Source organism: Carcharhinus amblyrhynchos, chromosome 1, assembly GCF_965287045.1.
Source record: "Carcharhinus amblyrhynchos chromosome 1, sCarAmb.v2.hapA, whole genome shotgun sequence".
NCBI classification, from domain to species: domain Eukaryota; kingdom Metazoa; phylum Chordata; class Chondrichthyes; order Carcharhiniformes; family Carcharhinidae; genus Carcharhinus; species Carcharhinus amblyrhynchos.
In genome coordinates this window covers 153,096,564-153,236,193 of record NC_137324.1, presented here as the reverse complement: position 1 = coordinate 153,236,193, position 139,630 = coordinate 153,096,564, and the positions used below count along the sequence as shown (strand labels likewise).

General features: G+C 42.9%; 1 protein-coding gene across 1 annotated transcript; it reads right to left on the bottom strand.

The window, feature by feature from the left end:
* Window positions 1–20,615: 20,615 nt before the first annotated feature.
* On the bottom strand, window positions 20,616–102,115 carry LOC145341908 (uncharacterized). Its single transcript, XM_080186991.1, has 10 exons — window positions 101,880–102,115; window positions 101,049–101,455; window positions 67,844–67,914; window positions 59,655–59,717; window positions 54,561–54,703; window positions 47,938–48,034; window positions 41,480–41,632; window positions 34,531–34,703; window positions 24,997–25,162; window positions 20,616–22,437 (listed from the first exon to the last, which is right to left on the bottom strand). The coding sequence occupies exons 1-10, from the start codon at window positions 102,113–102,115 to the stop codon at window positions 22,240–22,242; spliced, it is 1,707 nt and encodes a 568-aa protein (XP_080043117.1). The 3' UTR covers window positions 20,616–22,239.
* Between the last annotated feature and the right edge of the window lie 37,515 nt (window positions 102,116–139,630).

The window sequence follows — 139,630 nt, the reverse complement described above, 5'->3', positions numbered from 1 at the left end:
TACCCACTGCCTACCAGTGGAGATTTGTTTCCTCATTTAGCCAATGGAAATGTGTTCAGTAAGAAAGATTTGTCAAATGCCAAGAGCAAGGAACTACTCAATATTCATACACACAAAGAGTTGTACCAGTATTTGAGGTGTCTACTATTCATACAGTTTTCCAGAGCATTGTGGATCAGATATTAAGTTGAATGAAAGGAGTGTGCTACCTCTTGGATAACATTTTAATTAGCAGTAAGAGCTCATTATAAGGTCGAACAACATTCTAGATCAATGCAAGAGTGTAGAATCAAGCTAAAAAGCAGAAGTGTTATTACAGGTTGTCAAGTGTAACATACCTAGGTTATTAAATAGACAGTGAAGGCATTCATGCAGTGCAGGAGATGGTTGAAGGGTTTTGAAATCAAAGAGACCAAGGAACAAAGAGGAAGGTAGAACATTCATAAAGATTGTGGCATGTCATTCTATGTTCATCCACAATTTTGATAATATGTTCGTCCATGGCATCAATTTCTCAAAGATAGATAGAATAGATTGGGAGTTGTCTGTGGTGTGTTGAAAAACATTTGAAGAAGTGAAGAAAATACTGATCAGTGATGTTGTTTGATCCACTAGATTCGGAGAAAAATTGGCTTTAGAATGTGATGCCTCACCACAGGGTTTAGGTGTAGCGTTTCCTCGCATAATGGAATAAAGGGGGCGACTCTCTCATTGCGACCTGCAACTTTTCTAGCTGGTCAGGCTGGGAGATGCACATGTTGGCCATTTCACATATTCCCTGCGAGCTTTTACGATCCGCTCGCATCTCCTAAATGGAGAAAAATGGCACCACCGGGAACCAATAGAAAACCGGTGTGCCACTGATTTGCATGACCTTACATACCTTAACATGCCATTATTGGGATCCACATGGCAATCTCCGCTCACATTTGCTTCTCCTACCTCTTTGACGTAATGTAACTTGGGCGTGAATCAGATTAGGTATTTAAAAGTCTCAACCTCTTGTGGCAGCCTTGAACTGGTGTGAGGAGATCAGCACTGCTAACGGAGCTTGTGGGATGTTGTAGGCGGGCCCTGGAGATGGCTGTAGGCCTCCTCCTCCTGCCTTCAGGTGTGGGCCCATAGACCAGTGATATCTGGAGTGGGGTTGGGAGGGATTCTATTTCCTCACAACTCTCTGGGTGAGGTTCTGTCGGGGAGTACTGCTCATCCCCCCATCCCCCTCTCCCTCACCCCCGCCCCCCAACCTCCAGGCAGCAATGTAGCTCAGTGTAGGAGGTAGTCTTGAGGGCTTCCACTCCCCAACCCCCACCCATGGGCAATGCTGTAGCACGATATGGGAGGCAACCTCAAGGAGTTCCCACTCACCCCCCACCCCCATGGCACTTTGCAGTGGCGTTGTCTTGCTGTGGGGTGCAGTCTAGGACTCGACTGAGTGCTGGTGTTCCGGAGTGGGGGAGGAGTGCACCATGTGCTGACTGAAGCCTAACCAGCTGAAGCAGCTGCTGCTCCAGGCTGGGGTGCAGAGGTTCATTTATGGACTGCGTGGAATCTGTTGTCACAGGACATACATGTGCTGATTATTTGCAGCCTGATTATTTGCAGCCTGCCCCACAACACGGACCAACAGTACATGCAGTTGCACACATAGCAATGGCTCAAGGGTGTGTATTGCCCACGGCTGCACACCAACCTGCATAATCTGTGCCAGCATTTGTCATGATGGGAATCTCACACTACCCTAATCAGGCCACACATAGCACCATGGATGGTGTGGTGTTGCCAGCTCCTACAAGTGGAGGTTCTGGCCCAAGTGAGGATTGGGGTGATGCTAGGTCTCTGCAGCCAATGGTAATAATCCATCATTCTATACTCTTTCCAAACCCCATTGTGCAGATGGATCTCAGTTGATCAATCTGGAGCTGGCCATGTTGGTGGCAGCAGGGGTGAAGGAGGAGGAGGAGATGGCAGCTCAGGAGATGGCAGGCACCACAGGACCACCACAGAAGCAGGCAGCACCAGATCCTCAGGCAGGTGGCTGCTGCTAAGGGCCAGGAGGTGAGTGGGCAGCCTCCTGAGAGGGTGCACAGGAGGCAGAAGATGCTGAGGGCAAGGAGGTACCGGCTCCACAATTCCTTTGAGGCCCTCTTGGAGGAGATGTGTCGTCGTCGACTGCGCCTGTCCAAGACCTCGGTGTAATACATTTGTGAAGTGCTCTCACACTTGGCACCCCAGGGCAGGGGCGGCCACTCGCTCGCTGTTGATGTGAAGATTACGGCTGCCCTCAATTTCTATGCGTCTGGATCATTCCAGGCACCTAGTGATGACCTAGCTGGGATCTCTCAGGCCTCCGTGCAGAGACATGTGTGATGACACACATACAGGACATACAGATGCCCTGTATGCCCGGGCAGAGCAGTTCATTAATTTCGATGTGGGCCGTGCACAGCAGGAGGCCCTGGCTCTAGACTTCGCATCCATTGCTGTGATTCCAGATGTGCAGGGCGCAGTGGATGGCACACACATCACCTTGCGGGCCCCCCATGCAGGGCTGCAGCAATTTTTGAACAGGAAGGGGTTCCACTCCCTGAACGTCCACATTGTCTGCAACCATCAAATGAAGATCATGCAGATTGATGCAAGCCATGCCAGAAATGTCCATGACAGCTTTGTGATCCGGCAGTCGGACATCCCTGGGCTCTTTGAAGGCCAGCCCAGGCTCCCAGGATGGCTGTTGGTGACATGGGTTACCACTAAGGTCATGGCCAATGACGCCTGTGTGGATGCCTGAGATCAAAGTGGAGACCCACTACAATGAGGCCCATGCAGCCACCCAGTCCATTGTAGAGTGGTGCACTGGCCTGCTGAAGATGTGGTTTTGCTGCTTGGAGTGCTCTGGGGGTGCCCTCTAGTATGACCCTCTGTGTGCTTCACGCCTCATCATTGTTTGCTGCGCTCTTTACAACATCACCCAGCAGTGGGGAGACTAACTGGAGCAGGAGGAGGAGGAGAAGGAGGAGGAGGAGTGGCAAAAGAGTGAAGTAGGAGCCCCACATTATGAAGAGCTGGAGGAAAGAGGGTGTGTGGTGATGGCAGGTGTCCGGCAGGGAAGGGCAGCAAGGGATGCCTTGATTGCCCCCTCACACCGGGGCATCTCAGGACTAGCGAGATGAACAGGTGGGGGGCCCCTCCACTGCAGCATTCTCTGAACGAGCCAGCTCTGGAGCCCCTCAGCAGTAGCCCTCTTAGCCTGAGCTAAATTGTTGAGGCTTACAGCCACAGCTATATCTCCAGAACACCAGTGAGAGTCCCAGCCATGGCCAGCAGCGTCTCCCACAAGCCCCCGACACCCTTTGCCATCGAATGCTGTGTCCCCTGGATGCCAGAAACACACTCATGCATGGCCTGATGTGTCTCCAGGGTGGCCTGGACCCTGTCACCCATGAGGACAGACTCCTGAGCCAGACTTTCCACTGCGGTCACCATCCTTGCAGTGTTGGCCTGGGTCTCTGCTGTGTCGGCACCCCCCTCCTGCAACAGCATTCTGTTTGACTCCCCTAAACAGTCTTGCAGTCGCAGCATGGTTGTTGACAGTCCTTCCACAACTCCCTGTGTTTCCTTATGCACCTCCACCAGCCTTGGGAGGAACAAACCCAGAAGCCCAGCAGCTAGTTTGGGGACAGCTGAATCCTGGCCTCCAGCAGACCTCCATGTACCCTCGGATGTGCCCGCCTCCACCCAATGTGCATCAGCAGCTGTGATGTGCTCAACAGTTTGTGACCCAGAAGCTGCAACACCAAAGGTACCACCGTGGTGATTGTTTCTGTGTCGGTGGGTTGTGTGATACATGCTGGTGCTGCTCTAGTGGTGCTGCCGTTGGAGGATTCCTCTGTGCTTCCCCTGAGGTGTCATCCGGGGGGTAGTGGGCAGTTTGCTCCAGAGCAGCAGGGTGGTGGAAGCACTTGAAGGGCTGGGTTCCTCTGGGTCTAGAACTGTAAAAAAGGAACACATATGAGGGGGAAAGAGGCCAAACTTTCCAAGCAGCATCGCACTTACTTAGAGGAGGACCTAGATTGAGGGTGCGCGTCTGCCCATTTGCATGCTGGATGCCGACCTGACTGTTGGTGACCATTCAGGGTGGCCCAGCTCTGCCAGCTCCATGGCACACTCCTCCATGCTATTCAACTGCTGCAGGTCAGGCACACCAGTCTGTGTTGTTTCCTGTGCATTGTGGGCGTTCTTTTCCGTGGGAACGTAAGTTGAATAGCAAGCATTAACATATTGCAGCGCATGGCACGCAATGCATGCCTGTGTCTCAGGCATTGTGCTGACAGTTTCAGGGAAAGTGATCACCACTGAAGGGTGCTTGTTGAGGGTTGAGGGGAAGGGGTTAGATTCTGTTCCTGGGGGAAGGGTCACTTGTTGCATGCTCTTCAGGTGTCTAAGCAGAATTGGAGATCCGTGCCAAGCATGTGCAGGGTTCTAAGTGGGGTGCTCACTCACCCTTGCTGCTCGAGGAAGGTTGTTTTTTTTTTGCGGCACTGCCTGCCAGAACCCAGTGTCAGGCTCCTGGCATTCACTGCTTCTGACACCACCTCCTACAATGCCATGGCAGATGCACCCTTTGGGTTAGGGCCCTGGCCGGGGAAGATCTGCTCATATCTCTCCTCCACAGCATCTAGCGGATACTCCTGGTCAGCCTCTGTGAATCTGGGAGCAGGTTTCTGCACAGACATCTTTGTGGTGTGACTGGTTGTGTGTCCATTCCTGCAGCTTGTATACAGCTCTGGCTTATTAGGGGATTGCAGGTGCAGTGAGTGTGGCCAGTCAAGGGCCCGTTGGCAACAAATACTTGTGAGAGATTTTGAAGGCTGCATTCAGTTGAGTGCCATTCATCCCTTGGGGTGCTGATTGGCTGCCATTCAATAGGCTGCTGTGTCCAGGAGTTGGGGGGGGGGGTGCAATACTCAGGGCTCCTAATGGATAAGCTGTTGTGTCCAAGGATCAGGGGGTGAGATGGGCCAGTGGTGGGGGGGCAATACTCAAGGCTCCCATTCGAGAGAGGGAATGACCACAAGATGGGGTTGTGTATGTCTGCACAATGCTAGTACTCTGCAGGGCAACAGCAAGGACAGTATGTTCAAGGGATGGAGGGATTGGGTACCTGCATTATCCAGATCAATAGAGGCATGAGGTGAGTGGGCAGCCATGTTTGTGTGTGGGGGGAGGTGGAGGGGGGAGACGGGAGAGGGCAGCAATGTCTGGGAGGGGGATTGTAGGGACCAGTGATGTCTGTGGATGGGTTGTGGGGGCCAACGATGTCTGTGGGGGATGCTGGGAGGTCTTTTCAGTGCTCTCCCTGCGATGTGCACATGCGCGAGTTCCTGCTCATCCCACCGATTTCAGGCTCTTTGGCGCGAATCATCCCCCCCTACCCCCCCCCCCCCCCCACCCCACAGGTGTTTAATGATATTCATGCTTGGTACCTCTGCAGTGCACAGAGTGGAGAGATTCGAGTGTGAAATTGAACTGAGAAAACAGTCATGATCTAGAACACTTTTCCCACCAATTCAGTACTTTTGGGAGAATCGCCCCCACTGGATGGAGAAAGCTGTTGCATATGCTTCATGTACTTTAACTAAATTACTCAAACTTTCAGAAAGAGGCATTAGGGATCATATATTGTGTTACTAAGTTCCATAAATACTTACATGGTAAGAAGTTCACTTTGTTAACTGACCACCAAGCCCTTGTGTCCATATTTGGTTCAAACAAGGGACTACCTTCTCTGCTGGCAGCATAGCTTCAGAGATGGATGTTAATTTTCATGGCCCAAGCAGCTCATGCAAATATGGGCTTTCTTATGAGATTTCCCATGAGGACTGATTCACTTCTAGCCAATGAGTTACCTGTGAATTACTTTACATACACAAATGACATGCCAACGTCTGCCAGAGAAATTAGGGAAGAAACCTGCAAGGATACGGTGCTTAGTAGTGTCCAATTATGTCACGAATCGTTGGCAGTGTGGTGATGAGAAATTGCAGGTACATTTTACATGTAGAAATGAATTGAATGCAGACAAAGGCTGACTCCTATGATGTTTAAGAGTTATCATTCCACCAAAGTTTGGGGATAGACTGTTGGAGGAACTTCATCAATAGCACACAGGGATAGTCTGTTTAAAACAAAACATAGTGAGGTGCTATTTTTGGTATCCAACAGTAGAGATACTGAAGGGTTGGTGAGAAGCTGTATAATGTTTCTCGGAATGGACACAAGCAAACTATGGGACAGAGTGTATATATAGATTTCTTTAAAGTGGAAGGCATAAAGTACTTTGTTTGGTCAATAGCTATAATACGTGTTGAGGCTAAGCCTACATTATTGAGGTTTTGAGATGCTGACTTGCAAATTATCAGTTGCCAGAGATGTTGGTGTCAGATAATCACTCAGAATCTATGTCTGAACACACTCTAATACTACCATAACACCAGCATCAACTGGTGCTGCAGGAAGAAGTGTACAGATTGTAAAGAAGCCTTTGCAGAGACAATTTCCTGTGTACCTTCTGAGTTCGCATTTAAGTACATTCCTAGGACAAGGATTTTGTTTGCTTAAGCCTAACACCAACAGCAAAGTAAGAGAAAAGCAAGAAAAATCAAGATGAGTCTGAAAGTCATGGTGTAAAGAGACATAGTGTATGCACATATCCAGTGAGCACTGGAGAGAGACTCTGTTGGTGGCATGTAAATTATTTGCTTGAAGAAGCAAATTTGACAAAGGATGAATCCTATAGCCCAAACTGAAAGTTAGAAAGAAACTGAAAGTTTACTGTTATTACAGAATCCACTGGTAAAGCCGAATGAGTCAGGGTCTTTGATTAACACAAATCAATGAATGCCACAGCCCCAATCATTAAGTGCAGTTAGTAGTCAAAGTTCAGATTTGACACTCTCATTGACGTAATAGAGCAAGGTCAAACTAATGAAAATGGAGGGAGATAGGCAAATAGAATATTGCTGAAAAAAGAGACATGTTGAAGCTTTATCAAGACACTATGCAAGAATACTGATATGAAAAAAACAGCAAATTCTACTATGAGAAAAGAATGCTAAGAATTACTCTGACAACCAATTTAAGATTGTCAGTTGTGCTCGCAGTGTGGCACATTTGCATATACTAGGAGCTATATATAACAATACACATGGTTCTGTTCTTTGCAGACAGGAAGAACAGATACACACATTGTGCATATTTCAGCTAAAGTAAATAAGTGACAACCATTCGCTGACTCATTCCTCAGGGTAATACCTTGACAAATCAGGGTCAAACTAGTTGGTTTAAATTTCAATCAATGCTTGGTAGTTAATTGTCAGTTATCTGGTGCATTCTATATGACAACACCTCAACCAATCAGCACTTTTTTCTCATACAGTATAAATTGTTGTTTTTCCCTTACATCGGTATTCTTCTGTAGTGTCCTGATGAATACATGATGAAAAGATTTGACATCTCTTCTTTCAGTAATACTCAAGTTCCATACTACCAAACGACTACAAGTGGAATGAATTTATCTGTGATTGTGAATATGAAGTGTAATTAGAAAATGCAACAAAAATGTGACATGTTCCACAGGAAGTACATATATCATTAGTATAATGTTAGTGTATATCGTGTGTTATTCATAGGGTCGGAATTTGCTGATACTGAGAAAAGGGAAATATTTTGGCTTTGCATCTATCCAAGAGGGAAGATGCTGGTACTTTGTAGTAGTGAGAATTGGGGAGATCCCAGTTTTGGCAGCAGTGGAAGGGTCTTTAAGGGACTTGGCAGCATTGAGACGGGAGGACTTATTGAGATTTGGCAGCAAAAGAAAAAGGAACATGTTTGGGTGGGCATTGGCAGGACCAGAAGATCCCACTTATGGCCATTGGCTAGCTGCCTCCATCGCTGAAAAGCATGCCACAGGATGCCGGAATATCTTGCCCATTGACAATCATTCTGATAAAAATGCACTTTGAGAATAACAATTGCTTAAGGTTTAAAAATAGAAACAAAGGGACGGAACAGATGATATAAACATTCCATTTAGTTCCAATTTCTTCTGAAAAGATTTGCATAATTTGAATTGCAATTAATACATCTTGGATCATACTAACATACAATCCAATTGTTGTATAACCAACCAGATGGAATGCATTTAACTGTGATGGGCCAAATCTAAGTATGAACCAAACAGTTGTAAATATGCCACATATATTGGTCTAATCCAGACATGATGCCACAGACACAGGAAGTGTATTAGACAGAACATTTGGATGCTTAATGAAATATTTTTGAAAGATGGAAGTGTTAATCTTCTGCTGGTGGTAGGGAAGCAAAATTATTTACCAAACCTCATAATGGCCTTTTTGAAGTACTTTTACCTTGAAGATGTCAGCGGATGTACAGTCCTTTCCAGCTGGCAACAATACAGATATAAATGGTTTCTGGAATTTTAATGGGATGCAGACCTAGGTCATTGTAAGTACCAAAATCTGCCACTGTATTAAACATCCCTGGTTTTGACCTGCTCAAACCTGGAGCAAATTCTGTATTATTGCATCATTTGTCAAGATGAATTTTAGTTTCCAGATGTGACCAAATAGATAAAAAGAATAAGCCATATGTTGATCCCAAGGTCCACCCTGCAAAATTCTTGATTGTTTTCATTACGTCTCAAAGCTCTTCGGACTAACAAATGCAGTTCATGAGTTATTTTACTAATTTACTTAGTCTATTTTATATTTCCTGCATTGAAACATATTGGCCAAGATCTTATGACCTCTGAATCATTGGAGACTGGATTTACGATCCAAGAACCTGCCTGGAAACTGTGGGAACCCAATGTGCTGACATGCATGGAAGGTTTGACCATCTGATAGGCAACTCCTGTGCTTCCTGGGACCCCCCATTGAAATCTACAATGCTAAGCGAGAGTCAGAGCTTTGGTCAGTTCTGTAGGACTGAATAGTTACTTAGGAAATGTTCATCATAAAAATCCTAGTCTAACTCTTGTGTAACCACAGAACTGACACTCCAATCACTCACACTGATCAGTCCACTATCCTGACTACCCCTTGACTCCCTGGCTCCTCCTCCAACTCAGACTTACCCCAACCTGACCCAAGCACCCATCCTGATCATGCTAACCCCCAACTACCACTGAACCAACCTGACTACCCCATTCAGACCTGACCATCCCCACCTGACTGCACCCCTAACCTGATCTGACATGTCTTCCTGACCCAACTCTACTAAATCAGCAAATATTTCATCCAACTTTTCAATAGGCTATTCTGCTATTGTGGATTTCACGATCACTACTTCTGGCTATTTAGAATGTGCATCTATCAACACTAAGAACATGTCTCTCTATTGGATGAGTGTGAACAATGTGTAGCCTCTGACTTGACTGTTTTGGTCATTCCCATGGATGTAAGGATTGTAGCAGGGGAGTGATTCTTAGTTTTGCACAGGACTGACATTGCTCTTGATGTATGCATCTAATCCAGGCCCAGTTCCATTATTCTTATCACATCTGAATATTCCTCAGATATCTCTTCAAAGATTCTGTCACGTAAGCACAGAGGAATAATCATTCAGTTCCCTATAGCGCTACTATACTGTGTCTTAAAGAAATTTATTTGTGTCATGTTTCTAATGGAGGGACTGTTTTATACTTCAGTTCGGATTATTGTGCTGATTGTCTGCAACCGGCAGCCCATAATCATTTCTCCTAATTATTGGGGTGTTTGTTTTAATTTGAGTTAATGCAGTTTTGTTATTGTGACAGTTGTCCCCTGAGGATTCAGTGAACATTTAGTTAGGTTGATTGACAGGTAGAAAGTTACGTGAATGGGAAGAGCTAGGTTTACAGAGAGACAAGCAGGCAGTTGATGTTTTAATTTTTACAGCACAGTAGCTCTTTCTCTCATTCTCTCTTTTTCTCTCTCTCTCTGGAAATTGATACTAGAAAATAGGTATCTCTCTCCAGAAGTCAGCAAAAGAGAAGAGATGCTTTCTGTCTCTCCACCCCCCCCCCCCACCCCCCCACACTCTCTGTCTGGAGTTATGCTGTGTGAAAACAGGTCTTTCTGTGGAGGTTGCTGTCTGAGAGTCAGAAGATGGGTGTCTCTCTGTATCTCCGTCCAGAGGGGTTAAAGCGCTGGAGGTCTAGCAACTCATGTAAGGAGTTTATGTCTATGAGAGATATTGCTTAGATTGAAACTAATAGAGTTAGTTAGCAATTAAGAATTACGTCTTGTCATATCAAAATACTTATCTTGATAGAAGGTAAACTGTATTGTTAAATAAAGTTTCTTTTAATAAAAGCTTCTTCATGGATCAATAGCATCACATCTGAAATGAAACACCTTATGCTCACATTAATGCGAAAATCAAAAACAGCTGGAGTCTAGTTTAACTTCATAATACACCTTGGAGTTTCTGATCTGGTCTCTAACAATAGTAAAACTCCAGTTTGGATTGTAAACTGAAGCCTTCTGCTGATATAAGGATTTCGAATCTGGATTCTTTTGGTGTCCTTCTGTTATTGTTCTTTTTAAGGCCATATCCATAACATTCCCCATCACATGATTTGTTCCTATGTGCCTCTGAATTTGAGATGAAGTCACAGGCACACTATCCACTTGTGAGGAATATAGAATGTTAACAAAATTTTCTTCAGGATTTTGCTAGGTTTGTAACAGCAATCTTAATGAAGCATCAGCATTTGCATGTTGTGCCAATTGACGATACTTAATATCGTAGCTGTGTTTCTTCAGCTTTCTAATTACCGTGGTGCTTTTCATGACAAGCAGATAGTCAACATTGTACCAGCCTGAGTGGGAATCAACAAGTCTAAATGCTGTTTGCCATTCCAAATGGCACTGAGATTGTAATGTTGTAGTTTGAGCATCATCTGCTGCAGCCATGGTGATACAGTTTTTAAGATAGCAGTGAGCAGCTGGTGATCAGTTTCAATGTTGGCAGGGCGGCCATAGATGAAGCCATGACATTTCTGTCATGCAAAGACTAGAAAAGGAATTCCTTCTTGATCTGAGCATAGTGGTGTCAGTGTCAGTGAGGGCCCATGATCTGAAGGCTGCTTGAGTGCCATTTTGGATGAACCTGATCCAAGTCTGTGCTGAAAGGCATCTGCTGATAAGAGTACAGGTGCTTGAACATTGTATAATAGACTGGAAGGACTGAAAGCAGATATCTGAGTTTGTTGAATGCAGCAATGTGGTGCACCTGCCAGCACCATTCTACATTCTGGTGGAGAAGCTGACAGTCACAAACAAAAATAATTTGTCATATCAAGGAAGCGCTGAAGGGCATACTTGTCTTCAGGGGTGGATATTTGCTGTATGGCTGTTGTCTTGTCTGCATCTGGCTGCATCTGTCTTGTCCGCACCATGAGCTGTGAACAGGTAGACACTGAATCTGTATTTACTGTTGAGCTTTAACTGTATGGTCCTGATTTTGAGAATCAAACACAAACGTGCATCGTGCTCTTGCATTATGCAACCCCAGACCACAATGTCATTGACAATGATTTCACAGGGTTGTCCGACAAACAGCTATTCAATAAATGGTTGGCAGACCTCACTATCAGTGGAGATTCCAGGGGCATGTGGAAAAACTAGCCTCTGCTGACCGGAGACACAAACATAGTGAGCTTTGAAAATTCATTATCCAGCAGGATTTGCCAAAATCCACACTTCACTTGCAGATTCACTTAGCATTTGTCATGTCAGCTATAATGTTTTCAACCATCTTCATGGGGTGGTAGGATCTCAGAAGTGCTTTATTCAGGTGAGTTTTATCAAAGCAGATCTTGATTGTGCCAAATTTACTGCAGCTACTATTGCAGAAGCCCACTCTGTGGACTCATCTATGGGGGTTATGCCACCAGCCTTGTCATTTGATCCATTTTGTCAACTACCTTCTGTTTCATAGCAAGAGGTATGCTTCTTAAAGCACAGACAGCAAGTGATACTGAGTCATCCTGTCTCATGTGATATACATAGGCAGTTTCCCAATGATATAACAGTCAAACAAGTCTTTGTATTCCAGCATCTCTACGGTTAGTGCTGTAGGGTGTGTCTGTCTAGCCCAAGGTGGATTAGTCTCAGTACAATGCTGCCCTGGCAACCCAACAATGGATTTATAATTTGGTCAATATGTGGAATTGGAACTTGCCCTGGTTGCAGTGCAAGGTGGCTACACCTCCTGTGCTTCTGGTTTGTCTGCCATACACAACAAGATTTCCCTTGATGATGGAATGTAGTGCAACACAGGATTGATTTCCTACACAGTGGCTTCAACATATTGCATTTTGCTCTGATGTTGATTTTGACTTGAAATTTTGCATTGCTGTGAGCAATGTTTAACACTGTAAATATTTAAACTTTCCCCATGATAAAGTCAAAACTTCTGCAGTAGAATATTTTGATAGGCTCAGTGCTCTAGTTGTTTTAATTTACCTCCAGCTCATTCACTCTGTGTTCTGAATTTGGAGGAGTAACCAGCTGCAATGTGGCTAGTGGTAATGACTTGGGCTGTGACTCGGGCATGCAACATGTGGCAAAGTGATTCCATTTGCCCAATTGTTGCAATGCTTTATTAAATGCAAAACTCGTGCTTTTTTGTGGATGCTGGCTGCTGTAGTGAGTTCTGTACTGATAAAACTTACTTTTCACTCCTTTGCTCCTTAGTGCTTTTCTCCAACTGCTAATTTAGCATGCAGATACTAATGGCGGACTCTAACATGGGTTTTTCTCTCAGAACAATTGCAACAGCACCTCTGACTATGCCATACACTATAGGCCCTATTTAACTGTTTTGATTCTAAGTGCTAGGTGAACTTGAAATTGGGAGTGTTTCAGATCCAATTTTATACCCATTTAAACCCATACGCACTCTGTCTGAAAAAATATCAACAATTCTGAATTGCGCTGCAGAAGGCTGGACAGGGCTTAATGCGCCTGAAATCCTGCAGCTCTAATCAGTGCCTCTAACTGCACATGTGCAGGAAAAAAGATAGAATGAGGCTCCCCTGTCACTTTGTCCGGGCCAGATAATGCCTCTCCCTGGTTCCCACAGACATTGCCTCACCCCTACAACATTACTGACCCTCTTATTCCCCCAACCCCCCTCTGCCATTCTAACAGATCGTGGGCACTTCCCCCCTTGCCCCCTTCCCCCCCACCAATCTCAGGCAGGGTGGCAGCGGACCCCCCCCTTTTCCCCCTCACTAATCATGGGCAGAGTGGCAGCGGACCCCCCCCCTCTGCCCCACCGATCTCAAGTAGTGAGGTGTCAGACCCATCATTCCACACCCCCCCCATCCCCACACACACACACACACACACACACAACACAACCGATCTCAAGCAGAGAGCTGTCGGACACTTGGCCCTTACCTCTTCACTAACTGGAGGGCCCGAATCAGACTTTTATGGAGCCTGTCTGTTTTGTGCCGATTCTGAATGGTGGTAAAGGGGGAAGTGCCAGTAAAATTGGGCGTGCAGCCCATAAAGTCAATTTAAATACTTACAAATGCATTTAAAATGCCGTCGCACTTGCTTTGGGTGTGGTCCTGATTGCAGCCATTTTCGGGTCTTGGTAAAGGGGGAACTGGCACGGAGGCGGTGTGGATCGTGCTACTCACCTCACGCCTGAATTTACCAAGTTTTTGCACCCAAAAACAGACACAACGTGTTAATAAAGTTGGGCCCTATGAGGTCTCTTATGAGTTCATCAGTTAGAGTACCAAACACCCACTTTTTCGCTAGAATTTTCAATGTTGAGGCATACGATTGTATCAACGCATTGCGTTTCTGTTTAGTGGTGTTACAAACGTGTCTGTCCAAGCTGACATTTGTTACTGGTGTGCATATATGTTTGAGTTTTTTTAACGCTACCTCAGGATCCTGTTTGTTTTCCTCCTCCTGGAAGATGAAGATTCAGATCTATTGTATGCCTCCTGGTCTGCTAGGTTCAACAGTGTGTATGTTTGTACCTTCTTTAATTTATCAAAGAGGCTGGTATAACAGTAATGTGTCATTATTTTTCAAACTTCTTCTAATTGTTGGCAAAGCTTTTGTCAAGGATGAGCAAATTGATGTGGCAAAATCCTAGTGCCCTCTCAGCTAGTTCATAGAGCATAGAACATAGAACAGTACAGCCCCTTTGGCCCTCGATACTGCACCGAGCTTTGTCCAAAACCAAGATCAAGCTATCCCACTCCCTATCATTGTGGTGTGTTCCATGTGCTTATCCAATAACTGCTTAAAAGTTCCTAAAGTGTCCGACTCCACTATCACAGCAGGCAGTCCATTCCACACTCCAACCACACTCTGAGTAAAGAACCTACCTCGGACATCCTTCCAAATCTTCCTCCATGAACCTTATAGTTATGCCCCCTAGTAACAGCTACATCCACCTAAGGAAATGGTCTCTGCACGTCCACTCTAACTAGCCCCCCCATCATCTCATAAACCTCTATTAAGTCACCTCTCATCCTCCTCCGCTCTAAAGAGAAAAACCCCAGCTCCCTCTACCTTTCCTCATAAGACCTACCCTCCAAACCAGGCAGCATCCTAGTAAATCTCCTCTGCACTCTCTCCAATGCTTCCACATCCTTCTTATAGTAATGTGACCAGAACTGCACACAATATTCCAGATGTGGTCTCACCAAGATCCTGTGCAGTTGCAGCATAACCCCAAGGCTCTTAAACTCAAACCCCCTGTTAATAAATGCTAACACACTATAGGCCTTCTTCACGGCCCTGTGGTACATGCTGGTAACTGGTCTCCAGTGTGAAAATTTTCCCTCCACACCACTCTCTGTCTTCTATGAGATAGCCAGTTACTTATCCAATTGCCAAATTTCCCTCTATCACACACCTCCTTCCTTTCTTCATCAGCCTACCATGGGGAACATTGTAAAATGCCTTACTAAAATCCATGTATATGACATCAACTACCCTACCTTCATCTACACATTTAGTTATCTCCTCAAAAACTTCAATTAAATTTGTAAGGCAAGACTTACCCTTCATAAATCCGTGTTGACTATCTCGGATTATGCTGCATCTTTCCAAATGGTCATAAATCCTATCCCTCAGGACCTTTTCCATTAACTTACCAACCACCGAAGTAAGACTAACTGGCCTATAATTACCAGGGTCTTTCCTATTTCCTTTCTTGAACAGAGGAACAACAATCCCCGCTCTCCAATTCTCTGGCACAATCCCCGTGGACAGTGAGGACCCAAAGATCAAAGCCAAAGGCTCTGCAATCTCATCCCTTGTGTTCCAAAGAATCCTAGGATATATCCATCTGGCCCAGGGGACTTATCGACCCCCAGGTTTTTCAAAATTGCTAATACATCTTCCCTCAGAACATCTACCTCCTCTAGCCTATCAGCCTGTATCACACTCTCATCCTCAAAAACATGACCTCTCTCCTTGGTGATCACTGAAGAAAAGGATTCATTCATCACCTCTCCTATCTCTTCTGACTCCATGCACAAGTTCCCACTACTATCCTTGACCAGCCCTAACCTCACCCTGGTCATTCTTTTATTTCTCACATAAGAGTGAAAAGCCTTGGGGTTTTCCTTGATCCAACCCGCCAAGGACTTCTCATGACCCCTCCTAGCTCTCCTAAGCCCTCTTTTTAGCTCATTCCTTTTTAACTTGTAACCCTCAAGCGCCTGACACCATGTAAAGTTGCAGGGTTGTATGGAAATGATGACAAAGGACTAACTACATAAAATGGTTTGTTTAAAGTTCTTCAGCAGCTCTTACATACTGTGTGTGTGGCCAAGTCAGGGAGAACTCCCAAGCTACCGAAGCATCACTTTCTGTATATAGGCCATTCCAATATACACATGAACACAGCCTACACTGGTCTCGATAAGTGGAGATTCAGGGCCCAATTTTACAAAAAATTCAATGGGCGTGAAATTGCGGTAAATTTGGGCGTCGGGCTTTTAACACAATCTGCACCCAAATCCCAGCAGACCGCGACACCCCCGGGCGACACCCTATTTGGGTGCGGGTCCGGTCCATGCCCGAATCGGGCGGCCCGATGATTTGAATGCATTAGCATGCATTTAAATCAACTTAATGGACCGCGCATCTAACTTTACTGCCCAAATCCCACTTTACTTTCTTCTGATCTGTTCCGGATCTGTGCTGTAAGCAACCTGCAGAATAAAAATCCAAAGCTGATGTTTATTCTGCGGGAGAAGTCTCCAAAGCCTATCCTGATTCCCAGTGGGTGTCTGTCATGGTTGGACGGGTCTGCTGTGGGGCGGCCTGCCTCCTGTTGGGGGGTGGGGCGGGGGGGGGGGGGGGGGGTGGGGGGGAGTGGTCCACTTGCGGGGAAGGGTCTCCCTCCTCCGGGGTGGGGGGGGCCTGCTGAAGGGGCCTGCCTCTCAGATGGATCTGATCTGGGGGGAGGTCTGCCTGGGGGGGGGGGGCCTGCCTCCGAGGGGGGTCCGATCACGGCCCATTCCCCAACCCCTCCCCCCGCTCTTTCTGCTGTTTTTCTCTTGCGCACGCGGGCGCACTGTTTCAGATTTTTTTCGAACTGCGCATGTGCAGTTCAGAGTTTCGATCGTTCCGGCAGGGCTAAGCCTCGCCCACAGTGCAGATCAGATCGGAGCCGGCAAAAAGCGCACGGGCATGCTAGAACGAGGATTCCGGGCTTGGATCCATATTACGCCTGGATCCAGCCCTTTGGCTCCGATTAGTAAAATCGGGCCCTCAGAATACAAAAACAAGGAAATTATAATGAATCTTTGTCAAATACAAGTGCAGCTTGAATTGGAGCATCATATCCAATTCTGGTCACATCACTACAAGAATCGTCACTATAAGGGTTCAGGGTAAACACATTCCTCTTAGAGTGAAGGGCAAGGCTGGCAGAAGTAGGGAACCCTGGATTACTGGAGATATTGAGGCTCTGGTCAAGAAGAAGAAGGAGGCACATGATAATGCATAGGCAGCTGGGATTAAGTGAATCCCTTGAAGGGTATTGGGAGTGTAGGAGTAGAGTTAGGAGAGAAATCAGGAGGGCAAAAAGGGGACACAAGATTGTTTTGACAGATAAGGCAAAGGAGAATTCAAAGAGCTTCTACAAATACATAAAGGGCAAAAGAGTAACAAGGAAGAGTGTAGGGCATTTTAAGGATTAGCAAGGTCATCTATGTGCGGATCCACAAGAGATGGGTAAGATCCTAAATGAATATTTCTCATCAGTATTTACTATTGAGAAAAGCATGGATGTTAGGTATTTGGGGAAATAAATAGTGATGTCTTGAGGAGTGTACGTATGACAGAGAAGGAGGTGCTGGAAATCTTAAAGCACATCAAGGTAGATAAACCCCCGGGACCTGATGAAGTGTATCCCAGGAGATTGTGGGAGGCTAGGGAGGAAATTGTGGGTCCCCTAGTCGAGATATTTGAATCATTGATAGTCACGGGGAGGTGCCTGAAGATTGGAGAGTGGCAAATGTTATGCCTTTGTTTAAAAAGGGCTGCAGGGAAAAGCCTGGGAACTATAGGCCAATGAGCCTCACGTCTGTGATGGGTAAGTTGTTGGAAGGTATTTTGAGAGACAGAATCCACAGGCATTTAGAGACACAAGGACTGATTAGGGACAGTCAGCATGGCTTTGTGAGTGGAAAATCATGTCTCACAAATTTGATTGAGTTTTTTGAAGGGATAACCAAGAAAGTAGATGAAGGCAGTGCAGTTGATGTTGTCTACATGAACTTTAGCAAGATCTTTGACAATGTACTGCATAGTAGATTGTTGCACAAGATTAAATCTCATGGGATCCAGGGTGAGGTATCTAAATGGATACAAAATTGGCTTCTTGATAGACACCAGAGAGTCGTTGTGGACGGTTGTTTTTCAAACTGGAGGCTTTGATCAGCAGTGCCCCTCAGGGATCAGTGCTGGTTCCACTGATATTTGTCATTTATATTAATAATTTGGATGAGAATATAGGAGGAATGTTTAGTAAGTTTGCAGATGACACCAAGATTGGTGGCATAGTGGACAGTGAAGGAAGTTAATCTCTGATTGCAACGGGATCTTGATCAATTGGGTCAATCGGCTGACGAATGGCAGATGGAGTTTAATTTAGACAAATGCAAGGTGATGCATTTTGGTAGACTGAACCAGGAGCAGGACTTACTCAGTTAATGGTAGGGCGTTGGGGAGAGTTACAAAGAGCTCTAGGGTACGTGTTCATAGCTCCATGAATGTGGAGTCACAGGTGGACAGAACGGTGAAGAAGGCATTCGGCATGCTTGGTTTCATCAGTCAGAACATTGAATACAGGAGTTGGGATATCTTGTTGAAGTTGTACAAGACATTGGTAAGGCTAACTTGGAATAATGTGTGCACTTCTGGTCACCCTATTATAGAAAGGATATTATTAAACTAGAAAGAGTGCAGAAAAGATTTACGAAGATGCTGCTGGGACTTCATAGTTTGGGTTATAAGAAGAGACTGGATAAACTGGGACTTTTTTCTCTGGAGCCTAGGAAGTTGAGGACTGATCTCATAGAGGTTTATAAAATAATGCGGGGCACAGATCAGCTAGATAGTCAATATCTTTTCTGAAAGGTAGGGGAGTCTAAAACTAAAGGGCAAAGGTTTACGGTGAGTGGGGAGAGATACAAAAGTGTCCAGAGGGGCAATTTTTTCACACAGAGAATGGTGAGTGTCTGGAACAAGCTGCCAGAGGTAGTAGTAGAGGAGGGTACAATTTTGTCTTTTAGAAAGCATTTAGATAGTTACTAGGTAAAATGTGTATAGAGGGATATAGGCCAAATGCGGGCAATTGGGATTAGCTTAAGCATTTAAATAAAAAGGGCGCATGGACATGTTGGGCTGAAGAGCCTGTTTCCATGCTGTAAACCTCTATGACTCTTCTTATAGAGTGTGGAGGCTTTGGAGCTGTACGCAGAAGATTCATGACTGTGGTTACAATGATTTACAGTGATGAAGATCCTCAGTTATGAGGATAGATTGGATAAACTGGGGCAGTTTCTCCTTAGAAAACGAAAGGTTGAGAGGAGATTTGATGGAGGTGTTCAAAAGCATGAAGGGTCTTGGTGGAATAGATGGAGAAAAACTGTTCTCTTTGATGAAGGTCTTGAGGACCAGAGGACACAAATTTAAGATGAATGGCAGAAAAATCAAAAGCTAAATAAGGAAATGCAGAAAGTTGTTTGGATGTGGAATGCATTACATGAGAGGGTGGTGGAGGCAAATTCAATTGAGGCTTTAAAAGTGAAGGGAAGAAATTTGCAAGGGTACAAGTGAAGGTGGGGCTAGCATAGGGCTCTTGCAGAGAGCTATCATTGATTCAATGGCTGAATGGCCTCCTTTCCTGCTGTAACAATTCTATGATTATATAATACACAAATAAAATATCTCATTAAATTTGCCTTTAATTTTACTTCAACAATTGTCATTTTTCAAATGCATTGGCACATTGCATAGGTCACATATTATCAGAGTAAGGATATTTTCCAATCTAATTATTTCTCTCTGCACTGACAATCTCTTTCCACCTACAAAACAAAATCCAATTTTCTGTTAACTGAATTTTACATCAGGGTCATGTTATTACAGAACAATGTTGGAGATAATGACCAAGCACAACCTTAAAATTATACTGGAGCTCTCCCAGCCTTGCACTCTGGCAGAATATCCGGGAAAATGTTGCAAATTAGCTGCTATTATCCTGCCAAACAGCTGAAAACACAGATGTTAAGTTATTCATTATAAGGTGCTAAATATTTTTCAAAATTTTCAAAATGCATAAAACTCCCTTAAATGTTTTTCTACAAATCATCAATGCTGATCAGCAAATACAACAGCAAAACCCCAAGTTTCATTGTCAGTTTCAATATTATGAATAAAATAAAAACACCAGCAATTATTTTGATCAAGAGATGGATCATATTTCTGTATAGGCCTAATGCTGAAGTCATCATTTATTAAGGCATTAGATGAAAAATATATGATTCAGTAAGTTGAACCTTCGCTTTCTAAATCCACAAGATACACAGAGATCAAAATGCATAGACAATATGCCACTTCTGCAATCTGGTGATAAATGTGTGTACGATGCAGCTGGTTCCATAACAAAGTTTGAAATGGGTTTTAGTTAACTTCACAACTGGAGATATTTACTAAGTGATGCTGTTCTGCACAACATGTTCTATTTGCTATATTTAACAGATTTGTACTGAGTGATTGCAACTATTAAAAAGATATATTTTTGACCATCTTTGTGCTTTTATCTAAAACTGAAGAAATTTGTTGGAAATTGTGGTATCACTTTCTTGCTGTTACGATACACCAAAATTATAAAAATTCCTAAGGCACAGCGAATACAAAGTTTTGGTATGACATATATTAATAGGTAATGGCATGTCATATGGCTAGGTTCAAATGCCTCACCATTGCTTTAAAGTTGAGGTGTTACAATATATGTGCTTTTTTATTGAGCTCTGTGGAAAGTCTCATACAAATATTTGACATTAATTTTAACTTTTTCAGGATTAAAGTGTCAACTGGTATCTATTATATTCTCAAAGTTGAATACTATATTCACATATGATTTGCTAACACCTTAAACCTGTGCAAAGTATGGACATGATCATATTTTGTTTTCGATTAGACTGTGTCACATTGGAAGAAATGCAATGTACATAGCTGGCAAGAGCATCAGATGTGAAAGACTTGCTAACGGAGAAGGAGTCTATGAGTCCCATCCCCACTGTGCCAAAGCATATCTTTACATATATGAAATTTATGTACATATACACCTGATACTATCAGAATGAAATTAAAGTTTGAATTTCAGTAGTTTAGAACTTTGAAAATAATTTTAAAATAATTCAACTATCAAAGATTTCCACTGGTATCCAAATCATTGTGATGTGATCAGGATTATTATTTCACCTAAATAGCAAACTATTAGGAGATCAAGGTTTAACAAAATAAATTGCAATACCTTTTGGCTTAGGAACCACACAACCTTTCCTACTAAATTGACTTGTTCTAATGTTCAGTTCCTGAAACCTATCAACAGTGATTCCACGTGCTTGAATTCATCTTTAATGTGTGAAATATCTCCTGTTTGTTTGAAAATGTAGATATGATTACTATCGACAGAGGCATTTGTAATTTCCATTCTGTAGATTGTGAAAGCAAGCATTGAGCAAAATACACATGCTCCGAAAAATAATTCTCTGAACAAATAAAGTATACCAATCAATTCTCGTAGTTTACATTATTTCACAGAAGTTTTGTGTAGATATCGTAGCCCTTCACCCATACATATGGGTGCTATGAAGCACAATTGAAACAAGTAGCTATTTTCAATGCATAGTTAGAGAACAATATTCACTGTACGGCAATTTTTGCATAAATTGTAAGGCAGTCTTTGCCTAAATCCACTCTACATAGAAAGGCTAAAATTAGGTGGTAAAATGTGTAAAAGACAGCACTTGCATCACCAGTTCAACACGTGAGTAACTGCAATTGGAGGAATATGGAAATAACCCAATAACACTTAGTTGGTGGCATCGTATTTACAAAGAAAAACTTGCAAGGTTTACCTATGCTGACTTTTTGGAATTTCATAATGTCTGGTTCTATAGTATTGGTTTTTGTTTTTGCTTGACCTGTAAAAACACCAGACAGCTGTGCAGTGGACCAGGCAGCACTTAATTAAAACTAATAATACGAGGAAGAGAGAGCATGCAGTGCGCTGGATGATTGATGGGGAAGGCTTTCATTGTGCTCTGATTTTTATCAGCATAATGCTTCAGGTCGGAGATGAAAATTAACAAAGCAGTGTGCTTGCAATAGTGACCTACACCACTTTTTTTAATGGCCTATCCTCAGTGGTTTTTGGGTGAAGCACAGATACAAATGCATATTAGCAGCAGATTGACACTATGTGACCATAAGAAACCTCAATCCTCGTTCTCCTTAGCGGATTTGCTGTATGATGGTAACATATCTTTATATTTTCTTCTGAAAAAGTAGCAATTATCAGGATGATTTTCTAAAATAAAGGAATTATTGCTGCTTCCATTTTGATGAACAAAAATCTGATTCATTGGCGTAGTTTCTATGCTGTTACTCAGATGACACACAATTCATTCAGTGTGTTTAATTCATGTTCCCTCCGTGGCTCGATGAAGTGAAAAAATTCCATCAAATTCAGCTTAACGCCCCTGTTGAACGGGTTATGAAAGTGGCCATTTTCCTTGTAAAGATAACTATATCTCTTCTGGTTCATCTGTTCGTTTATTGTTATGTTAATTGTAGCTGTGTAGAACTGTAAACAATAACAATTAAATAACTTGTCAATAAGTAGAAGGCAATATAAATCCTGATGAGTTTATAAAACCTTAACATTCCTGAATTTTATTAATACATCATATATTGGAATTTAAGCCCTATTTTAGCAATGGTTTTGAAATGGCCGGACTAAATGCACAACTCAAATTACTGTGTTCCTTGTATAAGTGGAGGTAGAAAAATGCAGATTTTACTTGCAACCTCATGGTTATAGATGTCCTTCAGAATAATGGTGATAATGGAAAAGTGATCATTTTCCATTTTGCACCCAACAACATAAATATGTGTTTTTTGTTTAGAATTAATATAAATAGATGCAGTTGAGGGCTTCACTCCCAAAGCTCAGTAATGACAACAATATTTTAGTTTTGTCTGTCTTATTTATGATCCTTGAGCTATAGTTAGAGGGGCAAGAAAAGCTGAGAGTAACAATTGGAATGAAGTAAAATTGACGAGAGTCAGAAAACAAAGGAGAAAAGAGTAAATAGAAAAGCATCAAAAGGCACTGAGGAAAGAGAAGGGATTTGGTTTTATTATGACATAATCAGTATACCAAGTGTTTTTTTTTTGCAATTTGTACCAAAACAGCATGAGGATTTTTCAGGTGGTGCGGTATCCCTCTCAGCCACCTGGACAGTCAGCAAAAAATGCATCCCAGCCACTACTTGCTGCCAAGGAGCATTAATTAGCTGGAGTTGGGGCTTCCTCCATTTGCTCAGTACCACCTCAGAGAGCTGCGAGTTAATCAGGGAGGGCGGGAGAGGGAGTGGGGTGTTGATGGAGAAGCCAGGAGGAAGGGAGCACCCACAGTGGGGTAGGTTGGAGACATGTTTAGGCAGGGGGGAGGGATTGCCCAGCAGGGTGAGAGGATGACTTTCCAGGCTTTCTGTTGCTCCTGAATTCCTTGCACTTGCCTCAAAATTGAGGTTGGGTGGGAAACATCTCTTAGAATGTCTTTAACTGCCCACTTACAGGTCCCAATTGAGTTAAGGGTGCATGGTCTGGAATAGAGATGAAGTTAGACACTACCTGAAGCTAGTTTTGTGATCTATACTATTAAATAATGAGAACAGTATTGCAAAGGAGATACAGCGAACAGATATATCATACTTAACATGTGTGTGTATATAAACATAACAAATATATATGCCATTGAGTAGCTCATGAATTTTAATTGTTTTAACCAAGATAAACTCTAGAGGGCAACAAAGCTAAAATTAAGTGAAAGCCTGTACTATATCTGATTAATTTAACTGCAATACATAATCGTAGTGTGTAATATACAATTAATTTCTCTTAGCATACCGCTAAATAATAGCATTTCTAAAACAAAAAATTCTTTGAATTGCATTATGATTCTACAATTGAAATTGTGCAACCATAACTATCATTGAAGTAAAAATGCATCTGAGTTTTATTCATTATGTTAACCAATCATGATTGCTCTCACTTTATCATTAATGTTTCATGTCAGGCCTGGTCCAGTCCACTAGATCAGCAATAAAATATCACCATATTTAATCATTCAAAATTATTTCCTCTCTCATGTCTTCAATAGTTTAATGTTTGAAATAAATTAAGTACTAATCACATAGAACTCACAGCATGGTTACAGACTATTCAGCACAACCATTCTATGTTGGCATTTATGTTCCACATGATAGTCTTCCCACCCTACTTCATCGAACTCTAATAGAATATCCTTTGACTCATTTCTTCCTTGTGGACTTATTTTGTTTTTCCTTAAATATATTAATGCCATTCACCCCAACTACTTAGTGTGGCAGCACATTCCATATTCCAAGCTTGCCTGTATTGTGGCACAATGGTTAGTACCACCACCTTACCGCTCCAGGGACCCAGGTTCAATTCCAGCCTTGGGTGATGAGTGGAATTTGCATGTTCTCCCCATGTTTATATGGGTGTTCTCCAGTTTCCTCCCACAGTCCAAAGATGTGTGGGTTAGGTGGATTGGCCATGCTAAATTGTCCCTTAGTATCAGGGGGATTAGCAGGGTAAATATGTGGGGATAGGGCCTGTGTAGGACTGTTGTCAGTGCAGGCTTGATGGGTTAAAGGTCCTCTTTCTGCATTGCAGGGATTCTATGAAACACCCAGTTACACAGCTTTAAAAAATGTTCACAGCTGCAGTATTATTTTAAAGTTATTCCCATAATTAGCACCCTTTCCTAATCGAGGAATGTTCTTTCAGGCCTCTCTAACTGGTCTCTATAATATGTGTTAGATTGCCAAGTGTCAACTCTCTTCTGTGCTTCATCCTTCTCTGTCTGTGTGCAAAATGTCTCATCCATGTTGAGCTGCTCCAATTATTTCTGAATCATGCAGCAGTTAAGTTTGTGAAGAATAAGGAGCATAAATCCATTTTTGAAATCTACAGATCCCTGCTGGAGAGTTTTTGGGAAAGGTCAATGATGGTCAGATTGGTAGCCATAATGAATCTATCTTAATGGAGGAAGAATGAAAAAGAGAATTGGTAAAAGAAACATTGGGATCTGAAAGACAGAAACAGTACATACATAAATGCAGGTCATTATTCCTGAAATGACTGCAATAACAGACAGGAAGATGAAGCCGATTCCAATAAAAATGCTGCGACCCATCTCATTAAACCAGTCCCAAGCAAGGTAGACTCCCATCACACTATTAAGGCACATTGTAGCTAAGAAGCCCAAAAAATAAACCCTGTAAAAATAGTGACAAATAATTTTTGTGAGTAACATGCAAAATATGAACTTTAAATATATTTAATGCACATGCTTTGACAGGACTGAAACAAAATTAACCCCTCTCTTCTTGCGGTCATTTTCTTCTTTGTTTTCAGTCACTCCAACTGATAGCGAGTTCCAAAATCTCAGCATACACTGAGTGAAAAAGTTTCTCAAATTCACTACCGTATTTACTACTCATATTAATGACTGTTGGCTTAGGGCTATCATAATTTCAAAGATCTCTTCACACTCCCATTAGCGTCCTCTTTGGTAGATAAAAGACCATAAGCCTGCAAAAGTTGCCTAATAGTCATAACTATTCAGCTCTGGTATCACCCTTATAAATCTTCTTTGTCCCTTCACTAGTGCCTCTATATTCTTCCTGTAATAAGGAGATCCGAACTTGTCAAGTGCCCAAGTGTGGTCTACCCAAGATTATATACAAACATATTATAACTTCTCTGCTTTTCAATCATCATTTACAAATGAGTTCCAGTGCTTGGCTTCCATTTATTTGGCTTTGTTAACCTGGTTTGCTACTTTTCATGATTTGTGAATCTCAATTCCTTAGCTCCTGTACCATATTTGGGCTCTTATTTTCCATGTGATATGGGGCCTCATTATTCCTCCTACCATTTAATGACTCAGATTCCACTGTGCCATGGGGCAACAAGCTCCATAAATTCACTATGCTCTGCAAGAGTAGTTCCTCCTTCTCAGTTTTAAATCTACCCCCTCTCAATCTATACCTATGACCTCTTGTTCTAGATTGCTCCACATGAGGAAACATTTGGTCTATGTTTACCAATCCCTTTAAAATTTTATATACCTCAATCAGATCCCCTCTCATCCTTCTAAACTCCAGCAAGTGTAAACTCAAACAGTTAATCCCTCCTCATATGTCAACTGTTTCATCCCTGGAATCAATCTGGTGAACCTTCTCTGAACTGCTTCCAATGCCACCACATCCTTCCTCAAATAAGGAGATCAAAACTGGACATAATACTCCAGATGTGGTCTCACGAACATGCTAAACAATTGCAACAATACTTCCCCATTCTTATAATCCAGTCCTTTTGCAATAAATGCCAACATTCCATTTGCCATTTTTTAATTACATGTTGTACTTGTCTGAGCAGCCACATTTAAAACCGTGGATCAAATTTTTGTTTGGGTTTGGAGGTGCTTGTGTGCTCCTAATTAAGTGCTCCTAATTTTTTAGGAGGTGCTGTGTGGTCCCAATTAGGTGCTCCTAAATTTTTTTTTTAGGAGATCCGATTTTCCTCTATATTCCCAACCTCATGCCTTTCCACTGGTCAGCAAGGCCTAGACTGCAAAATACACACCCCCACTCCATTGATGTGGAGATGCTGGCATTGGACTGGAGTGCACACAGTAAGAAATCTCACACTACCAGGTTAAAGTCCAATAGGTTTATTTGGAATCATGAGCTGTTGGAGTGCTGCTCCTTCCTCAGGTGAGCGAAGGAGCAGTGCTCCGAAAGCTTGTGATTCCAAATAAACCTGTTGGACTTTAACTTGGTATTGTGAGACTTTTTACTGTGCCCACCCCCCTGAGGTTTGGTTCCCCATTTAAAATGGGGGAATAGGGGACATGGGTGGCTGATGAAAGTCAGATTTCCTGCGGGGTCTTGGGAGTCCATTAAAAGCACACCAGGAGAGTTCATAACGAAAATGAGAAGTCTGCTGAGATATCGGGAATATTTTGAATGGTAACTGTAAGATGTTTTAACACCTTCAAGTGTCACTATTAGGTGCTTTGTTGTAATGTAAATATGTTTGAATACAGTGATTAATCATGGGGATCTGCTCTTTAAAAGCAAGTTGCATTGATCAGAGTTGGGGAAATTCCTGGTTAGGTTCGAAAAATTGCAAATAACCAGGGATTTAAATTAATAATGAAATACTAACTGAGTGAAATTACCTTAGATTAGACTTACAATCTAACGGGGGAATAGTCTACATAAAGACACATATAAACAGAATAAGAGATTTAACTAAACATGAGATTTGAACAAATGTTTCTAATTTAGACATGTATATTGGATCTTTAAAAATGTACTGTAACTGTATGTTAAAGAAATCTGTGCACTTTAGCCAAAAACAGGTTGCCACAAAGCCAAATGGGTTAAGGGGCATATTGAGATGAACCAAATTCTTTCAGACAATGGAGCAACGGAATGTATAAATTCTTATTAACAGCAGTTACTGGCAGTAAGATCTTCTCGGCCCCTTCATGAATAGGGCAGTTCATGTTGTGCAGATAAAGCAGGTCTTCTCAGAGTCCCTTATGAATAGGATTGTTCACATTGTCCAGATAAAGCAGGTGGTCATAGAATACCTTATGAATAGAATTGTTCATATTGTCTAGATAAGGTAAGCATTTTCAGTCATGAGAATTTACATGTGTTTGGCCTGTCCATTGACATAAGCAAGAATTGACAGAAACCTTAACTTGCATCTTTGTAGCTAAGCGTTTGAGGTTGCTTAACCACAGAAGGAGGAACAATCAGCTTTTTGTATTTATTCACATGCATTACACTACTTTTTGAATGGAGAAAGCACCATAATGTAGTGAAAAATGTCACAGAATGTCCAGTCATTCTGTACTGTCACCTTTTCTACTGTAATTTAGATGGCTCAGGCTGATAAAAGAAATGTTTTTGATACTTGAAAAAGTCTAGCCACCTCTTCCATTATATTCTGTTTAACAAAAAAGTCACTTGAAAATAATCATAGGATCCTACAGTTCAGAAGGAGGCCATTTGGCCCATCGAGACAGCACCAACTCTCCCACAGAGAAACCCACCCAGGCTCTACCCCATAGTCCCACATATTTGCCCTGCTGATTCCCCTAACATACACATCTGGGACATGAAGGGCCATTTTAGCATGGCCAATCCACATAACCTGCACATCTTTGGACTGTGGGAGGAAACCGGAGGAAAATCATGCAGACATGGGGAGAATGTGCAAATGCCTGAGGCTGGAAGTGAACCTGGGTCCCTGATGCTGTGAGGCAGCAGTGCGAACCACTATGCCATCATGCCGACCCGGGAAATCTAATTGCTTGCACACTTATGTTGATTGACAGGTATTCTGTTTGAAATTGAAATGAATACCTTCTGTTCTTTCCTTCCCAGAGTGCAGTCTATTGTTTGGACATCTCTGGCCATTATCATTTCTTGACTGAGACGCAAGTATTAATGTTTTCAGCACAGCAAGTGCTCCATTCATCTGATAATGAATGAATGACAGTTTCAAGATGCTGTAGTAGCAGATTATTCTTTGATGTGGTTTATGGTTTTTCATACAAGTTAATAGGATTACAAGTATTTTTCTTTCAAATGACAATCACAATCAATGATAAGGAGGCTTATTTAGATGCCGCGAGGTTTTTTTTTCCCCCCAAGGAATGTAAAATATTTTCCATTGATAAGGATTGAATCTGAAAACTGTACATAGTGCATAATGGGTAAGGAATCAAGGAGGATACATGGAGTCATAGAGGTTGCATGGAGTGGCATGAGTGACCTGAGGGGGCATAAAAGTGGCATTGGTGTCTGTTATATATTTAAATGGTTGCAAATTGCTTTAAGAACTGATCATATGATTTGATTGTGATGCTATTAGGGTGTTGCACAGGCTACTGTTGAACATTCAGAAATAATCCCAAGTAGAAGAAAAAAACATTGTGGACTCTCACACTTTGAATATTATAAGACTGAGGAGAAGCAACAACAGGATTAAAGACTGAAGTGCATTGAGGGAAAGAACATAAGAACATAAGAACATAAGAAATAGGAGCAGGAGTAGGCCATCTGGCCCTTCGAGCCTGCCCCGCCATTCAATAAGATCATGGCTGATCTGTCGTGGCTCAGTTCCACTTTCCCGCCCTCTCCCCATAACCCTTAATCCCCTCTCTTATCAAAAACCCATCAACCCGCTTCTTAAAAATATTTAGCGAGGCAGCCTCCACCACTTCAACGGGCAGAGAATTCCAGAGATTCACCACCCTTTGAGTGAAGAAGTTCCTCCTCAACTCCGTTCTGAACTGCCCCCCCTTTATCTTGAGGCTGTGCCCCCTAGTCCTACTGTCTTTTTTGAGCGGGAAGAGTCTTTCCACCTCTATCCTATCCATCCCATTCATCATCTTATATGTCTCAATGAGATCTCCCCTCATTCTTCTAAACTCTAACGAGTACAAGCCTAGCAAGAAAATGGGTGGAAGCTCTCTGTGTGATGATGAAAGAAAGGGGTTTTTTCCAATCAAAAAAGGGTGAGATTCCAGGCAGTATCTGGCATATTTGAAAAGAAGGGATGCTTTACTGTATGGCTGGGGTCATTGGAAAAAAGAGTCAAAGGTCCCCAGGTAAAAAAATGAAGTATTGGGAAGACAGTACAAAAATATGTACTGAGTAGTCCCGGGTTGCTAGTGCCTGATGCATTTTTTGGACATACACGGAAGAAATTATGCCATTTAAAAGGTTACACCATGGTCAATGTAGAGGTGAGTGGACAAATAGTGGACTTGCCTCTCCATGTGATCCATGATAATTTTTCCATTTCTATTTGGGAAGTCACGCTTGGAAAAGATAAAGCTTAACTGGAGCGCTGTCAGCAGACTGGCTGCTGTAAAAAAAAGACCTAGCACCTTCTGTATAAACATAAGAGTATGTTCGACTCAATGAAGGGGGTTCAAGTGAAATTCAAGGTGAAGTCTAATAGTCAACCAAAAAGTCCCAAAGCAAGAACAATGACATATGCAATTTGTCCCAAGGTTGAGGAAAAATTAGTAGGACTTGTTAACACTGGTGTGTTAGAGCCAGTTACAATGAGTGACTGGGTTACCCCCCATCATGCCTGTCATGAAATCAGATGGTTCAGTTCATACATACATGACTTTAAAACAACCAGTGTTGTGTGCTGATCACTATCCACTTGCTTTAATTGAAGATTTATTTGCTGGGTTATCAGGTGTGTAGGAATTCAGAAATATTGATCTTTCATAGTTGCAGATGATTGTAGCCACTGAATCACAACCATTGCTTACCATCGTTACTCATTAAGGTCTTTTTTGTTATAAAAGAATGCCTTTTGGAAAAACATCCACACTAGCCCTATTCCCTATTCCAAAGATCAATGCATCATTATTTACATGGTCTCTCTGGTGTACAATGTTATCTGGATGATACTCTAATTATAGGGTCCAGATGAACAAGAGCGCTTGAATAACTTAGAAGCAACATTGGAATATCTTCAAGCACATGGTCTGCATATTAAGAAAGAAAAGTGTGACTTTTTCCAGACATCAGTCCAGTACTTGGATCATGATATTGATTAGTAAAAGCCTACATAAAGTATCTAAAAAGATGGATGCTATTTTAGAATCACATCTGATGAATGTGATGCAATTGAAGTTTTTTCTTGGATTAGTAAATTGTTATGGCAAATTTGTTCCTAAATCACCTGCATTATTGAAACCATTGCATAATTTGCTACGTGCAAAACAGTCATAGGACAGGATAATAGAATGTGAGAGATTATACAAGGATATCAGAGATACTTTGCAGGAGTCTGAAGTATTGGTCCATTTTAATCTGAAGGTACCATTACTGTTTGCTTGAGTTGCTTCACCTTATGGAATTGGGACAGTAATTTCACAAATTATGGATGGGATCTTCAGCCTGTATCCATCATCCATGGATTGGCGGCAGGGCCTCAAAATGCAGTGAGCCCCTGCAAATCTCTCTGATGAGATTGTGACTTAGGATTTTCGCTGCCCCTTGCTGGTGACTTGGTCGGGTTCATGCCCACAATGGAATCTGGGGATGCTGACAATGGCTGTTTTTAGGGGAATGGGGGAGGAGGGTTGGGGGGTTCCAGCAGTGACTGGCTGGGTAGGGTTGTTGGGAGGAGAGTGGCCTGATGTTCAGGGGGAAGAATGGGGGGGGCGGGGGGGCAGCACTGACTGCTATGGTGGGGAGGAGGAGGGGGCGAGAAGTGCTAACTCTGATCAGTGGAAGGGGTGGGAAGAAAAGTGCTGACTCTGATCTGTGGTTGAGGGTTCGGGGAGAAGGTAGTGTCACCTCAGATTAGGATGGGTGGAGCCCGAGACCTCTGAGGTGGGCTGGGGGTGGAGATCATTCATGTTCTGATCGGACTGCCCTTTAAACGTGGCACCCTGTTCTCAGTGCAGCCAGGATTTGCCAGCCTGTTTAGGCTCCACCTCTCCACATGACACCGTGAAACTTGCCCAGCTGATTTATTTTGATAGAGCTAAGATCTGGAGAGAAACTGACCTGTTTCTTTTGCTGTTCTTCTTGCTGGAACCAACATTGTGCCAAATTCTGGTAAGATCGTCCCCAGTGTCTCTACCGTCTTCTCCCTAGCTAATTTTAGTAACTGTAAATATAAACTATAGCATTTATCCTCTGTAAAGTTTGACTAGTTAACTGATAATCTTCCTCTTTTCAATCTTGAATACTTGTTATCATTTTTATTTGTTCCTTTTAATGCTATGTCCACCCAATTATCCTCTTTGGTAAATACTGAGGCAATGGAATTAATCATTGGGCCTTATTCTCCCCTCCCGACGCACACATTTTTGGCATGTCAGGATGAGAGAATCACATGTTGGCCATTTTGCGGGATTCGCGCATGCATTCCCGATGCATGCGCATCTCTCACAGCCGGAGAACAAGTGCAGTCGGGACCGTGCTGGAAACCGGTGGGAAGAGAGGTAAGTAATTCAAATCTTTTTTCTCATGTATTTTAAATCTCATTCTTGGGCCCAGCACAGAACCTCCAGGCCCGATAGCATCTCCCACCTGCCAGTGGTATTTCATCCCAGCAGGGTTTAGAGTGGCTCCATACTTTACTGGGAACTAGCGGGAGACCCCACCGGAATGAAGGGGGTCAATTGGGCCACCCAGGGGGTCAGGCGGTGGGGCTGATGTCCCTTGAGCATGGGCATGCTGGCACTGCCCAAGGGACAAATTGCCTATGTTCAGGGGGCACCATGGTACTGCCCAGTGCTTAGTGCCAAGGGCTGGGGCCAATGGGTGGGGTCTAGGGGGCAATCGGGAGGGTGGGAGGTTCCTGCTGTCACTCTGGGTTGGAGGGAGGCCAGTGATCATGACGGGCTGGGGGGGCTGAGGGGTCTGCCTCCCGAGGAGGGGTCTGCCTCGCATGGCGGGGTGGTGGTGGGGATCACCATTACTAATGGGGGGAGGGCTGAAGATTTCTTTACTCAGGCACGGGTTGGGAGGGTAGCGTTGGGGCTGACGCGGGAATGCTTGTGTAGGCCATGATCCAGCCTGGGGGGGGGATGGCTGGATGGGCAGCACTGCGGGGTCCTGAGCTGGCCAATGAATGAGCTGGCCAGCATACTGCAATGTGACAGATTGGGGCCACCACATATGCACTGAGTTCCAGAATTGTCAGATGTTGGCATGAATAGACCCCGCTCCCTGAGCTTTTAATAATATTCACGATTGTGACCTCTGCATTGCACAGAGTGCAGAGATTCGGGTCTGAAGATGAACTGAAAAACAACAGTGATTTACACCAGTTTTCTTGCCAATTCAACACTTTTGGGAGAATTGGGCCCAACATGTCTGCTTTTCTTCTGTTGTGTGCTGAGAACTTACCTTATGCATCCTTTAGTAGCCCTAATGATAGCCCTTTTTTTGTTATTTGTATGCCTGAAGAATAGATTAGTTTTTTTATGTCTTGATAATTTCATTTCATAATTCCCTTTTTTCCCCTTGTTTAGGTTTCTTTCCTATCCTCTTTGGCAGTAAAGAGGATGATAAAAGGGAGTACAATGTACTGTATGTATGCATTTTCCTCTAGTTTTAATTTTGTGCTTACCTCCTTAAGCATTCACAATATTTCAATGTGGATAATTTGCTCTTTTAGGCACATTATATTCTCCTGAACAGTTCATCTTTAAAATATTTCCCACTACTGTTCAATCTCCTAGTTTGCCATTTTTTCCCTGTTCTGACATTCCAATCTCAACTCAATTTTCTCCATGGAGGAAATTGTAGGAAAAACACCACAACCCTCCCCTACCCCCACCACCAACACCATAAGAACATTGGTTCTCTATAGAATGATCAATAGAAGCTGTGAGAGTAGGGTCTGAGTTTTTAAAGATCAGCTTTGGGATCAGAGAAAGGTGGGCCTGCAACTTGGTGTGTCAGTGTGGAATCAAAACCATTTTCAGAGGGGTCAGGTTGGTCATATATAGCACCAGCCCATTACTGGTGGGCAGCCAATTTAGACAAAACTGTAGCATTGATGGGATCTATTAAGACCTTGTTCCTGTGCTTTCAGGGATCTCCAGGCATCTGGGCAGTGCCCATTGATTTGGAATATACCCAACTCAATGTAGTGGGGCTGAGGTCAATGGGAAAGGGGTGTGTTTTAACCTGAAAGGGAGCCAACTCCATCAACAATGATGGCTGGACCACAGCTGCAGCTGTTAGTTGTCCTTCCATTATAATGGACAAGTAGCTGTAGCCATTTTAAAAATGGAACAGGCTTACTTGGTCTTCTTTCTCTTGCTCACCATTTTCAGCTCTGGAGGGTGAACTGCCAATCTGAGCACTGGAGGGCCTCCAATTGGTCCTCCATCCTCAGGAGCTCACCTGCCATCTCTATTTGGATGTCCATTCCTGCATCTTGGCCTTTAATTATTGAGGTGAGCATGTCTGGAACTTGCAGTGTGGGGTGGGGACCCAGAACTGGTTTCCATGTTGAGTTCCCACTAACCCCACCACCCCCCACCCCACCCCAGTGAAAACTGAGCCCTAAAAGTTCAGGACTCTGATATTCACTGACCCCTAAGGTTTTGGGATACATTAACTACTGGCAGACTGCATCTGCTGCCTACCTGACAGTGTCGATGGCAGGCCCTATGAGCTCTCAGTCTCAGCAACGTCAGATTGTTGGGGAATGGATGAAGATTTAGAACCTTGATCCCTGGATAGGAGGAGGGGGCAGAGGTTGGGTTGGGGAGGGTTCCTGGAACAGCAGTGGCCAGATCGATTTGGTGCAACCTGGAGGAGCACCAAATTGGAAAAGAAAGGTAGTGGGAAAAAAAAGCAAGAGGATGGAGGGTAGAGAGGAAGAAATATGGATAAGAGAGCAGATGACCAAGGAGAAGGAGGCTAGGCAGGGGAGAATATTTTTTAAATTCAGATTCAACTTTTTAAGTAAACCAAAAATCACAAATAACCAAATTTTGTACATCACATTTTACATAAAATGATATACACATTTAAAAAGTATAAGTGAAATTAAGATTACTTACCGGTTTCTGTAGCCGACATCATTATAGATGTAAGGGCAATAATGGTCGAAATGCCCCACACAGCGATTAGTTACATGACAATGCTTGGACCGAAGAGGCTTCACAAGATGGCATGTGTGGCAAAGCCGACTTAGAGGGTTCTTTCCTTGTTTCCAATCATCGGAATGAACTGCCTGAAAATACAGATATCAGTAATCACGCCACCAAAAACAAATATCGATAGAAGCTTCACAATAAATTGGAGAAGGTTGTAAATACAGAGCATTCCCACCAGCATCTGTAGGGAGAATGGACAGATTAATGTTTTGGATTTAAGGTCTTTCACCAAGACACTGTAACAGGTCTTTTCTCATCACTAATGCTGACGGAATTGCTGTGTACTGCCACTACTTTGTTTTTGTTTCAGACTTTCAACAATTCTTGTTCTTTTATAGAAAATAACAGTTTTCAATTTTTGTGCTGATAGAATCTAATTTTTTCTAAAGTGACATTCAGCATGACACAGAATACAGTGGATATTGAATTAAAAGATGCTGTAAACTTTGTGTTATCCAGCATTCCCCCAACCGGAATTATCCAGCAACTGGAATTGCTGTTGATTTGATATTTCCCTTAAAGCTGGTTACTTTCAGTGTTCATATAACAGTTTGTAAATGTGCAGAAAATTTTAGGCTTTGCATTGAAATTATTAAATGATTGGGTCAGTTTTGGCTATTGTGCCTGAACAAAGATTTCGCACTCAGAGCAACTGACTGCCCAATTCTAAAAAAGACTGAAGGTTGTGGCGTCCTTCATGGTGTCAATTTGGTCTTCAGTTGTGGTATCTTACTATGATGCCTTGCTGTGCCAGGGCCCTTGACTGCCCAGCTGCTTCCCTTCTCCCTTCAAACCTTCAAAGACAGGGAGCCTCGTGTCTGAAGAAAATGTAACTCCCTGTTAACCAGCAATTTTGATTAACCAGCATCACTTATCCTCCCAGCATGTAAGATTAGAAAGACCTTACTGCAGTTTCAAATCACTTCATACATCAAATCATTCAGCGCTATGGAGTAAAGATGATGAGAGCACCGACATGTGATGGTGATGCATAATAATCGCACTGGTGTTGTTTATATGATCGCAAAGTTCTCAATCTCAGCTCTAAGGACATTGTAAGCAAATGGCTTCTTTTATTCTTTTCATGGAATGTGTGTGTCACTGGAATTTGTCACCCATCCTTACTTGCCCTTGAATTGAGTGATCAGCTAGGCAGCTTTTTAGTGGCTAGTGAAGAGGCAACTACATTTTTGTAGACCTGGAGCCTCCAGATCAAGAGAGGGTGGTAGATTTCCCTCTCGAAAGGACATTAGCGAACCAGATGGATTTTTACAACAATGATAGCTTTAAGGCCTTTTCTTTATTAATATGAACACATGTCCTCAGGACTCAGAATGGAATCCTTATAGTACAGGAGGCCAATCAGCCCATCAAGCCCGCATCGACAACAATCCTACCAAGGCCCTATCCCTGTAACTCTATGTATTTACCCTGCTAATCCTGCTAACACGAAGGGGCAATTTAACATGGCCAATTAACCTAATCTGCACATCTTTGGAGTGTGGGAGGAAGCTGGAGCACCCAGAGGAAATACACTCAGACATGAGGAGAACATGCAAATTCCACACAGACAGTGATCCAAAGTTGTTATTAAACCCACATCCCTTGCATTGTGAGGCAGCAGTACTAACCATTGTCACCCTGCTGCCCTAGATTAACAGACCAGTGAAATTACCACTATGCCACAGATTCTCCTTTTCATTGGCAAAGAGAAAACATTATGAAAAGAACTCCCTCCTGGGAACAGGTTATTGGAGAAACATAGGCCCTTAACTTCATCAAAGTGGCAATCTCTGATAGTTTGCCACTCTTGTCAGACCTACTCACACTGGGATTCCAAAGCCACTGTCTTTTCCAACCTTACTCTCTCAGGCTGGGTGAGACAGGAGCAGTGAAGCACACCCCCAGCAGCATGGTGCGCAGAGAGGCAAGACACTCCCTGACTGTTGGAAGAGGGAGGGATGGTGAGACTGGGAAGTGCGGGAGGAAGGGGAAACACCAGGAAAGGGTGGGGCAGCCAGGGAAGGGCTGAGATGGACTACAGAGGTGCCTGGTGGACCCACTGCAAAAGGGTCACAGACTGGAAGTGGGGATGCTAGGTGTTGTCCTGGGCCAGAAGCTGGTGGGGGTTGGGGGGACAGTTGGATTCGCAGTGGGGGTGGGGAAGGAAGGTGGACGGATTTGGAGCTGGAGCTGGAGGTGGAGGCACAGGAGATGCATGCAAATCACAGTAAATTTGAAAGCCACCATTAATTCTCAATGAGATTCATGCAACTTTATTTTAAGTGGGTTATTAACAATCTTAATAAAAGCAAATTACTGCAGATGCTGGAACCTGAAACCAAAAAAGAGAAAATGCTGGAAAATCTCAAAGCTTTGACAAAAAGGTCGCTTGGACTCAAATCGGCAGCTCTTTTCTCTCCTTACAGATGCTTTCATTAACAATCTTAATTGCCTTATTGCCACTAGTAGATGACACTTCCACATTGTGTAGTGGAAAGGAGACATTTAATAGCATGCACTTCTCCCACTATTGAGAGATGGGCAGCTAGGGATGGACAATAAAATGCTGATCTATCCAGGAATGTCTACATCCTGTAAATGAATTCTAAAAAAATCTGATGGGAGTTTCAAAAGCTACAGTAATGTCAGCAAGGTGTTCTGAGTTGTTCGTTTGATTGGCAACTTAAGAAGGCCATTAAAGGATCAGGGATACGAACAGAAATGTGTTTGTTTTTACATGAAATTAACTGCTTCAGATTAAAAGCTTTGATGCTTTCATGGGTGGGTGTTTTCTTACTGTCATGTCTGTAGTGAAAGCTGCAATAGATTCTTATGGGATTTATATTCCTTTCATTGCTACATGGCTCCTGAGATCTTCCCACAGTGGATACTGGATGAGTTGACATTGAGATGGCATGGGGTGTGAGGGGCTATGAGAGAGTGGATTAGGGTCAGGGGGTGTGAGGGCTGAGGGTTAGCTGGCCTAAAATTTCTACAGTAACCGGGATCAAATCCTGAAGAATCTAGATGGGCCTTCTAATCAGCCTGCTCAGCACTTACCACTGTGTCTTCCCAGTTTCTGCTTCCAGAGCCAACAGGCACAATTTTGTATCTTTTGCCAAGGTGGGTCCAGCAAGTGGGGAGATTTCCTGGCTTGAGTTACCCACCTAGATGGTCAAAATCTGGCCCTTAGTGTCATCTGCAAATTTAGATACCCAAGTCTTGATTCTGCCATCCAAATCATTAATGCATATGATGAAGTTAATGTTGCAGCACAGACCACAGGGTAACACTAATTGTCACATCTCATGGAACAAACAACATAGAGTAGAAATGAAACAATCTCTTACTTCACAGTCAATGACCTATCCACGTCATAAGATTGCTGCAATTCCTGGCACTTTAGTTTTGCTAACAATTGCATTATCAAGTGCCTCCTGGAAATTCGAAAAAGTCAATATCTAGAGGTAGAGGAATGCAGTGTTCTTGACCACCTCAAAATATTCAAGTTGCTTAGTCAGACTTGGCCTACTTACAATTATTAAAAAAAATGCTTTATAAAAGATTAATGTGTTTCACTGCTTGGACTGGGGCAGCCGTAATCAGATGTCTGTATACTGTATAAATAACATCAGGTTTGTCAGGAGTCTTAGACCAACTTGGAGTCAGAAGCTCTCAGGAGATATATTTGGCACATCCCCGGTGTTTGGAATCACAGCCAACACACTGCTGCTGACTCGGGAACTGAAGGACAGCAACACCTTCACAGCAATGACAGCAATTACAAAGACAAAATACTTACTGAAAAATTCACAAACTCATTTAAAATCGATATTTATAAACTGATATATGATTGAGGGATTTACAATCATAGATGCAGAATAATTCTTGATCATTTTATCAAAGCTAACAGAAAGTTTGGTGTGATGTGAGAGCTTAAATGTGGGATGTTGGGGTGAGCAGTGAATCAGATACCTGCTGGAGCAAATTATAGTCAATAGAATCCGTACAGTGCAGAAAGAGGTTGTTTGGCCCATTGAGCCTGTACCAACAATGATCCCAACCAGGCCCTATCCTGTAACCCCACGTGTTTACCCTGATAATTGCCCTGACACAAAGGGGCAACTGAGCGTGGCCAATCAACCTAACCAGCACATCTTTGAACAGTGAGAGGAAAGCAGAGCACAAGAGGAAACCCATGCAGACATGGGGAGAATGTGCAAGCTCCACACAGACAATTACCCGAGGCTGGAATTGAATGCTATGGGGCAGCAGTGCTAACCATGGTGCCACCGTGCTGCAGACAACAAATGTTCTGTGTAAGGAACTCAGATTTATGGTTTCTGGAAATGGCATATTCTCCGTGGTCTTTATATTAAAGTCTAGAACGTCTCTGTTCTAATGTGACTCAATAACTTGAAGCAGATTAGACGAAAAAATGGAGCTAAGGTTTGAGTTCTCTCCCATTGTTGGGAGTTTTGGGTGTTCTGGGGGAAAGGGAGGAACTCAAGCCACTATTGGTCAGTGACTAACCACAGTTAATTAATTGTTATTGTTACTGTTTAACACAAATAATAAATTATAATGGTCATGATTTGGTCCTATAAGCTGAAAACACAATAGCTGCAATTTTACCGGCTTGTCCGCCCATGATGTCCCCCACCCCCACTGAAACTGACAACTCATTAATGTGCATATCAGCCCATTCACTGCCCTCTGGGCCATCAAGCCTGCTAATTCTATTATAATTAGCAGTTTTGCATAATAATCTGTTGCTGCCTGATCAGGACTGGTGGAGCGGGGCAGGTTGGACGAGTCCCAATAGCCAAGGCCCATTCAGCAGGGCATCAGGATTCCAACTGGCTGTACGATGAGTTTGGTGAATGCTGCCTGAAATGACTTGAGAGACTGGTGTCCCGTCACCAAAGCCTACTAATTTACAACAGTTTGCAATATTCAGGCAGGGTATTTCCCAACATAGAGTATTTACCCTGAGGGGCAAAGATGAGCTTGATAGTCAATACCTTTTTCCCAAAGATAGGGGAGTCAAAAACTAGTGGGCATAGGTCTAGGTGAGAGGAGAGATACTAAACAGTCCAGAGGTGCAATTTTTTCACACAGAGGGTGATTAGTGTCTGGAACAAGCTGCCAGAGTTAATAGTAGAGGCAGGTCCAATTTTGTCTTTTAAAAAGCATTTAAACAGTTACATGCGTAAGATGGGTATGGAGGAATAGGGATCAAATGCAGGCAATTGGCACTAGCTTAGAGGCTTTAAAAAAAGGGTGGCATGGACATGTTGGGCCAAAAGGCTTGTTTCCATGTTGTAAACCTCTATGACTTCATAACTCTAAGTGCTGGTGACCCAGCTATTCCACATTATGGACGATTCTCCGGAAAAAATTTTAAGTGTTGAATTCATGGGAAAACTGGAGTAATTCACGCTGGTTTTTACAGTGGGAGTTCGCACTAGAATCTCCCACACTCTGCGCATTGCAGAGGTCATCAGCGTGAATATCATTAGATTTCAGGGGCAGGGCCTATCACACCTGGGAGGCTGAAACTAGCGGGCTTCTGTGCATGAATTCAGTCCCAGGCCCACTAATCACATTAAAATGACATTAAAAATAAATGTAAATTACTTAACTGCTATTCCCGCAGCAAATCCTGCAGTTGCTCGGATGCGAGATTCTCCCACCACTGCTGTGCTAGAAAACTAGCCTGACAGAGCGGGCGAATTGCCGCCTCTATGTCACTGTAGGACTTCTCATTGGGCAGCCTTAATAGGCCTCAATTAGGGAGTTCATATTCCAGCAGGTCTAACTCATGGACCTCGTTGAAGTCATTGCACCCTCTTTATCCATGCTTCACCCTATGTAAACAGTTATGTAAGGCCTGTTCAATCTGTATGTTATAAACAGTTTTACACACAGTTACTGTTCACACACTGTTACATCTCCGCGCCACCTTTTGTCTCAACTTAAATGGGGAAGATATAAACTGATTGGTCACATGATGACATGGCTACTTAAAGGGTCAAATGATGGGAGTGCAGGAATTCTTCCCGGACCACAGGCAGAGTAGAAGAATGAAAGAGGTAGCCAAAGTATTGAGTAAATTATTGTTGCAAGTCCCAGCAATTCTAGAGAGTGGATTACTTTGGTACATTTCCCATGCCATTACTGTTGTTTCATTAGGACTGAAGTATTATCCTGTGTAGCACACCATTATTATTCTATTTCTAAGATGGGGGCTATATCTTTTGAGCCTGCACAGGCTGATTGTTGTTCAGTAACTGGCCCAGGCCAAAATTTAATCACATTTGGCCAGTGAATTTCATAGTTTGGAAAGTGCTTGTAAATTGCCAGATGTCCCCAACATTAAGTGACTGACTTTCTTTCCCTTTTTAAAAGGTATCATTCTGCAGGTCAATCACAGAGTCTAATTGCAATAACTAAACATAGCCTAAAGTTATTCAGTATATCTTGTTGTTTACTCAGGGAGCTTTGGAAATTGTTATGCGTTGGGTCAATTTCAGGTTGCAGCAAAGAAATAGAATTTTAAAATTTGTCTTCACCAGATAGAAAATAAGATTCATTTTACATTTTAAATAATACTGTTATGTGTATTTAACTCACCCTCTCCCCGTCACTTTAATATTGCATCAAATGTAATTACTCCAAATGTAAAATATGCTTTCTATTCCTCCGGTCTGCATGAATGCAAATATTTACTGTACTTACAATCACAAACTGTGACTTTCCTTGAATATAAACAGTTGGTGAAGGCAGCCCTGGGAATTTCTTGCAAGATACAATTCAGTTGGCACAGAAGAAAGGTTGGGAGTTATACCTGCCTAAGAGCATGATCGTATTCTTCACTGTCTCTCAGAAGGAAACCAGGATCCATCAGGGAAGCTTTTAGAAATAGATACCACATCAGTGCATTGCCGATCAAGAAGGCAATATGGAAGCTCAATAGCCTGTTGAAGGAGATCGAGACAATCTGTGCAATAGAATAGACAGCAACTGAAGTCATTAGTGGCAGACTAATGAATTTGCCTTGAATACATGTGTAACCTAATAATCTAATCTATATTGTCTTTTCAGCAGACTGAGATTCTTTCCAATCCAGGATAGAAAAAAATATTATTTCTAGTGAGTTAAAATCATAAAGTGGTGTAGATCATACTTTCTATGTGTATTGACAATTAATTCATTAATTGGTCTATTTATTCAAAGAATTACACCTTCATTTATAGCATCTTTGTGAATTGATACTAATTATAAAAGAAACAGGTTTGACAAATCTGTAAAATGTGGATGATGTTTAAATGAGATTAAATTAGCATGGATAGAGAATTGGTTAACTAATAGAAAGCATATAGTGGGGGTAAATCGGTGTTTTTCTGATTGGCGATCAGTAACTAGTGGTGTGCCTCAGCGATTAGTGTTGGGACTGCAATTGTTTACGATTTCTGTGGATGATTTGGAGTTGGGGACCTAGTGTGTCAAAATTCACAGATGACACTAAGATGAGTGGCAGGCAAAGTGTACTGAAGACATTGAAAGCCTGCAAAGGGATATCGATAGTCTAAGTGAGTGGACGAGGGTCTGGCAGATGGAGTACAATGTTGATAAATGTGAGGTCATCCACTTTGGCAGGAATAACAATGAAATGGACTCTTATTTAAATGGTAAAACATTGCAGCATGATGCACCTGGGTGTCCTTGTGCAGGAATCTCAAGGAGTTAATTTGCAGATGCAGCAGATAATTAAGAAGGCAAATGGAATTTTGTCCTTCATTGCTAGAGGAATGGAGTTTAAAAACAGCAAGGTTATGTTGCAGCTGTATAAGGTGCTGGAGAGGCCACACCTGGAGTACTGTGTACAGTTTTGGTCTCCTTACTTGAGAAAGGATATACTGGCACTGGAGGTGGTGAAGAGGAGATTCACTAGGTTGATTCTGGAGTTGAGAGGGTTGGCTTATGAGGAGAGACTGAGTAGACTGGGGCTATACTCATTGGAATTCAGAAGAATGAGGGGAGATTTTATAGAAACATATAAGATTATGAAGGGAATAGATAAGATAGAAGCAGGGAAGTTGTTTCCACTGGCAGGTAAAACTTGGATAAGGGGGCATGGCCTCAAAATAAGGGAAAGCAGATTTAGGACCCAGTTGAGAAGAAACTTTTTCACACAAAGGGTTGTGAATCTGTGGAATTCCCTGCCCAGTGAAGCAGTTGAGGTTACCTCATTGAATGTTTATAAGGCAAGGATAGATAAATTTTTGAACAGTAAAGGAATTAAGGGTTATGGTGAATGGGCGGATAAGTGGAGCTGAGTCCACAAAAAGATCAACCATGATCTTATTGAATGGCAGAGCAAGCTCGAGGGGCCAGATGGCCTGCTCCTGTTCCTAACTCTTATGTTCTTATATTCTTATTTGTCAAACCTGCAGAACAGCTCAGCTGGATCTTTTTTCTAATTTTTAGTTGCAATATTTTATTGACCGGTAAGTTACATAGTATAATTACTGAAGATATTACAGCAGGACAGATTTCAGCCATGCATTCTCACACAAGATTAGGAAGAAACATTTTGGCTGGGTGGTGTTGAATGGGTGAGATATCAGCACCTAAACTGCTTTCAGGTTGGAGATTCATTAATAATGTTATGGTGAACTGTACATTTAAATGTGAGACCTGCTACAACTTTCCAGCCTGTTCTGGAGCAAAATCAATTCCCTCATGCTCAGTAACGACAACTAACAGGTAAGGCTCCAGCTGGGTGAAGGCTGAGGGTTACATTTCATTTCAAAAAGTGTTTATATCATTGAAATGATATAGAAGGTCAGGGGACATGGAGTTGGGGGTAGGGTGTTAGCGTGGATAGAGGATTGGTTGTCAAATAGGAGGCAGAGAGTGGGGGTCAATGGGTGCTATTCGGATTGGTGGGTGGTGACTAGCGGAGTGCCCCAGGGGTCGGTGCTGGGGCCTCAGCTATTTACCATTTATATAGATGATCTGGAGGAGGGAACCGAGTGTAGGGTGTCGAAATTTGCTGATGACACCAAGATTGGTGGAACGGCAAATTGTGCGGAGGGTGTGGAGAGTCTACAGAAGGATCTAGATAGGCTGGGTGAATGGGCCAGGAAATGGCAAATGGAATTTAATGTTGGCAAGTGCGAGGTGGTCCACTTTGGTAGGAATAATGGTAGGAAGGATTATTACTTACGTGGCGAAAAACTGCAGCAGGCGACGGTGCAGAGGGACCTTGGGGTCCTTGTGCATAAGTCGCAAAAACCCAGCTTGCAGGTGCAGCAGGTGGTCAGGAAGGCGAATGAGATGCTGGCCTTCATAGCGAGGGGGATTAAATATAAAAGTAGGGAGGTCTTGCTGCGGCTGTAAAGGGCATTGGTGAGGCCGCAGCTGGAGTACTGTGTGCAGTTTTGGGCGCCGTACTTACGCGAGGATATTTTGGCCTTGGAGGGAGTGCAGAGGAGGTTTACTAAGCTGATGCCGGAGTTGAGGGGGTTGAGCTATGAGGAGAGGCTGAATAAATTAGGCTTGTACTCGTTAGAGTTTAGAAGAATGAGGGGAGATCTCATTGAGACGTATAAGATGATGAATGGAATGGATAGGATAGAGTTGGAGAGACTCTTCCCGCTCAGAAAGGATAGTAGGACTAGGGGGCACAGCCTCAAGATAAAGGGGGGGCGGTTTAGAATGGAGTTGAGGAGGAACTTCTTCACTCAAAGGGTGGTGAATCTCTGGAATTCTCTGCCTGTTGAAGTGGTGGAGGCTGCCTCGCTAAATATTTTTAAGACGCGGGTTGATGGGTTTTTGATAAGAGAGGGGATTAAGGGTTATGGGGAGAGGGCGGGAATGTGGAACTGAGCCACGACAGATCAGCCATGATCTTATTGAATGGCGGGGCAGGCTCGAAGGGCTAGATGGCCTACTTCTGCTCCTATTTCTTATGTTCTTATGAAATAGCTTAACATTTTTAGATACTAAACAAAACCCTTATAGGAGATGATTTTTATGAGGAAGACAAGACATGTTTAAAACTGGCTATGATACTGGCTTCATGAGTGAAATATGAAACAATCAAATCTGAAAAATCATGTCACTGTATGAATCAAAAGGGGGCTATTCTCCCAAAAAGATTCTAAGTGCTGAATTGGCAGGAAAAATGGTGCAAATCACGATTGTTTTTTCAGTGCAATTTAGACTCAAATCTCCCTACCCTGTGCAGAGGTCATAATCGTGAATATCATTAAAAGCTCGGGGTGTGGAGCCTATTCATGCCGGAGGCTGACACTCCCAGAACTCTGCGCATGTGCAGTGGCCCCAAACTGTCAGTCTGCACTTTGCTGACCAGCTTGATCACTGGCGAGACCGGGATCCCCGCTGCCCCTACAACCTCCCCCCACAGCCCGATCGCAGCCTGATTGTGGCCCCCATGACCATTCCTGGGCTAGCCCTGATCCCCTCTGTGTCCCAGAGTGCCCTGATCTCCAGCCACCCCTCCCTCCCAGCGGTGATAAGCCCCCCCCTCCCCGCTCCCCCCCATCCTAGCAAACACCCCCACAGGAGGCAGGCCAATCCTGGCAGACCACCGCTTCCCCCAGCCCGCCCCAATCACTGGCTCCCTCCAGCCCTGACTGGATTCCAATGCAGATTGGCAGCAGGAACCCCACCCCCATCATCCCCTAGGCCCTCAGCTGGCCCCACCCCTTAGGCCCCTCCACCTTGGTACTGCCTCATGCCTGGTGGACAGTGCCAAGGTGCCCCCAAATATGAGCACTTTGCTCCTGAAATATGTGTGCATATTTCAGGGCACACAGGCTTCTTAGTATTTTTTCTGTGTATTCCTTCTTTATTTTAATTATGTGTCAGCCTTGGTTCATTGGTAGCACTCTTGCTTTTCAGCAGTGGGTTCAAATCTCATTAATGAGACTCAGACAATCTTGGCTGACACTCAATCCAGTACTGAGGGAAAGTTTCACTATGTCCATGCCCAGGCAGCACCACCTGACTGCTGCTCAACCCCTGGGGGGCCCCGATTGCCTCCTGTTCACTCCAGTACAGCTCCCGCTAGTTCCCTGAAAGTGCGTCACGACCCTAAACCCTGCCGGAGTGAATTTGTACTGGTGGGGTGGGAGATGCTATTGGAGAATTCAGTCCTGGGGCTCAATAATTACATTCAAATTAGATTAAAAATAGATTAAAATTACATACCTAGTCTTCCCGCATAGTCCTGACCGCGCCGATTTCCAGCAGTGGGAGTTTCAAGTGTCAGGAACGCATGCGCGAATTCCACAAATGGGTGCACGCACATATCTCCTGACACGACCCGTCGTAAAAATTAGCGGGACCGAATGGGAGAATTGCCCCCAAAATGTCTTTTGTACACAGCATACATCATATTCAGTTACAGCAGAAGTAAATTATATTTTTGCTTCTTAGTATTTTATCTGTGTATTCCTTCCTTATTTTAATTATGTATCAGTCTTGGTTCATTGGTAGCAGTCTTGCTTTTCAGCAGTGGGTTCAGATCTCGTTAATGAGACTCAGACAATCTTGGCTGACACTCAATCCAGCACTGAGGGAAAGTTTCACTATAATGGCAGTGTCCAGAATTTTCCGGTTCCCCCTTGGAGGGTTTTCCCATGGCGTATGTGGCTCTCCATTGGCTGCCGGCAGAATTTTCCAGACTGGCTAAAGTCAGTGGCATTTTGAATGGCTTGCTCATTCCCCCAGCAGTGGGGATCCACTTTGGCAAGACTGGAAGATCTTGCTGGCAGGAAAGGCCAGAAAACAGCCCAACTATTATCTTTTGATTATGACATAAAACTGAGTTCATGTCTGCCCTCTCAGGCGACTACACTTAAAAAAGTTCAATAGCAGGAAAGCACTTTGGAGCACCCTGAAATCATACGCTTCAGGCAAATACAAACTTTATTTTTTCTTGGTGTTTCTCACTCTGACTCCTTTTTAGACACCACAGTCTTCTGCAATTAGACAGAAGCTGACCCACTCTCTGTCTCATTCCACACTGCTTTGAAATTGGTTACGAGGCTGCAGGCTGATTGGAATGCTGTGTTGGCTAATTATCATTCTTTCTTCTCAGAAGTGCCAGACCCATATTGAATGCCTGGTTCCAATGATCCAGTGAAATATAGAAATTGAGATCGTGCATTAGTGCAAAAGTGACACTATTATATCTTCAAAAACATGTTCTTTTTTAAATCATGTCCCCTGCAGCTACCACATCTTCAGTTCTTTCATTGTTGCTGGGCTGGCTGCTGGAAGTCCTATTATTATTGCTTCTCCAATGACTTACATGGAGTTTTGTTAATTTTTTTCTATGGCCTCAAGATACTTTCTGGGATTGTCTTATGGCCCTGCATTTTAGGAGGAAGATTGATTGGCAGGTCATGTGCTTTGGACAGTCTGTTTTTTCTTCATAGTGACTTCAAGGTTTCACTTTTAATTTGATTACTGACAGCAGTTTTAGTTTAGAAGAGGGTGGACATCAGATTGAAAGCAATATTTCTGTCTCTCTCTATCATTGGTATATAGAATCTGCTGGCGAGCTGGAAGCAGGTCTCCTGGCCTTCCTGGAGTGTAAAATCTGCTGTTGGTCGTTGGCTTGCCTAGAATCTCCCTCTCCCTGGGTGTCTGTGAAACTGGTCTGACTTCAAACTGTTCTGGGTGTATATCCAGAGGGCTGCCAGAAGTTAGAAGGCTGGCAAGTCAGATTCTCCACCCAAAGGTCTAAGTTCCAGCATCACGTGAGCTTTCATATTTTATATATTGTTTATGGGATTTGATTGGTTGGAACGGTGTTTAGCTGTTAAGCTTTATACAATATCATGATTGTTTGTAATTGGTAAAAGTTATTACCAATTTTCTTTCTATACGTGTTAACTGGCCCTTATTGGGTCAGCTGAATCATATCTGAAGTGAAATATCTCACGCTCAGTCTAGCCAATTCAAAGTGCAAAACTTATGATCCAGGTGGATTTCACAAGACATTTTGGAGTTTCTGACCTGAATTATAACACATCATGTGTTATAGCGACAATATAATCCATTGACAATACTGTACTAAAATACCCATGCCAATAGATCAATGAAGTAGTGGAATGGAAATCCTCCAACAGTCACAGTTATTAGTAAATTATGATATTGGAAAATGCAGATCATATCACTTTGTACTAAGAAGCAATTTCTAGTAAGATATTGAACACATTGCTGAACTCTAGCTGGCTGTCACTTTACTTATCTACATTTACTGACCTGTGTAAAATAAGTAGGGTAACCCCATAACAGCAAACAGCCATAAAAGAAAAGAATCGGTCCTTTAGATTTTCCACGTGGGCCAAAGACCAAGGAACTGCAAAGAATTAGAGAATGTGAATGAGATCAGTGGCACAGAATGTAGCAATGACATTCTCTTTAACTGGGCACTGAGGGATTGGATTTCTAGAAAATGGTGATAACAACATTGAAATCCTTTTCATTTTGCTCAATTAAGTGTCTCCAACACTAAATATGGAAACTACACTTACATTTTTATCTGCTATCTTTAATAATACATTGCTGAATGCCGTATTTATAAATAAAGCAGCTGTTCTGGATCACAATGATGGAGACTTTAGGTTAAGTAAGGTAAGGTGTGGAGTTGGGAACTAGTGATTGAGTCTGTTTTCAGGTTAGAAACCTGCCTCCAATGGAAACTGGTTAAAGTCCTGATTTTCACCTGACGGCCCTAAGTTGACATAGAGTCAGTGGGAGTGTGAATGTGGGTGGGTCAAATCAAGTGTTGGTCTTATTTTGATTCTCCACTGCTGCTATCACTGAAGTTCCTGACTGACTTAAGCAAGAGAACTGTGGGTCATGCCAAAACCTTCCAATGATTCAAGTGGATGTGAGATGACTCAAGAGACTAGCACTGGAGGAAGGGATACCCTTTGCTTACTTGTTATGGACTTGAATAACATATTGGAGGTGGTGACAGTGAGACGGAAATCTTATCCACAGAGGTTACCTAGAGGAAGCTACCCCCTGAGCAGAAATCATAAAAGTTCCGGTCAGCACCCCTCAGAGCATGGAAAACACACACAGTTCTGCTCCACTGGGCACAAGTGTAGGACTCAGACGTCACTGGAAAGGTGGATCAATTTTGAACTGCAGCAGGAGATATTTTTCCACATAGACTTCTCTGAGGCAGTATGTTATTTTCGACAAAGATGGGAGAGTCCATTCAGCCACCAAGTATCAAGGCTAGAGGTTGATGATGTCCTCCATTGAAAGAGTGTGAACCAATTGGAGAGACATTGGTGGCATCATTCTGAGTAGATGTGGAAATTGTGAATGGACATCCCAGACATCCCTGAGGCGCTGGGTAGCGCGGGCCAGTCAATGGCATTGATTGCACAGCAATACTTGGAGGGAATACCAGTGGTGTTTCAGCTTTTATGATCCACGAGGCATTCAGCATGCCTGGCAAGGAGAGGGAATGCCATGAAGGAGGGTGAGGATGCCACCTCTCATGGGCCTCATTCTCGGCCTCCCTGGCTTCATCGAGGGATCATCTATGCAGATTACCCTGGAAGAGCAAAGCATTTCAAAAAATTCAGTAGCAGATGAAATTCATCATGTTATGATGCTACTTTGCATTAATAGGATGCTGCAGTCAAGCCAGAAATATATTCCTTTTTGAGTAATATGGTGTATGAATTTCAGTGCCGGTGCCATGCCAGGCTTGTAAGCCATATGTACCAATGACTGGAAGATCATATCAAACAGTACATTCCTTTGGTTGTTCACCATTAGCAGAGTACTAACCGTACTCAATCAGTTGTGCTCCAAAGTTCAGAAAATAATGCCTAATGTTAGATGTGATTCTGCGATTGGACAGCACTTGCTGAATATTTCCAAGTGTGCTTAAGAATTTAAGATTATCAGTTGGACTCACAATGTAGCTCACTTACACTTGCCAAAAGTTACATATATTCATATGCAGGGACCCTTCTTCTGCAGGCAAAAGGAATTTGTCTAGGCATTGTACATTTTTTTGAAAGTTAAAAAAACACTGGGGACAATAGTTTGCTGGTACATTCTCCACGGTCTACTAGCCAACCAATCAGCACCCTGTTCTCATGCAGTATAAATTGTTGCTACCTTTGAAACTTGGCATTCTCGTGTCTGTCCTGGTCGGTGAAAGATATAAAACTTCAACATGTCTGTTTTTTCAGCAATATTCAAGTTCTATACTGCCAAATGACTAATACATTTGTCAGACATGATTCCGTTTCATAAAACTATATTGACTCTGCCTGATTACAAGATGATTATCTAAATAGCCTGCTAATATCTCTTCAATAATGGATTATAGCATTTTCCCAATGACAAATATTAGGCTAACTAGTCTACTGAACGCAGGAAACTGACAATTATTGTCTCAAACAGGTATTAAATTTACAGTTTTCCAATTCATTGGCACCTTTCCAGAATCTGGAGGATGTTGGAAGATACAATCAGTGCATCAACTAATTCCACAACCACTTTTTTTTTAAGACTCTTGGGATTAGAATATCAGGTCTAGGGGAATTATAAGCCTTAAATCTTATTAATGTTCCAATTCATTTTCCACTAATTATAGTGATTGGTTTACATTCTTCTCCTCCTTTCACCTTTTAACTTCCTACTCTCTGGAGGCTTTTTGTGTATTGTGAAGACAGATACAAAATACATGTTCATGCCATTTCTGTGTTGTCCATTATGAATTCCCCTTTCTCAATCTCTAAGGGACCAATGCTCACTTCAGCTGCTCTTTTCCTTATTATGTATGCAGGGAAACTTTTACTATATGTTTATATTTATTGCTAGTTCTCCCTCATGCTCTAATTTCACCCTCACTTTTTAAAAATCACTGCTTACTGATGTCTAAAATTTTAGAATTCTTCTCCCCTACAACCAGTTTTTGCAGCATTGTATACCTTTGCTTTCAATTTGATACCACCTTTAACTTTTCTTAGTTCATCATGGATGTTAGGGATTTGCTTTCTCAATAGAATATTTCTTTGTTGAGAGTAATGAAATGTCTGCCACTATATCTCAGCCTTTTAGCTTATTTTCCCAGTCTGCATTCAGTAACTCTGTCTTCATACCCTTGCAATTACCTGTATTTAAGTTTAAGACACAAGTTGTAGACCCACATTTCTCACTCTCAAATTGAATATGAAATTATGACCACTCTTGACTACAGGATCCTTAATTAATCCCGTCTCATTACACATTACCAGGTCAAAAGTAGCCTGATCCCTGATAGGTTCCAGAAAACATTCTTTTAAGAAACTGGCCCAAATACACAATTCTGCAGGCAACCACTGCCAATCTGAATTGTCCAATTGAAGTGAAGTTTAAAGCCACCCACAATTATTGCAGTACATTTTTGTAAGACCTAATTATTTCTTGATTTTTTTCTGCCTTATTGTATAGCTACCATTAGAGTGCGTATATATTACTCTCACCAGTGACGTTTTCTTTTGCTATTTCTTATCTTCACCCAAACTGTTTCCACATCTTGATCTTCTGAACCAAGATAATTTCTTACTATCGTACTGATCTCAACCTTTATTAACAGAGTTGCCCTATTTCCTTTTTCCTTTTCTCGTGTCCTTCTGAAATGTGAAATATTCATAACCTCACAACTTGCTCTCCAAGCAATCTTCGTATCATCAGCAAATTCGGCCGTAATACAGTCAATCCCTTCATCCAAGCCATTAATATAGGAGGGTTGGTGACTAGTGGGGTGCCCCAGGGGTCGGTGCTGGGGCCTCAGCTATTTACCATTTATATAGATGATCTGGAGGAGGGAACCGAGTGTAGGGTGTCGAAATTTGCTGATGACACCAAGATTGGGGGAAAGGCAAATTGTGTGGAGGGTGTGGAGAGTCTGCAGAAGGATCTAGATAGGCTGGGCGAATGGGCCAGGAAATGGCAAATGGAATTTAATGTTGGCAAGTGTGAGGTGGTCCACTTTGGTAGGAAGAATGGTAGGAAGGACTATTACTTACGTGGCGAAAAACTGCAGCAGGCGACGGTGCAGAGGGACCTCGGGGTCCTTGTGCATGAGTCGCAAAAACCCAGCCTGCAGGTGCAGCAGGTGGTCAGGAAGGCGAATGGGATGCTGGCCTTCATAGCGAGGGGGATTGAATATAAAAGTAGGGAGGTCTTGCTGCAGCTGTATAGGGCATTGGTGAGGCCGCAGCTGGAGTACTGTGTGCAGTTTTGGGCGCCGCACCTGCGCAAGGATATTTTGGCCTTGGAGGGAGTGCAGAGGAGGTTTACTAGGCTGATACCGGAGTTGAGGGGGTTGAGCTATGAGGAGAGGCTGAATAAACTAGGCTTGTACTCGTTAGAGTTTAGAAGAATGAGGGGAGATCTCATTGAGACGTATAAGATGATGAATGGGATGGATAGGATAGAGGTGGAAAGACTCTTCCCGCTCAAAAAAGACAGTAGGACTAGGGGGCACAGCCTCAAGATAAAGGGGGGGCGGTTCAGAACGGAGTTGAGGAGGAACTTCTTCACTCAAAGGGTGGTGAATCTCTGGAATTCTCTGCCCGTTGAAGTGGTGGAGGCTGCCTCGCTAAATATTTTTAAGAAGCGGGTTGATGGGTTTTTGATAAGAGAGGGGATTAAGGGTTATGGGGAGAGGGCGGGAAAGTGGAACTGAGCCACGACAGATCAGCCATGATCTTATTGAATGGCGGGGCAGGCTCGAAGGGCCAGATGGCCTACTCCTGCTCCTATTTCTTATGAACAGATAGGCTGCTTGGCTAGTGGCACATCATGACTGAGACCTCAGAACTTGCTCCCTTATTACAAGGGCTTGGCTTGACATAAGATGTGGGACATAGTCTGAGATTATCTCCTTGGCATTGCACATAATAAAGTATTTGCCCAGCCTATATTTGCTCAGTATCCCACAGACTGGCAAAAAAAAAATCAAAATACACGCACACCTGAACATTAAACAAAGGCTGATCTCAAATACATAGCACCATAATTTCCTACACAATTAAGGAGATGTCTAATATTCTCCAGCAGCCTTCAATGAGTGCTAACTGTCAAGAAAGCCCAAGAAATTGTAATATATTTCAATGGGTAATATTGTGGTACTGTTTTTAAACTATTGGGGTATGTGAGTGATAATTAAAGCAAGAGACAAAATAACTGCGTGGATCTAAACTGTGGATTTGATATGGTAATGAGCCGAGCAGTACTTCAAATAGATGTTTACATAAAGAAATTCAGTATGGACGATTACAGAACAGGAATAGATTTGAATTGTTGTGATTCAAAAGGAAAATATATGCAAAGTGTGAAAGAAATATGTCATAGGTAAAGCACAGATAATGTTGCTTCATTGGGGGTGACAGGATGGCACAGTGGTTAGCACTGCTGCCTCACAGTGCCAAGGATTTGCCTCAACATTCCTGGCATGTAAAGCTAATTCTTAAATGCTCACCTTGGCAAGAATCTCTGGTTAAGATACTTCTTTTTAAGCAAGTGTTTCATTCCTAGGGACAATGGTCGTACCAAAGTTCACCAGCTCCCACACATTCAAGATTCAGTCTCAGTGATTTAGCCAATAAGAAGAAGAACTGTTCCAACAGATTTTCATCTTAAAATTACGCAAAATTCATGGGCATTTTTCTTGCTGGGCTACTCTGACTATTCTTTATATCCCCATTGAATCATAGCCTCTGCAGTCCGAAGAAGCATTTTTATCAATTGAAAGTTTGCAGATTAGAGTCGGATTTCTGCACATTAGAACATTTGTTCTCATTAGCTCAATTTCAACCTTTATAGATCGTTGTTTAAAAAGTAAGTTTTTGGTTTCAAAGATTTCTTTCCCTAGCCATTAATATTTATGTGTAATGGTATTTCAGTTATACAAATTATTCAATGACTTTAATATTTTAGGATATTTAGAAATCATTTTCAATAGGTTACATATAATTCAGAATTATTTGTGACTGTTAAGAATCACCTTTTGCATTATCAGGATAATCTTGCACACCAAGAATACTTTAGATCAATAGCATTCTGGCTGCCTTTTGCTCATTTTAATAAAACATTATCCTGACTTTGCTTTGCTAGCTTATCTCTGACTTTACTCTCTGACTGGAAAGGTCACAGCAGCTTCTGCCATCACCCCCACACCATGCAGCCGCAGGACATCACAGAGGACACTTGACTCTGCAGTAGTCCAGTGGAACATGCAAAGCAGCAAAATCAGAAATGGGACTGTTTATAGCCTTTGTAAGCATCTCCCCCCCATCACTTTTCCCTCCCCCATCATATTGTGAACTTGCTTTTTCATAAAACGAAGCAACATTTTCCTATGCGTATTGTTTACCATCACAGATTTGTCCTCAAAAGGTGGTTCTGAACCACCTTCCTCCCTACATCCGATGTCTCTTTGTGCAGTTATATTGCACAAACTGTAGTTAATGTCACCAGGGGCTTAGTTACAAAGATGGCTGTTTTCCAGTATGTTTATGTTGAGATGGCAAATATTCTTTAAAGTTTCACCTTGCAAGAATAGTCTAGTCAACTCTAAATATTTCATCATTGCCCAATGTAACACATGTTTTTGAAGCTGAAGGCGAAATTGTCTGGCTATCCCATGGCACGTTTCTCAATGCAGGAGGCAACCTGCTATTTTATGGTGATGGGACCTTCTGGTCTCCCCGCTATCAATTGGATTGCCCAATTAATCCACCTCCTGCTGGTAGGACTGAAAGATACTGCCGGTGTGAGCCATTGGAAGATTTGTCCCTGTGTCTCCAGGGAATTGTGTAATATGTTTTAAAAAAAAATGCAACTTAATTGTTTTACATTACCTCCAGTTAAACTTTGGAATCAGACGTTTTGATTGACCGATGGTATTTTCTAAATATACAACGATATCTATATACTGGTGGCCTCTTGCAAGTTTCAAAGGCGTGTTCCCACTTATATCCTCAGTTTCTAATTCTACACCATTCTGCAATATGGAAGAAAAATAATTTAAAGATTTACAAGATGACAATGGTACAATGAAAACTATGCATGGTAACTGGGGAGATGGTGATGTAGTGGTGACATCATTGCACTAGTAACCTAGAGACCAAGACTAATACTTTGAGAATGTGGGTTCAAATCTCCCTGTGGTGGCTGGTAGGGTTTAAACTCAGTTAATAAAGCTGGTCTCAGTAATGGTGACTCTGACAAATATCATCGGTGGTTGTGAAAATCCACCTGGTTTACTAATGTCTTTTCAAGAAATCTGTCATCCTTACCAGGTCTGGCCTACATGTGACTCCAGACCTACAGCAATGCAAGCCACTCAGTTCAAGGGCATGGACAATAAATGCTGGCCTTGCCAGGAACACACATAACCCATGAGAAAATAAATAAATTGCAATTAAAATTCCATTTTTTAATAAATCATCTCAACGCTGTTCCCATTTGTGTTTGTTTACAGACTTTCCAATAGTTCTACCTGCAGTTGGGTAACAGGGTAGGTTTTGAGGGCCACAACTGATCTCTGAGGTGTTTCATGTTGTACGCATGACAAGTTTTAGTGTAAGTAAACATTGAATTATATAAAATGACGTATAAATGTACTTAAACTAACAAATGCTAGCAAAAATGGAAATAACATTCAAGACTGATTCCTGGTAGTCAGGCGTTCAACTGCTCCAGGCATTTAGCTGGATTATTGTAACATTTGATGACATGCCCAAAACTGATTCCACTAAAGCAAATCGGAAAGAATAGCACCTGCTAGATACAATACAATACTCGCATTGAACGACCCAGCAGTATCTGTTCACACGCGAACCTTAAAGCCACAGTCTCCTGAGAAAGTCAATAATTTTTCCATTTCACAAACTACTCTCCATCCAACCGTGAATTTTGTATTAGGTTTTCTTAATTTTGGTGCACTTAGGATCCTAATGGGATTCATACATGCTAAATACACATGCAGCCAACAGGAAACAAAATCGAAATGAGTGTTGAAAGAAAAAGATATGGGGTGGAATTTACCCATCCGGCCCACCACAGGGATTATAGCAGGTGGGATATGGTCAACGAACCTTTGCATGGTCCTTGGGTGGGATTTTCCAGTCTCAAGGCGAGTGCGGCCAGAAGATCCCACCCATGATTTTTATTAAGATTCATGTCATATGCAGCTATAGCTGAAGCAAATGGCTGATAGCCGCAGGACAATTCACTGCAAAGAATTGAATCATCATAGAACCCTACAGTGCAGAAAGAGGCCCTTCGGCCCATCAAGTCTGCACCGACCACAATCCCACCCAGGCCCTACCCCCATATTATACCCACTAATCCATCTAACTTACGCATCCCTGGACACTAAGGGGCAATTTCTTAGCATGGCCAATCAACCTAACCTGCACATGTTTGGACTGTGGGAGGAAACCGGAGCACCCAGAGGAAACCCATGAAGACACGAGGAGAACATGCAACCTCCACACAGTGACCTGAGCCGGGAATTGAACCCAGGACCCTGGAGCTGTGAAGCAGCAGTGCTAACCACTGTGCTACCGTGCGTCAATTCTATTTCATCTTTGCACAAGTCCTTGATTAAAAAAGGTAAAGTCACCATAATCCCAGAGAACCAGAGGTTGTGACTAGTGGTGATTTAACCCAAGGATCACCATGCCTGAGGCAAGGGACATGGCTGAGAAGGTGGGGCTTTCATGAATATCCTCAGCTGGCACAGAAACTGAATCCATGCTGTTGGCTTTGCTCTGCATCTCTAACTAATTTTCAGCCAGCTGAGCTAAACCGACCCCCACAAGGCCTCGATTAAATCTCTGTTAGAAGATTGTGCCTGGTTTTGATCTGCCCACAAGATGGGAAATATTTAGACTTTGGCAAGGTACACAGTCTATAAAATTGTGTTTTTTAAAATCTGTTGGTATGTTTGGAGGGAATGCAGCAGATGCTGGAAAGCAGGATAACTACTCATTTTAATCTTGTCATGTTTACTTAGAATGAAACTAATAGCTTTTTGGTTACAACTACAGAGGACTTTTTTTGATTAAAGTAATGGAAGTTGAGTTAGGTATACAGGATCAAATAGTCATGTGATACTAGAAGTGGGGGGATCTCTCTTCTTCTCTCTCTCTGAAACCTTCATGGCTATTATCACATTTTATAGCAAGTATGCCTGAGTTTGCTAATTGCATTTAAAGTGGGTTTAAGTATATGGCAAGACTATTCCTTACTTGGAACTTACATAGCGATAAGTTAGAAATTAAGAGTTGTTTCTTTTCATGTTTAAAGTTTGCTCAATGGTTAAGAGTTAAACTGCTTCATCTTGTCAGAGTTATCGTTAACTGTGTTATGAATAAAATGTGTTTTGATTTTTAAAAATCCATAATTTGTCAATGGAATTCCTCCTAAGGTGGAACATCCTTTCCTTACGTTCATACTAAAACAGAAAAATTGTTTGGTCTGGTCTTGCTTCACAATATACCTTCAGATTCTGGTTGTGGGGGGCTTGTGCCAATATTAAACAGTATGCCGGCAATTCTCCCAAAATAAATTAAGTGCCTCATGGGCAGGAATACGGGAGCTTTCCCAGCCTGGTTTTTGGGGAAGCTGAGTGGATTACAATGTTTGTTACAGAGTCTATAATGGGATTGTGTGGGGCGGGGGGTGGGGGGGGTGGTGCCTGAACCCGCTCAACAGGTCGGCATTAGCTGCTGAATGGGCCATTGTGCATACGCCAATCTGTCAGTGGAGAAATTGGTGCATATGCACCCCCCCACCAATCGCTGGCCTCCAGATCACCAGCTTCCTGGTTGCCTCTCCAGACCACCCGGCTTTATTGGTGGCCTCCATGAACCCCACACACTCCTGATCACCAGCCTCCAAGACCTCCTCCACCCCATGTCCAGCCAAACCCCCCCCTCATCTCCAACCCAAACCCTGCTCCCATATCCAGCCCCAATCATCCCCTCTTTCCCAACTCTACCGATCCCTAATACAGAGTGCAAAGTGGGCCCCCCACCAATCACAGTAGGTCCTGTCCCTCGTCAGGTCCTGTCCACTTGACACTGCCTGGTGCTCAGTGGGCAGAGCCAGGGTGCCAGGCTGCCAATGCCAGGCTGGCACTACCCAAAGAGCAAACCCCCTTTCCCTGACCCCCTGAGGGGATCACAATGGCCTCTGTCCCCATCAGCATGATGATTATACCTGGTCCCCATTAACAGGGACCCCGGAAGTGCGGATTAAATCTTTAATCTTTTGGGCTCGCTAATGTTTGCCACCTCTCCTGGCGGGGTGAGAGACATTAGCAAGCCCGAAAGATAGCATGATATACTGCACAATACAGAAAATCATATTGAAATGTGAATTTGAATATTATAATCAGCCTCGCACTGATTTCCGGCATGAAGCTGATTATGTTAAAAACTAAGGCCTGGGAATGTCGTGAGCAGCTGGACACCGGTCATGAATCCGACTACAGGCCCCCCCACTGGTATCTCCCGGCCCGCTGTGCTGTTCGAGTAGTACAGTGGGCCGGGAGAATCACCCCCTATATTCCTGGTTTGGCCAACATTTTTTATTTGTCAGCCTTGTTTGTAGAGCTGAAGGGGATGAGATAAGGAAATGTGCTATGAAGCCACAATGGAGAACTGAGACATAAGCTGGGATTTTCTACTCCTGTTCACGTTGGGCTGGTTCAGCGACAGGTGTGAAAAACATTCTGGGAAATGCAAAGTCATGTTTTTGGTCAACATAAATGCATGACACGGTTTTTCCTATCCCCCAGGCAGCATTTCCCAATGTTCAACGTCGAGAACATTGTTTAAATATATTGACATGTAATAAACTTGTAATTAAACTAATTATAACTAAAATAATGAACTTTAAACTAATTATCATAACCTGATGCCTGAATCATTCCCTCAATAGAGAATCCATCCACATCAGCATGATGGCAGAATGACGTGAATCATGACTGGTCTCCCAAGGCATGCACCTGGCAAGCAGACCTCTTGGGGAGCTCAGATGAGCGCAGCACTCAGGAAGGGGAGGGTTGTGCCTGGGCATTACCCAGCCAGTGATGGGGGCAGTGCCTGAGCAATAATGGAGAGTCAGTGGTGGGGGAAGTACCGGGGGCAGTGCCCAGGTAGTGCCTGGACAGGAGTAAGTGCTAGGGGGAATGCCATGGGGCAATGTTGGGAGTGTGCAGGGATGGAGGGATGGGGCGCTTCCAGTGTGAACTCCTTTGCTCTCCCTGCATTGGGGTGATCTTTAAAAATGGTGCTCCGATCCTTAGCTGACTAAGTTGCTGGCAGCATGGGCAAATCAGGGATCATCCCTCCAGCAATAGGTTGCAGGATCATCAGTCGTACTGATTTCTTGAAGATAATCAACAACATTTCTTAATGAGTTAGATTTATTTTCAATACAAAAGTAGATGTCAGATGACACCCATCTGGTCTGAATGACAGTGGCTACTCTCGACTCTTGTCCAGTTCTCAGTTCCTTCATTTCTATGCTGGTCACATTTTTGATGAAGCTGCCTAATGAAGTGCCACAGTGCACAACTTCCCAGTTATAAGTGAATCACTTCCACCTAGAAGTAGGTGAAGAAATAATAATATTTAGTATATATTTACCTCAGGATCTGGGTTGCACCATTAACCCAGCACATGCTTTTGATCTTAAATGCTAAAAAACTGCTTGGATTGGTTCACTAACTTTCGTAATTTCTTTTTTCAAATTTGAGCACTATAATATCTTCTACTGCAAGAAGGTTCATTTCTTTTTCTAACAGATACTAAATCACATTACTGAATGTCATTCCATCAGATACAATGACCTGAACTCATCCAAATGTTTGAGAAACCACTGTGAGTAGCTTTAACACAAACTGCAACACAGGAAATACTTCTATCCTTTTAACTTACTTGTTCACAGAGCAGTTGGACTGTGAGGAGATCTCCGCTAAGGACAGCCAAATGCAACGGTGTCTGGAAAACAAAAATGTACGTAGTAGTTTAATTTATCTGATAATTTGTTGCTCGAGTTTCTTTTTTTTTAAACTGTTTTAGAGTAAGTTTGTTTTTCGCCGACGCACAGAGAACTTCCCAACCACTAAATCAGGCTTTTTTGGATCCTATGCACTCTGCAGCACTGCCTTGCATTGATTGACCCCAGCCCTCTTCCCTCGCTACATATAAGTACGTAACAGTCTTTCCAATATGGAAGTAATTTTCAATCAGCGGACCAACGTTATGAGCTGGATTTTCATGGAGTCGGAGAGACTATCATTTGAAAAATGGCATCTGGAACCTGATTCTGAAATGCCTGGCACCCCTAAATTTCATCAGCATGGGTTAATGGTACAAGCTGGCGCATATTGCGAGCCCGCATCCTGAACTATCTAACTGGCTGACACCATAGCAGAGGTGGGCATCTTCTAGGCCGCCACAGTTTTCATTGATTTGGGCCAGCTCTTCAAGAACTCATGGTTCACTGCCTCTCAGCAGTGTCATGAACCACAGTTTAAATGAGGAAACCATTTAAAAGGTAAGTCCAAAAGGTTCTTATCCACTTGCTAATCAATGCTCCTCCACTCACCATCCCTCCATGGTCCCTCATACTCAAAATGCCAACCATGCACCTCTATCCACATGGCCCCACATACCCTCCATGGCAATATAGCAGAAACTATAATAACTTCACACCTCTTTACATTGTGTAAATGTTGTGAAATTGACAGAAAGGATTACAGAAAAAGAGCTGTCAATCAAGCAATACTTTCCCTTGGGCACAGCTGTTTCAACTGACTTTGGATGTCTGGGTTCTTAGTCAAGCCTCAACTTGCATTCTTAGAATAAAGTTTCAGAGTACCAGTGTCTTTTAACCAATTTGCATAGGCATTCTGGAAACTCCTGTGGCTGTGCCCTAATTCTTTCCCAGGGTGAAGGGCCTGACTCTAGACATCACCACCCATCTTCCCAAAACAGAAATCCTGCCTTTGCAGGCACCTACTCCGAATGCGGGCATGCCAAGTTTCTAAACTCCATCTATCCACTGTTAGGATGAAAATCCAGCATTATAATTGTGGTTAAAGCAGGTCATCCCTGTCACTCTGCTCAAAGGAACTCTTACCAGGATGGATTTGTTCAAGGTGGCCAGGCCAGGAAGAGGAACCGTCCTGTCATACCACTTATACTTAGCTATCCCGATTCTCTTTTATATCAGAAAACGTTTTATGCATATGAAAGGCTGATTTTCTTCTTTAGCTATAATCTGATTGTATTTCATAATCCAAATCACAATTTTGCCACTTGGAATGGAATTTTCCTGTCCCACTCACCATGGGAATCGTAGTGGGTGGGACATGGACCATGCAATGGTCCGTTGACCTTGGGCAGGATTTTCCGGCATTGGGGTGAGCGTGGCTAGAAAATCCACCTTCGGAATCTGTTTCAAATATGTTGGAATTAGGTTCCCATAAATAATTGTGGGGGGTGAGGGGGAGGCTTTGTGTTATATAATTGGATGTGGCTCTGCAGCCCCAGTTTTAAATTTTATTGGAAATGAATCATTGTATTCATTGTATTGATTTGCCAGGTACTAAGCGGGGGAAAAATTCCAAATAATAGTGTGTACTTGTCAACTTAACCTTCCTATGTCTTTTTATGTTTGGATAAGTGCAAGACATGTATTCATACAAATAATTTATATTATCTCACTATCCAACAAAATTTTGAGGGCATCATAAATGGAGCGGTTCATTTTTATTTAACCTTTCTGGTGGTAAGCTAACATTGGTGATTTGGCAGCCTATTTTACACCCTATCTGTCCAACTGTGAGGATGTAAAATTGGCAACTAATCTGATCCAGTTAGCTCCCTGCTGGGTTGACACCGTAGTCCTATGCATCTGAACACTCAGTGACATTCTTCCATGATTGAACAGAGTTGTTTGCCCTGTTTAAAATAAATGTGTTAATATCTCCAATGAAAAAGGAGGTAGAGGAATTTCATACCAGCATATCAAACACTGAGTAGTAGAAAACAGTTGCAAGGTTTGCATTCTTTACCTGTGTGCAAATTTTACTATTTCAGCTCTCACAATATTTTTGTAGATTTTTACCAGTACTTCAAATATCTTATTGAGTTAGCAGCCATATTTGTGTTAGCAGCCTAATGGGATTTGTGTCCATGGTGAATGGGTTCTGAAAATGTTTCATTTTGCATTACTGTACATAAGCTGAAAACTTACAAAATGGAAAATGTCTTTTCTTTCAGCAGTCTTTGGGATAATATTACTGCATTTGAAAACACCATTTATTCTCTAGGCATGAAAGAGGATTCTATTTTTAATAAACTTGGGCCTGTATGCCAATGCAAACAGCTGTGTGCAAAACCTTCTGCTGCACTGTCTGCACAAAACATTTTTCTAAGATAAAGGGCTTGGACAGCTAACACTATCATTGTATACACTAGGCATCTGCATTTAAAAATTAATCAACTCTCTACCCTTACCTATATAGAGCTGAGACCAAACTATTTTACTGTCAAATGCCTGTATCTGTTGAAGTCATATTTTATATGAAAACCATTAGCTGCTACATGAAAAATAACGTTTCTTACACTTAATGTGTGGATAAAGATCTCCATTAAGCAATGTCAATAAAACAATTGAATGTTGGTGGCTTTATTACACAGAATCTCAGGACCTCCAGTGCTGGAGCATTTTCTCATAATTACTCAACTGTACAACCATTCACAATTTGTTAATTGTATCTTGTTCAGTGAAGGTCATAACCTATGCTCTGAAACACATACATAGGCCACATGATAGTTAGATTCCCGTTTATGTGGTGTCAGTGGAGACATTTGACACATTGCTCGTCAAAGCCCATTAATCAGCCCCCTTTGGTGTCCGGTGGGAACGGAAATGGAACTGAAAAGGAATCCTTAGTCTGACCAATCCCCGGACAGCAAGTTGAAACAGGAGAGACTATATTCACCAGTGCAGTAAGGTGAGACGAAGGGCATTAATGCTTGCTGTTCTTAAATGAGCACAGCAGAAACACAGACACTGTCAGGTTGCAATTTTTAGGATCCCTTTTAGTTAGGACCATTTTAACCACTAGACAGTAAAACTTCAAGCTTAACAGCTTCTGGCGGATAAATTCCTGGCACGCATATTAAAGTATACCAGTGATGATCAAATAGTTTGCATCTATGTATTAAGTACAAATATATTCTAAAACTAAATAAACACGAACTGTTTGTGAACAAAATAGATTTTTAGCTCAAAGTACACTTCAGCGAAAAAGTGGGTGTGAAAAGCTTACTTTGTTATCTAAGCAATGTTACGGGAATAGTTTCATTTCTTTGCAAATATGTAACAAAACATTCATTTGAATTGACACAATCAAATTCCTTCAACGCATCACAGATTATGTATGTTCTCAGCAGAAATTTTAAAGAAGGACAATAAAGATTATTTAGCGTTCAAAATACGTGACAGGTTTTATTTTGAAATCTAACTTGTACTACGTTAACACTCCCCTACTTCACTAGTAGGGCAGGTGCTGGCCTAGTGGTGTTATCATAGAGTCATAGAGGTTTACAGCATGGAAACAGGCCCTTCAGCCGAACTTGTCCATGCTGGGTGACCAGAACTGTACACAATATTCCAAGTGTGGCCTTACCAATGTCTCGTACAACTTCAACAAGACATCTCAACTCCTGTATTCAATATTCTGACCAATGAGACCAAGAATGCTGAGTGCCTTCTTCACCACTTGTTACTCCACTTTCAAGGAGCTATGAAGCTGTACCCCTAGATCTCTGTGTTCTGTAACTCTCCTCAACACCCTACTGTCGCTAGACTATTAATCCAGAAACTCAGCTCGAATTCTGGAGACCTGGTTTCAAATCCCGCCATGGCAGATGGTGGAATCTGAATTCCATTAAAAAAAAATCTGATGATCATGAAACCATTATCGATTGTCAGAAAAACCCATCTGGTTCACTAATGTTCTTTAGAGAAGGAAATCTGCTGTCCTTACCTGGTCTGGCCTACATGTGTCTCCAGAGCCACAGCAATGGGGTTGGCTCTCAACTGCCCCCTGAACAAAGGCAGTGAGGAATGGGCAATAAATGCTGGCTAGCCAGTGATGTCCATGTCCCAGAAGTGAATAAACTTGTGCCAGGCTGTCAAGGACATATGAGATTTAAATGCTGACATGAGAAGTGATTTGTGAGCATCTGGGGTGGGATTTTGCAGCTGCACTAGTGCCAAAGCCAGAAAATTCTGCCGAGGTCAACGGATCTTTGCATGGTCCATATCCCACCCACTACGATTCCTGTGATGGACAGGGTGGGAAAATTCTACCCTTGATGTAGATTTCAAACCTTTTTTTTCCCCCAAAACAAAACCTCTGTTCCTGGTGTTAAATGTCTGTCTCAAAGCCTAAACCTTAAATCAGCTCTTAAATTTTCAGTTTTAATGTCACACTACATTATTTTCTTTTTGCTATCATATCTTTCCAAAGGAGACAGTTTTAATTATGTCCTGTGCAGTGTTTGTGGCTGTCCTTTTCAACCCTCCTTTAACTTTTTCCACAGGCAATTTTGCCCTTTGGCATCTAGCCTGGATCATTGCTATAGAGGCTTGACTCATGATTAATTTGCTCAGTATTAATTTGACATCAATTCTTTAGGTGCAGTTCACATGTTGCAATCAATATTGCTGTCGCTCAGAATAAAGGAGAAAAAAACCTAACTCAGGTGGCCACTGCTTAAATAGGAACTGGAAGGAAGTGTCAAATTTTATCTAACTTTATATCCCATTGGGCCCCATCAAAACTACTACATTTAAATTTGCCTAAAAAAGTTGTATTTCAAGCACAATGTCAAGAAATTGACCTCACCTGGTGCCCAATGTTTAGGTGGTATAAATGCCCGCTGATCTACAGAAGTGGCTTCCAAGATATGTAAGCAAATTTGATGCAAAATGTGGTCAAATGATGTTTTGATGTCAAGGACAGTAATGCTCAGCTCACCTCTGGAATTCAGCTCTTCTGTTCATGATTGGACCAAGACCGTAATGAGTTGAGTGGCCCGGCACAACTCAAACTGAGCATTGATGAGTGGGCCACTGGTGTGTAAATTGGTTCATAGCACTGATGATCACAGAAATCACAGAATTGTTATAGCACATGAAGGATGCCATTGAGCCCATCGTGTCTGCACTGGCCCTCCAAATGAGCATTATGACTTAGTGCCACTCCCCTGTCTTTACCCTGCATATCATCTCTGTAAAAAAAAAGGATCTAATCTGAATGAATACCTCAACTGAACCTTCCTTCACAAACCTCCAGGCAGTGCACTCCATTGATGATATCTTCCATTGCTTTTTGATGATGAGAGTAGAATGATGGAGTGGTAATTGGCTGGACTGGATTCATCCTGCTTTTTGTAGACAGAACATACCAGGACAAATTTTCTAGACTGTCAGGTAGATGTTTGGCTGGGACCACAGCTAATTCTGAGGCACAAGGCTTCAGTACAATAGTTGGATGTTGTTAGCGTCCATTGCTTTTGCTTTATCCAGTATCTTCAGTCTTTTGTTGATATCGCGTTGAGTGAATTGAATGGCTTGAAGATTGACATCTGTGATGCTGGGGACCTTAGAACGAGGCCGTGATGGATCATCCACTCAGCACTTCTTGCTGAAGATATCTGCAAGTGCTTCAATCTTGTCTTTTGCACTGATGCAATGTGCTCCCTTGTCATTGTGTTTTTGGATTCTCCACCTCCAGTTAGTTGTTTAATTGTCCATCACCATTCATGACTAGATATTGCAGCACGATATCATATGTTAGCTCCTCAAAAGATCCAATCAACCATATTAGTCAGACACAACCTTTCCTTAACAAATCCATCCCTTAATTAATCCTTTTCTTTATAAATGCATAAGATACATGGAATAGACAGCAAAAAAACAGGTCATTTGGCCCAACTAGTGTTTGCTCCACTCAAGCCTCCTTTTAAAATTTATTCTTTCATGGAATGTGGCCATCACTGACAAGTCCAGCATTTGTTGCCAAGCCTTAATTGTCCTTGAACTGACTTGCTAGGTCATTGCTGAGGGCAGGTAAGTGTCAACCAAATTGCAGTGGGACTGGAGTCACACGCAAGTCAGGTAATGTCTTTACATTCCAGATTTATTAACTGAATTTAACTTTAACAGCAGCCATAGGAGGATTTCAACTTATGTCCCCAAAGCAGTAGCCGGGAGTTCTGGATTACTAGTCCAATAACACTATCACTATGCCACCATCTCCTATCTTTTGTCAACTAAGTCTATTATTGTAACCCTCTATTCCTTTCTCCCTCATGTGCTTGTCTAGCTTCCCCTTAACTGCATTTATACTATTCATGGAGAACCACTGGAAGAGAGGTATTCTCACTGGATTAGGATTCCAGAGACCTAGGGTAATGCTCTGGGGACCTGGATTTAAATCCCACCATGGCAGATTGTGAAATTTGAATTCAATTAAAAGAGCTGGAATTACCTTCAATGTCCTTTAGGGAAGGAAATCCGTCACCCTGACTTGGTCTGGTCTCTATATCATAACCTGCCCACAGCAATGTAGTTGACTCTCAGGACTGGGCACTAAATGCTGGCCCAATCAGTAATGCACATATACCATGAATGAATGGCACATCTTTGGACTGTGGGAGGAAACCAGAGCATCTGGGAGGAAACCCACGCAGACACAGGGAGAATGTGCAAACTCCACACAGGTAGTGACTCAAACCAGGAATCGAACCCAGGTCCCTGGAGCTATGAGGCAGCAGTGCTAACCACTGTGTCACCCTAATCCACCTGAAGGAACTCTTCAGCTGCAGGCAATAAAATAAATAATAAGAAAATAAAACAAGACTTATTCCAACTAATAAATCAAAAGAAAAAGTTTAATAAAGAAACTTCATTACTCCAACATTTGAGTCCTCACCCTGGGCCATTAAACCTCCCACAAACGTCAGCAGCTTCTTATTGAGTCAGCTGGTCAGCTGACCACCATACCATTCTGTCATTGGTTACATAATTTATTGGGTCAACTGACCCTTACACCTTCTTACCATTGGTCACCTACAACAGATCCAATGGTTACATTCTAACACCTTCAGATAACATACACTCCTGGAATTATGTCTGTGGCCACAGAAATGCTTGTCTGTTCTCTTACAAGAACAGACCTCTAACACTATGATTTTCTGACCTTCTTCATCCATCTATGTACAACTGAGTCACATTTGACGCTAATGACTTTGCTCTGATTGTACTCTCTTGAGGGATCATCACTAACCAATATTCCTAACTGAATACCAGTTAAAGAGCAAGATGCACTGGGAATCTTTTAAAACCTGCCCTGTTCTTCTTAACTCCTGGCAGTCACCCATTTTCTTTATGTCTGAAATCTCTTAAGCTATGGGTAACCACCTCTAGAAATGGAATTGTGATAATAGATCGTAGACTTGCAGATGCATAGCCATGATACAATAGGTTCAAACTCCAAAACACAGAACTTGAATTCCTCCAGCTGACAACACTTACTGCTTGCATTTGTCCCAGATGTGAAAAGTCTCCTGGGTTTCCACATAGCACCCAAAGTGCATTTGACAGGCCTCTATTTATTGGACAACTATCTAAACCATATCAGGAATAAACTGAAGACATGCCCTGTGAATTAAAAAAAAGCCTCTCACCAGTTGCTTATCAAGCAGCACCTTTCTTCGTGTTGATGTCACGTCAGGTGTTTTGAACTCTCTCCCTGACACTTGGACTTCATTACCTCCAAGCTCTTCGATTCTTGAACTAAAAACACTAAACACACAATAGTGGTACATAGGTACTAAACCTACTGTCCTTTCATTAAAATCCTCAAGTTCTGCTGCTTCTCCCTCAATATTTGCAGAGCTTACTAACACTGATATTCCTAGTGTCCCCACATGCCCTCCTTGGGCAAGTTAGTCAAAAGGTAGTCATTCCGTATGGAATGTACGAAGGAAAGGCATGAATGTGGTTGTGGGAAGTGGAGCACTTGAAAAAAAGCTCTTACCTGACCAAAGCCATCCACTTGCCTAGGATTGAAGCCGGAATATATCAGGAGGCGAGTTAACTCACAGTGCCCTGTGCAAAAATAAGAATGTGGGGAAAAGGGACAATATTAGGAGTGAGTGTGACTACTTATTATTGCACTTAGCTAATTCTTGCTCTATTTTGGCATTTTATCAGAACTACATGCAAATGATTTGACCAAAGACTGATTATGACTGGGAATCTGTTATTCCTTTCAGATCAAAAATGCATTATTCACCAAAGAACAATACTTAATGGTTAACATGGGGAAAAGTACTTTTGTATTGATAGTTTATCTTATATGGAGGAGTGCAAATTCTAAACCCATGCTTCCCTTAGTTTATATTTAAAAGTTGAATCAGTCTGCTTGTAAGTCAGCTTCAGATCATAAACACAAAGGTACATCTGAATAGCTATTACATTGACTGCTAGAACAGGACAAGAATGTTAGGAGGGTCATTGCCCAGAGGACAGAGATTTAGGACATTTGACAAAACAGCCAGAGGAAAATGGGGAGTTTTGTTTTACATACAGTCGGTTGTCACAATCTGGAATATAGTTCTTGCGGGGATGATCAAAGTGGATTCGTTACCAATATTCAAAAGGGAATTGAAATATATGTAAAATTGAGTTATTTGCAAGTCTCTGGGAAAGAGCAGTGAAGTGGGTCAAATTATATAAATATTTCAAGGAGCCAGAACAGACACAATGGGTCAAATGGTCTACAACTATAACCCAATGATTGTGAAGTCAGCAATCGCAAATTCCATACTTACACTTCTGGTTATGGATGAATGACCTAAATGTACGGACTCCTAATGTAAATGCACATAAAATGATCTGGTATTTATCTTGAAATATAAAATCAGTGCAGGCATGGATCGAAAACGTGCAAGAGGATGGTCACGGAATAATTTATGCAACTTGCATTAATTTGCCTAGACAAGCAGTACAATGGACAGCTACTTCCATAGCCTTGGCAATGGTCTTCAATAATATTAACACCTTGGTGACATTGTGGCCAATGAATCTCTTCCCTGTTGACATCAAGATGTAGCTTTGGGTGATGGCATCAGATCGTGGGAAGCTTAGGCTTGATGTTCCAGCCAATATGAACTTGATGGCCATTTCTTGCCAAATTGTTTTGAATGCTTGTATACAATGGCTGGTAGAAAATGGATTGGCTCAGTTGCCTATATAGCTACTGTGTGGATTAGACTAAAACAACTAGTACAGGGTTTAATCCCCATTCTGGCTGCAGCAAACTCAGGACTTGCCACCTCACCTTACTGCAATACAAATAAAATGACAACACTGCCGGGATTCAGCAAATAATCACCACAAAGCCAAAATTAATCTGAGTTAGAAACAGGGGCCAAGTTCTTCCCTGCAGACAGGTCACCAAATCAACAATTATGAGACTTGCTGTCAAGTTGGATGGTAAATAACTTAACAAGACAGTAAGAAGTCTACAAGAAGTCTAGAGGGGTCAGTTTTTGTGCAAAGCGTGCAGGAAGGTTTTTTGACTCAGTATATTGATAGGCCAACTAGAGGTGAGGCTATATTGGATTTGGTGCTGGGAAATGAGCCAGACCAGGTGCTAGACTTGGAAGTTGGTGTGCATTTTGGTGATAGTGACCACAATTCGGTTATGTTCACCTTAGTGATGGAAAGGGATAGGCATGAACCTCGGGTCAGTAGTTTTAGCTGGGGGAAGGGTAATTATGAGGCTATTAGGAAGCATAGGTTGGACTAGGAGACTACAGGGTCTCGGAACGTCCGAAATGTGTTTTTTCAAGGAGCAGCTACTGCGAGTCCTTGATATGTATGTCCCTGTCAGGCAAGGAGGAATTGGTCGAGCTAGGGAACCGTGGTGCACTAAGAAAGTTGGTTCGCTGGTTAAAAAGAAAAAGAAGGCTTATGTCCGGATGAGACTTGAGGGCTCAGGTAGTGCACTAGAAAGCTTTAGATTGGCTAGGAGGGAGTTAAAGAGTGAGTTAAGAAGGGCTAAAAGAGGACATGAGAAGACTTTGGCTGATAGGATTAAGGAGAATCCTAAGGCGTTCTATAGATATGTTAAGAACAGAAGGTTGGTTAGGGCAAGATTGGGGCCAGTTAGAGACAGCAGTGGGAATTTGTGTGTGGAGCCGGAAGAGATTGGAGAGGCATTGAACCAGTATTTCTCTTCGGTGTTCACGCAGGGGGACATAAATGTAGCTGTGGAGAACACTGGGTTACAGGGTTGTAAACTGGACGGTATTGCAGTTGATATGGAGGATGTGCTAGATATTCTTGAGGGTTTGAAAATAGATAAGTCCCCTGGGCCGGACGGGATTTACCCTAGGATTCTCTGGGAGGCAAGAGAGGCGATTGCAGAGCCTCTGGCTCTGATCTTCAGGTCGTCGTTGGTCACAGGTATAGTGCCAGAAGATTGGAGAATAGCAAATGTTGTCCCATTGTTTAAGAAGGGGAACAGAGACTTCCCCGGGAATTATAGACCGGTGAGTCTTACTTCTGTTGTGGGTAAGGTTTTAGAAAAAATTATTAGGGATAGGATTTATAGTTATTTGGAGAGTAATGAATTGATTGGAGATAGTCAGCATGGTTTTGTGGAGGGTAGGTCGTGCCTTACTAACCTTATTGAGTTTTTTGGGAAAGTGACCAAAGAGGTAGATGGGGGTAAGGCAGTTGACGTGGTATATATGGACTTTAGTAAGGCGTTTGATAAGGTTCACCATGGAAGCCTTCTGCAGAAAATACAGATGTATGGGATTGAGGGTGATTTAGGTAATTGGATCAGGAATTGGCTGGCAGATAGGAGACAGAGGGTGGTGGTTGATGGTAAGTACTCGACATGGAGTTCAGTTACGAGTGGTGTGCCTCAGGGATCTGTTTTGGGGCCACTGCTGTTTGTAATTTTTATAAATGATCTGGATGAGGATATAGTTGGGTGGATTAGTAAATTTGCTGATGACACCAAAGTCGGAGGTGTGGTAGATAGTGAGGAAGGGTGTCTTAGTTTACGGGGGGACTTGGACAAGTTGCAGAGCTGGGCCGAGAGGTGGCGGATGGAGTTTAATGTGGAAAAATGTGAGGTAATTCACTTTGGCAGGAATAACAGATGCGTAGAGTATAGGGCTAACAGTAGGACTCTGAATAGTGTGGATGAACAGAGGGATCTAGGTGTATGTGTACATAGATCCCTGAAAGTTGGGAATCAAGTAGATAGGGTTGTTAGGAAGGCATATGGTGTCTTGGCGTTTATTGGTAGGGGAATTGAATTTAGGAGCTGCAGCGTCATGTTGCAACTGTACAAGACTCTGGTGCGGCCGCACTTGGAGTATTGTGTGCAGTTCTGGTCCCCACATTATAGGAAGGATGTGGAGGCTTTGGAGAGGATGCAGAGGAGGTTTACCAGGATGTTGCCTGGTATGGAGGGGAGGTCCTATGAGGAGAGACTGAGGAATTTGAGGTTGTTTTCGTTAGAAAGAAGGCGGCTAAGAGGGGACCTTATTGAAACATATAAGATGATTAGAGGTTTAGATAGGGTGGACGGTGATAGCCTTTTTCCTCGGATGGAGAAAGCTAGCACGAGGGGGCATAGCTTTAAATTAAGGGGTGGTAGTTATAGGACGGATGTCAGGGGTAGGTTCTTTACCCAGAGAGTGGTGAGGGATTGGAATGCCCTGCCTGCTGCAGTTGTAAATGCGCCTAGTTTGGGGGCGTTTAAGAGATCCGTGGATAGGTTTATGGATGGAAAGGGTTTGGTTTAGGTTAGAGGGTCATTGCTTTTTAACTGGTTGGCGCAACATCGTGGGCCGAAGGGCCTGTTCTGCGCTGTAATGTTCTATGTTCTAACACCAGGTTAAAGCCCAACAGGTTTATTTGGAATCACAAACTTTTGGAGTGCTGCTCCTTCATCAGGTGATGGAGAAGTAGGTTTCACAAACATGTCATGTCATATATAGACAAAAACACAATGATTGAATAATGGTTGGATGAGACGTATAAGATGATGAATGGGATGGATAGGATAGAGGTGGAAAGACTCTTCCCGCTCAAAAAAGACAGTAGGACTAGGGGGCACAGCCTCAAGATAAAGGGGGGGCGGTTCAGAACGGAGTTGAGGAGGAACTTCTTCACTCAAAGGGTGGTGAATCTCTGGAATTCTCTGCCCGTTGAAGTGGTGGAGGCTGCCTCGCTAAATATTTTTAAGAAGCGGGTTGATGGGTTTTTGATAAGAGAGGGGATTAAGGGTTATGGGGAGAGGGCGGGAAAGTGGAACTGAGCCACGACAGATCAGCCATGATCTTATTGAATGGCGGGGCAGGCTCGAAGGGCCAGATGGCCTACTCCTGCTCCTATTTCTTATGTTCTTATGTTCTTATGATGAGTCTTTTCAGGTCTTCACAGGTACAGACATGTGCTTGGAAAGAGGGAAAAATCACAGGTTAAAGAGATGTAAATTGTCTGAAGCAGGCCAGTTAGTAGGACTTTGCAATCCTAAACCAAATGGTGGGAGTTACATGTAGTGTGACATGAACACAAGATCCCGGTTGAGGCTGTCCTCATGCACGCGGAACTTAGCTATCAGTTTCTGCTCGGCGATTCTGCGTTGCCATGTGTCTTGAAGGCCACCTTAGAATGCTTATCTAAGAACGCCCTTGATTGTTGAAATGTTCTCAACTGCTGAAGTAAAGGGAACACTCTTGCCAGTTGATTGTCATGTGGTGTTCATCCACTGTCGTAGTGTCTGCATAGTCTCGCTGATGTACCATGTCTCAGGACACCCTATCTACAGCGTATGAGGTAGACAATCTTAAGACAAAAGAGGGAGAACAGGGGCATTCTGGTCAAATACCTTTTTCTTCAGCAATCACTCGCTAACAGATATGATAGTCCGTTTAAGAAAATTTACGTTATTGGGCCTGGGTTCTATGGATCTTTGTGTAGTTCATGAGTCCAATGCTAAAGCCACATCTTCAACTGCACACTTGGCAGATGTTTCTGGGAGGTGGGTTCAGTCCTCGGATTTGAGATCACTGACATTCCTTTCTCAGGCTCCTTTTCTGGGCCTCCTCTTTCAGCTGGCTGTTCTCGAAAAATTGTGTCCATTCAGTCAGGAGGTTCCTCCAAGTCAGTCTCTTCTGAGCAAGGGTCTCCCAGCCATTGATGTCTATGTTGAATTTCTGAGATAAGCCATCAGGGTGTCTTTGAAGCGCTTCCTTTGTCTCCCTCTTGTTTGGGAGTCTTCCAGGAGCTGGGTGAAGAAGATTTGCTTTGGTAATCAGCACTGTCCATCTTAAGTGGAGTTGGTTTCAGATGAGGGTGGCCTTGAGGTTGGTGCTCTTGGCTCCTTCAAGGACATTGATGCTAGTATGCCTGCCTCCCAGCTGATGCAGAGAATCCATCTCAGACGGTGTCGATGGTACCTCTCCAGGCCCTTGAGGTGGTGTCTGTACGTTGTCCAGGTTTCTGAGCCTTATAGAAGAGTTGGGAGGATGTTGTCTTGAACGAGGATCTTGGTGTCAGCATGACTGTCGAATTGTCGAAGATGCTTGTCTTTAGGCACTTTTGGACTGGATTTGATGTTGGATCTCTGTATCAATGTCAATAGGAGGTGGCTCCCCAGGTAGGGGAAATGTTCCATCTTTGGGAGGGTTTTTCTTTTGATCCTGATGGAGGGAGAGAGTGGATCTTGCCCTGAGGCAGGTTAGTAAATGACTTGGGTCTTTTTGAGGTTGAAGCTGAGACTGGTCCTTTGGTACGCTTCCTTGAAGACGTCAAGCATGACTTGGACATTCTGTTCTGAGAGAGTGGAGGTGGCGATGTCTTCAACATGCTGAAATTCCATGAGCGATGTCAGTGTTGTTTTCTTCTTGGATTTCAACCGGTTGAGGTTGAAAAGTTTTCCATCTATTCTGTAGACACCACTCTCACTTCACTGGGAATCTTATTCTTGACAAGCTGAAGGATGGTGGCAATGGACATGGAGAAAAAGCAATAACACATCAGTCTTGAGCTGGAAGATCTACATCTTATTTCCATCGGTGAGGACTGTCGCTGATGTCTTCACGTGGAGGTGTCCGAGGATGTTGATGAATTTCTCTGGACAGCCGGCCTTTGTCAGGGTCTTCCATAGCACTTCCTGATTGACCAAGGCTGCTGACTCAGCCAGACTGCTGATGTAGGGATTGATTCCCATGGAGGGAATCTTACTCCAGTTAAATACTACAATAAAAACTTAAGCAAAAATGAATAGCAGATGAGATAATAAAATTACAAGAATTAACATAAGCTGAACTAGTTATAAAATGAAACACTAAAACTTTGGGAGCAAAATTGGTTGTTCTGAGAAAGGGGATACAGGGTTACAACCACAGGATTAACTTCTGCCTCTTCCAATACAGGCAGCACTCAAACATTGTGTGGCCCGCTCATTAATATTTATGTAGGGCCCAGCCAGCTCAAATGCCAAAGATTCTATTGATTGGCTGCACATCTCAGAGATAGCAATATTTAAAGTTAATTTGCACTAATTAAAGCTAGCCTACACTCTTAAAGGGGAGGTGCATTCTGGTTGCTGGAAGTGGCTGGGGAAGAGTTCGAACAGGAGAACACCAAATAATGGCACAGTAGGACTGAGTGCTCCAAGGCTCTCTGATGCAGCACTATAGGCTATGGTGCATGAGGATGAGAGAGGTCCTCTAATCACAGGGGACCAGGAGGACTTCAAGATAGACACTGTGGATATGATGGGAGCAGACGATCATTGCTATCAATGTCAGCAATATAGCCCAGAGAATCAGAATGCAGTATCAGAAGTAGTTCAATGAACTCACACAAGCTGTCAAGATCAGTGAATGCATCTTGAAATGCCGCATCCTTACTAATGAACCACTAGCTTCATACCCACTTCAGTCACCTGCCAACAATCTCTTGTCCACCATGATATATAATCTCACATTCATAGCTTCAGCTCATCCTCACAACTGCATGTCAGCTATTTAACCAGATTGGCACATCTCACCAACAGACTATACTACACTCACTGACACTCTGTGCTGTGGAACAACCCCCCCACATTGACCATGCTCCTGAGCACTTGCTCCTCCTACCCCTCACAGACAGCACCTCCACTGACTATCCAAACTGCACCATTGATGACCCCCATCCCACTGACCATTTGACCCCTCCATCCCTTATCCCCTGATCATCTAATCCCCAATCCCCTGACATACTGTCCACCCCCTCCCCCCCCAGTCTCCAATCCTGCCCATTTGCCTTACAAACTCATCTTCTCCATGCTCTCTCGAAGTGGCTGGGTCTTTAAACATACCCACTTGACTGCAGCTAGTGCTGTAAAATAGGGGCACGTTTTCCTTGCCTCTGACTCAGCTGCACCCCACACAAGGCCTAAGGAACACACTGAACCACTCACCCGGCCTGAGGAAGATGGTCAGGGAAGGGAGGAGTAGCTGGATTTCAAGGTAAGTAACCAAGAGCGGAATTTTCTTATTCGGCTGGAGGCAGACCATGCAAAAGTCCGTTGACCTTGGGTGGGAATTTCCAGCCTTGGGGCAAGCACGGCCAGAAAATCCCACCCTAGTAACTGAGTAGCAGTCCGGCTGTTAGAAAAGTTACGGGCCATAACTGTCTCCACAGATGCTGTTGAATTTTTCCAACATTTTGTTTTTATTTCAGTTTTCCAGAATCCGCAGTATATTGCTTTTATTTTATTTGGTGGTGTTTGTTGGAGGACAATTATCTCAGCCCCAGGACATAGCTGAAGGATTTCCTCAGTGCAGTGTCACAGGACCAGGAAATGGCAAATGGAATTTAATGTTGGCAAGTGCGAGGTGGTCCACTTTGGTAGGAATAATGGTAGGAAGGATTATTACTTACGTGGCAAAAAACTGCAGCAGGCGATGGTGCAGAGGGACCTCGGGGTCCTTGTGCATGAGTCACAAAAACCCAGCCTGCAGGTGCAGCAGGTGGTCAGGAAGGTGAATGGGATGCTGGCCTTCATCGCGAGGGGAATTGAATATAAAAGTAGGGAGGTCTTGCTGCGGCTGTATAGGGCATTGGTGAGGCCGCAGCTGGAGTACTGTGTGCAGTTTTGGTCGCCGTACTTACGCAAGGATATTTTGGCCTTGGAGGGAGTGCAGAGGAGGTTTACTAGGCTGATACCGGAGTTGAGGGAGTTGAGCTATGAGGAGAGGCTGAATAAACTAGGCTTGTACTCGTTAGAGTTTAGAAGAATGAGGGGAGATCTCATTGAGACGTATAAGATGACGAATGGGATGGATAGGATAGAGGTGGAGAGACTCCTCCCGCTCAGAAAGGACAGTAGGACTAGGGGGCACAGCCTCAAGATAAAGGGGGGGGCGGTTTAGAACAGGTTGAGGAGGAACTTCTTCACTCAAAGGGTGGTGAATCTCTGGAATTCTCTGCCCGTTGAGGTGGTGGAGGCTGCCTCGCTAAGTATTTTTAAGACGCGGGTTGATGGGTTTTTGATAAGTGAAGGGATTAAGGGTTATGGGGAGAGGGCGGGAATGTGGAACTGAGCCACGACAGATCAGCCATGATCTTATTGAATGGTGGGGCAGGCTCGAAGGGCTAGATGGCCTACTCCTGCTCCTATTTATGTTCTTATGTTTCATCACATCCAGAGATGGGAATGTTCACTGATGATTGCAGTGTTCAGGTTCACTCATAATTCCTCAGATACGGAAGGGACAATGGCTGGGCAGTGATCATCTCCAACACTGTCATTCAATGACATTACCACCACTGAATCCCCTCAGCGTCAATATTGTGGCATCATCATTGACTGGAATATAAACTGAGCCTGCCATATAAATACTTGACTACAAGAGCAGGGGATTCTGAGTGAATTTTGAAAACCTGTCCACTGTCTACAAGGTGTGCGATGGCGCATTCTCCGCTCAACAAAATTTAATAAGTCTGATATTGTCCAGGCTGACGGAACCAATTTGAATTGCACCCCATCCATCATCTTAAACATTTGCTCCCTATACCACTACCACACTGTGGCAGCCATGTGTACCATCTCAGAGATGCACTGCAGTAACTTGCCAAGGCTGCTTTGACAGCTCCTTTCAACTTTGTAACCACTATTGCCTAGAACAACAAGGGCAGCAGGTGCCTGGAAACAGCACCATCTGTACCCTTTACTCCAAGTCACAATCTATCCTGAATTAGAAATATATTGCAATTCCTTCAATGTTGCTGGGTGAAAATCATTGAACTCCCCCCTAACAAGGCCAACAACCTTCCCTGTAATTCTTTTGTGGTGGGCACAGGCTATTTCTTTAAGTGCACAGTCCCTTTAAACTTTTTCATATTGCTGCTCATGTGAGACAAATTACTAGCGATCATCTGGAGTGTGGCCTGCATGAACACATTCAGGTTTCTTGTGCAGGTATGAAATTTAGAGGCAATATTGCTGAGAGTGTAGCTGCACCATATGAATTGCAGTGGTTCAAGGCAGCTCACCACCACCTTTTCAAAAGCAAATAGGTGATATCGTCCTCAGCAAATATGCTCATGTCCCATGACTGAATTTCAAAAGACCCGTTGTCCCGGACTGCTGCCACGCGTGCTGATATGTGCAGCTTGAAGGCGGTCCTTCTACAGCCAGATCTGCTGGAGGTCACCCTGCAAGGCCATCTACCCACGTTTGCCACCACCACCACCGCCACCACCACCACCACCACCACCACCCCCCCCCCCCCCCCGCCCCCAATCCCTGCACAATGGTGAAGCATGTTATCCCAGTAAGCCACGTGCTTGTCTGCCTGCTTCTCTCTGGCAGGAGAGAATGAAATGTATTCAATTCTCTTCGCATAAAGAGCCTCAGTGATCTCCCTCATGAAACAGTGAATGACAACCTGGGAGACTGTGGAAATATAAGCTGCCCCAGCCTCAAAGGAGTCTGACCCCAAATACTCATTGCCACAATGTCCTTCCCAACCATTGGTAATGCCCTGCTGTGAGACTGCAGTTCTGCCAGTGATGTTCAAGCGAGCACTTCCTTTGTGAAGCCAATACATCACACAAGTGGTTACTTGCTGAGGTTGGAGAATTGCTTCCTGAACACCCAGGGGGGATAAATCCTCCTGCTGAGTGCTTATCCCCCTCCCCTTCCTCCTCCCTCTTCAAGCAGCTTGTCCTCCTCTGTGTTATTTCTGCTGATTCTTCCTGACATGTTGCAAGTCAATAGAATTAGAAAATATTTCATCACTGACTCGGAGCAAGGACTTGAGAGAAGCCCTTGGTGTTAGAAACAGTGGCCTACCCAACGCGTCATCCCATTCTCTGCGGACCTCAGCAACTTTAAATCACAGATCAAACCTTCTACTATTCATTAACAGCTAATCACCAACTAACCAGAAAGTAGTTGATGATTCCTTTTGTAAATTGGGGTGAGGCGTACTTCGTGTTGCTGAATCATAATTCAGCTGAGTACGGTTAAAAGAAGGCATTCGCTGGAGCATTCATCAAAATGGCATCATTACAGTCAAAGAAGCACATTGACCAATGTCACAGTCTGCCTACTCTGTTTCCTTCTGGTGCAATGCTCCTACCATCCATGCCAATCACCTACCCAAAATGGCATCTAGTATGTCCCATTCCTGAAATGTGTGCAAACACTATGAACACTATTTTGATATTGGAACAACATTCAACATACTGAAGATATGCATGCCCCACAATCAAATAAATTGGTGAATGATAAGATAATTGAAGTGCTGTGATAGTCTCCCATCGTGGCCTAATAGGATTGGCATAAACAGAGATAAGAGATCAGGTCTGCTGTCCTTACTGATTCACATAAACTATTTATATAATTGCACAAAGAGAATTGCCATGGTGTTTGGTTATCTCATGACCAAAAATACGTACATTATGGACATGCAAGGGATGATATCGGAGCCAAAGAGCAGAAAGTGGAATCGTTGTGGGTGGAGATTAGGAACAGCAAAGGGAGGAAGACGCTGGTGGGTGTCGTCTATAGGCCCCCGAATAATGATCTGGAGGTGGGGCGGGCTGTTAATGCGCAAATAAGTGCGGCGTGCAGGAATGGGACGGCAGTAGTTATGGGGGATTTCAATCTGCATATTGATTGGTCGACCCATGTTGGACGAGGTGGGCTCGAGGAGGAGTTCTTGGAATGCTGCCGGGATAGTTTCCTGGAACAGTGTGTGTTGGAGCCGACGAGGGAGCGAGCTATCTTGGATCTGGTGCTATGTAATGAGGCGGGTAGAATTAGGGACCTTGCGGTGAAGGATCCTCTTGGAGAGAGTGATCATTGTATGGTGGAGTTTCTGTTGCAGATGGAGGAGGAGAAAGTGGGTTCCCGGACACGCGTCCTTTGTTTGAATAGAGGGGAGTATGGTAGGATGAGAGAAGAATTGGCGAATGTGGACTGGAGGAGCGCGTTGGAAGGTAGGTCTGCTGAGGAGCAGTGGAGGATCTTTAAGGAGATCTTTCTTGGTGCTCAGCAGAAATTTATTCCGATGGTTAAAAAGGACCGTAGGAGGAGAGGTAATAAGCCGTGGATAACGAAGGAGGTGAAGGAAAGTGTTAAATTAAAAGCGGAGGAATTTAGAGTAGCTAAGAGCAGTGGGCGAGAAGAGGATTGGGAAAGGTTTAAATGTCAACAAAGATTGACAAAAAAGTTGATAAAGGAGGGTAGAAGAAGCTATGAAGCTGGGCTAGCGCTTAATATAAAAAAGGATAGCAAGAATTTTTATAAATATATAAAAAGGAAGAGGCTGGCTAGGGTGAACGTTGGTCCCTTAGAGGATGAGAAAGGGGACCTAGTGGTAGGGGATGGGGATATGGCTAAGGTCTTGAATAACTTTTTTGTTTCTGTCTTCACGGAGGAGGACGTGAATAATTTGCCGGGTGTTAGCGATGGAAAGGTGGTAGGACTGGAGGGTCTTAATGACATTACTGTTACTAGAGAGGTGGTGCGCGACAGACTGGAGGGGCTGATTGTGGACAAGTCCCCAGGACCGGATGGAATGCATCCGAGGGTTCTGAAAGAAATGGCGGAGGTTATAGTGGATGCCTTGGTGGTTATTTTCCAGACGTCGCTGGATTCCGGGGAAGTGCCGGATGATTGGAAAACGGCTAATGTTACGCCGTTGTTTAAGAAGGGTGCCAGGCAAAAGGCGGGGAATTATAGGCCGGTTAGTTTAACGTCTGTGGTAGGTAAAATGTTAGAATCCGTCATTAAGGAGGAAATTGCGAGGCATCTTGAAGGGAATTGCTTGATAGGGCAGACGCAACACAGTTTCATTAAAGGGAAGTCGTGTCTGACAAATTTACTGGAGTTCTATGAGGATGTGTCTAGGGCGGTGGATAGAGGAGAGCCGGTGGATGTGGTCTTTCTGGATTTTCAGAAGGCGTTTGATAAGGTACCTCACAAGAGGTTACTGCAGAAGGTCAGAGGACATGGAGTTGGGGGTAGGGTGTTAGCGTGGATAGAGGATTGGTTGTCAAATAGGAGGCAGAGAGTGGGGGTCAATGGGTGCTATTCGGATTGGCGGTTGGTGACTAGTGGAGTGCCCCAGGGGTCAGTGCTGGGGCCTCAGCTATTTACCATTTATATAGATGATCTGGAGGAGGGAACCGAGTGTAGGGTGTCGAAATTTGCTGATGACACCAAGATTGGGGGAAAGGCAAATTGTGCGGAGGGTGTGGAGAGTCTGCAGAAGGATCTAGATAGGCTGGGCGAATGGGCCAGGAAATGGCAAATGGAATTTAATGTTGGCAAGTGTGAGGTGGTCCACTTTGGTAGGAAGAATGGTAGGAAGGACTATTACTTACGTGGCGAAAAACTGCAGCAGGCGACGGTGCAGAGGGACCTCGGGGTCCTTGTGCATGAGTCGCAAAAACCCAGCTTGCAGGTGCAGCAGGTGGTCAGGAAGGCGAATGGGATGCTGGCCTTCATCGCGAGGGGGATTGAATATAAAAGTAGGGAGGTCTTGCTGCAGCTGTATAGGGCATTGGTGAGGCCGCAGCTGGAGTACTGTGTGCAGTTTTGGGCGCCGCACCTGCGCAAGGATATTTTGGCCTTGGAGGGAGTGCAGAGGAGGTTTACTAGGCTGATACCGGAGTTGAGGGGGTTGAGCTATGAGGAGAGGCTGAATAAACTAGGCTTGTACTCGTTAGAGTTTAGAAGAATGAGGGGAGATCTCATTGAGACGTATAAGATGATGAATGGGATGGATAGGATAGAGGTGGAGAGACTCTTCCCGCTCAAAAAAGACAGTAGGACTAGGGGGCACAGCCTCAAGATAAAGGGGGGGCGGTTTAGAACGGAGTTGAGGAGGAACTTCTTCACTCAAAGGGTGGTGAATATCTGGAATTCTCTGCCCGTTGAAGTGGTGGAGGCTGCCTCGCTAAATATTTTTAAGAAGCGGGTTGATGGGTTTTTGATAAGAGAGGGGATTAAGGGTTATGGGGAGAGGGCGGGAATGTGGAACTGAGCCACGACAGATCAGCCATGATCTTGTTGAATGGCGGGGCAGGCTCGAGGGGCCAGATGACCTACTCCTGCTCCTATTTCTTATGTTCTTATGTTCTTATGAACAGGAGTAGGCCTTGTAGTCTGTTTAGCCTCCCTCAATAGGACCATGACTGATTTTTGATTTCAACTCCACCTTCCTGTCCAATCCATATATTAATTTATTTCCCCCAAGTCCAAAACTGAATTGATCTCAGCTTTGAATATACTCAACACGGGACTTCCACAACCCTGCAGGTAGAGAGTTCCAAAGCGCAACAACCTTCTAAGTGATGGTGAGGCATAAAACTATAGAGTCACAGAAGGAAGCTATTCAGCCCATTGTGTTTGTGCTGGCTCTCTGAAGAAGCAATTTACGTAGTGTCATTTGCCAGTCTTTCCCTGGCAGTTCTGTACATTTTTCCTTTTCAAATAATCCAATCAGCCAGTGCATTCCAGATCCCAACCACTCACTGCATGGAAAGGTTTTTCCTCATGTCTCCATTTGCCCATTAATTGTGTCCACTTGTTCTCGATCCTTCCCCAAGTGGGAACAGTATTTTTCCAATCTACTCTGTCTAAACACCTTATGATTTTGCATACTTCAATTAGATCACCTCTCAATAGTTCCAACCTCGTCAATGTAGCTACAACACAGGAGTGCCTCATAATTGGAACAATTTTTCTGAATCTTTTCTGCACTTTAATGTTTTCAAATCTCTCCTAAAGTGTGGTGCCAGAACTGGACACAACAAGTTAAGGTTGAAGAGATGCTCTACACAAATTTAACACAATATCCCTGCTTTTGTACTTTATAAATGAAACTTTGAATGCTTATTAATCATGCTGTCAACCTTTCCTGTTACCTTCAATGCATATATACGCCTAGTTTCCTGTGCACTTGCATCCCCTTTAGAATTAAACTGTTTTTTGTGTATTGTCTCTCCCTGTTCTTCCAACCAAAATGGATAACATCACACTTCTCTGTATTAAATTTGAAGTCAGGTGTAAGGTGGGAAGCTTAAACAAAAGATAACAAAGATCCATTCAATGGCTGACTATAAGTAATGAGAACATGTATCATCTGTGTGTTTACCACGATTGATGTATCAATTTAACAAAGAGCAGAAAACATACAAATCCCACAGCCCTTAATAAAGTAGTAAAAGATGCTGACTGTACGCTCTTATACTTAAAAAAGATCAACTTGACTAGCTTACACTGAGAAACTGAAGTTAGACTGTAATCTTGTGGTATAAAGACCATGCTGCACCAAATGAATCTATGAATGAATGCTGTATTGACAGGTGAAATGGTCCCATCATACAGCTGTCCCCATTACACAAGCACTGCAGACTTGGAGGGACTGAATCACTGCCTGAGTAAGCATTCTTTGTAAAGCAAATGTTCCCACAGACAAGGTGCCCTTGGCTGGCACCTACTGTATTTTAGCTGCTTAGCTAAGTGAAGCAAACACGACGTTACCTTCTCCAACTGTTCCACACAAGTACAAAAATCCAAGTAATGGCAAACAGAAAACTAAGTGATACTTGGAGGAGCAAAAACAGGACACTGCTGATGCTGGAAATCCAAAATAGAAACAGAAAATGCTGGAAACATTCGGTCAGTCAGGATCTGCGGAGAAAGGAACAGAATTCGTGTTTCAGGTCAATGACCTTTCATCAGAACTGGAATACGTTCGAGACTAGCAATTCTTAAAACAAGAAGACAGGAAGAATGGTGGGTGCAGGCTGAGTGGTTGCCAACATAGGGGTGAGAAAAGCACATCAATGAAGGTTTGTGATAGGCTTGAGAGCAGAAACAATTAACAAAGTAAAAGGGTGGGGAAGAGGGGATTGCAGCTGAATCTTAATCTAGGGTCAGATCTTCGTCCTGGCCTAAAAGGTCAGAGGCAAGTCTACCCTCCCTCACCCCACTACCTTGCCTCCTTCCCCCCCGCCCCCCAAACTTGGTTGGCTCAGTCCACAGTCATTTTATGGCAGTGGGGTCATTAATTGGCTAGAAACGAGACTTCTGCCACAACTGGGGAGGAAGTCATGCCCCCGAGAGCTGCTGGCCAATCAAATTGTTGATAGCACTATGGTCCCAGCAATGCCACTGGAAGCAGTGGCAACATCTGGGATTCTGGGCTTGCAGCAAGTCCCAAAAGGTGGCATTCTACGATGGAGCCAGAAGGAGATACTGGGATTTCACCAGAGCCAGTCTAGCAGGCCACAACCTGTGGCAAGGTGAGAAGGGGAGGATGGGACAGGGTGGATATGGTATGGGGTGGGATTACCTTGTACAGTACTTTCAAGACACCTCATATGCCTGGCACCCAGTCCATCAGGAATTACCGGGCAGGTAGCATGTTTGGCACTGACTTCCCGCCACAGATAAACTGCCAGCAATAGCAGGAAGAAGCCCTCAAGTGGCCCTTAATGGGCTACTTAAAGGCCTTAATTGGCCCACAGGGGGCAGGTCTCCTGATACCTCTCCTACCACTGATGAAATTGTAGACAGGCAGGGTGGTGCTGTTGACATAGTACATAATTGTACAGCTTCCCACCCCTCCAGGGCACCATCCTTCCAGGCCATAGCAGCCTGCTTGGTCAACACCTCATCCACCAACTTAAACATTCACTTCTTCCACTACTGACACATGGTGGCAGCAGTGTGTATCATCTATTAGATGCCCTGCAGCAAGCCTCCGTCGACAGCACCATCTAAACTTGAGACTTCTACCACCTAGAGGGACAAGAGTAGCAGGCACATTGGAACACCAAGTTCCCCTCTCAGTCACGTATCACCTTGACTTGGAACTATATACCTTCATTGCTAAGGCTGGGTCAAAATCCTGGAATTTCCTTCCTAACAGCGTTGTGGAGTTTCCTACTTTAGACTGTAGCGGATCAAGAAAGTGCCTCGCTAGCACTTTCTCAAGGGCTTGCCAGCCAAGCCCACATTGCATGAAAAGATTTTAGTAACTGCTGCAGTGGAAATCCCATTGTTGACTGCTGGATCCTACCATCTGTTGCCGCTCACAGTAAAATATGCCACTGGCAAGACAAACAGAAATGCATTTCAAACTTTTTGCTCCTGTGGTTTCTAATGATTGTGGTTTGCTATCACCCAACAATCCACTCTACATAAAAAATATTCAAACATAATCCACTAAATATGTACAAACATAATGGACAATATAAAATCAGGGCAATATTCTGTGGTCAAACTCTAATTTGAGATTCTACAGAAAAATCAAATCGACTTTAAAGGTATATCTGTCCAGAAAGAGAGGAGTCCATTCTTGTTCATCTGCTCCAACTCCCCAACTATTACCACCAATGGTGGTGGAGGGTGCTTAAATTCGGCCCATGGATATTTTATCTTATCCATATTCTTTAGGATCTGTACTTCAGTAAGAATGTAGCAAGTTATTTTCTTTAGTAATGAAATCACTTCTGTACCTTTCACAGTAACTTCATTGCAGTGTAAGACTGCTTGTAACACTAATGAATAAACTTTAGATTTAAACTAAAACAAGAATGGTTAAAGTTTATTTATCGGTGTCACAAGTAGGCTTACATTTACCTGACATATTCTTGTATTACTAAAGGTAAAAGGTGACTTCAGAATATCTTACTTAGTATTTTGTTATTAGAATCTAGGAAGAACTAAACAGCAAGGGTGTCATTTAGTCAATCAAATCATCCCACAGACCATTAATACACAATCCTGTTCATTACAAATTCTGCTTGACATATTATTTGATTTGATTTGTCATATGTATTGGTATAGAGTGAAAAGTATTGTTTCTTGTGCAATATACAGACAAAGCGTACCATTCATAGAGAAGGAAAAGAGAGAGTGCAGAATGTACTGTTACAGTCATAGCTAGACTGTAGAGAAAGATCAATTTAATGAGGGGTAGGTCCATATAAAGTCTGATGGCAGCAGGGAAGAAACCGTTCTTGAGTTGGATGGTACGTGTCCTCAGACTTTTGTCTCTTTTTTTCCTGACAGAAAAAGGTGGAAGAGAATAGGTCCGGGGTGAGTGAGGTCCTTGATTATGCTGGCTGCTTTTCTGAGGTGGCGGAAAATGTAGACAGTTTCCATGGATGGGAGTCTGGTTTGAACAATGGACTAGGCTTCACTCACAACCCTTTGTAGTTTATTGTGGTCTTGGGCAGAGTGGAAGCCATACCAAGCTGTGATACAACCAGAAAGGATGTTTTCTATGGTGCACTAAAACTCTGGAGGGAGCTTTCATGATGGTTTAGTTAATAAGTTTAAATTTTACTTATGAGTGTCACAAGTAGGTTTACATTAACACTGCAATGAAGTTACTGTAAAAATCCCCTCGTTGCCACACTGGCACCTGTTCAGGTACATTGAGGGAGAATCTAGCATGACCAATACAGCTAACCAGCACATCTTTCGGACTGTGGGAGGAAACTGGAGCACCTGGAAGAAACCCATACAGACACTGGGAGAATGTGCAAACTTCACACAGACAGTGACTCAAGCCAGGAATCGAACCCAGGTCACTGGCACTGTGAGGCAACAGTGCTAACCACTACGCTAAAAAGGTTTTAACTAACTGAGCCATCCAGATCAGGAAGTTGCAGATTTAATTCCCAGTCTATGTTGAGTTACTTGATGTCAGTTTTTGAATTAGAAACACAGAAGAAGGTTATTTTGACCAGAAGATCCCACCTGTGGTTAAGGGCTGGAAAATCCCACCCCACATCTCAAAACCAGGAATTTTGGGGGCTAATTAGGTTTAAGCCTGTCGCATTTTGCTGACTGCACTGGACAGACTACTGCTGAACAAAGATTGTAAACTATAAAGCCATAGAAATGGATTGATAAAGGAACAGTTAAAAATAGGAAGTGTCAGAGTAATGATTAAATAGTCGGATAGCAATGTACTTATGTCATTCTGAAACAAGAACCCACATGTGGTTTACACTGTAACGGAAATCAACTTTCCATGCCAGTAAGACCTCATTGAATCCAAATTTGAAATATGGTTTGACCTTCAATATGATTCAAATATTTATTAGCAGAATGCTGCATGAGAGTTTCCATTAATATCCATTAAATGATAAAAATGAAGTCTGTTTTAGCCACATTGGGATGGGTTTTCCCATGAGCTTTGGATTTATGACAGGAGACCAAGTTGGGTGATGAACCCAAGCACCCTTGTTATTGTGAGGCACAGCCAATTTTAACTTCAGGCCCCATTGTCATATGCTTGACAGGTTGCCCAGCAGCAGAACATCTGCCAACCTGTTGTGTAATTTCTGGCAGAAGTATTGAGCATCATTTAAAAGGGATTTCAAATAATGTTGCATTCATCTACTTGCTAGGTTTTGACAACTTTAAATTATGAATCTCTTGGGAGTTATCTCCATGGAAAAGCTGGTCCAGATTTTCTGATACAAAAATAGAAAATGCCGGAAAAACTCAGCAGATCTGGCAGCATCTGTGGAGAGAGTGAAAGAGAGCCAACGTTTTGACTCTTCTGTACCAGAATATCTGAAGCCTCCTAGATATGTTATTGTCTGAGGCGAGGGCCAAGTAGGATGCATTTTTCCCTCAAAGTGGGAATGAAATTGAACAGTTGGTGAAGAAACCTCACCAGAGGTCACCAAGAGATTGTTTGACCTTACAAGTGTAATATAGATGAACACATCTACTCACAAGCCTTCCCCTCACTCTACCAGCACTTCAGAGTAGTGTATCAGAAGGGGACAACGTACAACCTCTCATTCTCACTTATAGAACAAACCTGTCGGTTGTTTGCTGCCTTCCATGCTTTCACTAATGGCATGTTCTTTTCATTTGCCCTTTATTTCACAACCTGAAACTCCTTTCCTTAATTCACACCCACATCAGTTACTTTCCACTCAGGACTTTCCTATTCGCCTGTCACCATAATTCTCCACAACCATAGGAGCTGCGCACATTGCACTTTAATTCTCAGTAGCCATTGAAAGCTCTCCTCCTTCTACAGAAGAAGAAAGATGACAGAAGTGAGGCAGGTAAAATTGAGTGAGAAACATCAGTCATTATAGCCCTCACCCTCACCTAAATGAAGACAATTGAAATCTGGAGCTGACAGCATAGGCAATGGCGTGGTTGGTCGCTCCTCAGATCATGACAACAATCATCATTGAATCCCTCATGAACCAGACTAGTTGCACCTGACCCAAGTTTAAGGCCAATGTGAATAAACAAAAGCTCAATCTCTCAATGAGATTCTGGCTCTTATTCCTCTTGTCCTTACCAAGCTCTGTCTCTGCAACAAATTTCAAATCAGAATTGAGCAGCGGCTGAGGCTGATGGTGCAGGGATGTGGTTCTACAAGCAGAGTATCGGGAGTTATTAAAAAGGACTTCAAAGGTAGTAATCACAGGAATACTATCAGTGCCATGTGATAGCAAGAATAAAATTAACAGGATATTCATCTGGTATATGTGGGTACAGAAATGGTCCATAGGGAGGGATTCAGATTTCTGGGTCATTGGGACCAATTCTGGGGAGGGTGGGACCAGTACAAGCAGAACGAGTTGTTTCTGGGAAAGACTAGGATCAATTTCCTCAGGGGGTTGTGGGGAAAGCTTGTGTTTGCTAGTGGGGCCAGAATGGAAATAAAACTAAGATGACAAACAAAGTTAAAAAGAGGAGTCTAAGAAATGTCTTATTGCAAATGCTCTGTACATTAAAGTAGATGAATTAACAACACAAATAGATATAAATCGTTATGGTTTAGTTGCAGTTACAGAGACAAGGCTGCAGGGTTACCAAGGAACTGAAAATCCAGCAGTATTACTTACTTTGGAAGAAAAAGGGAAAGGAGATGGGGTAGTATTGTTTTTGGTGCTTGAAGATGCACTCACTGATCTTAACTACTCTTTTGGGGTAATTGAACTTCTTGTGGTATTGCATCCAAGCATTAACCTCCACAGCTATTCATTCCCACTGTCTTTTCACTATGAAGGGCCTCCTTCTCTTCCCTCCCAATATAGAGGACATCTTTCCTCCTTTCCACTTCTACAACCAAAGTCTCCAATGCAGTGCCAGAGATGCTCAGTACTTTTCCATGTTCTTCTGTTTTTCTCTCCTTCCCAAGTCAGACTCAACTCACAATGAATTCCCAGTGTCTGTTGCAGCCGCATTCCCTTTAAGCTAACAATGATTGATTTGGGACTCCTGCTGATTCTTGCAACCAATCAACAGCACAGTTAGCGTTGGCTGCAATCACTCAGAAATCATCATAATGAGCAGGCAGTTGCTATCTAATTAGGCCACAGAACATTTCTATTTGGCTTCTTTATTACACAAAAACATTAACTTAGTGCTAGAGGTACAGTAAAGTGCCAAGCTCTGGTGATATTAGCTTCACTATAATAAAAACAGAAATTTTGCCACGAGGGCCTGTAGGTATATGATTAAGCACCTCTTGACAAGTTCAAATTATGATCATCAGCATTTAGAACCAAAATTACTTATTAAATCCATGTTTTATGTAGGCATATCTTATTAGCATAGCACTCATTTAATGCATGTTTTTATCCTTTGGCCAAAATAACCTTCTTTCTACTCATGAAAACATGAAAGATCTCTGATACTCAGGAGGATTTCATATGAGAATGAACCTTCTTGCCTGTGAAAGCGAGCATCCTTCTCTGATTGAGACAAGTTGAATGAGTGGGCAAAAACATGGTGAACAGCCAGTGGTCATGGTACATTTTGGTGCCAATGACACAGGTTAAAAAAGGTTGTACAAGCAGAGTATCGGGAGTTATTAAAAAGTAGGACCCCAAAAATTAGTAATCTCCGGATTACTCTCAGTGCCATGTCATAGCAGGAGTAAGATTAACAGGATATACCAAATGAATACATGGGTACAGAAATTGTTCATAGAGAGAGATTCAGACTTCTGGGACATTGGGACCAATTCTGGGGAGGGCGGGAGCAGTACAAGCAGAACAGGTTGCATCTGGGAAAGACTAGGACCAATTTCCTCAGGAGATTGTGGGGGAAGGTTGTGTTTCCTAGTGGGACCAGAATGGAAATAAAACTAAGATGACAAAAAAATTAAAAAGAGGAGTCTTATTGCAAATGCTCTGCGCATTAAGGTAGCTGAATTAACAACACAAATAGATATAAATGGTTATGATGTAGTTGCAATTACAGAGACACGGCTGCAGTGTTACCAAGGATGGGAAATAACATCCAGTGGTATTAAATGTTTACGAAGAAGAAGGGAAAGGAGGTGGGGTAGCGGCTGCAGTGTTACCAAGGATGGGAAATAACATCCAGTGGTATTAAATGTTTACGAAGAAAAAGGGAAAGGAGGTGGGGTAGCATTGTTATAATCATAGAAACCATACAGTGCAGAAGGAGGCCATTTGGCCCATCAAGTTTGCACCGACCACAATCCCACCCAGACCCTACCCCCATATCTTGACATATTTACATGCTGATCCCTCAAACCTATGCATCTCAGGGCTTGAAGGGGCAACCTTTAGCATGACAAATCAACCTAACCTGCACGTCTTTGGACTGTGGGAGGAAACCAGAGCACCCAGAGGAAACCCATGCAGACACAAGGAGAATGTACAAACTCCACACAGACAGTGACCCAAGCCAGGAATTGAACCCAGGTCCTGGAGCTGTGAAGCAGCAGTGCTAACCACTGTGCTACCATGCCACCCATTGTTAGTAAAGAAGGAAACCAATGCAATAATGAGACAGGATTTTGACTCAGAAAATCGTGATGTAGAATCTATATGGGTAGAGATAAGAAATATTAAGAGGCAGAAAATGTTGCTGGGGGTTGTCTATAGGCAACACCTGCCACCCCCAAACAGTAGTGGAGATGTAAGGGGGGGTACTAAACAAATAATCAGAGATGCATGTAGTTAGGGTACAACTGTAATCATAGGTGACTTTGATTTATATACAGTTTGTCCAATCTATCAATGATACCATGGAGGAGTTGTTCCTGGAGTGTGCACTTTGGGCTTTTTAGACCAATATGTTGAGAAACCAACCAGAGGACAGGTTATTCTAGACTGAGCGCTGCGCAATGAGAAAGGATTCATTAACAACCTTGTTGCATGGGATCTCTTAGGGAAGACAAAACTGTGGAACTGTGGAGTTTGAGGCGGATGAAAGGAGGCTTTGAGCTGATTTCAACAAGTTGAATGAATGGGCAAACACTTGGTGGATGCAGTACAATGTGGCTAAATGTGAAGTTATACACTTCAGTGGTGACAAAAAGAAAGAAAGAGTATTATTTAAATAGCAAAATACTGGGATGTGTGGATATACAGAGATTTTGGTGTCTTTGTACACCAATCAATAAAAGGGGAGAGGCAGGTGCAGCAAGCAATTAGGAAGGCATATGGTATATTGGCTATTGTTTCAAGAGGATTTGAGTTCAGAAGTAGAGATGCTTTACTGCAGTTATACAGGACCTTGGTGAGAACACACCTGCATTATTAGGTGCAGTTTCGCCTTCCCTACCTAAGAAAGGATATTTTATTCATAGAGGGAATGCAACAGGCATCCATTAGGCTGATACCAGGGTTGGTGGGACTGTCCTCTGAGGGGAAGCTGATTCAAGTGGGCCTGTACTCATTAGAGTTAGAGGAATGGGGAGATCTGATTGAAACATATACCATTCTAACAGGGATAGACTGATTAGATGCAGGGAAGATGTTTGCCCTGGTTCGGAAACCTAGATCCAGGGAACACAGTTTCAGAATGTAAGGTAAGCCATTTTTGGCTGAGATGAGGGAAACCTTCTTCACTTAAATGGTAGTGAACCTGTGGAATTCTTTACCACAGAAGGATGTGGAGACCAAGTCACTAAATGTATTCAAGAAAAAGATAGATTTTTGTTTAGACTTTAATGACATCAAGAGGTATGGGGAGAGAGCTGGAATATGTCATTGAGATAGAGGATCAGCCATGATTATATTGAATAGTGGAGCAGGCTTGAAGGTCAAAATGGCCTACTGCCACTCCTAGTTTCTAGGAGTCCAAATGACTCTTCCATAGAGCCGAAGAGAGGGATGGATTTTATACCTACTGAAGAGAGGAGGTAGAGCAGGTGGAACAAAATAGAACGTCAGTAATAGGTGGGAGCTCAAGGAGTGATTTGACAATTATGTCATGTGCATAAGACAAAGGGCGTGTTAAAGACTAAAGGAGGTGCTAATAGTGACATAAAGGTCAGATAACAGGTTGTGTTAATAACAGAAGAAAGGTCTGTGCTCTCTGAAAGCAAAACATAAGAACAAATTATAAGTTTGGAATTTTATTTTTTAAAAAAGAGCTAATGCCTACACTACCATTGCAGATAAACCTGTAAACATTCCTATGACTAGTGGCGACTAGGGGATTTTCACAGTAATTTCATTGCAATTTGAATATGGGCCTACTTGTGATCACACAATATAATAAAAATGAAAATATAAGTGTATCATTTTGAGAAAGCACAGAGGCACAGATTGCATTCCATATAAGAACATAAGAACATAAGAACATAAGAAATAGGAGCAGGAGTAGGCCATCTAGCCCTTCGAGCCTGCCCCGCCATTCAATAAGATCATGGCTGATCTGTCGTGGCTCAGTTCCACTTTCCCGCCCTCTCCCCATAACCCTTAATCCCCTCTCTTATCAAGAACCCATCAACCTGCTTCTTAAAAATATTTAGCGAGGCAGCCTCCACCACTTCAACGGGCAGAGAATTCCAGAGATTCACCACCCTTTGAGTGAAGAAGTTCCTCCTCAACTCCGTTCTAAACCGCCTCCCCTTTATCTTGAGGCTGTGCCCCCTAGTCCTACTGTCTTTTTTGAGCGGGAAGAGTCTCTCCACCTCTATCCTATCCATCCCATTCATCATCTTATACGTCTCAATGAGATCTCCCCTCATTCTTCTAAACTCTAACGAGTACAAGCCTAGTTTATTCAGCCTCTCCTCATAGCTCAATCCCCTCAACTCCGGTATCAGCCTAGTAAACCTCCTTTGCACTCCCTCCAGGGCCAAAATATCCTTGCGTAAGTACGGCGCCCAAAACTGCACACAGTACTCCAGCTGCGGCCTCACCAATGCCCTATACAGCTGCAGCAAGACCTCCCTACTTTTATATTCAATCCCCCTCGCTATGAAGGCCAGCATCCCATTCGCCTTCCTGACCACCTGCTGCACCTGCAAGCTGTTATACTGCTGTATATGTTATATGTTATATGTATAAAGCTGTTATATGTTATACTGTTATATGTCAATGCATTGAAGCATTCAAATTTTTGATCAAAATCTTAACTATTTCATTTTCTATTATATTCTTTGAAAATTAATATAGTTAAATGCAGCAAGATTGGAATTGAAAAGATAACTGAACCTGAGGAACCCCTGTGGGGAAATAAGTAATATTCTATAATACTTTGTGGAGATAATTACAATTTTCAAGTTTGTCTTAACATTTGATTACCACTACTTTCTAAGAAACACAGTTAGATGGCTTTGGAATTGTTTAAAAGTATTTAAAACAAAACGTATTGAGACTAGAATAAAGTGGCAATGATTAGCCAGGCATCTGACTATATATAGAGATCCACCACTATTCTTCATTATGGAGAAATTTACCTGGATAGAGTTTCTGTTTGTCTGATATAGAATATACTCTTTTTTTCCAAAGAGATATAATGCACTTCCCCAAGCCCATTGTGATCTAAAGCAAAACTCAACAAGGGGCCTCAACATCTTTACCCAGAGGGTGGTGAGGGATTGGAATGCCCTGCCTGCTGCAGTTGTAAATGCGCCTAGTTTGGGGGCGTTTAAGAGGTCTGTGGACAGGTTTATGGACGAAAAGGGATTGGTTTAGGTTAGTGGGTCATTGTTGTTGTTTTTTTTTAAACTGGTCGGCGCAACATCGTGGGCCGAAGGGCCTGTTCTGCGCTGTAATGTTCTATGTTCTATGTGTTGTGTTATGGTAGAACTGAACCATTTAAATTCACAAAAGCCACATGGTACAGAATGCTGGTAAATGTTCTGCTGTTTCTTGAACCTGGATCAATCTACCCATTAAGGTTTTCACTTGCAGGACTTTCTGGAGCTAAGTGGGAAGGAAGCTGATCTCCTGTTGACCAACTTGTATACCCATTGTCTATCAATGGATCAGACTAGCTGGTCAAATAGTGGGGCCCTGAGATATGCCATGCCTGTCCCAATCAAAACTTCAGCCTCCCGTGAAAGGTGGATATGTTCTGAGTCTTAGACACAGCATATGGCACCTGACTTAACCTCAAACTCCTCTCCAAAAGGATGCAGTCAGTACTTGTTCATCAAGTAACTGACAAGCCAGACTCTGAAGAAACATCAACAAGCTGAACCACTAACCCCACCTTCCTCACTACACAGATGCTGTCTGATTTTCTAAATGTTTCTAGCTTTTCTTCTTAAATTCATTCGTGGGATGTGGGTGTCGCTGGCTGGCCAGCATTTATTGCCCATCCCTAGTTGCCTAAGGGCAGTTGAGAGTCAACCACATTGCTGTGACTCTGGAGTCACATGTGGGCCAGGTCAGGTAAGGATGGCAGATTTTCTTCCCTAAAGGACATTATTGAACCAGATGGATTTTTCCAACAATTCATGATCATCAGTAGATTCTTAATTCCAGACATTTTTTATTGAATTCAAATTCCACCATCTGCTGTGGTGGGATTCGAATCCTGGCCTGCAGAACATTAGCTGAGTTTCCGGATTAATGGTCTAACGATAATACCACTAGACCATTGACTCCCTGTTTTTATGTCAGTTTTCCAGCGCCTGTAATACTTTAACCTGGGATTATCCCTCTCCCCACTTGCAACGTCTGTACTTATAGAGACTTGATTATCTGAAAAGACTTGAATTCCAACCATTATCTTGCAATTGAGTTTTGTCTATATATGCCACGTTTGTGAAATCTACCTCTCCGCTCACCTGGTGAAGGAGCAGTGCTCCGAAAGTTTGTGATTCCAAATAAACCTCTTGGACTTTAACCTGGTGTTGTGAGAAGTCAAAATGTGATTAAAGGGCTCAATAATACACCATAGTCCCTGTGGTACCCAATGGGCACGGAAAGCCTTGATGACGCCCTCAGACACTGCATGCTCCCTCTCCAAGGACACCCAGCTGCAAATATAGTCATAGTAGAGTGGTCTATCCCTCTACACAGGACACAATACATCTCAGTGGAAGCAACATGTGCTACTAAACAAAAATCACATCTAATCAGCATTTGAGTGCTTAATCGTCAGGTGACTATTTTAGGTAATCACAATTAGGTTTGGAGTAGCAAACCAGACTTTCAAATTGTTGTTTCAAATTAGCTTAACACCTATTTATTGCTTGTTTGCATTCTTTCACCAGAAAAGTTTTCACCCCATTATTTTTACAATAATATCTACATTGTAAATTGTTCACTATAGAATAAAAACAATGGCACAAGTTACTTAAAATGTGCAATTAAATGGCTTACCTATTGGTTGATCAAAAAGTCACTGAAAGATGTCTTTTTACTATGTTTCTCTGTTGGATATATTAGCACTGGCCCAAAACTGATTTGGGGGAGTAAAAGTAAGTTACATTTACACTTCTCACGACTTGAAATGAATTACCTTTGAAATGTGGTCATTCAACTGCACAAAGCAAGTCCCCATGAATAGCAATGAGATAAATTACCAAATTTACCTGTTTTAATGGCATTGATTGAGACATAAATATTGGTCAGAACATCTGGTGAACTCCCCTGCTCTTCAAATCACAATATTGGGACTTGTACGTTTCCTTGTGAAAGTAGAGGTACATCTGTAAGCCTTACCAATGGCAAAGTGTAAATCTGATGATTTATAGATTAATTTGAGTACCAGTGGATCCAAAGCACGTAATTCTCCTGAGGTTGCTCATTTGTAATGCTTCAGATATAGATTTTGACGAGTGGGAGAAATGGACAACCCCAAGAAAATAAGTGAGGAATCTGTGGCAGCCTTCCATCATAGTTTATAACACTGTGGTTATGTGAACTTCTTGGCCAATGGAGCTTTTTGTTTCTACTAGCCTTTTCTAGTGCCCTTCTGTCAGCCTTCAGAGGTCATGCTGTCAGCAACTGTCTCCCAGGTGTCAGTGGCATTATCCACCATCTTCATATCTTGCTTGCAGGTGTCCTTGTAGAAGAGGTATGGGTGCCGGTGTCCCAGGATTTGTGATCCAATGGCCAATTCACTGGACCGAAGGTCTTTGGGTGTATGGCTGTCATCCAACGGATGAAGGTTGCTGTGCAAGCACTGATGTTGTTGGCTTAGCAATGAGTGTATGCTGATGGGATTAGCATGCTCAACGACCTCGGTGTTGGTGACCTTGTCCTGGTAAAAGATGCTGAGGAAATGTCTGAGATAGTGAAGGTGGAAATTGTTCAGCTTTTTGTCCAGGTCTCACCACTGTAGAGGAGTGCATGGAGAAAGCAGACTTGGTGGATTTGCGATTTGCAATTGCAAACGATGTTTTCAGTCATGTCGCTGTTTTTCCACACTCTCTCCTACTCAGCTTGAATATAACAGCTGCAGCTACTGTGGTACATGCACCACAGAATCTGCACTTCAGTGTCAAGTGACAGATTATTTGTATGCAGAGCCCTAGACATGTGACAATCATCATTGTCAATGCTGGTGGATGACAATACTGCAACAATCTGGACAATGACATTTGTCTGCCTGATGGCTGTTGGTCAAACCAAATTCTTCACAGGTGTGAGTGTCTGTTCATTGTTGGGCTGAATGGCCTGTTTCCATGCTGTAAACCTCTATGACTCTTGCCACTGCAGGTGTTCCTCTGTATGGGATGTCCAAATATAGAAAAATGGAACTAAAATGTGACATATAAAAATGAAGGGATAGCAAAATGAAGGCATCAGCATGCACGAATATGGGGAAGAGGTCCAGCACTCAGTCCTTTGTCCGATAAGCGGAGGAGGTGCTGCATGACGTAAGGCTAAAGAGATAAAGAAGATTGCTTTCTGTGCAACTCCATAGGTCAGGATTATAACATGCCTGGAAGGAGGTGTTGTTAACTTTCAGGATGCAGCTGCTTGTTGGTGTCACTGGTTGTGTGGGTACAATGTGACATGATAGCAGCAGGTGTCCTTGCAGCAAACCGGATAATTCTTTGACTGGCGCTCTGCTGACTTAATCCCTGTGAAGGCAACTCTACATGGCCATTACTGGTCACTGAAGATATGATTGATAACATGTTGCTTGGTTCAACCAACTAACGTACATTAGTTAACAATTGCTTTGGCATCTGTTACATACTACATGAATGACAGTGTAATGTACTGTGCTTGAATTTCTTCCATCCAAAGCAGTAAGTTAGGCATTTCCATATGTTAGTGATGTTATTGGGTATGCCATCTCAACTTGCTTTAAACGCAATGATCAATATCAAAGCTTTACATGCTTGCCTTTGTAGTAATGGTTATGTGGATGTTGGAGCATGGGTGCAGACAATCCCTCAAGCAGTCCAGCCTGTTTAACATTCCTTAATGGTTTTTCCTCCTGTCCCCATCTTATTACAAAACCTCAAATAGGGGTGTAACTATTTAGATAATTATTAATGCCAGAAGTGGTGGTGAAGGTAAAATATGTCAGCTATGGGCACAAAGAACTGAAGTGCCACCAGGAAAACATGAAAATGGTTGGGATATGGGCAAAATTTGCTTTGCTTAGTAGAATCCCTACAGTGCAGAAAAAGGCCATTCAGTCCATTGAGCCTGCACTGACAACAATTCCATCCAGGCCCTAACCCCTTAACCTTATTTTATCCTGCTAATTCCCCTGACACTAGGGGGTAATTGAGCATGGCCAATCCATCTAACCCCACACATATTTGGAGTGTGAGAGGAAACCAGAGCACCCAGAGGAAACACATGCAGACACAGGGAGAACATGCAAACTTCACAGAGGCAGTTTCTTTATGTCTCTTTTCAGTATTCTTACTGTTGTGTACCTTGGACATCCATTACACCTGAACCCTGGAATGCCAGAAACTTGGGAAATAGCATGCTAGTTCCTGCTCCATTCAGGGTGAGCATATCTGACACTACTGATCCCTGCACCCCTTGGAAACTACATTTCAATGCAAAATGGACCAAAATGTGGAACTGAACTTCTGTCCATGTCTGATTTGCATGGGTAGAATGAATGAGCAGGAATAGAATTTCTAGGCCCTAGTGCCAATGTCAAGTTCTCACAAACCAGCCACTTTATCTGGTTATGATGAGTAAAGCTTGCCCTACTGTGCATCAAGAATGTACCTTAACTCTAACTTCAAGTAGGACCCACCAATATACAGTGAGTTTAAAAAAATCCTCAAACATGCCAGTTTTATGTTTCTCCATACAAAGCTGCTAAATTATTGCTAATTTGTACAACTCTGGAGAGAGTACTACTTTGTGTTACTCAGTACTCTGTATTGTTGGCATCTGCATAACAAAGTATACATCTTCATTATAATTAGAGCACTGGTGCGAAACAGTTTCACTTTGCACATACACTACATCTGCAAAATAACTGTGTCTAAGTACGTACAAACTAATTTAATGTAACATCTTCACAGCTAACGAAATTATTAAACATTTTTAACACCTAAAAATTAGTTTCTTTTATGGGCTCCATTACAGTATTGAGGCCTTTACGTAAAATTTAATCATCTTAATGGTTCTATTCTGTGATCTGAAAGATGCATAATTAGAGTTGTGTGATACAAAGATACCTGTGGCATGATTTTAAACAAGCATTGTGGATGATGATTGAATTAGATTCGAGAAGTGCTACCTTTATTTAGAAAAAATAGTTGTGTAAATTGAGAAGAAGCTGTCTAAAAATAATGCATTAACATAAGAACATAAGAACATAAGAAATAGGAGCAGGAGTAGGCCATCTGGCCCTTCGAGCCTGCCCCGCCATTCAATAAGATCATGGCTGATCTGTCGTGGCTCAGTTCCACTTTCCCGCCCTCTCCCCATAACCCTTAATCCCCTCTCTTATCAAAAACCAATCAACCCGCTTCTTAAAAATATTTAGCGAGGCAGCCTCCACCACTTCAACGGGCAGAGAATTCCAGAGATTCACCACCCTTTGAGTGAAGAAGTTCCTCCTCAACTCCGTTCTGAACTGCCCCCCCTTTATCTTGAGGCTGTGCCCCCTAGTCCTACTGTCTTTTTTGAGCGGGAAGAGTCTTTCCACCTCTATCCTATCCATCCCATTCATCATCTTAAACGTCTCAATGAGATCTCCCCTCATTCTTCTAAACTCTAACGAGTACAAGCCTAGTTTATTCAGCCTCTCCTCATAGCTCAACCCCCTCAACCCCTAACAGTTTATTAATACTTGTTAATTAACTGTTTACATGCAAACAAGGACATTGGTTACCAAATTGTATTATTAAAGATCTCAGAAAACCAGTAACATTTACTGATGGAAAGAATGTGAACTTTTTTTTCATTTGAGCTGTTATCCCTCCAGTACAAGTAATTTGTCTTGTGGGGCACGCATTAACATACAGAACAGTGTCTCACATCCAGCTATCCAAAAACCCTAGTTGTCCAAAAAACTGGACATTTTTAGAATGCAACCTGTGATAACATTGTGTTGGGTGTAAGGTGACCAATGGTAACAAGCTGTAAGGGTCAACTGACCCAGTAAACCATGGAACCAATTACAGAAAGGTGTGATGGTCAGCTAACCAGCTGGCTCAATATAAGTAAGAACCTGTTGGAAATTGTGGGGGAGCTTGGAATGCCCCAGGGCGAGGCCCCAAGTTTGGAGTAATGAAGTTTCTTTATTAAACCTTTCATTGATTTATGAGTTGGAGTAAGCTTTGTAATATTTTTATTGTCTGCATTTGAAGAGTTCTTTCTGGATAAGCACCATGCACCAATTTTAAATTTACCCAGATAATTCAGCGAGGCAGTGCAGTGGCACAGTGTGACACCTAACAAGTTATCCCCTTGATCATTTGCATGCTAGTCCATTTCCTTGCTCTGAGCAACCCCTGACCCCACCTGACCAGGCTTGACTTGAACCCTCCATGACCTACACTTCCCAAGTTGAAATCCAGCAAGATTTGAAATCAGACACACCCTGGGTCCCAAGGTTGCCAGGTTTATGACAATATACCTATTTAGTGTAACTTTGTGCTGCACATATACAGTTGAAATTCATCATCCCAATCTGCAAATACCTCAAGCTGTTGATACTAACAAATCTTAGTGTCTTGATTAAAGATTTATCCAGTAGTAATACAAAGAGACTAGACAGCTTGGTATGGCTCCTGCTCTGATCAAGACCGCAAGAAACTACAAAGGGTTGTGAACGTAGCCTAGTCCATTGTGCAAATCAGCTTTCCATCCAATGACACTGTCTGCACTTCCCGCTGCCTCTGAGAAGCAGCCAGCATAATCAAGGATTCCACACACCCCGGACGTACTCTTTTTCACCTTCTTCTGTCGGGAAAAAGATCCAGAAATCTGAGGTTATGTACCAACTGATTCAGAGAACAGCTCCTTCGCTGCCATCAGCCTTTTGAATGGACCTATCGCACATTAATCTGATCTTTTTCTTCACCATAACATATGACCGTAATAGTATGTTCTGCACCTTCTCCTTTCCTTCTCCCTTATGTATATAATGAATGGTATGTTTAGTCTGTATCAACCTGCAAGAAACAATACTTTTCACTGTATACTAATACATATGACTATAATAAATCAATTCAATTCAAAAAGTGCATTTTCCAATGTGTAAGAAGCTGAAGTGCAACTGAGTTATTTCAACTCTCTTATCTGAACTTGCTGGTCATTTTAGCCTGTAGGCTGTACTTTGGAAACTTGCACTCTCTATCATTTCTTTCCCAGTTTCTTTCTAAGACACACACCCCTTGCCTTGAAATGATGTGAGCAATTTGCAAATAGACCTCTGCAGTCAACACCATTCTTGGTCCAGCAAGTATTAGACTGGGAAATTACAATCTGGAAGCTGGTCTCTTGGTTTATGCAACAGTGAACAAGATGGCATTTGCCACCAATCCAGCTTTATATGTTCTTAAGTCACAACAGGTACAGATTGAAGAATCGAATTGTGTTAGCTGTTCTTTGCACGATTACCTGTGTGAGAAGAACCTGTCTCGAAAAAGAAATACTCTCATATCGTAGAATATCAAAATCCAGGTCTTACTTTTAAACTAAGATTTTAAAAGTGAGTAATAACTTTAAATGGCTGCAAAAGGATTAGATTGTAATGTAATCGATAAAGAAAATGGGCATGGGTTCGCAGCTGTCTGATCATAGCCAGACACATGAATAGATTACTGCTATTTGACTAGCTAATCCAGTGCTTCTGCTGATAGCACCGTTCCTGTATCTGATTGGCTGCACATTTTTCTTTGTGAATATTTTCAAAATTATTCATTACACACTTGCACTAAGTCTAAATGTGTAATAGTTTATTTCCAGAGTACAATGAGCACAATCTACAAAGAAAAACCTCAAACCATTTATATCGCAGAAACAAAATTGTTACACCTCACCTTTAAATGCTGCCCAGTGCAATGCACTGTCACCTCCGCTGTCACATGCTTGCAGGCTGGCTCCTTTCCCCATCAGGTAGCAACAGAGGTCAATGTGTCCGGATTGCGAGGCTATTATTAAAGGAGTGCATCCTCTTCCATCCCTCTCATCCACTGAAACTCCAGCTTGCAGCAGGATATCTATGACCGTGATGTGTCCTTTGGTCGCTGCCCAGTGAATTGGTCGCTGAGCTGGTTCAGAGCGGCTAGGCAGGTTCACTGGGAGCCTCAGGTCTAACAAGTCTCTGAGGAGGGCAATGGAGCCAGTGAGAGCTACCCAGTGCACTAGAGTGTGTCCTTTCTCATCGTACTGACACAGCAGCTCCTCATTTCCAATTTCCACCAGACTCTGCGCTTCTGCTAGGTTACTACAGGGTATAAAAGTAACAGGCAGCATTTTTATAAGAATAACTATGTAATTCGTTCAATGATTCTAACATTAATTATCGCAATTAATAATTATGCATTAACGAACGGAAAAATTGAGGAAATAAGTTTTCATTCTGGTATTATATCCATGAAACTTCACTTTTTTCATTAAGCGTTTTAAAATGACCGGGTGTATATGTAAAAAAAAGTTTCTTAATCAACTTGTTCTTTGTCAAAATGCAAAGGTAAAACATTAACATTAAATATACGAATGACACGTAGAAATATATTAAAAGTTAAGGTGAAAACAAGAAAGTCAAGACAAATGTAAACACTGAGAAAAGGGTGGGGGGGGGGAAGGAGCTGGGAAATGGGGAGAAAGAGAAGAAATTCAAGAAATGCCATGCCTATAGCACCACTCACCCCGATATCAGAGCTGGCACTATGTGTTGCCAATGTCCATAGCCCCGTCTTTGACTCTCTCCAGCTAGTTTCTCTCTGCCGCCTCTCTGGGCTACTTGCTGTCTGGATCCGAGACTGAGCCGTGAGGAAAGGGCAGCCACCATCTCCAGAACTTGACCTAGTTGTGCGCTCACAGAGTAGGACATTAAATACTGGGGCCGGCTCCTCCTCCTCCTGCAGTCACTGTTCAGCTCCATGTGTGTGACCAGTGTCAATTACTAGTGTGTCCAAAGAGTCACTCTCCCCACCCATTCACTGCTCTCTGCAAAGTCGCCCGGACAAGCCCAGCCGAGCCGGACAACTTTGGGGACAAGTAACCAACCAGAGGTATCGCCAAAGTACTGCCTTAAATCCTTGATAGAGACAGGTCAGTCTGAACAATGTACTTGAATGAATGTGGCCAAATACTCAGACCTATTTGTGGATGATAAATTGGGCCGCCCTCTGCTGGTGACAGCAGGTTCCACACACTTCAACTTCAGTTCGTACAAAGAAACTGGACATCAGAATAATCAAGTTCTGTGGCACTTCTTTTTCTGCTCATGAATAAACCAGTTTCTCTTTTCAAGCCATATATTTCAACATTCCTCTTTTTGAAACAAGAGTTTTAGGTGCAATACTACAGAAAGGTTCTTAGGCAACCAAAAAGGTGCGGGACTGTCATTAAAATATCACCTACGGTATAAGGAATTACAAATAGGTTTTAAACAAATGCAAAGGCAGGGAAAGAAGGAGTGGGGAAAATAAAGGGGAAGGTTTGTTGTGGGCAGACGTGATTAAATGATGGCAAGAGGGGATGATAAAGTAAAAACATTGCAACAACAAAATTCAGCGCCAGCTGTAGGGAAAAAATAGGGTAAGAAGTCTCACAACACGAGGTTAAAGCCCAACCAATTTATTTGATAGTAAACTCACAAGCTTTCGGGGTTTGCCCCTTCATCAGGTGAATGGAGAGTTCATTCACCTGACGAGTTTACTATCAAATAAACTGGTTGGACTTTAACCTGGTGTTGTGAGACTTCTTACTGTGTTTACCCCAGTCCAACACTGGCATCTCCACATCATGAAAAGATAGGAGCAGTAATTGTGACCTGAAGTTGAGTCCAGAAGGTTGGTTAAAATGCCTAATTGAAAGAGGAGATGTTGTTGCTGAAACTTCCGTTGAGCTTTATTGGAACAGTGTAAGAACTGAGGCCAGATAGTGACAGAGATTTAAAATGGCAAGCTACAAAAAGTTCAGGGTCAGGCTTGCAGACTGAATAGAGGTGTTCAGTGAAGTGATTACCCAATCTGCATTTGACCTCACAACACACGGGAGACTGCATCACAAGCAGCAATTAATTGTTCCTCACGCAGAGAGTGTTTGAGGCACTGGTTGGTGAGAAGGGAAGTGGTAAAATGATAGGCTTTGTATCCTCTGTCCTTGTGGGAAGGAGAGCAGATATTGGGAGTGATAGATGAGTGAACCAGGATGTCTTGGAGGCAATGGTCCCTTTGGAATGCTGAAATGAGAGATCAAGATGTGTTTGGTGGCGGGAGTGGTAGAAATGGCAACTAATATTCCGTTCTATGTGATGGCTAGTGGGATAAAAGGTGAGAGTAAAGGAGATTTTATTATAGTTTTGAGAGGTCAGGTATTGAGTAAAGCAATAGAAGATCAAACAGTGTAGCTTAAAAATAATTTAACATTATATAGAACCAGTATATACCTGTAAGGGTATAAGGGTATACAAGAGCTCTGCTTAACAAAGACAAAACACCATTGGATGACTGAAGAGAAAAAGAGACAATTTTAAACAAAGGAAAGTATACTACAATTTAAAATAAAACACATTCTGGTGAATGGAGAATATAGAAAGAACAGTGGATAAACAAGAAGCTCGAAAAAGCACGTATGAAAACAAAATTTGCAAAGTTAAGATATCAAAATCAACACAAGATATTTTTACAATTCTTCTGGGAAAAGACCTGAGCAATGTGAGCCATTCAAAATCAAATAAAGGTGATAATCATAGAATCCCTACAATGCAAAAGGAGACCATTTGGCCCATTGAATCTGCACCGACCAGAATCCCACTCAAGCCCTATCCCCATACCCCATGCATTTACCCTAGCTGATCCCCCAACATAAAGGGGCAATTAAGCATGGCCAATCAACCTACACTGCACATCTTTGGACTGTGGGAGAAAACCAGAGCACCTGGAGGAAACCCATGCAGACACAGAGAATGTGCAAATCCACACAGACAGTGACCCAAGCTAGGAATTGAACCCGGGTCCCTGGCACTGTCAGGCAGCAGTGCTAATCACTGTGCCACCGTGCCGCCCATAATATCAATGAAAAGAAGGAAATGGCAACCTGCTGAATAATTATTTTGTGTCAGCATTTACAATTCAGAGAGTGCAACATGTGGGACATCCCGAAGAAACCAATATTGAATCAGGGACATAACAAAAGCAATGTAAGCAAAATAACAGTAATGAAGAAAATAACAGCACTAAAAGTTATTCAATACCCTGATGGTTTCCATCCTAGGTGTTTAAAAGTGGATGAGATTATTGCAGATATCCTAAATATAATCTACCAAAGTTTTCTCGATTTGAGAACTGTTCCTTTCGATTGGAAATTTGTGCATGCCATTTTGATATTTAAGAATGTGAGAGGGGAAAACGGAAATTATAGACCAGCTAACTTAAAATCTGATGTCGGGAAATTTCTAAAACTGACAATTAAGGATAGAGAGATTGAATAGCTTGAAATTTTTCAACTGATCTGAGAGTACCAGCATGGACTGTAAAGGTAAAAGCAAAATGATACAGATGCTAGAATCCCAAACAAAAAACAGAAAATGCTGGAAAATCTCAGCAGGCCTGACAGCATCTCTGGAGGGAGAATAGAGCCAACGTTTCGAGTCTGGATGATCCTCCATCAGAGCTGGATTGTAAAGGGTAGATCAGACCTGATGAAACTGATTGTTTTTTTTTGTAGAGATACTTTAGTAGTAGCTGGCAGGCAAAAGCCCATGGATGTTTTTTATTTGGATTGCTAGAAGGCATTTGATAAAGTCTCTTATAAGGGGGCTGTTAGCTGAAGTTGAAGATCGTGGAATTGCAGGTAAATTATTGCCCTGGTTAATTATGAGGCCAGCAGGAGACAGAGAGTCGGGATAATGGGAAAGTATTCTAATTGGCAGGATGTGACTAGCGGTGTCCTCCATGGGTGTGATCTTCTGGCTGCGCTTGCCCCAGGACTGGAAATTCCTGCCTGAATCAATGGACCTTTGCACAGTCCGGCGAATTTTCTGTTCTGCTACTATGATTCCCATGAGCCTGAGCTGGAGTCTCAATCATTCACTGTTCTATTCAACATCCTGGATGATGGGACAGAAATCCACCAATCCAAACATACAGATGGCACAAAGATTGGTGGCATTGTAAACAGTGTAGGTGGAAGTATAAAGTTGCAAAGAGATATTAATAGGTTAAGTGATTGGGCATAACTGTGGCAAATGGATTTCAATGCAGGCAAATGCAAGGTCATCCACTTTGGATCTGAGAAGAAGATAGAACAGGATACTTTAAATGGTAAAAAACTAGAAACAGTGGAGGTCCAAAGAGCACTGAAGTTCCAAGTTCTGAAGTGTCAAGAATGGGTATGAAAAATGGTCAAAAAGGAATGCTGGCTGTAAAATCCCACTTTCACAAGGTTTGGCGAAGTCATGTGTCCCAATGGTTGGTGATCTAGGACTAGGTTTTCTAGATTTCCAGGAATCTAGACTTTCAACCAAGGGTTTCTTCTTAGCACAGCACCCATTTAGCATTTGTTCTCAACCCTTGGTAAATATGACCCCTAGACAGTACTTTGATCACAGACACCAGACTGAAATTGGCTGTCCATTGACCCTCAGTGCCTAATATAGAAATAGAAGTTTGTCTTTCAAAGAAGATTCCAGCCAGTCAAAGACTCTGAACTATCATTCAAAGCCAATAGTTCAGACATGGCCTATTTCTTTGATCGCTCCCCTGAGTTGTTCTGAAATGTAGGAAGTAGGTTGCTGCATTTTTCATAATTATATTAGACCAAACAGCCATTTATCACTATGATTTGTAGGCAATCTTTGACAGTGAATATATGCTTTTCATCTCATGATACTGCCTACCTTAGTTAAACAATCACAATTTAAGTAATTAGAAAACTGCTCTCTGATACTGAAAATCTTCTGTGCCAAAACCCAGAAGAGAATAGAGAAATCTACAGTTTACAATCACACAGAAAAAGGGTGCACCATTTGCCTTTCCAGGACTGTGAAACTTTTTTCCACAAAAGTCTCCTTCAGTCTGTTTCTGAAATGTTCCAAGTTTATCTGTAAAAAATTTAGACATCTGGCTATAACAGCCAGCAGTACTTGCTGAACAGGTTTTCCTTCAAAGAAACCCTGTAATTAATTCTGATCTGACCCCAGCTATCTGAACTATCTGAATAGGGTACCCTCACAGCGCCAGGGACCAAGGTTCAATTCTGGAGTTGGAGTTTGCATTTTCTCCCTGTGTATGTGTGGGTTTCCTCCAGGTGCTCTGGTTTCCTCCCACAGTCCAAAGATGTGCAGATTAGGTTGAGTGGCCCTAGTGTAAGGGGGATTAGCAGGGCAAATGTACAGGGTTATGGAAATAGGGCCTGGGTGGGATTGTTGTTCATACAGACTCAATGGGCTGAATGGTATTTTTCTGTACTTGTAGGTATTCTATTCTATTCTAAACTTAGCTGAATTAGACTTCCAGCATGCAAATAGCTCCCAACTCCACTGGATTCTCAAAAACATGTGAATTGCAAATTATTCTGTTTGGTTTTAATACTTGTCGAAGTGCACTGCCTTCTTTAATTGTATCCTGCCTGGGCGCATGATGTGTGATTGACAATGTGTTAGACTTTCAAGAGTGTGTGCGTGTGAATAAATAACCTTTCTTGTTTAAACCCATGAATGTCTGCTCTTGGGGACTTTAAATTGTTTGAGAACACATATGTTCGTCTTTTCAAAAACAAACGGTAGTGATTACGGACACAAAGGAAAGGAAATTGGGATTTCAGTCTATCTCTCTCCCCTGTCCATAACTGAGGTCTGGTTGGATGGAAATTATATCCTTGTACCTTTAGTTACCTCCCTATGTAGGGGAAGGCAGAGACTCCTAATCTCCTCAGATTTGAAAGTGCTTGGAGAGATTCTGGGCATTAGGCGATGGTGAGTTAAGAGTGGAAGGAGAAAGTTTTCATTAGCTAGACATTAAAAGTGGACCAAGCCTCTCTTGCATGTCTCTTGCCTTTGGTACAGAGGGGTTCATCATTGTGGTATGCCTGCTCTGCTTCTCCTCCATATCCTCTTTGTCACATAACGAGTAAGGATCACCTAAATCCAATGGATTCAAGGCCACCTCCTCTGCACGGTGAGGATGTGCAAAGCACAGACACTGTGATGATACATGAAGCCCTCGCTGAGGTGGACTGCAGAGCTCCATTGGATTAGTCCCATCACTCAAGGGTCTGTTTAATCCTGGCTTGGGTGGAACCATGGCTGACATTATAGCTTTCCTTGGCTGTTTTTGAAAGTTGATGGTCACGTGGGAACAAACTATTTCTCCTTCCAACTGCAGAAATGTTGCAGTGGCTCTGATGCCAATGGACATTTTTGCTTGGTTATCACAGCAGTCCAGTAGCACACAAATTCTCCAGACCTTTTGAACCATGCATTGGTAATAGAAGAGGCCATTTGGGCCTTCAAGTCTGCTCCACCATTTATTATGATCATGGCTGATCATCCAGTTCAATAGCCTAATCCTGCTTTCTCCCCATACCTTTGATCCCATTCGCTCAGAGTGCTATATCCAGCCGACTCTTGAATACATTCGATGTTTTGGCATCAACTACTTTGTGAGGTAATGAATTCCACAGGCTCACCACTCTTTGAGTGAAGAAATGTCTCCTCACCTCTGTCCTAAATGGACTACCCTGAATCTTCAGACTGTGACATCTGGTTCTGGGCTCCCCACCATCGGGAATATTCTCCCTACATCTACCCTGTCTAGTTAGGATTTTGTAAGTCTCTGTGAGATCCTCCCTCATTCATCTGAACTCCAGCAAAAACAATCCTAATATATTCAATCTCTCCTCACACATCAGTTCCGCCATCCCTGTAATCAACCTGGTAAACCTTTGGTGCACACCCTCGAGAGCAGGAACATCCTTCCTCAGAAAAGGAGACCAAAACTGCACACAATACTCTAGTTGTGGCCTCACCAAGGCCCTGTATAATTGTAACAACACATTCCTGCTTCTGAACTTGAAACCTCTCGCAATAAAGGCCAACACACCATTTGCCTTCTTTACTACCTGCTGCTTACCTTCAGTGATTGGTGCACAAGGACACCAGTCCCACTGCACATTACCCTCTCCCAATTTACAGCCATTCAAGTAGTCATCTGCCTTTGCTTCCAAAGCGAATACCTCACATTTATCCTAATTATACTGCATCTGCCATTGATTAGCCCATTCACCCAATCTGCCCAGATCATTCTGAAGGATCTCTGCATCTTCATCACAATTCATCCTCCCACCCAACTTGGTATCATCTGCAAACTTTGAGTTGTTACATTTTGTTCCCTCATCCAAATCATTAATATATGTTGTGAATGGCTGGGATCCCAGCACCAATTCCTGTGGCACCCCACTAGTTACTGCCTGCCAACTTGAAAAGCATCCATTAATTCCTACTCTTTGTTTCCCCTCTGTCAATCAGTTTTCTATCTATCTCAATACATTTGCCCCAATTCCATGCACTTTAATCTTGCATGATAATCTTTTGTATGGATTTAATGTAATCTTAATGGGATAACCTGCAGGTGTCCAGTGGAACCCTGGACGGAGCCAGATGAATAGATTTTTGGTGCAATTGTAACTTTCAGCTCCACTGGCATTAGCAACCACAGTCTTTACTGACACTGGTGCTCCAACCTCTGGCCATAGTTGCAGTGAGTCCAGAAAACTTTGGGCTGTGGTGGACTCCAGATGTTGTTTCACTCAGGGACTGATACTGCTGCACGGCTGTCTCTGATGCCTAGTCCTCCCTCCCTCTGCTCTTCCTCTGAACAAGAGTCCATGGTGACTGGGTGGATGAGTCCCATTCTTGCGCTGCTTTCCTTTATTGTGTGTAACTCTTACATGAATATTTCCCTGGGTTCCAGGCCTTCTCAATCCCCACAGCCGTGAGGTTGAAGTTTAAATTTAACTTTATTTATTAGTGTCACAAGTAGGCCCACATTAACACTGCAATGAAGTTACTGTGAAAATTCCCTAGGGGCAGTACCTAGGCTATCCCTATTGAGTGGCAACAATGACAATCAGTGTCATGCTGTTATAATAATATAGAAACAGCAGTCACTCATAGGAGATTGTGCAAACTTGTGAGCTCATTTATGAGAAGAGGTAATGTGGTTATTTGTGCTGACTTGACATGCCTCATACATTGTGATGATAAATTCAATGTTAATTGTTCATACCAGGCCAGTAGACTGTCTCTCTTGTGAGTTCCCAAATTCTATCTATGGTCATGTGTGAGTGATGAAGTTGTTAAAGAATATCAGGTCATGTATTCCAGTATGATGATTTGTCTACTTTTCAAAATGACTCACTGAGGGATGCTAATTCATTCTGATGAGGCCAAAATGGTCTCACATGTTTGTAGACGTGCTGAATTGAGTCAGGCAATTCTTTGATGATGGTCTTCCATAGTTTCAATGGTGTGGAATCTATTCTTGTTTCTTTTTGGGGCTGCTGGCATTTGTGTTGAATAAAATGTACCAGATCAGTTGATGGACTTGCATTCTCCTGCAATTGTAATGTTGCAGCTCTCTTGAAACTGTTAGTTTTGTCAAAGCATTCTGGATATGTCGACGTTAGGTCATGACCTGAGGTGATAGGCATAAATTCTGGGGTTGATCTGCCATATGAGCTCTGCTGATTCCATGTATTATTGATAATATGAAGTCATGGCCTGCCGGTAGACCTGCCATTGCTGGCCCTTTAGACTCCATGATACAGAACATCTGTGACACCCAGGAGGATTGATTGTACTCACCTTCCAGGACAACGGATCCTGCACATGGAATTAGTGAACCTTTGTACACTGTCGCCCTCTATATCTCTGGATACGTCTTTTAGAAGTCACAGGGGTAGAATGTTGACACTTGCCCCTGTATCAATTTTGGGCAGTAGTAGTTACCAACTTTCTGAGGGAAAACTTTGCACCATGTCCACGAGATTGATGGTGTGAAACCAGTGTATACCACTCCTCATCACTTCACTTTTGGTTTGTCAGTCACGCCATGTACGTGTTTTTGACTGGATACTGGATAGTCATTCTTATTGCTTGAAGGTACCCAGTCTGTACAGTCTGTTTTGATCAGTGCATGGCTCTTTGGTGTTCTGTCAACCTTTGGTCTAGTGCACTGCTGGTACCAATTCCCTATTTTGCCACATGCCTTGCAGAATTGTTGGGAAGCTGGGCATTTCCTTGGTGCATGCAGAAAGCCACAACATCCACATGTTTTAAAGTAAAGTTAAAATAAAGTTTATTTATTAGTCACCCTCCTTTATATCTTAGATATCCATGGCTGATTATCTCTTTTTCTACAGCCCTTCCTTGTTAATGGCATGTTGGCCTTCATTGCGAGAGGTTTCGAATACGGGAGCAGGGATGTGTTGTTGCAGTTATACAGGGCCTTGGTGAGGCTACATCTAGAATATTGTGGACAGTTTTAGTCTCCTTTTCTGAGGAAGGATGTTCTTGCCCTTCTTATGTGAAGTGCAGAGAAGGTTTACCAGGATGATTCCGAGGATGGCAGGACTGATGTATGAGATTGACTAGGTTAGGATTGTTTTTGCTGGAGTTCAGATGAATGGGGGTGGGGGGATCTGATTGAGGCTTATAAAATTCTAATAGGGCTCGACAGGGAGGATATTCCCAATGGTGGGGGAGTCCAGAACCAGGTATCACGATCTGATGATTCAGGGTAGACCAGTTAGGACAGAGGAGACATTTTTCACCCAAAGAGTGGTGAACCTGTAGAATCATTACTACAGAAAATAGGTGATCCAAAACCTTGAATGTATTCTAGAGGTGGCTGGATATAGCACTTGGGGTAAATGGAATCAAAGATTATGGGGAAAAAGCAGGATTAGATTATTGAGTTGGATGATCAACCATGATCGTAATGAATGATTGAGCAGGTTCATTGGGCCAAATGGCCTCCTCCTGTTCCTATCTTCGATGTGTCAATGTTTCTCCGTACAGCTGAATCAAGAAATCGTAGCTCTGTATGCTGTTTAAACATTCTGAATTTTGATATTAGGTCAACTGTATCCCAATTTAAACTGGGGAATTTTGCCCACATTCTGACAATAATTCTGTGACCTTCCTTCCATAAAACTGGGAAGAGTGTCATTGTAGCTGCTTTCATGCACTTTTTTGAAGCTTTGCTTGTTCTAATTGCAGCCTTCTCCAGATTTTTATGAGAGTTTGTTGGGTTTTTTTGTTTTTTTTGTTTGATTCCCCCTCGCTCTCTATTTATCTGGCCCTCAGCCTGGTCACTGGCCTTCCCTGACTGAGTTAACCTGCAGTTGGTCCTCTCAATGCACAGTCCCTCTTGCTGAACTGATGGGCTATGCATTACAATCTCACCATGAGAGATCCATCTGCTTACCAGCTCTTTACTTGAGCATTATCCCGACATTGTATCTTTGAAACTTTTCTGTGCAGTCACCACAGTGCAATTTCACCACTCTCTGATACTGCTACTCTGTTGCAATCTGACCAAAATAGAAACATAGAAGATAGAAGCAGGTGTAGGCCATTTGGCCATTCGAGCCCGCTCCATCATTCATTTTGATCATGGCTGATGGTCAAATTCAATATCCTGATCCCGTCTCCCCCCCTGCCCGATATCCATTGATGCCTTTATCCCCAAGATCTATACCTAATTTTTTTCTTAAAATCTCATAACGTTGAGGGTCACCTGATGCTGAGCTCCATGTCACAGTGTTGCAAACAATGGCATGTGTGTTATGCATCGATCTCTCATAAGGGGTTGTGCAGACATGTTGTTGGTTCACTTATTAACCCTAAGTATATGTGAACAGATATACATGGCAGAAAGCTTGAGGACATCAGAGCTACAGAGCTGTGTGACTGCTGTGTTCTGCTTCAGGCTGTAGTGAAACTGAAGCTAGATCAAATGACATACTTCCCTTAAAGTGATGGCATGCTGTTCTCCTTGAAAGGCATACCACAACAACCCCAGAAGCCACTCTGCTCCTCAGAGGCTCTCCACCTCACTGAGGCAATGGCCTTCTCTCCCCTTTCTTCAAAAAATCCAAATCAAAATAATGGCAGCACAGCGATGGATGACTTCCACAAGCGAACATGAAAGTGGGCCTGGGTGCTGCCTGCTTTAAGAGGTTGTGATCTGACCAATTGTGCTCCCCTTCTGCTGTTTGTTAAATTCAAAAGGTGCCATTAAATGAAAATCATTGAGATAAACATTAATTACACAGTCAATGTACAATTGGCTTTCCTCCATACTGTCATGGCAACACTGGCTGACTGATTTCCTGCCTCCAGCATAATACGGACTCGACGTCATGTCATCAGGCTTCTCCTCCAGTGCATCCTGTTGCAATTCTACCATACTGCCACCCCCACACCCTACCCCACCTCACTTTCTACTTGAGCAGACCACATTAAATTCTGCCTTCACATTGAAAATACACCTTGCTGTTGTCAGGCCACACTTTATCACTTTTCCTCATCAAAACACAAGGAGGGCACTGAAGATTAGGAGGCAGGCATGATGAAGCATCAAAAGTCGGATTCTCAGCATTACAGGACTGAGTTATGAGGAGAGATTGAAGGAACTAATGTTTCTTAGCCTTGAAGTATATAGCTGAGAAGTATATAGATATAAAATAACAGTGAAAAGATAAATCTAGAACAATGGCTGCAATTCTCCCATTGCGACCCACAACTTTTCTGTTGGGTCGGGGTGGTAGGTGCGCATCTCCAGCTTTGAACAAAGATTTGTGCATACGCCGGGAAAGCATGCGTATCTCCCAGAGCCAGCGAACAGTTGCTGGTCAGACCATGCTAGAAACCGCTGGGAGGGCAGGTAAGTCATTTAAATCTGTTTTGCATGTATTTGAAATATGTTAATAGCTCATTATCAGGACTTTTCAAGTCCAGATTGAATGTCCCAGCCTGCCAGGAGTATTTCATTCCGGTGGGGTTCAACTAACTCCCCATATTCGGAGAACTAGTGGGAGACCCCGCTGGAATGAAGGAAGGCAATTGGGGCCCCCAACGGGGGGTTTGGCAGTGGTGGGATGGTACTGTCTGGGCATTGGCACTCTGGCAGTGCCAGCCTGTGCCTTCTGGCATTGCCCAAGGAGCAAACTGCCCATGCCGAGGAGGCATCTTGGGCTGAGGGGGGTGGGGGAATCACCACTGCTGGAGGTGGGGTGGGCTGTACATCAGGGTGCTCTGGGGCAGTGGGGTGGCAGGGCTGGCACAGCAGGAATTGTTGTGGGGGCCGCGGGCTGTGCTGGAGGGGCAGTACTGTGGGGGACCCCGGCTGGCCTCTGATCGAGCTGGCCAGCAAATGGGGAGTCTGACAGATCGGGACAGGTGCACATGCGCAGAGTTCCAGAACTGTCAGACTCTGGCATGAATAGGCCCTCCCCACCCCCAGGTTTTTAATGAGATTCCCGACTGGGACGTCTTCAGTGCTTAGAGTGCGGAGATTCAGTTGAGAACCGGAATGAGAGAACAGTCGGGATTTAGAATAGTTCTCCCACCAATTCAGCACCTTTGGGAGAATCGCAGTCAATGTTTCAATCTAAATGATAGGACAGGGACACATAGTTAAATCGGTGAAAGCACTGATATCAGGAAGTGTGTCCTCATGATCAGTACTCAGAATAAATTTCCAGATAGGATCTTGCAGCCAAAAGTATTGATCATTTTAAAGAGTCAGATGGAATGATACGATACTGCAAAATGTTCAGTATGGATGAGCTAAATTGGGTAGAATAGCTAGTGTCATCCATATTTTACATTGCGTGTTACAGATCTCCCAGTTGTACAAAACCAGTGCCTCAGTGTCGTGAGATTTTGTTTCATCTAGGTGATCTTTCCAATATTTGTATTTGCATCAATAAAAAATGCATTGTTTGACCAGGACAAATGACAATTAAAGTTCTTTCCCTGCTGCATTCCTGCTTGAATTAATACATGTCCAGTGCAACATTGCTTTCATCGGGCAGTCTGACTTCCAATAACATTTCAATGTCAGAATTATTCTGCATTCTTAAAGATGGAGACAGATGTCCCACTTTTCACTTCTGAGATTTCTGCCTCTGGGATTGATAGCCAATGCATTACTTTGCTGACTTCAGAACTGGGAATACTTGTGAAAAATGGGGTCTGGAGTCAGTTCCCCTGTGTTATGTTCTGTGCGATTGGAGTTTTTAAAAACATTTAGCAATTAATCTTTGAGTGAGAAAAGGACCTTCCTGTCTTGTATTTTGTTTCTCAGGGTCAGATGTAGCACATTACAAACAGCAATAGAAACGCTGCACTCAAACGCCGGAAATATGTCTGTGCAAAGAAACCCGACCTCAGCGGGTCATCTTAAAAAAAGAACAAAGAATTATGAATAGGATACAGCTGAAGCTTAAAAACATTGAAAGTAGCTTTACTGAACATTAAATCAAAGCAGATTTAGACAGTTATTTGATTTCATGTTTAATAGCTAAGACAGTATTTTAATTAAATCTTTATGGCCCAATAATTGCCTAAATTTATTTATTTATGTATTTACTTATTAGTGTCACAAGTAGGCTTACTTTAACACTGCAATGAAATTACTGTGAAAATCCCCGAGTTGCCACACTCCGGTGCCTGTTTGGGTACACTGAGGGAGAATTTAGCATGGCCAATGCACCTAACAAGCACGTTTTTGTCAGGTTATAATAGTAAATAATTATAATAGTAAGTAACAATATGCTGTCAATTGGCACCTAATTCTGAAAGGACAGTTTGGAAATGGTTTGACAGCATGAGTTATGGAACAGCAGGGCACAGGCTTCCAATGAGGGGCTGAATGGAGGCTCTAAAATTACGCTGTAGAATATCATTGCACAGATGCTTGAAACATTTGTCTTATTTTTTTCACTGTGTCACATCCTCAGAAGCATCTAGCTCCTTAAAATATATTTGTTAACAGTAAACCAACCGAAAAAATAATTCTAGATGGAAATATTAAATATTCACAGCTAATATACTGTCAAAATAGACTTGAATTCTAAGGTTTAATTTTCGAAAGATTTTTGAACAGATTAAACAGCCATCTTACTTATTTTGGGTAAATATTTAAAATCATCAAAGGAAACTAATTAAATGAACATTTGAATTTAATACTGTACTTGGTGAACTCATCTACATTCACTGTACAAAGCACTGCTCATGCTAAACAAGAATAATTGGAACTGGCTTTCAACAGAAAGCTTGTCTCTGTACGTCAGTTATTATCTTAGCTACATCAGAAATATAAAGAATCATTTTTATTGTTTGTGCCCATTATTAGCCAATGGAAGGGGCGGCATGGTGTCGCAGTGGTTAGCACTGCTGCCTCATAGCTCCAGGAACTTGGGTTCAATTCCCTGCTTGGGTCACTGTCTATGTGGAGTTTGTACATTCTCCCCGTGTCTGCGTGGGTTTCCTCTGTGTGCTCTGGTTTCCTTCTACGTTTCAAAGATGTGCGGGTTGTGTTGTTTGGCCATGCTAAACTGCCCCTTAGTGTCCCGGGATGCAGGGTAAATATGTGGGGTTACAGGGATAAGGCCTGGGTGGGATTGTTGTTGGTACAGACTCGATGGGCCAAATGGCCTCCTTCTGCACTGTGGTGATTCTATGATTCAAAGTTAAAATCCTGGAAATGACCTTCACCTATATTTAGTCTCAGTATCTGTATAATTTTTTACTTTGACCCTGTTTGGTAATAGATACTGCTATACTGTTACCTTGCTTTCTTTACCTGTTAAGTAAATTTGATTGCGCAATCTTTAATGTATTTATGGTATTTCTTTTTAATAGAAGATGCAATTTTTCCCCTTTAATCTCCTCCCTCCTCTCCTGAAGGTGTGAACTGATGTTGGCGTCAAGTTCCACAGGCAACTTGTTTTCTCGGGTATCTGTCTTAAATGAGTATTCTTTAGTTGCATATTTAAACAGTGAAATTCAGCAAGTTATTTGATTATGAATACATTACGGTTGGGCTTGATCTGACCTGACACTTACTTCCTAACGCGATTCATTTGATAACAATCAGAAGCCCGAACTTTGTTTACCCTTCACAGCCCTGCCTATACTTTAGCCCAGGAAATTTGAAGTCAATTGTGTTGGTCATATTATCATTCTGGCTGAGATTGGCTAAACCAACATAGACTGAGGGTAAAAGCTGGAATCTTCTGTTTAACACAGATCAGCTCAAAACTAGATAGATGAGTTTGGAACTGAGCCATCTGCAGTGGTGGTAGTGATAGGGCATTTTCTGCTTACTGGCGTTAAATTGTGAAGTGAGTTTTGAACTTTTAAATCTGCTGTGAATATGCATGAAGCTTATTACTTTTAAGCATATAGCACCCTCTGTTGCATATTTTGTGAAGAACAACTCAACCCACAAGACTAAAAGGTATACGCCATGGTGTTGCACATTCTTTCTATTCCCTTAACTCTTGAAGCAAGAGATCTCCATGTGATCAACAGCCTGGATTCTTCTCGGTGATAAGATGGTGTGAATATACAAGCTGATCTGATTATTTTTTGCCTGATACGGCATAAAATAAATAGGTAAGAACCTCCACCAGCATCTCAGAAACGCAATTTTAAACAAGTACATTGACGGTCCCTACACTAACATCCTACAGGGCCTTAACTTCTAAACAATTAAGAGATTGATCCCATCTCTCTCTTCCAGCCTTTAAATAAGCAGAATTGAGAGATGGGCCCAATCAATGCAGTGCTGCCCTCTGTGCTGTTGCTCTGTTCCCTCGCCTTGGCACTCCTGTGGCTGCAGAGGCAGCAGTTTTTGGATTTGATTTGATTTATTATTGTCCCATGTATTTGGATACAGTGAAAATCATTGTTTCTCTGCACTATAGAAACAAAACATACCATTCATAGAGTACATAGGGGAGAAAGAAAGAGAGGGTTTAGAATATAGTGTTACAGTGACAGGTGTTGAGAAAGATCAGCTTAATATATGGTCAGTCCATTCAATAGCCATGGTTTTTCTGGCCCCCAGGAGGTAGAGCCAGTAAAATTGCAGACAGGTGGTTCAGATCATATCCCCAATGCGGTCCTGAAAGATGAGGTTCTGTACTTTGAACTTAGACTGAGCTTCACTGGAACAATGCAAGAGGCCAAGGACAGAGAGGTCAAGTGTGAGAAGAAGTTGAAGAAACGTATCAGACCACTGGAAGTTTGGGGTCATGCTTGTAGACTGAATGGGAATGTTCTGCAAAGTAGTCACTCAAAATGCATTTGGTCTTCCCAGTTGCAAAACAGATCACATTGTAAGCAGTAAATAAGCATGCTAAATTATAATAAGTACATGTAAATCACTGTTTCATTCGGAAGGAGCGTATGGGGCCTTGGTCAGTGAGGGGAGAGAAGACAATTCAGCGTTTCCCATGCTTGCTGTGAGAATGGGAGGGGTCGTTGGGGATTATTGAGGAGTTGGATCAGGATGTCACTGGAGGTCTATTTGGAATGCTGGAAGTGGGGATGGGGAAGATGTAGGGGTGGGCGGGGATGTGTTTGGTGGTGGCAGAAGAGACAGATGAAGATCCAGTGAATTCAGACAGTGGTGGGTTGGAAGGTACGGACCAGAGGAACTGTATCATGGCTCATGGAGAGCGGAGAAAAAAGAAAGCCGAATAATACGACAGCAAACATCATCGAGGCTTCTACTGACCACTGCGGGGATAAATCCTCAGTTGAGGACAAGGGAAAAAATATAGGAAGCACTTGTGTGGAAGATTGCATCATGAGAACAGATTTGACAGACATGGAGAAACTGGGATAATGGAATGGAGTCCCTTCAGGAAGAATAGCATGAGCAAGTGTAGTCGAGGTAACTATGAGATTAAGGGGTCTTATACTGAATATTCATTGACAACCTATCACCAGAAAGAGAGAGAGGGAAGGTAAGGTAAGGAAGAGAAGAGTTGGAAATCTGCTATGTGAGGTTGGGAAAAAGGTGGAAATTGGAAGTAAAGACTGTAATGAGGTCTGGAGCTGCCTGATTTTTAATTAGCTTAGGGCATAGAGATCAATATCCTTTTGTAAATCCTTTTTCCGTGGCAGGCACACTTGGCAAAAAACTGAGTATCTGTTCAATTATTACAGCAACATCAACTTACAATAAACTGCAGGATTGAGAAGTTATATTTAAAATAATGTTTTTTTATCTACAAGTCCTTTCACACGCTCAGGATTGGCAAAGAACTGCACAACCAGAGGATTACTTTTCAAATACAATCACGTTATTGTGTAAGAAAATGTCGCAGCCAAATTGTGTATAGCACAAAGAAAAATGAGGAAACAGATTGGGAAGAATTGTTAGCCAGCATACTGGGGAAACTCCTTACTCTTCAAATGTTGTCATGAAATTCTCTATGTCAAGCAGGCTGTGTCTTGATTTACCCTCAAAATAGTCCTTTCATAATGAAATAGTGTTCCGAAGTGTCAGCCTACATTATGCTCTTAAGTCCGAAGTCTAAAGCTACAACTGTCTGACTCAGAGGATTAGCACTGAGCCATGCTAACATTTTGAAAAAAATTACTACGATTATTTCCAAATAGAACAAAAGGATCAACATTTCCATACTTTAGCTATCTGTATTTGAGGAAAAATGTACATGGGCTGAATTGGGTGTTGTAGAACTGATTTTTTTCGGCATGGTGTGGTAATCCAACGCTTGAAAATCAGATCTGAGATGTGCATGTGGATTTTCAATAATGCACAAAGCCAAATTAGTAAAAAGGTTTATTTGTGTGCAGCCCATCACTGCCGATAGCCTGCAAAGCAGGCAGAGTGTGATATCAAACAGTCTGATTTGATGCCAGTGTTGCCATTTTCATTAATCAGTCAACATTCTTAACTTTGTGCACTGAACTCACATCAATTGAAATGAAGGACCTTCCTACCAGCACTATTCAAAATTACTGGATTATTTTTCCCAGCTTCTGATTCAATTGTACACATTTTTAGATCTTTCCTATATGTGACTAAAGTTTGAATAGTCTATGGGAGGTGGTCTGCTGGTGTTGGGTGCTTTTCTGTTCATTTCACAGGTTGCTTTATTTATTCATTTATCAGTCACAAATAGGCTTACATTAATACTTCAATGAAATTATTGTGAAAATCCTCTAATTGCCACACTCCGGCTCCTGTTCGGGTACACTGAGGGAGAATTTAGCATGACCAATGCATCTAATCAGCATGTCTTTCAGACTGTGGGAGGAAACCAGAGCATCTGGAGGAAACCCACACAGACACAGGGAGAACATGCAAACTTCTCACAGCCAGTAACCCAAGTCGGGAATCGAACCCGTGTCCACTGTGCTGCTTACAAATTTGCTGGGGCTTTCTCTTGGAATTGAGCAATACTGGGAGAATGAAGAGGTGACACAGAACAGGGACAAATTTCTGGAAGTGGGATGAGGAGAAGAGGGGAGAAGGTTTCTCTGCAGGAACCAGTAGCCACTGAGGATCTTCAGAGAGAAATTCTCTGATGTCAAGGACCATTGTAATAAAATCTAGTTTATTCAGAAAATAGATTGGGGGGGGAGTGATTCTCTCAGCCTGCTGTGCTGTTTGAGCTACGGAGCAGGCTGGGAAACATTAGTAGAGGCTGTTTCGCAGGCTTCCCGCGGGGTGCCGTAGTCTCTATGAATCTCTGTGGCTAAGATTTCTAGAGTAACTAGCTCCGCGCTGGAAATCAGCACAGAACTGATCAGTATATGGAAGTCTCCAGGCCTTCTATCGTCTCCCCCTCCCCTGGCCTTGTATTGAATTGAGAGGGAGGCGAGTGATGCACTTTGTTAAATTATGCCATTTGAAGATAAACCCACTTCCCTTGACAATTGGTGTTAGATTTTTAAACTCCTTATGCATCAACGCTCTTGCGCTACTTCTTTCCACTGCCTCCTGAACACAGACCTGGAGGGCCTGCTGTTGAACTGTGGACACAGCAAATCTTTCCTTCTTGTCATGTCAGTAAACCTTGGTTCTCTTCCTCTCCCTGAATCACATGTTCAGCTATTTCTCAAAGTATCTGAGCCCAGCTTCACCGTTCAAAAAAATTTCCCACCACTTCTAGCAGAAATAATGTGCCTCCCCTTGAGGATATGCAGACTTCCTTTAAGTTGCACTAGCCAGTTGGCGTAATGTTGTTGTCAGGGCCCCTGCTGATGTGTGAAGACTATGAATAGCATTGGTCGATAGTGCTGGCTGCAAGTGGAAATCATTTAAAACACCAGGAAGTACAAATTTAATGTTTCTTGGTAAGGCATTGTATCTTAATACATGCATTAACCTCTATTTAAATGGTTAATATCTCCGCTACAGCAGTTGACAAGAAAATAGAAGTAAAGTCACCATAGCCCCAGATGACTATTAGCTGGTCTCCCCTTGGAGGGGAATTAATAACATGAATAATATTCGTCAATATGTCATATAAAAACTGTTGACATTTAGCTTGTGATATTAGATTATTTCTAATATATTGAATGGATATTATAGCATTGTCATCGGCTTGAGAGCATTAAGCTGAAGGAACCCTGCCATTGATAAATTCAGATATCACAGTTCAAGAGAAAAAAACCTTCAAAAATGAATAGATAGAATAAAAGTTGGTCAGAGGTTTGAAGAATTATGTATTGGGGGAACGAGGCAATACAGTGTGTTAGGATATCGTCCTTTCACCTCTGGACCCAAGTACAAAATACCCAAGACCGATGGGAATAAAAGCTTACTGCTGTGAAATTAGTTTGGGCAGTTCTAACTCAATGAATTGTGAACATTGGCTCATGACATAAAGCTGCTTCTAATTTAGCATCAAATAAACAATGTCACTCAAAGGGGCCACAAGGATGACTGATGTGGTAAATGGGAATAAACCGAAGCGGAGGCTTTTTTTGAAGGCACGATCATTTGTTGGGAAACAAGAGTAAACTTTATTCTGTGACCAACTTGTGCTGTAACCTAACCTGGGAATGTTTTTTGATGATGTTGCCTAAAATTAGAAAACGTTCCAATTTCCAGTGCATTGAATAGCATAAAAATTCCAACTGAAAAGAATATTCAATTACAGTTTAACACATTAATAAAGGAAAAACATAGGGACTACATCTTCAGAAATATCATGTACATTTCCCTACTGGCATGTAGTTATAAGCACACATATGTGTAGCTGCCAAGGTTAGACAATTGCCAAAATGCTCCGTTTAGTAGGGGAGCAGTAAGATTGATTACAAATCCAAGGATAGGAATATAGCTACATCTATTTCCTTGCATTGAGTCACAAGAATTGTGACCTTTTTGCTGAATGTAAGTAAGATTTGACAGGTCGGTGCATGGATGTGTTTAAGACTAAGATGATGATTTATCACCTTTCTTTTCTAAAACGAAACAATTCATTAAGAACACATGTAAGCTCACTCAGGGAGCATATGTTTATCCGGCATTTTCAGCAGGAACAATGAAATTGCTCTCATGAATTGTATGAGAGTCCTCCGGATAGGTTGTAATCCACATCATTACACTGCATAGCTATTTATGCTTTTGTCCTCAATTACAACGTCAATTAAAATCTTGACAAGGCAATGGTTACAGCAAATTCCATATCTCATGAGTTAGAACAAATGATCTATGTTGAAGTCATAAAATGAAAATGGTGATCGAGCATAGACAATTACAAGCAAAAAATGAAGATGGAACTGTTGCATTTTTCTTTTAACAGGATTTTCTACATTACTCCTTTTCCCATATCACCATTCATTTGTTCTTTGTTCACATGTTCCTTAATTCAATAAGTCATAAGTATAAATTGTTCTGGTTTACACACACACACACACACACACACACACACACACACACACACACACACACACACACACACATGCATGTGCACACACCAGATTCATATGTTATGCATTTATATCTGCTAAACATGAACATGGATGTTGGCATTCTTATATGATAACATGCTTGAATACTGCTCCTGGACTTGCAGAGTTTTTTTGAACTCTCTTCTCAGGCTCTTGATAAAATATAAGCGCAGGCTTGTCTACTGGTGAACAATTCCTCAGCTCTATGCTTTTACATTTATTGGTCATTTGCAAACTTTTTCATCTTTCTCCATTTTCCCTGCAAATACTCCTATTGCAAATTGCAAATTATTACAGAATATTTGCAGTCAGGTTCCACATGGACCTTCTTGGATTGTTCTTCACCTAACACTGTCAAAATACGCCATTCTTTTGTTATTCGTGAGCTTATGTTTTGTTATTCCCCTTGAGTGCATCTCTCCTGTTCACCTTTTCTGCTCTGTGTGGTATGGAGGTCATTTTAGCCATTCTCAGCACAGTACCACAATGGTTAGAACTGCTGCTCCACAGTGCCAGGGACCCTGGTTTGATTTTGGACTTGGGTGAAGTCTGTGTGGAGTTTGTACATTCTCCCCGTGTCTGAGTGGGTTTCCTCGGGTGCTCTGGTTTCCTCCCACACTCCAGAGATGTGTGGGTTAGGTGGATTGGCCATACTAAGTTGCCTGTTAGTGTCAGGGGATTAGCAGGGTAAATATATGGGATTACAGGGATTGGGCCTGGCTGGGATTGTTGTTGGTATTGACTTATGGGCCGAATGGCCTCCTTCTGCAATGTAGGGATTCTGATGATTCTATGACCCTGGGTGAAAAAGATTGTCCTGAATTCTCTATTAGATATTTTCGTAACTAGATTATATTCATGGCCCCTAGTTCTGGTCTTGCCTGCAACTTCTCTACAACTATGCAGTCAAATCCTTTAGAAAACATCTATTGCACCTTTTAAAATTGCCTCTGCATCATTTCTATAATATAGAGATCAGAACGGTTCACGATACTTTAAGTGTGCTCAATCCAAGTCTCTGCACACATTTTATGTATCTTCTTTGCTTTTTGAATGCTGTTCCTTTAAAAATGTGCCCCCCTATTTTGTTTCCTTTTTGTGATAACCCCAATGGAGTTCCATGGGGGAATCAATGATTGATCGCCAAGGGGCTCATTGAGTATGAGTTCCCCTGGTAACAGGCAATGGATTACCCAGCTGAAACTCATTACCTGAGCCTTCTCGGCTGTGACACAACCAGAAAGAATGCTTTCTATGGTGCATCTGTAGAAGTTGGTGAGAATCGCAGCAGACATGCCAAATTTCCGTAGTCTGCTGAGAAAAGTAGAGGCATTGGTAGGCTTTCTTAACTATAGCATCGGTGAGGAGGGACCATGACAGGTTATCGGTGATCTGGACATAGGTGTCTTTGTTATCTAGGTGTTCCAGGGTTGACTGTAGAGCCTGGGAGATGGCGTCTGCTGTGGACCTGTTATGGTTGTAGGTGAACAGTAGTGGATCTGGGAATTTGGGAGGCTGGAATTGATTCATGCCATAAGGGGAACTAAACTAGGTAGGAGGTAAAATGTCAGGTTCCCAATGCCAGGTCAAAAATTCCAAATTACGTCCTCTATAGTTTGCAGACAGATTGAGCTACTCGATGGCTAGCATGGGGAACCAATCTGTAATGCATTAGCATGTCATGACTATTCATTAAAAAGCAAGTTTGCCAGATCAAATGGTATCTTGGTGAATAAGGCGGCAGTGAACGTGAAGCATGTGCCTTCAGTTTCATGCCTGGTTAAAAGCTGGCATGGAGCAGGCAAGATAACCTTTGAGTTGAATTTGGAATGAGTTGTAATTACTTTTCATGTATGGGGAAGATAAATGGAATAGGTAAGAGGAAGTTAAGTTTTTTTTGAGGTTGGGGGTTATGTGCCCAAGAAAACTCAGTTATTAACTGTCTGAGGGAGGGTGTTCCTGACAGTCCAAGGGAGAATGGGTCAAGGCAGGCCATAGGAGGGTTGTGAGGGGCAGAGGGAAGGAGCTGGGCAATACAAAAAGTGTCATGGTTGACTGACAGGAGGTCAAGCTTGATGCAAGGAGTATTTAGGTGATTGGCGACAGTTCAAGAGGTTGGGAGAGTCAAGGGTTACCAAGGGCAGGTTGCAGGTGATGGTGGGAGAGTTGTAGATGACAATAGGCAGGGTTGACACTGATGTGGACCTGGTTCAAGGATGGCAGGGGAAGGGGTTATGTGCGCTTAATGGAAGATGGTTGAGAGGTGTTCACAAGTGATGGTGGGAAGGCTTAGGGTTACAGAAACCAGAGTCTGGAGGGAAGTTCAAGGATGATGCAGAGAAGATCAAAGGTGACCAAGGAAAGGTGGTAGCTAATAGCTGATAGCTCCAGGTGGTGGAAGTGTTGGAGGACATCACTGTGATAACAGGAAGAGCTGACTGGAGACCAGGTTGAGGAGAAAGGAAACCGCCGTGAGTAGGGTGGGAGACCAGGGGTGATGCAAAGAAGTAGGGTACTCATTGATCAACAAGGAGCAAAGTTAGAAACAAGGGCCAGGTAGGTAACCAGGGGACAGTGTAACAGTGAATGATGCTTAATCAAATATACTTCACACAGGCAAACTACCTGCCAATGTCAGAAAAGCAATGTCAGATATGGCTGAGGTTGTCATGGCAGTCAGTCACTGATAGCGCTTGTGTGCCCCCTAGCTGCTCACCTTTGCTGCAATCTTTGTCCAGGCTGCCTTGATCAAGCAGGAAGGTCTAGTGGTGCTGTCACTGAGGAACAACACCTCCCACCTTTCCCAGACAGCCTGGAGGAGAACCTGTAGGAAAGCATCTCTGAACCATGGGGCCATGAGTTGTTTGCTCTGAGACATCTCTTGGTGTTTTGAGGGGATTTCAGCAGCCTCCGAGGCCTATGGCTTGAAAGGAATGAATGCCTGTCTGGATGCTGTTTATAAATGTGCCTGGATTATAGCTCTGCAATCTTACGATGCGTCTATCGACTTTTTCCCCGGACCCTATGCACAATTAGCCGAGCCACACAGCTCTGCATCTTGAACTGGTTGTCTGCCCAGCGATCAGACATGGCCAGCCTTTTCCCAAGCATCTGGAAAGCCCACACACTTCCCAATCAGCTGTCAGGATCTGTGTCACTTGAACAGAGTTTGGCTCTCAATTTTCATGGAGTACCTGACTTCCTTATTCTTCCTACCAAAATTGGACTGACGTGTATTGAAGTACGTTTGCCAATTGTATGCCCATCCCACCAGTTTCTTGGTGCCCTCTTTTGTTGCAGTTGTCTTACTATTTACAAACCCCAATTTTGAAAATCTACTTGTAATTCCTGAAAAGAAGTTGTTGATGTAAATGGTGAACACCTGTATCCCCAGAACCAATCCTTCTGGGACATCTCTTCCCATGCTTTGCCAATCTGAGTTTTTACATCAACCCTGATTTGTAGCTGTCTTGCTTTTAATATTTTCTTCCTAAACATGGTGTGATATTACAAGGTTTTCCCCCTTTCTATTTTGGGACTGTGCTAAAACTTCGTGCGCTCCTAACTTTTGTACTATCACAAAATTATGAGGTTCTTAATTCTCTCTCCTTCCCTGCCTCACAATCCATATCAATTTTCTTGCCTTCTCTCTCTCAAAAGGAAAATACAAAAAAGAAGTGATATAAGCTATGTTGAAATTCCTTTTATACCACTTCACACCCTATGGCTGTAAGCCATAGCTCAGTTGGCATCACTCCCACAACTGTGTCAGAGTGTGTTGGGTTCACATTACAGTACTGAGGGAGTGCCACACTAGTGGGCGTGCTTTCTTTGTAATGGATTCTTCTGCCTTCGCAGGTGGCAGTGGCAGACTTACACTTTGTGGAGCCCTGTGTTCATTACTAGGATGATGTGGAGATGCCGGCATTGGACTGGGGTAAACACAGTAAGAAGTCTGACAACACCAGATTTAAGTCCAACCAACTTATTTGATAGTACACTCACAAGCTTTCGGAGTTTGCCCCTTTGTCAGGTGAATGGAGGGTCCTGATGAAGGGGCAAATGCCGAAAGCTTGTGAGTTTACTATCAAATAAATTGGTTCATTACTGGGGTGCAGTCAATGATGTCACACCCCACCCCAATGAGATATCCCACCCCAATGACATTGCACCCACCTCCGGTGGCATTGCACCCACCATCATTGACATCATACCCCACCCTCATGACATCACATCTAACTTCCAGTGGCATCACATTCCATCCCCAGTGACATCATATCCTACCCCCAATTACATCACATCCCAATAGTGCCACACCCACCCCCAATGACATTGTACCCCACTTCCAACAGCTTCACATCCCTCCCCCAATGGTGCCATATCCCAGCTCAATAACATCATATCCACATCCAATGACATCACACCCCACCCCAATGGTATCACACCCCATCTCCAATGACATCACACCCCACCTCCAAAGACATCACACTGCACCCCAATGCCATCACACCCTACTTCTAACAACATCACACCCCACCCCTAATGACATCACATCCCACCCCGAATGACATTACACCCCACCCCTAATGACATCACATCCCACCCCTAATGACATCACACCCTGCCCCCTAATGACATCACATCCCACCCCAGTGATATCACACCCCATCCCTAATGGCATCACACCCCATTCCTAATGTGTTACACTCCACCCCAATGACAATTGCATTTCAAATGATAGTTTTGGTCTTACTTTAGCCAACGTTCACCCCTAAAAATGAATGGACTCGGATCAGTATTTTACACTTCCAATTAGTATTGCTAAATGTGATGATGCAAATATTCATAAGTAGCTTTAAAAAGCTTCCTAAAATTTATTTTGTGTTAGTAGACAATCATGTGTATAAATTCAAGCCAGGTTGCAATATGAGGTGTAAAAATAAAATCAGGACCAGAAGTTTCCCGTCCCACACACCAATCATAGCAGGATGGACAGAAATTTTTGCAGACTGTAACCTGAGATCCATTGACCTCGGGTGGGAACTTCCAATATTGGGGCATGCACAGCCGGAAAATCCTGCTCCAAGATTTTTGAAAATAGTTAAAATTCAGATTCTACTGTTTCCCACTTCAAATATAATTATTTAAATATTCTTTCCTAAAGCAAAAATAGTGTGAACCTTAATCTTTCAAAGACTTTTTTTATAGAAGAGAATCCAGTTGGTGAAGACATATTATTTGAAATGACGGGGTCCAAGCACTTTGCAACCACACAATGTTAGGAGACATCCCAGTGATTAGATATCAATAGCATTTAAAAAAGACAAGGTGAGCTGTGAGGAGGATGCAGAGATCCTTCAGTGTGATTCAGACAAATTAAGTGAGAGGACAAATGAATGGCAGTAGCAGTATAATTTGGATGAATGTGAGCCAATCCAATTCAATAGAAAAACAGGAAGGTGGATTACTACCTGAAAGGCTATATATTAGGAGAGGAGGGCGAATGTCAACAAGACCTGGGTGTCCTCGTACACCAGTCACTGAAGGTAAGCATGCAGGTGCAGCAGGCAGTAAAACAGGCAAATGATATGTTATCCTTCATAGCAAGAGTACAGGAGCAGGGATGACTTGATGCAATTATACAGGGCCTTGTGAGGTCACATCGTGTGCAGTTTCGAGGAAGGACATTCTTGTTCTGGAGGGCGTGCAGAGAAGGTTTACTAGGCTGATTTCCGTGATTGACATATGAGGAGGGATTGAGTTGGTTAGGATTGTTAGCTGGAGTTCAGAAGAATGAGGGGGGATTTCATCTATAAAATTTGAACTGAACTTAACAGGGTAGACGTAAGAAAGATGTTCCCAATGGAGTTGGGGGTTGTGGGTGGGGAGGTGGGTGGTGGACTCCAGAACAAGTGATTGCTGTCTGAGGATACAGGATAGACCACTTAGAACAGAGAAGAGGAGAACTTTCTTCCCTCAGAGAGTAGTCAACGTATTGAATTCGCTACTACAGAAAGTAGTTGAAGCCAAAACACTTGATGTTTTCAAGAAGCAGTCAGATATAGCACTTGAGGCGAATGGGATCAAAGGATGGAGGAGGGGGGAGGTGGGATCAGGCTGTTGAGTTGGATGATCAGCCATGATCATAATGAATGGTGGAGCGGGCTCAAAGGGCCAAATGTCCTCTTCCTGCTCCTATGTTTCCAGCTGAACCCTGACTTTTAGAACCATCCTCTCTGGCTCTGTTTTTGTATTTCACCATCCCACTGGCCTTTTCCATTTCTTTATCTTTTCTGGTTTCTACATGCTTTACAGAAGCTAGTAGGGATGGAAACTGTCTATCATTGTAAATCCCTGGCTGTCCTTGTGAATTGTGATCTTTTCACAATACCCAGCATGGCTGCAGGAGGCCAATAAACACCAGATGGCTTTCATTCTTGGGTTGGATTCAGGTGCTGGTGCTGGAGTTATCTTGTTCCAAAGCTCGACTGTCTTTGTCGCCTTCTCTGTAAAGGGAAGTTTCCATTACCTTCACCAGATCTTCTTTAATTCTTCTCATCAGCTTCTTCCCCTTTTTAATCACTGATTTATTATGCTTGGATTCTCAAGCCACTGTAATCAACTACTGGTGGCTCTGGCCAGTTCCCTAGTCCCTCCTGTGCCACCCTGTCTCCCAAAATCACCGATCGGGATGGCTGAGAGTGTACATCATCAACCCGGTCCGACTCCCTGTTCAATGAGACACTCCAGGTCAACTTCCTTTAGTTCAAGTCAAACTCCTTCTAGTCTTTGTCCTCCCTGACCTGCTCCATTGGGTATCCTAACACTCACACTTCACTACCTGCTCTTTCTTCTTCATGTTTTTTGGCCACATCTGGGACTGATACTGGCATGGCTTCGGTGGAAGTCACCTCTGCCATCATGAGTGAGATGGCACTGCCAGTGGTGGCAAACATGGGTGGATCAAAAGCTAGGGTGAGGGCTGAAGCCTCAGTCAACACTGGCTTTGGCCAGCAAAGCTGGGAGGAGCTGCCTTGGCTACTTTGGTTTTGTCTTTCTTCTTTTCCCTGTCTCGATTGGTGAAGAAATCATGGAGGATCTTGTTATCCCACTCAGTCATGCTGGACTGAGTGTTGGAGCTGGGCTGAAGTTGGGCACTCATTGTTCTTCCAGCTCAATGACTCAGGGAGACAGGGCAGTGCAGGAGGGACTGGTAGCTGGTGAGAGCTGCCTCGGGCAGGGGCATGGAAGCATTGGCAATGGATGGCCTGCATCCTTTTGTCAGCTGGGTTGCTGGAATTGCCCTTTTGAAGTCTCGCTGAACTTTCCCATCTGTTGCCGGTGCCCACTGTGATCCAAGCTCCAGCGTTTTAATCGTGGGTCGAATAAAATGTAACTCCAATCGAGTCCCATGCTCCAAGGGGACTCAACCAGAGTTCAATGTTGATAGGCTTTGCAAAGCTATCAGGCTCTTATTGGTGCACTCACAGCCATCGGCCAGCACAGGAACCCCCTATTGGTGGGACTCTGTACCTAGGCACGATGTGTTTCATTGTAAGTCTGCCTCTGGCAGGTGGGCCTAAGAGATCCCTATTTTGGGATTTGAGGCACTATTTTGTAGAAGAGCTGGGAGTTATACCTGGTGTCCAAGCTGCTATTTACCATATGCGGCACAGTGGTTAGCGCTGCTGCCTCACAGCGTCAGTGACCCGGGTTCTATTCCTGGCTTCAGTTACTGTGAGTGTGGAGTTTTCACATTCTTGCTATGTCTGCGTGGGTTTCCTCCAGTTTTCTCCCACAGTCCAAAAATGTGCGGGTTAGGTTGATTGGCCAAGCTAAATTGCTCCTTAGTACTAGAGGGATGTCAGGCTGATTAGTAGGGTAAATATGTGGGGTTATGGGGATAGGGCCACATTGGGATTGTGGTCAGTGCAGATTCGATGGGCCGAATGGCCTCCTTCTGCACTCTAGGTATTCTATGATTCTATGAAATCGGCATCACTAAAACAAATGATATGGAAATTACCACGTTGCTATTTGTGAGAGCTTGCTGTGCACAAATTGGCTGCCATTTCCCCTTTGTAAAACAGTGACTATTCTTCAAAAACACTTCTGTCAGCTTTAAGTGCTGTAGGAGATCCTGTGGTCATGAAAGGCACTCGCAGCGTCAGGGACCCAGGTTCAATTCCAGCCTTAGGTCACTGTCTGTGCGGAGTCTGCCCATTCTTCCCGTGTCTGTGTGTGTTTCCTCTGGGTGCTCCAGTTTCCTCCCGCACTCCAAAGAGTGCAGGTTAGGTTGATTTGCTGTGCTAAATTGCCCCTTAGTGTCAGTAGCAGAGTAAATACTTTGGGTCACAGGGAAAGGGCCTGGGTAGAATTGTTGTCGGTGCAGACTCGATGGGCCGAAAGGCCCCCATTCTGCACTGTCAGGATTCTATGATTCTATGGTAAATACAAGTCCACTCCATAGACTGAATAGACAGTTTTCTGTATTGTAAGGGATGTTGAAAGAGATCCACCTTTATCCCTATCTATTGTTTTATCTTGTTCCATAGAAAAAAAAAGGGGAGAATTATTAGGAATTATTTTCACAGTAAAAGCATCAGAATAGATCATTTCAAAGACAGTTGGAAATGAGTTTGAGATGCCCCATTTGAGGCTCCTGACCAATGCAAGAAAATTAGGCCTGTTCCGACTTACAAAGTACTGGGGCAAAAACTAATTCAGTATTGCTAGATGTATTTAAATATAGAAAGATGCAGCTACACCAGTGTATGGAATTGTACCGACCGGGTTTTATGCTGATTTTGTCGTGTTCTGTGTTCATAGAATCCCTTCAGTACAGAAGAGACCATTCAGCCCATCAAGCCTGCGCCAACTCTCTGGTATCTTACACAGGCCCCCTCCCCTACCCTATCCCCTTAACCCCATGATTTTCCATGGCTGATCCATCTAACCTAGTCATCTGGGAACACTAAGGGGCAATTTGGCATGGCCAATCCACCCAACCTGCACATCTTTGGATGGTGGGAAGAAACTCACACAGACATGGGAAGAATGTGCAAACTCCACTCAGAAAAAGTAACAAAGTGGTAGCCCTGCCAAGATTATGTTGACTAGTATTGAATTCTACTTGAGGTCATTGCTGAATCAGTTTGTCATTTGGGAATTATATATGATAATAACTTCCATGTAATGCTATTTTTTTCTAGAAGGTGACCACTGATACAGTGGTCCAATTACGTACTTATTTCCCATATGATCCCTTTGCACAATTTATGCTAAAAATCTATTTAAATTTGTCCATATTTTTGTGAAATTCCTTAAAATTCCTTTTTTGCGGTCATGAATCAACTGTATTGGCAGCTTGTCACAAAAGAAATCAAGCCTGTTTTAAAATAAGGACATTAGGGCATAAATGCAAGCTGCATTCTGCCTAGAACCCTTGTACAATCAGCCTTATCCAATTTAATTCCCAAACTCTATTTAAAAATGTTCAGTGCCCAAAGCTGGTGACGATGAGGTGGTGGCCAGTGGACAGAAGCAGGGGTTCCTGCAGCTCTAAGCTATTGCCATGGATGCAGGAAAACAGTCAGAGCAGGGTAACTGTTGAACTGAAATGGTGAGACTTGGGATCAGAAGATGATTGTGGTCAGGGCTGAGGATGGACGCCTGAAGCAGAGGAGGCCCAAAATTGGACACTAGGAAACAGCTGTTGCTCCTTGTGTCTCCCTAGTTGATACTGCAGTGAGGAGAGCATCACCAAGACAGAGCCTGGTATTCACTGCCTGCATTATTTCTTCCAGGCAGGTGAAAAGAAGGAGATGAATGAGATGGGGGTGCCTGGCTTGTCAAAGGGAGGAACAGAACCTTCAATGCCTAGGGGCTGCAGGGCCGCCACTGGATGAAAGGAGCCCCACAGAGTCATCATTCATGGGCGCCTTGCAAGATCCAGTATTTATAAACATTGCATACGCTACCTGTTCATTGACAAGAACCAGTGGCACTGATGCATGTACATGTCAAGGGAACTGGTCACTACACACGCCACCTTCTGCAGGATTTGGCACCATGGGGACTTGGAAGATATCCACTGCCAGTGATTTTGACTTGATTTATTATTGTCACATGTATTGATATACAGTGAAAAGTATCATTTCTTGCACACTATACAGACAAAGCATACTGTTATAGAGTAGATAGGGGAGAAGGCAAGGAGAGGGTGCAGAGTGTAGTGTTACAGTCATAACTAGGGTGTCGGGAAAGATCAACTTTGTATAAGGTAGGTCCATTCAAAAGTCTGATGACAGCAGGGAAGAAACTGTTCTTGAGTCGGTTGGTACATGACCTCAGACTTTTGTATCTTTTTCCCAACGATATAAGGTGGAAGAGAAGGTGCGTGGGGTCCTTGTTTAAGCTGGCTGCTTTTCTGAGGCAGCGGGAAGTGTAGACGGAGTCAATGGATGGGAGACTGCAGTGAAAGTTACTGTTGCACTCAACTTTTATGGCTTTGGCACTTTCTAGCGCTCCATGGGGACCTTAGCTGGATTTTGCAAGCTTCCACCCATGAATGCCTCCAGGAGGCTACAGGTGCCATTTTTGTCAAAGTAGACAATTTTGTTAACTGTAACAGAAGTCAAGGCAAGCCAGGACTCAAGAACACTGGCTTGCTGAGATTTTTAAATTTTCACATTGATTGCACTCACATATCTCTCTCTGGCACCAAGCAGCCTAGTATTTCAGTGGGATAATGGCTGTATGCCTTTGATCTGGCAAGGCTCCTCACTGAGATCCATCTTGATCAAGGCAGCCACGCACAATGTGTTATCTCATTGGTAAGAGATAAACATTACATTTGGGACCAGGGACCCGATGAAATTGACACTGATTTCCAACATCTTCTCACTTCCACAGGAAGTAGGTTCAGGTTGGGTAGGCCAATGGTTGACCTCTTCACCCTGCCTCCACTTGAGTCCCTTAACTGGCCAATTATTGGGCCTCTGATGCATTTTTTTCAGGTTTGTATGGAACCAAAAGTAATGGGGGAGATATTAAATGGGTTTTTTGTATCTGTATTTATTAAGAAAACTGACCTGGAGTCTACGGAAATAAGGCAAACAAGTAGGGAGGTCATGGAACCTATATAGATTAAAGGGGAGGAGGTGCTTGCTGTCTTGAGGCAAATCAGAGTAGATAAATCCCCAGGACCCTCAGGGTATTTCCTTAGACCTTGAAGCAGACTAGTGTTGAAAATGTTGGGGACCTGGCAGATATTTTTAAAATGTCAGTATCCACGGGTGAGGTGCCAGATGATTGGAGGATAGTTCATGTTGTTCCGTTGTTTAAAAAAGGCTCAAAAAGTAATCCGGGAAATTATAGGCTGGTAAGCTTGACGTCAGTAGTAGGTAAATTATTGGAAGTAGTACTAAGAGATAGGATTTACAAATACTTAGATAGACAGGGACTTATTAGGGAGAGTCAACATGGCTTTGTGTGTGGTAGGGCAAGTTTAACCAATCTCTTAAGAGTTTTTGCCAAACCATTTTTCTGCCTTGTCCCACTGACCTGCACCTGGATCATATCCCTCCTATTCAACCTTTCTCCGTAACTCAGTTTCTCAAGTCCCGGCAACATCTTTGTAAACTTTCCCTGCATCCTTTCAACCTTATTAATATCCTTCCTGTAATTAGATGACCAAAACTGCATATAATACTCGAAGTTTGACCTCACCAATGTCTTACACAAGCTCACCGTAACATTCCAACTCTTATACTCCTCGCTCCTTTCTGGGAAGTCATACAGTGAGGGATTGTGTTTGCAAACTGACCTACACCACTGTAGTGCTAATTCTCCAAAGCATGTTCTTTTATAGCATGGATCCCTTTGGGAGCTTAGAATCACTGAGTTTACTAAAGTTTCTTCATACTTAAGAAAATGCATTATTAAATCTCGTGCAGAGCTGAAGGAACAGCGCAAGGTTCAGCTGAAATTCTGCCGAGTATATTTTGGGCTAATGACCAGTGGAGCAAGCTGCTCTTGCCAGCAGGGCAGAGGCCTCCAAGGTTTAATGAAATATTGTTGTTGACAGGGCAGAGATGGTAGGATGGTGCCACCTTTCCTAACCTTTGCGCTGGCTGAAGGTAGATGTGTTTTGAATGTTATAACCCACTGAATGTTGTAACTCTCAAGAACAGAAAAATGGCAGGTTTTCTCACAGGATTTTAAAAAGAAGGATTAATGTTTATTGCTCAATATGCAGAATGTATTTGCAACAACACCCACACATGCAGAACACGAACACACACACACACACACACACACACACACACACACACACACACACACACACACACACACACACACACACACACACACACACACACACACACAAAAAGGTGGTTACTAGATAGATGGCAAGCACTTTGGTATTGAAAGTTCAAAACATCACTGTCACACTTGTTTCTAGGTGGACTCTTGCAAATATAAGTGCCACCCTCAATATCAAAGCAACATTGGACATATGAACATTGCCACTGAGGTATCAAAAGAAAATATGCTGTATGATGCTATTCCTCCACCCACATTTGGGCTGAGTATTTAATAGCCTGTGCCACTTTTTGAAAGAAAAATCCACAAGCAGTGGTGATTGGCAAGGAACTGCTGGAATAACTCACTGCCCCTATTGCCAATCCCAATCAGTTGAACAGCGATGGAAGATCCTGCTGACATTGTACAAGTGAGATCAATACCGAGTGCCTGCAAGCATGGAACATCTTGTGTTTATTTTATGGAATTAACATGAAGAACAAATGTAAGTAAATGCATAGAGAAAAAAGGCCCTGGCCCACCTGAGTCCATGGACCAGTAACCATGAGCTCTATCAAGGACTGCACAGAACGCTTTTAATCTCCTGCGAAAGGCTTCTGTGGTGTTGCTCCTAGGCATTCCCCCTTTGCATTGCCTAACCACACATCACACATTGTTCTTTTATTCATTTTTGACTGGCTGCCTTCCTCGACATGACAGTTCTGAGGTCCTGGCAGTTCAGGAACTATCAGGTTCCGCATGGCACTCAGTCTTCGCTGATTGTACTTATGCTTATAATCTTCCACTAAGCGCTGACAGTTTAATTAAAGTGGAACTAACAAAATAAGAGCAAAGAAACCTGAGGATGACCTCACTACAGTGACCTCTGTCACAAGTAAGAAAACCATCTTCAAAATGATTGGGTTTGAAGCATAAATTTTGGCAGGTATGCCTCCTCAGTTATGAAATTTTCTACAGGGAAAAAAAACTTGCTATGGGACTGTGCACTTTCAAAAATAAGTACTCTACAAATCCTGGAGATTTACAGCAACAATAAACTTTGGCTATTGATGCTGTGGGCTGAGTATATGAATCTTCCTCTTTGTGGACAGAATTTTATTGGACTGTGTGAGTTGCATCTGTAGAAAAGCCAATGTGTTTGACATTTACTTCAACAAATATTTCAAAAATATATTGAAGACAATGTACTGAGTGTTCACATGTCCACGTGTAACCTTGTCTGTTGTAGTAATGGAAAACTCACGCCAGGGGGTAGAGATTTCCTTCAGCATATTGTAAACGAACTCTTTGTACTCGAATTTTTGATTTGGCCAGAAAGAGTGAACAGTGGAAATGTTTTCCTATGCTTCACACAAAAAACATCATTAATTTTTAGGTTGCCATTTCCAGAAACACAACTGTATTCTTGGATCAGTTGATTTTTGCCAATGTTCAGCTCAAACATTGTGAGGCAGACAGAGATGATGCTATTAGAACTTAGAATCCCTACTGTGCAAAAGGAGGCCATTCGGCCCATTGAGCCTATGCTGACAACAATCTCTCCAAAGCCTATCCCTACATATTCATCCCACTAATCCCCCTAACACTAAGGGACAATAAGAAGTCTCACAACACCAGGTTAAAGTCCAACAGATTTATTTGGGATCACAAGCATTCGGAGCGCTGCTCCTTCCTCACTAACCTGATGGAGGGGCGGCGCTCCAAGAGCTTGTGATTCCAAATAAAACTGTTGGGCTTTAAACTGGTGTTGTGAGATTTCTTACAGTGCCCTCCTCAGTCCAACGCTGGCAACTCCACATCATGACAAAAAGGCAAATCAATAAGTATTCTCAAATAGCTGGAGTGACATTATAAGACATATCTTTCTTGCCCTCCCTTCCATTCACCCCCTCTTCTGACAACTCAGTTTACTATTTTCTATCCAACTAAAATTTTTATAAGTTACTTCTTTTAAAAGTTGGTTGCTTTCTCCTCAGATTAAATATCAACTTTAGAGAGGGTGAGGAGGTGCAACTTCTAAAAATATTAGTTGGACATGACACACGTCCAGGTATCTCTGATCCATGAAAACAATGGCCAAAATTTCCTGTAACTAGCCAATGAACGGTGGCTACCATTGGTTATACTTGGTCATGCTGGCAGTAATTGACATTTATTACATTGTTAAAAGAATATGTAGAATTGAAATGACTTAACTCAATTATTGTGGCTATTTTGGTTCTTTTCCAGCATGCAAGCAGTGGGACCACTTTATTTTAAAAAAACATAACTTTAATGCATTTCAATGGAGAGCCAGTCGATGAAATTGGGCCACGATTCTCCTGAAAAACATCTAAGTATTGCTGCCAGTTGAAAAACTGGAGTGATTCCTGCTGACACTAGCAGTGCTAACCAAGTGGGATTCAACCAGACTTTGGTTATAAAATATCCCAAATATGAAACATGCTGGCAAGTTTGGTTTCACAGAGATCGGAGCACAGAATACAGTGCCAGGCATACGAAACCCCCAAGCGCACAGACCTAGCGGAGCACCCCCAACCCTTCAGCATAGAGGGGCAACCTTCCCCTGCCATTAAAATGTTCCTGTAACCTCACCACCACCCCCCCATCCCAAACATACCTTGAAGGCATCAGGGTGACCTGACCTGACACCGTCCCCCTCCCCACCACAGTCAGAGTGCTGAATCCCAACCCCCCCACACAAGACAGACAGTCTGATATGGGGGCAGAAAATGCCCTGACTTCTTCAGCCCTCCCTTCAGACGCCACCCCATCAGAGCCCCCATTGCCAGTGCCATCCTGGTAGTGACACCCTGGCAGTGATACTGTCATTGCCGTGGTGTTACTGCCAGGGTGTCACTGCTGGGGTAGCAGGGGATAGAGCCAGGGCTCTGTTGAATCATGGAACTGACCACCAAAGGCCTTCAAGCCTCCCAGCGTGGTCATAATGGCTATCCAGAAAAATAAATGGTGGCCATTGGAAGGTCCTCATTGAAGACTCCTTTGAGGATAATCTCTGAGTTGTGTCAGCTTCTTATATGGCTGACAACAATCTCCAGCACACGCATGTTGTTCCGGCATAAGAAGTTTAAAAAGACCCACTATGAAAAAAGATGCAGTCAGACAGTATACTTGGTCTTTCGAGGAAGGTCTTCAGATCAAAGAGAAAGCCTGTTCGAGAAAGGAAACTGTGGCTAGAACCAGCAGTTGCTCACATGTATAGGCACTTAAGATCACAGCGAATGCCTGTTAAAACATGCTGTGGTTATGAAATGTAGCAGCTCAAAAGATGGAGCACTTCAGGCTCCTGCTGGGGTGAGCAATGAACTGCCTTGGAGCTGTGAGTTTGAAAAGTTTTTAGCAGCTAATGGAAAGTCAGTTCCTCATGTAAACAAATCATGGCTAATCCCCTCTTTCATCTGCTCTGGAGCTGTCAATCAAAGTAGTTCTGGAAGCTTTCTGTGCTGCTGGGGCTCATTCAAGTTAGAAAGGAGGATCCCCCTACTGAAATTTAAATGCCCCATCAGAGTATTTCAAAGAGCTTTCATAGCAGAAGGAGCTTATGAGAGGAAGCAACCTAGTGAAACTGACATCTCCTGTCAATCAAAGTAATCAAAGAGGTTGTGTAACACCTGTGGTTTCTGAAATCAACCAAGGGCAATTCCGACAATAAAACAGAGTGGTGCTGTGATTATGAAGGATTCCAGGTATTCAGACCGCATAGATTTTTTAAGCAAAATTTCAAAGGCTTTACAGAACATAGATAATAATAAAGATTTTAATCAGAAAATAGCCTGAAATCACCTTCCTAGGAGCAATTTCCATATTTTTCAAGGTAGGAAGGAAAAATCCAACACTAGATCCCCATCCCAGGGTAAAGCCACGAGGTCAACCCCTTCCCGCAGCCCAAGCAGCCCAACTACCACATCCCTTGACTGACCCTCCCTCCACAGCCTGGCAGGGGCAGAGAGGCTAATGAGCACAGTTGGAGGCAACATTTACCTCCTTTCCTCCCTTTGCAGCACATGGTGCCTGTTCCCCACTTGTGCGGTCCAGGAGAGAGTTGGACCGGCTGGACCTCCTGCTGGGGAGACGAGGGGTGGTGGGGTGGGCGGTGGAGAATGGGGTGCAGGACAAAGTGGGAGGCTGGAATATCTGGCCTCAAACCTGGTAATTATATTTAAGTTAGTAGTGATCAGGTTCTCGTCCACTCTAGGTAATAATTTGATCGGACTGGCGGGCCAACTTGCAACGGGTTGGACATTCAGTGGGAATCCCAATTTGGCCCACACCCCTGATTCAATGGGATATTGGGATTCCCAGCTGAGGCTAGCAGCCCAAGAGAAATGCCTGTGTGATTTCTGCAAATCTATCTATGGAGCAGTTCCATATCTGCCTGCACCTGAAGTTGTTGTGGCAATTCGATACACTAAAAAGAGCAATTAAGAGTCACTTATTGGAGTCACATATAAGCTGAATTGGATAAGAATGGTAGGTTTCATTCCTTAAAGGTCACTAACAAACCTGTTGGATATTTGTGACACAATCCACCAGCTTCAGTTTGGACAATTTAGTGAAGGTAATGGTATTAAGGCTAGCTTATGAGGAGAGATTGGTTAGCTTATGAGGAGAGATTGGTTAGCTTATGAGGAGAGATTAGATAGACTGGGCCTGTACTCGTTGCAGTTTAGAAAGCTGAGGGAGTATCTTATAGAGACTTACAAGATAATGTAGGGGCTAGATAGGGTAGAGGTAGAGAGATTCTTTCCGCTTAGAAAGGAAAACAGAACTAGAGGGCACAACCTCAAAATAAGGGGGGTGGGGGGCAGTTTAGAATGGAGTTGAGGAGGAGCTTTTTCACTCAAAGGGTGGTGAATCTCTGGAATTCTCTGCCCATTGAAGTGGTGGAGGCTACCTCGTTGAATATATTTAAGTCATGGGTAGATAGGTTTCTGATAGACAAGGGAATTAAGGGTTATGGGGAGAAGGCAGGAAAGTGGAACTGATCCACTTCAGATCAGCCATGATCTTATTGAATGGCAGGGCAGGCTCAAAGGGCTAGATGGCCTACTCCTGTTCCTATTTCTTATGTTCTTATGGCTAGACTGT

Coding starts and splice junctions, on each gene's coding strand:
- LOC145341908 (XM_080186991.1), bottom strand. CDS start 102,115: ATGGAGCTGAACAGTGACTGCAGGAGGAGGAGGAGCCGGCCCCAGTAT. Junction 59,718..67,843: donor AAGTGGATGGCTTTGGTCAG/GTAAGAGCTTTT, acceptor TTTGTTTTCCAG/ACACCGTTGCATTTGGCTGT. Junction 41,633..47,937: donor ACCCTACTTATTTTACACAG/GTCAGTAAATGT, acceptor TCTATTGCACAG/ATTGTCTCGATCTCCTTCAA.